This window comes from Vanessa atalanta, chromosome 11, assembly GCF_905147765.1.
Source record: "Vanessa atalanta chromosome 11, ilVanAtal1.2, whole genome shotgun sequence".
Lineage (NCBI taxonomy): Eukaryota > Metazoa > Arthropoda > Insecta > Lepidoptera > Nymphalidae > Vanessa > Vanessa atalanta.
Window position 1 is genome coordinate 3,826,910 of NC_061881.1, and position 144,179 is coordinate 3,971,088.

Genomic DNA, 144,179 nt, shown 5'->3' on the forward strand with positions numbered 1-144,179 from the left:
CGGTGATGACCACTTAGCATAAGGTGGCCCATATGTCCGTTTGCCTACCTACTACATAAAAATATGAACTGATGGAAGCAGTTTGGGTAATGATAACAAGTACCTTATATTATATTATATTATATTACAGAAAACGAAACCATAACGTGCGTAAGCTTTGTGCAGGTTAGTCTGGGTTGGTATCACTACCTATTTTATTCTTCTCTCAGGAATACATTGTATTGCTATTTAAATGATAAGCCAGTAAAATTAAAGGAACCAGGCGTAGTAGATTTTGTTTATATACTTATTGCAGTAGCAGTGTAAGGGTGAAACATCAAGTATTCCATCTGCAAGTCTGCGTTCTTAAAATAAATTAACAGAAAACTACTCGTATTGATTACAAAATATTAAAAAAAATAGTAATTTCTTTCTTCGCGTTAAGAAATATTTCATTTGAAAAAAAAGTATATATCTCACTGTAATTTAAAATATATATAAATATATGTACATGCCAGCTGTACTACTGTAATAATTACCCATTCTTAAGTTTCGTGCAATGTCGCGTCTGTATCGAAAAACTTTTAATTTAGCCAAGTCGCTATTGTAAGAGTTTAAAAAGCTTCAAGTATTGTATGCATTTAACAAGGAGCCGCGCGACAGTTATTAATGGATTTTCTACTATTTTTCTCAGCGAAGGATCGGGAAGGTATCTACCGGTCTTTGTTCGTAAGTGTCGCTCTTAAGAAACTCAGTATTATACTTTCAATGATAGAATTAATTTAATTCTGAAATAAATTCGGTTTTTAAAATATTTTGCGATAGTGATTTTTTAAGATAACGTTGTAATTTAAAATGTGTTTGATTATACGGTCTCAAATTTCAGACACATATAAAAATATATAATTCAAAGTAATATAAAATATCTAAATTTTTCTTGTTCACATATTTACAACGACTGAGATATTGTACCAGCTATTTCAAAATACTGTCATAAAAAACGCAACCCCTAACACAGCCAAAAGTTAAATTCCTTACGAAATTAAAATCGGCTTCTACAAAGATACGCGCCCATTTCTCAATTATTTTCCAAATTTCAATCATTGTCTACGATTGCAACGAAGCGGTATTTTTCGAAATCCTCAGACCGTTTGAGGATCATTTGTCATTGTGGAGCCCCGTGCAGAGCGCCGCTTTTTGCGACCGCTTTGCTGCACTCGGGAATCTCGATCGTCTTTTGCATCTAAAAATGAACTGTTTAAAGCTGAAGAGAGAAATGTATTAAGTTGAAAGATAAACAAAATGAATTAATACTTAAATATACTAGTTTATATGAAATTAAAGTGATCATCGTTTGGTTTTCGTAGCAATGAAATTTTCTTCATCTTTATTCTATTATTATTTATTATATATATGATTGTACACATATTTTTAACTTTACCAATTAATACATTAAAATATTACTATTAAATAACACATAATATTAAAAACGATCTTTAGGATCTGTGGACTCTGTACGATCTACATTCCAAGCCTGAAGCACGAACCGAGCTTTACAATTAAAATAATCTTTAATCATTGAAAATTATTTAAAAATGCACGTAAAAGCTTATTTTATATTTTTGTTGAATAAGATTCTGACTTACATCATGATTTTTCATTTACTTTTGGAACAATATTAATTCATGAATTCGAGAGAAATAACGCAAAATATTGATATTTTATAAGAGATATTTAGATCCGTGTCGAAAAAAGTGTGTTTATAGTTCAGATAGAAATTAAATTATATTACAATATATTTGTACTCATATACTCATTACTAACTATTTCCAAATGTTGCTTTTGTTTATTTATTTATATTATTTATAATATATAACATTGAATACCGTTATAACCGTTATAAGGTATAAGAGGTAAACGTCTTATCAACGAAGAATAACTTACTTTACAATAATAAATAAATTCGGCTCTACCAAGCGAAGTTCTTTCTAATCGGACCATTGTTGTAGCTACCGTTCAGATTCCGAGCCCTTGGGACCGATCTATCAAACGCCTCGGTCCGAATTATGTTTTTGAACGCTCCCTACAGAAGTTCCTCACTTCGTTATTTGGAAAGCAATTGTTTCGTAATACGATGTTCGAAGACGTCAAAATATTTACGGTGATGCGGTGCGATTTTCCGCGCAATCGATCAGTTTGTTTGTCAGGAGCTAGAAAGTAAGATCTTATAGCAGACGCGTGAAATTGGAGTTGATTCATGAACGTTGTAACAGTCACCGTAAGATTGATACGAACAAGTGTAGAAAGTATGCGCATGATATACGCAACCAAATAGTTTACCACCTCATAAGTAGGTTTAGCTTAGCTGTAAAGACAATGTCTTCGTCGTTTAGTCTACTTTTAAATTTAATAGGATTATTTTACATGTAAATAATTTCTTCATTGTCACAGAAAAGAATATTAACCATTTATTTCCAATAAACTCTTCCGGATATTACGAAAGTTGAATTGAGTTTTGAATTGATATGATTTCATTTTTTACTTGATAGGGCTTTGTGCGAGCCCGTATGGGTAGGTACCTACTCACTCATCAGATATTCTACCGTCAAACAGTAATACTCAGTATTCTTCTCTAAGGTTAAGTGAGCCAGTGTAACTACAGAATGGCGATAACACATTGGCGATTTAAGGAATGGGTAAAATTTCTCACAGCGCCATTGTATGTGGGCGGTGGTGACCACTCACCATCAGGTTGTCCGTTTGCTCATCCGCCTACTTATATCATAAAAAATAATGATATAGTATTACGAATGACTTGATAAAATGTATTTGTCTTTGTTTTTATAACAATGATTGCTAGGCGTAGACAAATCTTTGTTAACATAAATTCATCACCTGGGATTAGAACCGGCCAAAGAATTGTTAATCTTTCGCTATAGATTAAGCTTCGACAATTATGTTTTGTATGACAATTATAGTGCATTTCAAAGAAAAAAAAGCAACATTCAACAATTAGGTACACCAGATTCATTAAAATATATACATTAAAATAAAATTTCTACCATATTGAAACAATATTAACAGCGACAATTGTAAGAGAATTAAGCTTTTATAATCCTATGTGGCAACATAACTAATAATAATTTTCTATTTTTTTGTGCTTTGTCTTTGTCAACGAGGTTACGACAAATTGATACTATGTTGATATTAGATACAACTAAAAGGAAAAATAAGATTTGATTTTTTTTCATGCGTGATATATACGTTAGATTTATGTCTTTTCAAATCGTGTAACATTAAATCTTCGTGGACATTGTCTAAATCATGTTTTGTTAGTTCCCACGATGATATTTTTATGTATAAAAAAAACCGTAACACATCCTAGAATAATACAAAGTAAACAATTTCCAAAAACAAACGAACATTGAAAAAAAAAATACGTAATTAAAACACTAAATATCATGTCATAAAGTTCACCGGATGACAGTCAGACTTTCTGTCTTCGTACATAACAAAGATTATATCTCAGTCATAACTCCATGTATCTAAATCCGACAAGCACAAAAAACGCTACACTCCTTACTCCCAGAGGGATTATTCGCGGGATGGAGCGCGAAGAGTGACTGGGGTGGCAGATAAAAGCAATATTTATACGCAGTCGAAAGCGTTCGCCGACACTACAGAGGATAAATTATGCATTGAAATGTAAATTCTCGCACCCTCATCGCGTTAGCTTGGATGATAAGTAAGCACATTACTTTACAGTTACAGGATTATATACGAATTTTATACATATTTATATATTTTGAAGGGTAAATGATCGCTGAAATCAAACAATTTGATCGCTGAAATTTGGTGTATTAGTGTATAGTTTTATTAGGTCTCATTTCAAAAATTATCAATGAATCTAATCTAGTCTGGCAATTGTATATTTAAATATTGGTAAATATATAATTGAATGGATGTAATATTAAATAAGAGTGTATGTCTGTAATAAATAAAGAAATGAAAACATATTATTTTCTATTGATAGAAACCGACCACCCAGTCCTTGGAATCCCAGGAAATCGCGTCCGATATCCAGCGTAAGGGCGCAAGAGGAAAAAAATTGAGCCACGACGCCAGCGACGCTGCACTGTCGCGACTGCTTGTGATTAATGAAACTTCTACTTATTGAAGTGGAAAGGACCGTATTCTCACGAGTAAATTCAACCATTTTGAACCTTAATTATTCACATATACGTGCGTCTTTTGTATAACTGTTTCAAAATAATAAAGCTCATAGTGTTAATTCTTGTCAAGAATACCAAACGTTTCCCCTCAACAGCAACGCTGTAACATTTGACGTTTTTGTGCGACATACGTATGTATGAAATGGCAAAATATGGGATTATTAGCTTTAGCAATTTGTTTTCTAATAATAACATACATTTTAGGTGTATTTGATATCACAGGTTCAATTATAATAAGCCATAAGCAACGTCCTGTTTCATTAACGAATATAAAATTTATTTCATAATAATGTTAATAAAAAAAAGAATTATGCTACAAAATATTAAAACTAAATTGCAAACGTGCAAAATTTCAGTTCAATGTTACTACTGAACTGGCTTTAAATTTAGTCGCAAGATTTAAACCACGTACCTATATTTAATGAAGCGAAATAAAAGCCTGTAAAAAATAATGTTGGAAATGATTCATATTATTAAATTTATTATAAATCATCCAATGTCATGTTAAAATAACAAATCTCTATCGAAATTAAAGAGTTGGGTTAATTTTGTATTTAATTTGTTCAATAGAATAGAATTTTTATCATTAAACATATACTCCAAGCTCTCCATATTACGTTTATTACGTTTTAATATGTATGAGTAACGGTAAATATATTTGATAATATCAACTTTATTAAAGCGATCCAAATTAAAAGTACTAGTAGTATTTTTCTCACCGAAAATCGAATTCTGCGCATATTGGCAAGCATGTATATTTATAATTTGATTCTGAGCGCAGTTTATTTCTGAGGTACAGAATACAGATTGGTGTCAAAAACTCATAATAACTTTAAAGACAAAAGCCATCAATATTTCAACGTTAAAACTTTGATTAGCCATCGAAAGTTATTAGAGTGGCGCGACGCCCCCTGATATTCCCTGGTGACGTCATTCAAGGAGAACAGGGGAAAGGGGAGGCGAAGTTCGCTGTCAGGCATTTGACGTGCGACGACATTTCGCGTCAGAAACTTGTGTGAAGTTTCGAACAATGACTTTGGTTCGATAGCGATATTTGAATATAACAGAAATATAAATGGATGTTACTACTCGTATTTTATATCTTAAGAAAATATATACGTTTAATAACTGCAGACGTATTATGTTTATTCTGTTTGAGTTAACAGATATTTAAAAGCTAAAATTTTTCATGGATATATTGAAATTAAAATAACTTACCTACATGGTTATAATAAATAATACAGCTAACAGTAGGAAATACTGTTTTATGTGTTTATTTATACTCTTAGGTTTTTTTTGTAAATACTAGTATTTGCAATAAGAGTAAATATCAAGTTTATAATTTTACGTTTAAATCTGCTATGTCCTTAATCGCGTGTGACGTTCTAATAAAGATTTCGATTTTCGAAACTAGATCTTTATTGAGTATCTAATATTTTTAACAGCGTTTTTAATATACCTAATGCATACTGTCATTTTTTTTATTTCATATATTCGTTTCGGGTAATAGGAATACATAATTGGAAACGTATATCCAATTCGGGGGCTTAGCCCAGCCCTCGACGTTGGAGGGGCGATTGCAAAAAATGTCGGCACTTCTCGCTACAAAGATAGAAAATATACCCCGCCATTACATAAAATTGCTCATCCGCTGCCCTATCTAAAAAATAAAAGAGATTTCAAAGCTTAAATCAAATTATATTTTAAATCAAAGCAATTTTTTTTCTCTTCAAACTTCTCGAAACATTTTAGCCTTTAAATGTCGCACTGAAAATTTCGAGTAAATTAATCTAAGTCTCTGTATCCAGAGCAAAACAAGAAACAAATAATACGATCAAAGTCAGCTAAATAGGTTTTTCTTCGGATGATACTTTAAATTTAGAACGTCTTTTATCGTTTATAAATTGTAATGTATTCACGATCTTAATGCGTTACCTTAAAGCTTACAATAGTGAAACCGGATTGTTGAAATTTCAAAGTTTGATTAAGGGTCTGTCGTATTGTTCATTAAACTTGGATTAAGTTGGCGTTGGATAGAACGAGGCGCTATCCAGTTAGCGTCGAGAGAAAAACAAAAGTATGGCATCGTTCTTAACTTCGGAAAGAAAGTTTGTGCTAAGACTTTCTATAGAGACGCGGAATAAGTAATTGTTTTATCAAAATTTAAGAGATAATTCAATGGCATAGTAAAAAATGAATTCATACGAATATTTCTGCCTCTTCTTTTAGTTTTGTTATTTTAAATATACATTGGTGTATTTGAGTTATTTTAGGCAGACAGACAGTTATTTTAAGTGACAGGGCTGACAGTTGCTAATATTATCTTACACGTTGTCAGTTATTCCTCGCTTATACAAAACAAGTTCAAAATAAATCAATGTACAATTCGTTTTTTTTTTATATACGTTTAAAATAAGAATATTATTATAAAAATATAGGTAAGCTTTCGACATGTTTATCAATAGAACGATTGTTTTTTCAACATTATAATATCTGACGAATGTTAAGAAAATAGTATGGTCTGTTATAATTTCTGAAGTAATAGCCCGCACGCCCTAGTGCTGGGCTAAAACATCCAGTTAAGGAAAGATCTCTGGAGCTTATGTCACAACATTACTATCTCAATACAATCCGCAGTTGTTATATAGGTAAGCTGAAAAGTCACGTAACTAATTTTACATATTTCGTAATTTTTTTGTTTGGTACGACATAAATTCAGCACACCGAAATTCAACGGTATTTGCTCAGACTTGAACCTGTAACCTTTAATAAACATATCCATTCAAATAATTTATAAATTGGATTAAAATATAGACAAAATTAAATAATAATGATGATAGAATCTTCCAATTAACAAACAATTAATTCAATCACAAGTTTGTTACAAATCTATGTATCTAAATCTCATCATACGAACGCTGACCAGCTTCTAAAGGTGCCGGCCGATCAAACAACCATTGAACGGGTGTTCCCACCTTTTGTTGGGAGCCGTCATGATTCAGCAGTTTCGCGACCGTGATACTACCATTGTTATCATCTAATTCAATAAAATCACCGGACATTTTTGTTTATTTTTCGGCTTCCTTGTCGGTGCTTAGTGTTGTATTAGCGGGCTGAGCTCATGATATGTTTGTAGGTGACGCTTTGTTTTTATTGGGCGCTTAGTTTAGTCGCTAGTTCACTTGCAGGATGATAATCTACTTTATACATGGTGAAGTTTTTGTTTCATGATTTTCGTGTTTAATCAAAATTTCAAACATTTAAAAATACGTTTTCATTCCGTTTTATTTTTTGTTATAGCTAGCTTACTTGTATTACTCTACCCATTAAGGATTCGAACAAGCTCATCAGGGTGGATACCACTCATTCGTGTTATTTGCTGGTTTGAAAGGTGAGTGAACCAGTGTTACTATGGGATACATAGGGGATATAGCATCTTAGTTCCCAAAGTTGGGAACGCATCCGCCATGTTGGGATGTTGTTGTTAATATTTCTTAAAGTGCCAATGTCTATTAATAGGTTTATCATTAGTACGGTAGTCACCACTTATCAACGGCTCATCTAATGGCCAGCCTGCTTACGTTTTTTACTTTAAAAAATCTCATGTTTTTTTTTATAAAGGTATCATATCATATCATAAGTATTAAGGCTTAATAATTAATAATGTGCAATTATTGTCATCATTAACATAAAAAAAATGGAGCTCGTAATTGTTATGTGATCATTATCAATGCAAATTACCGTATACATCACACGCTAATTACCTTTACTTACGTTTCTGTTAATTTTATACGTAATTATATCTCACTACGCATTTAGAACAATTCGATTATCTTTAAAAAACTAAAGGAAATTGCAAATTAAATATTTAAAAGCGACATGTCGTTACGAACGGAGACCATGTTCATTCTGTAGTATTATTAAACAGCTTCTTAAGCTCCACTCCACGGTACACTTAGTTACTTTTTTCTCCATTACACATATGCAAAACGCTGTTGGAGAGAAAGGGTCAGATATATTTATCCACGACCGTCACAGATCGCTAACTATATTGCCGTCCCTGTCCAACGGGTAGAGTAGCTTGCGTGTGGAAAATAGAGACTTGTTGTTACGGTTTGATGCTTAAGAAGTGGTTGTTTCGCTAAAATCAGCTTTAAAACACAGTTATAAAGTTCAAATTGTATTGCACGCTTTTGTATAAGAGAAACGAAGAACAGCTCCGCCTTAAAAATGGAAGGTGGTATGTAAAAATTGATGAACATGTATAGAAGTCCTTAAAGTGACAGAGTGCGCTGGCGTGTTGGGCAGTGTATATTGTCTCAAAATGTCGCGGGAGCGCGCGCCTCAGCTATTGTTTATTATCAAAAAGTGATAAATCAAATGACTTTGCAATAATATTGTTCTAATATTTTAACAATTAGTGCTTTTATGTTTGTTTTAGAACTTTGTAAGTGAGTGATTTGTGGACTGTTTAAATTGTAAGTGTTTGAGTAATCCACGTTTGAATAATTCTACCTAAGTATTGGAGATATTGATATTATACAATGGGCAAATAGATAACATAGATTTTACGAAAAAATATTTTGTATATTTGTTATTTTAAAGCAGTATGTAGTTAACCAATACAATAAAAAATATAAATTGATTAAACAATGATGATATGACAGAATTTATATTTATTAAGGTACTTAAATATTGTTTATACGCTAGGCGCTACCTATTTAATTTGATATCATAATTCCTCTTTATGTACTTTATGTGAGTGTTTAATTTTATCTTTATTATTTTAGAGAATGTTTAATACGAATATTATCTGTTTGCTTAAAGAATACTAAGATATTACTTGGAATTCAATTGAGAAATGTGCTCATAAGCTCAACAAACTCCATTTACTTACGTTAGAATTGTACAAAAATGTGGGTTAGATGAATACATTATTTACAGGGATATAAGAAAAAAAATGCTCCTGTTCTGCGATTGTTGAATGGCGGCCATATTAACAGGCGTGTTGGGATGTGATGCGCCGAATCGACCACGCCCACAATGAGCTCCTTCCTCATGAACGGTGGATATCAACCACAGCCCGATCCAAAATTCCCACCCTCCGAAGAATACAGCCAGGCTGACTACATACCACCAGGAGAATACTACCAGCATCAACACTTACAATATGGCTACCAACACCAGTACCCGGTGCAAATCGGCACGGGATACGGGTACGGAGGGTATTACCACCCGATACCACAACACCCACCTGTGGCACCACCGCCGAGGCCCCCCGAGCCGTCTCATCCATCTGATGCCGATCATGGCTATATTCCTTCTCACAATGACGCTACTCCAGGATTAGCAGAGCTTGGTTTAAGGTTAGAAAGACATATAGAAGAGGCGGCACCAGCTGGGAGGAAACTTCAGGCCCTAGGCCGCGAAGGCTCCCCTGGGTCCGAATTGGACGATGAGAGATTGCTTCTAGATAGTCCTCCCGTCGAAGACGATGATTCTTCAATATGTTCCGACAATACAGACAGAGTTATCTACCCCTGGATGAAGAAAATTCATGTTGCTGGGGCTTGTAAGTATTCTACTCTATTTGTATTTGAAATAAAAATAGTACTTCTTGTCTAATATTTAATTAGACAATAAAACAATATCGTAGCAAAATTTGATTTAGTCCGAAAACAATTTATGAAACATGACTAAAACCGAACCGAACATATTAAATTTATCATAATCATTTAAAATACTCTGAAAAATAGTGACCGATTGGTTGACATCGTATTTAATAGTTCGTACAACCGTTAAGTGTAAATGTTTTTGTTATGATATGACTTCATATTTAGAAAACATAAGAAAATATAAACAAACTGGGGCAAGGTATAAACAAAGGTTTCCGCTCATACAATCTAAGCTGTATCAGCACCGATGTACCTTTATAATTACCATTACATTTTAGTCATATGCGTTATTTCAAATATCATTGAATATCTTAGATGGTACTGGTAATTCATTAAAGTTTTACGGATTTTACAGATTGAATTGGTAATTTTACAGGATTGTATTAAGTATAATACTACCGATTTAGAATGTAGAATGAATTTCCGAAAAAACCGACAAGAAACTCAGTAATTACTCTTTCACAACAATTAAATATTCTATATGAAAATCATATGCCCGATATTTTGTCATCGATATAGTGTCGTGTTGAGTAATATGCTTTATTTATTAATTAGTTATAACAAAATAATTAAATTAAGGAAATCGAAATATTAAAAGAACCTAGATATCGTAACGTTGCTTTTTCTTTTTCCAGGCCGTTTTTAAATAAGAATCTTGATTAAACAATGGCAGGTTTAAGTTTGGCCTGTGTCTGGTAGAAAAGATTTTTCCGTTGATTTTCTCATGATATATGTATATTGCCATAAAAACCTTTATTGGATTCAAAATGTTCATCACGTAAACATACTACACAGCCTATATCAAACTAGAAATATATAAGTATATAGTTGTAAAAATGGAAGAGTAATTTTTTTTATATGATTACTGTTCGTGTGATATAGACAAAATTAATAACATACAGTTTGTAAACCACAGATTTTTTCTAAACCAACTTAGTGTGGTCTACACTACAAATATATTATATACTTTAAGAAAACATGCGTTCATTATAAACTTAGATTAATTTTAAGATTTTTATCCCCAAGCAATGAAATGAAATCTTGATAACCAAACTAGAATGTATTACCATATATAATTCTCGAACCGAACGCATGATCAACATTTTTTTTAAATTATAACAAAGTGTTTATTCGTTTGTAAACAGAAATTCTCTCCAACAATATTAAAGTAAAGATTAATCGCAGCACATAAATATCATGTTTAGCGCTTGATTCGGCCATTGTTATAAAATCAGACACGAGTGCAAAATAGGCTTTTAAGTACCACAATGTTTGCGGTATCACACTTGAAAGAATTAACAAATCACCAGCTATCAATAACTGAGCCCTGTTTACGGATACTTAAGATTTTTTAGTTCTGTCTTTTGATTTGTTTTGACAGTTTACTAATGGGATGTCATTAAGAAGGTCCTGCAAGACGCCAGGACCTTTGTTGCTTTACAAAAGGACCCATGCATGGTAATGAGGCTCGTTTAATTTTATAACTTTTAAATAGAGGTTGTGGTCTGGAATTCGCCGTGGAGATTATTGGTTTCTTGTAGTTTTTCTATTTAAATAATTTGATGAATTATTAATGTAATGTAAATATAAAATAAACTAATCTTTATAACTCCTTAAATAGGGTCTATAATGTTTCAAATTGATAAATAATTCATTTTCAAACTTTTTTATTTTTATATTTCTTTAACTATAGTGTGGTAGTAGTTAGTTTATATTAGCTGTAGACATAAGGTTTGAATCTAGGCGTTGTAGGTGCCATTGATACATTATTTACATACGTTAAATTTGTATTTGTTTCAACGATATACGTCTTGTTGCGTTCAGAATATGGTCTGAAAAATATTTTTACATTTTAAATCCAACATGTTATAAAAGTAAGCACCTATCCCAGCGCTGGGCAAAAAATTTCTGTAAGTAAAACTTTCTTCTTAATAGAAGAGAAGTACTTATTACAGGAGATAAATAGGATCTATGTTAATTTAATGAGGTGCTTAGTAAATATTTTTATTTTTGATAATTTAAGTAAAAAATATTTCATGTATATTTCATACGAAGTGTTTCAGTCGCGTTAGTGTTGCTTGTTTTAATTTGTCCAATGTCATTTCAATAATTGTTTATGAAAATTGAAAATAAATCACCGGTTCGCGTTCACGTGGACAATGGCAAGGGAGATACTATTGTTCACCTCTTGGAAAACCTATTATTTTTAATAAAAAGTAATTTCCACATTGAAAATAGATAAGAACCATAAATTCCAGAATAAATGTCAATGCCAGAATTTTATTAAATCAAATGCTCAAATATATAATTTTTAAATTGGGATTAAAATACATTATTGACTATGTGAATGACACTGTTTATTGTTATATAAAAATTATTCATATTTATGTTCTATGTATATAAAACTGGATAGGATACGATAGAGTTAGGAAAAATACATTAAAGGTCAGTAAAAGTTGCTTTGAAAAATTATAATTAAAATCTTTTTAAACCTTCATCATCGTGTTCTGTAGTAACTTAAAATTTATGTTAATCTTGTCGCTTATGTCATTCCGCAAACCGAACATGATTGTCTTATTTAGACTAACCTAACTAACGATATATAAAATTATATTTTTCTAGTCATGAGTAACATTGTCCTCTTTTTGACATTTAAGACATTAAATATTTCTGAAAATTATGTTCGCAAAGCCATAATTATTGAATCAGTCTAAATAAAACTAACTTATACGATTGATTGGACATTGGCGCCTGAAGTCATATTAATTGTTTCATAAATGATTAGTTAATAATTAACAATTTAAACAATGTAATGTAAGTAAAGTAACACATTTACTTATATCACAATTATGCTTACATCATGAATACTTATAGGAAGGATTATACTTGCATGTAAATAGTACAATATTTAATTTTAAATTAGAAACGTGTTTATCACATCGGTATACACATTGCTTGAGAAAACAAATCAAAAACTATGCAAAATATATACTATTGCATACAAATGTTAAGATTTTTTTTAATTTGATCTATTTATTTGAATTATGTCAAGCAAAGCGCTGGTCGTAATCATGCCGTACTCACATACACCTTAAAAAGAAAATGCCTACCTTAAATTTTTTTTACTTAAATTTATTCTTTTTTCTCTCCTTTAAACCTATTTTCTAATAAATTGATCATTACGCCTTCTTCTTTTTTTATATGTTAATAATACCTACATTTAAAACTTATACTGGTATTGATTTGTTAATATTTGTTATTTATGAAATTTACTTTTTATTGATTATTTTCATAAACTTAATTAATTAAAAAAAAATCTCTGGTCCTCATCATTATTAGGAACAAGAGCAAAATGTTATTAGATTTTTTTGTCTCATTTTTGAGATTCTTAATTTAAAATTTAGATAGCATAATTTTATAGGGTATTGTTTATTTATTGATTGTATAACAGTCGTCTCCCGCGGCTTAAGGGTTGGTCGTCTGGTGATAGGAATAAAGCAAATTTCAAGTTTGCTTCATACCCAAATTCATAAAATTTCGCATTTTTAATATAAAAAAAAAAAATGGTAATTCGAATCTTTTTTAGTAATAATGAAACTTCCGTTTTTAGACAAAATGAATATTAAAGAATGTTTATATGTGCAAAGAGAGCATTTAGATTCATTCGTCACGTTATACCATAGGTACATTACCATTCATTCATTGTTGACAGCTTCTTCAAAGCATCTCATGTATAAATTATGCATATTGTATCCAACTTTTTGTAAACTTGACCCAAAGGTCACGCGACATGTTTCAATCTCCGTATTATTTATTATATGTTTTAAATGATAATATGTAATGTAAGCAATCTATATATGTATATACATTAAGTTGGTATACATGTTTGTTTGAGATTCAGAGACTTTGACACCGTTTGAGCGATTACCGTATAAATTGTTATTTTTGTTACTCTTCGATATATTATGCAACACATTATTTTTTTAACAACATTTTGTGTCAATTGGTATACTTTATATGGAAGAACGTCTGCCGGGTTTTGCTCGTCCTAACCAATATTATACAACCCTACTTTCCAGATGAATCGCTACCAGCCATTCATCAAATATTCTACTTCCAAATAGTATTTTTGTGGTCCCGTTAAGGGAAAATGAGCCAGTGTAACTACAGGCACATAAGACATAACATCTTAGCTCCCAATATTGGCAGTACAGTGGCGATGCAAGGAATGGTTAATAATTCTTACGGCGCCAAAGTTCCATTTGCACGTTCGCGTATCACAAAACATAACGAGTAATATCCTAAGTTTTTTAACCTGATATCTTTTAAATTTTTGGAATCTCTGAAGGAAACTATGCGAGAGTAACAATATATATGCATATATTGTTATAGGCTTGTAGTATTGAGACTGCTTTTTGCACGATTTATGACAGAAGAGGCTGACAGAGAGAACTGCTAAATATTTTGCCTACATACATTGTAATTATACTAACATAAATATAGACAGTTTTCTATCAAAGTTGCAAGCTTATAATTTTTATATTTATTTGGATATTAAAAACTTATACTAACATAAATATAGACAGTTTTCTATCAAAGTTGCAAGCTTATAATTTTTATATTTATTTGGATATTAAAAACGCCTCCAATTAAACATCAATAAGAAACTCCATATGTATGCATAATTCAAACACGTTATATCATTTATTATTTTTGCTGTCGTCCGTAGTTTTGCTCACGTTTTAGAGGCTGGTCGTCAAGTTTTCAATTTAGAAAAGTAGCCTATCCTTAGGGTTCAACCTTGCTTTATTATAAATATTCAAATTCGGTTCAAACGTTTAGCCGTAAAAGCGTAACGGACAGAGTTACAGCATTTGTAATATTAGTATTGATTGTCAATATTCGTTTCGTATCTCATTTCATATCTTTAAATTAAACTGAGTTTATTTTACTAAAACATAAAGCAATTTCGGTAACGTATGTAGTATATTCACGGAATGTTCGAAATGGGCTTTTCCAAGAGTCATTGTACTTAATAATACTTGTGTAGGTGAATATTGTTGATGCATTAGATTGATAATTATTATTTAAAACATGAATAAGAATACAGTCGTTTACTAAAGTCGAGAATTTTCACGGATATTAAAAAAAAATTTACACATGTGCATCAGAATAAATAAGTACAATAATGTTGTTCTAAATTCAAATAATTAATCTCCAAAGTTAGTACAAACAGAAGTACAAGTTGTCAGATAAATTTAATAATATTTATAAATTAATGTGTTAATATATTCAACAGATGGTTATCTACTTCATAAATCAAAGGAACTTGTGTTTAAATTTAATTAAAATATCAATAGCAATAATTATATTTAATGAACTTTTAATGTCTTTATTACGTCGGCAATTTTTTGTATGTACTGTGAATTCTTATATGTAATATTAATCGTGGCTTACAAGCAATATGACCATTGACCATGTATCATGCTCATAACACGAAGAGAAAAGTTGATTTTGGATACTATCCATTAGTTAACAGAACTTTCTCAGCACGATAGCATATAGCTGCAAATTAAATAAATCTTTATCGTCTGTTTATGTTTCATAAAATTAATTAATCATTAAAATAGTCGGATAATGATAAACAATCTGCGACGAGAACGAATTTTTTCTATTTTAAATCGGAATGACTTGAAAATTTAATGCATGTTATTGCAACATTCATTATTACTATCAAAAAGTTACTAAAATATTCAATCTTAATATTTAATTTATTTACACTGAAACTTGAATAAAACGATTGTTAATCAAGTTGAAGGTCAAGGGAAGGCCAGAAGTTGTTCTCTACAAAATTAATGTACAGGCTTTACTTAAAAAGTATAAATCGACGAATGGCACTCGCATTACAACCAAAGACACTCCTTATCGACACCTGTCACCGTGGTAACATTTTTCACTCCATAATAGTGGTACAAGATGGTAAGTTGGTCGTAATGAAGGACCACCGTGGGTTTGATAGCGTGCGCGAGATGGGCCTGAGATTAACAGATCTCTTATGAGACCACACGAACGCAGGTAGTCAGTAATTCAATTCAGATTGTCATCGTCCGATGACGTGATAGTGGCTAACGAAGCGAAGATGGAGTGGATGCCCAGTAGCGTAACGGGATTTCGATTTTTGCGTGTGATGAAACAGTAGTTAATTGAATGATACGCAACTGATGTTACTTTTGATTAAAGTAATGTTGCCATGTAAAATATGTTAATATTATAGTTTTTAAATACTAGATAAGACAACAGTGTGCGTATTATTTTATTTATGTTGTATATATTTATATGAATACAATATAAGGCTGGGATGTTTTCTTAAATAAAAACAACAACTAAATACATTATATTATCATATGTTTAACGTATAATGTATAAATGTTAAATATCTATTGATATTATGTAAGGTTTCAAATTCGTGTTAATTATCAATTCCCGTTTTTAAAATACTTATTTTATGTTTATGCTGTGTGAACAATAAATGAAAGGCTAAGTTCGAAATCGTGTTACGGTTAATTTATAGGTAGTAAATTCGAAAACTTATGATTTTTTGTAGGTACTACTACGCAGCTAACATACCTATGTGAACTTTTCAGTACCTCGTAGGTCATCTTATAACCTACGTATCTAGATGTCTTATTTTTGTAATAGATCAGGTTAAAACAAGTGATTGGGTTATTCAGGATTATTAAGATTCACTGCAAATATAAATACCGTATTTGTGTTTCAAATAACATTGTAGATTAATTATTTGAGTTTAGAACAATATATTTTTATTACTCAGAAGCAGCACATAGTAAGAACTTAGTATCTGTCCTAAGCCTCGTGAAGGAATTAGTCTAGATAGAGGATTACTAAAGTGAAGTAATAAGTAGTATAGTCTCCCAGAAGGGCCATCTTACCCGAAATTTGGTTTATTATTTAGAGTATATTTAATATGTGAGATGTCTCACAATAATAATCATTCAAAATCTATGGAATTGAAAGCTCCATTTGAATTTATATATGAAAATTATTTTAATGGTTTTAATTCAATTCACTGCATACAACTGGCCTGTTTATATTGCTGTATAAAAACTGGCTTCATACTTACAATATGTATAATATTGTAAGATTTTTTATGATGTTATATTTTAAAGATATGTAGTATTTATATATCTGTACCTAATCTATTCAATATGTACGATGGACCCCTGTCAAGGAGTTCCTCGCAGAAATCTCAGGGCCGGGGTCTGACCGCAAACCGCACATACCGTCCCTGCCCACTGCAGCCATTTTCCGAGAATTCTTAACTAAGCAATGTTCTCCGCTACGCCCAAAAGATTTTTCGACCACTTCAAAATACCTATAAATGTAATTAAATTCGTACCGTGCTGATTGTTGTTGTTTTTCATTGGCCAGAATACATCTTTTGTTTTGTCTTGTCATATATACTGAAATAGTAAAGTTTTTTTATGACTAATTGTAGCAAAATTTTAAGAATTTACTAATATTCCTATTTGCTCCTCATATTAAGATTAAAGCTTATTCTAGGAGTGAGCATAACAATACCCCAAGGGTTAAGGATTGAACCTGCGACATTTTCATCGCTAAGCGACACGTGAACCATTACCCCGCTTGCGCTTTAAAACTAATTAAACATTCCGATGAATTTTTGTCCTGTAGAATAATATAAAGCATAATCCATCTCTGGATGTTTCACTATAAACGATCCAGTAAGGCAAACGAAAATGTATAATCAAAACATTAAATTAAAGCCTACGATAACAAGTTAGGTGATATCTAGATGATATTATTTCGTAAATTTGTTTCCATAAGATTATTTTTTTATTTTACAAAATTTATAGTAGAGTATTGATTACTTATACTGGTCATATAAATGATTTGTACAATACGCTGTAAATTAGTTGTGACCGCGAAAGAATATGATAATTATATAGTTACAAGTAAATGTTTAGTAGCAGGAGTATGTCTTCATTCGAAGTAGATTCACTTTCCGCCGTAGTGAAGAGTAGATATAAGTTTTCCTTTTTTATAAATATCTTAATAATTCAGCCCCGACTACCACAATAGTATGAACCGTGCGTCAGAAGTCAATTATATACGACTTTTAAATATTTTAGAGTTGACATTTGTTTTTGCTATCGGGTAACTCTTATCCGATTTAGTTGTAATTAAATATTGCCAATAAATAGAAACTCTGAGTAACGATTCTGACATATCTACCAAATAAAATAGTAAAACTAACTTTATATACGCAATCTCAAGGTTAGAGAATTTTATTCTAAGCTCTCATCAAATTGACGTCAGCGGAAATCTCATGGAACTTCGACCCTACATACCGTCCAACCCACCGCGATTCCCAAAGAATTCTTGTCTGGATCTAGCTATCTCTCTCCCTCAAATGGTAAAGGTTAGCGGGATAGAGTATATATTTATTTCTCAGCAGCGAAAAAAATAAGATTGCTCGGCTAAAACCTTCTTTTCTCTGCCTGTTTTATTTTAATATCGCTATCTCTTTCACGTGTATTGCATGTTGTGGATAAAATACTAAAATTAATTTCGTATCTCTAAATAAAGTTAATATTTCATATTCAACTTTACTTTTATATAAAACCTTTTTTTAATTTAATAATATAGGAATTATTTCGCCTTTAGTACTATTTTTTTATGCTACCATTCTATAGAGTTTTATTAAAATTTTCTAGAAGCACACGGTTAATTAAGCTATTACCTATTCATTCATTTAATAAAGCCTTATTCAGCATGTCTTTCAAGTCTGGATATAAAAGCAATTTCCTCGGTAGGAAATTAGGAATTTTCTCACAAAGCCTTCAACAATTTTCTTTACGATTCTACACTAAGTAACTATTGTACCAATTTCTTTTATAAAAACTTTAGGTCATTTCTTCAACAACAGACTGCTACCTAAAAAATCTAGGTTCATTAAGGTATATAATAAATTGGTATTCATGTAATATCAACATTGTTATAATATGATTTGAAAGCAAATTACTTTTAAAAGAAATTGCCGAAGTTCTAAATTATGATTAAAAGCAAAAGGAAATCAAGGTAATATTTTTGTGTAGGTACGTTTGACCTATTTTAGTTAATTAAGTAATTCGTTTTTTGGCTCAAAAGATACTTTTCTATAAAGGAAAAGCATAAAGATAAATCATACTACTACTCCACTACTGAGCATCGGTGCCTAGTTACCTTTCGCCGTACAGAATGACAGAAAACTCAAATCTACTTCTTTATTGTAAAATTATTTGCTTCTAGATTTTAATTCAATTAACTTAAGTGTAATAATTTAGTAAATTTTAATGAATATGAATTTATGAGAAACGTTAACACGCTTTAGAGTTCAGATTTTATTCATTTGATCAAATTTCTGTTATAATGCTTATTTTACTTGTTTGTTAACCTCTCTGCTTAAGCCTATTTGGAGTTGTGCCCGGATAGTAGGAACATCTTATCTAACCGAGTCAATTTATCTCGTCATTTGGAGTAATCAGTACTCTGTAGTACTCGGAATTCTAGAATTGCTTAGAATTCATTTGTTTTAAGTATGGATGAATCCACATAAGTTATTGACTTGATAAAAAAATCGAGTAGTAGAAAATGAATGTTACCAGCACCAAATTCCCTTGCAAGATTTGATCCAGATAGAGATGAAGTTCAATTCAAACTTGTAATAAATTCATAAAAATATCACATTATAAAACAATTTACCAGTTTATATAGTTCCTATGCTAATAAAATAAAGAAATGTTAGTTTCTGATTTTCTTTCTTAACATGCAAACTAAAACTCATTCATTTACAAATGAAATATTGTGAAATGTTTTCTTGATGTTATTTTAACAATTGGATTGTAGTGATTTGCTTTTATCGAGTTGATCAACATGACACAATATGAAAATACAATTTTCTTATAAGTGTATAACGTTTTCCTTTAAAAATAATTGTATTTACAAAAGTCGAGACTCTTCTAGGTAGTTTATGAGGTCGTAGATAAAAAATATCATCTATTTTGTCGAAAAAATCCGTCGAAGCAGACCGGAGTCAGAAAGTTAGTATGTCTCGGGAAGATCACATACGTCTCGTACTTAAATTATTTCCAGTCGTTTCTGATTTTAGAGAGAATAGGGAGTGCATATAAAAATCGATTAATTAATTAATCAATTAAAAAATAATAGATAACTATTTGTTTTGTATTAAATCCAAATTAAGATAATTTAAACTCATTATTTTAAAGCGCAGTATTAACGCTAATCTATCCACATTACTTGATTAAAACGAAGCCTTGCAAATGTAGTCCATTCGTACCTTCTCGTTATATAAATAACTAATTTGCTAAACGCAATTAATCAAAAGCAAAAAGGAAGCTCATGCTCGTACACGTGTAATTATTATGCACATTAATTAACAGTGCCCCAGAGGTTGTTACCACATAAATTATTCAGTAAGGTCCCCGCACGCAACACCGCCTCATTTGAAGTGCACGATAAATTACCTACCTACATATATACATGAAGTACATAGATCCGCCTTCTATGTTAGGTAATGGTTATAAATATAGTCAACCAAAGAATTTGCTACTGTTTTTGTTTTGACCATGTTGTTATTTTTACCATCTACACCATACGTTTTTATTTTATTCCTTAAATATACGTTTCAAATCTCTTTATTATTTATTTTATTTTTAAATATGTGATTTTAAATAGATTCGTGAAAATATAATGTGTTGTTTTTTGTTCTCAGCAAATGGAACTTTTCAACCGGGAATGGAGCCGAAACGGCAGCGGACGGCGTATACCAGGCACCAAATATTAGAATTGGAAAAAGAATTTCATTACAATCGGTACCTTACTAGAAGAAGAAGAATAGAAATAGCTCACACTCTAGTCCTGTCGGAGAGACAAATAAAAATCTGGTTTCAGAATAGAAGAATGAAATGGAAAAAGGACAATAAATTACCGAATACCAAAAACGTTAGAAGAAAAACTAATCCAGCTGGCGTCACTACGACCACGACTAAAGGAGCCACACCAAAGAGTAGATCGAGTAAGAATACAAATAATAACGATAAGAAGAAATCGAACAACAATGGACGACCAGACAGCATAGAAAACGTAACGGATAACATAATGAACGAATTACATTGTGTTGGCGCGCAGCAGAATATGTCCCACGATCCATCGATAAGTCCTATGTCTCATCCAGGCAGCCAGATGAACCCTGGACATCAGATGACAGCCCATCACTTACACATGATGGGCATACATGCAGGCATGGACCCGTCACTGGTTGCAAATTTATCCGCCCACGGTTCACCAGTTGGCAACACGGGTTGCGGAACCGGTATCGGTACAGGTAACGCGCCAGTCATAAAATCAGACTATGGTCTCACCGCCTTATAATCCTTAGAATGTAAAGAAGATGCTATATTTTCATTGACGAACTCTCATCTAATACTTACCATTCCTTTGTGTTGATAACTTGTAATAAAGTGATTATAATGTAACTAATTAAGTTAATATAAGTTGTGTAAGTAATACTAGTAATATACCAGTCATAAATTGGATGTTTGGTTAGTTAAGTGGAAAACTTTACAATGTCAAAAGTGTGATTATTTTAGGGTAGGCATAGACATCTGAGTGGGCTTGTACTTTTAACTTTAAGTCATTGTCATGTAATTGTTCATACTTTCTTTGTAGTACTAAGTAACAAGTGATTTAAAAAACGAGTTATCTATGGATTATAATTTGCTTGAAAAATAACGATGTGATTGAAATAAAACGGGAACATAAATTGTCATTTATCAAACTTGTAAGTCGTTTTTGAATTTGACTGTTTTGTTTTTGTTTTTAATTTAATTAATATTTTTTTGTATGTAATTTAGTGATGGATGGTTAGGACAATGACTTAGGTTTCGGTACGAAATGAAAGTAATTTTTAAACGGAAACATTGTTTTTTAACTAAGATAGGAAAAAATGTGAATATAAAACCAATAAAATATAGAATAAATATGAAGTAATGTAAACATTTTATTTTTTCCTGGAACCTTAGTTTTATTTAAAAATTAGTGAAGTATTAATAACCCTCAAATAAGCATTTAAAAAAAAAAAACAATTTTTTAAAGAGAAGCAGTTTGAAAATTTATTCGCTTAGAAATTGTTATCACAAAGAACTGCTAATATATTTAAATTAGAATATCGTAGCATACAAATTTGCATTTTCCTATAATGTAATGTATCTAGTGCAATAGTTAAAAGCATCCTTTGCGCTTGAATGATCATTCGTGTATCATATCATAACCTTGCGCCATTCGTATCGAATGAAATGAAAGCAAAACTCATAATGTATTCGTTCAATGTGAAGTCATCAATCAACGTCGTGGGCTTATTGTGTGGCCGGCACGCAACGCATCTACTCGCGTCTTACACGAGCCTTGACGCGTACTTTTATCATTTCGATACAAAGCCAAAGCTGAGATTCTGTTTTGTTTAAAATAAGATCAGCATGTGCGTGGATGCTGTAAGCAACTTTTTATCTATGTATATTTATTTTGCTGTAGACTTATCTGTTAGGGCTACGTACACAATTCTATGGAAATAATATTAAAATAGTATGTATAGGGCAATATGTAATCGCATCATCGATGCATATTATTGTGTTATTTTTTTAATACAAAGAATCTTATTTGGCTAAATTATAAAGATCAATAAAGTTTGATTGTTTGAATATACTCATTATAGAGTCGAAGGACTTAAATTTTTTGATGCCCTTGCCCAACGATGTACGAAAAGCCATTTTTTATTCTCATAATAAAACATAATCTCATACTGTGGATCTTTTTTGCCGTAGCAGAAGCTTTGTTTGACCTCTACTACATTCGCCTATGTGTACGAAGTATAACCTACATACATTCCTATATATTCAATATTATAACAAATTACTTTTAAGTACGAAATAATACGAACATTATCCTTTTTTTATTTTCTTTTACACCTTAAACAGTTTAACAAAGAATAAGCTTTAAACAATAACCATTTCAAGCAAATTAGATGGTCAATAGAATTTAAAAAGGGTTAGAGAATCATTGAAAAAATAACGAAGCGGAATGTCAATTTGCAAAAGATTGCCAAGAGATTGACAATAATGTTTTGTGCGCCCGCGCCGGCGCGTCAAAGAGTTATAACATTACTTGTAGTTTTTGCATAAACAAAGGATTTTGTTAAGAGATTTGTATGCAAATAACAGGATTATGCTACCGTCTCCGCTTGACGGATTTATAACTAGTATTTTTTGTTTAGTTGTCGTCTTCAGTCTCTAGGGATTACTATTGTTACAGTAACATTTACCGGTAGCTATTGCCACCGTTCAACAAAAATTATTCAAAGAGTATTATATTTTATACTGTATTATGGTGAATACATTCAAATTGGTTTCATCTCATGTTCTTCGCCAAATATAATAAATATTTAAGAAATAAAACATGGCGCTCGACAAATAAAGTGTACTTACTACTCATACACGAAAAACTAAAATATTTACTTTTATAAAATCTTTCCACTTTATCTTACAAATACCACATAATATATATTAATAATAATTTTTGTGCAAGGGCCGAAAGTTATTCTAGAACTCGACTGTTTTTTCTTTAAAGCTAAAAGTACAAAATGTATTAAGAATACTGTTTAAATACAATAAGATTAAGCATAAATTTATAGTAACAACAACACACGATTGATTACGTTCATTTTCTAGATATGAATGTTGTATTCCATCAAAGTTATCAGGCACGTTAAGATATGATGTCAGCCAGCCCTGTGGTCATGCCTATTACTAGAACTAGAAATTAATTGAATCATATACGTGGTTAGAAATATATCGCACTCTAAAGTCATTTGAATTAAATGACTAAGATTAAGAATAAAGCCTTATATTTCTCTCTGATATAGAATAATCGAAGCAATTGCAGGTGTTGTCGTTGTGACCTATTTGTCAAGTCAGGGTATCTATATAAGTAAGTATCTTAATTACAAATTTTATCCAAACCAATTCAATTGATTTTGCACGACTGAGTAACAAACATACAAGCTTCCACGCAGGGCTGGACCGTAAGTTTAGGGGACCTTGGGCTAACACTACTTAGGGGCCCACCTAAGACATATCTAACGTAGACTTGAATTAAATTAATTGAATGCGTTTGAATAATTGCAGGACTCGCAGAGCTTTTTTGACTTTGACTTGACTTAGCTAAGGCCCCCTTGAATCCATGAGGCCCTGGGCTGAAGCCCAAAAAGCCATATGGTAGATCCTGCTTCCACGTTTACATCATTAGCAGCATTCAAATAACCAACTATGGAATACTCTTATAAGCTAGAATGTTTATTTGAGGATTATCTAAGGATTTTTTTAATGTTTAGTTGTATTTATCTTTATAACAAAGTGAGAGATGTTTTTAAATCAATGAGGGATTAATTAGTCACAACTAAAACAATGATATTGAATTAATAAATATTTAGAGGTACTTACAGTGAGGATAAAAATTAGTCATTATGTGTATATATGTATTTTTTTTTATTTGATGTAAGTAATAAAAAAAAAAATTAAAAAAAAAACAGTTTTACAAAAGATATTGAATCTAAATCGGTTACAGTCACAACGGAATTTCGTATATAAAATAATATATTATTTTGATATAATTTTCGTCATGTAAATTAGTATAGAACCAACTTGTTCGGTTAAAACTTTAACTATTAATAGCAATTCATCGTTATCATGAAGTTATTGTCGAAAAACATTAAGTCTAAATATTCGAATCGTTCAACTTCATAGCCGTAGTTATATTTGTTACCTCAGGGAATCGATATAAGTCGTGAAACAATGAAGCGGTAAGTATAAAGCCTTATCCATGCTATTTGGCAGGTGAATCCCGGTAATGCTCCCGCGGGACTGCTTAGGAAGTGTTGCGCTGTGATGACTTGCAGCTACAGTTCCAAGGTAGCGGTACATTTGAAGAATACATTTTGGCTAAGTAACTTGAAGGCATGAATTGTAGTTATCATTTTTAATAATAAAAAAAAATTTAAAGAATAAGATGCTCAGATAGTAATCGTTGCAAATATAACATTTTATATACATATTGTTATAAAATATTGTTTCCGAAAGAATAAAATAATAGTTAGTTAATATACCTGCAAAGTATACATTGGTATACTTAAATGTGTAGTAAAGTCAAACACAGTGAATCTGTTTAGATGCAGAATGTCAATCAAAGAGGCTGTATATTTATGTTAAATAATGACCGCTAACTTATTTATATGAGAAATCTAACTAAAGATTCACAGGACATAGACAATATAGAAAGATTAATCTTTAATTATTTATTACCTTCGTATCAAGTCACGGATGTAATAAATTAAGTTCATAACATAAGTATTAGTAGCAACCTAATGTTAAACAAGAACCTCTTATCCTGTTGAGGACGGTTTTTCTTTTTGCCTGGATATACAGGTTTCCTCACTTTTATTTTCTGCACCGCTGACTATGAGATGAATAAAAAAATATGTTTATTTGTTATTATGCATGTAGATTGTTTGTTCTCATAAATATGTGCTTGCCCGGAATTTAGCCAACAATCTACTATACCCGGGTATTTAATTTTATTTATTTAATATATAAAAAAGTAAGTAACAAATAAAATAAGTGATATGTAGTACAATAAAACACAACTCTGATAAAAATATATGCCCATAGTAATGTTTATCCTTCAAAGCTACAATATCTTATAAAAATGTGAGGAGGGATACTGTATCCGACTTTCGAAAATGACAAATTTCAATATACCGTAAGATACTTCGATATACTTATATATTGTGCGTATCTAACGTATATTATAGACACTATAAGTCACAAGTGTGGAGCGGGCTTAAGAAAATATTTGCCAACTATTGACTTCTTTGGTTTCTGGTTGTTATTTATAAAGATGAATTTGAGTAATCGGAATAATAAATGGAAATTAATCTAAAACAGTAAGATCCAACTGCTAAGGATAGCACATATTTTCTCGTCGATCGATAAAACTGAATAAACTGAAAGAGTCGAGATGGCCCAGTGGTTAGAACGCGTGCATCTTAACCGATGATTTCGGGTTCAAACCCAGGCAGGCACCACCGAAATTTCATGTGCTTAATTTGTGTTTATAATTCATCTCGTGCTCGGCGGTGAAGGAAAACATCGTGAGGAAACCTGCATGTGTCTAATTGTCGCATTGGAGCAGCGTGGTGGAATATGCTCCAAACCTTCTCCTCAAAGGAGAGGAGGCCTTTATCCCAGCAGTGGGACATTTACGGGCTGCTAATGCTAAAAAAAATGCGATAAAACTGACAAGGCATAAAGAAAGCGCTATAAAGTAGATATCATATGATATGTAAATCGTAAAATGATATCTCTATATTTTCAATATTTTATAGTAATAATCTGTTTCATATCACTAATATTCACGGCCAATTCGTTTTTAAGTAAATAACAAATGACGAATAGTTGTTGCTTAAAAAATAATATTGTTAATAATTACTACATACCATTCGATGCAGTCGAAACAATATTTTTCCAAAGTACATAAAAGAAAAACTCGTCGTTAATATTAAGACACAGATTATAAATGAATGATGTTCAAGTTTGGGGTAATTTTTTTTTTTTCACACTGGTATTTTTTTGCTATAGCATTAGCATTAGCAGCCCGTAAATGTCCCACTGCTGGGATAAAGGCCTTCTCTCCCTTTGAGGAGAAGGTTTGGAGCATATTCCAACAACCCTGCTCCAATGCGGGTTGGCGGAATACACATGTGGCAGAATTTCGTTGAAATTAGACACATGCAGGTTTCCTCACAATGTTTTCCTTCACCGCCGAGCACGAGATGAATTATAAACACAAATTAAGTACATGAAATTTCAGTGGTGCCTGCCTGGGTTTGAACCCGAAATCATCGGTTAAGATGCACGCGTTCTAGCCACTGGGCCATCTCGGTTCATATTTTTGCTATAGGTTGAAGTGAAATACTTATTTATATATCGAGGGCTGGTATCGAAAAATATATCATTTATGATTCATTTCCCTGATATTCATATTACATATTTCAATTTAGCTGAAAAGATATTTTTTCTTTTTATATTTGCTTTTCAATCTTAAATTTATAAAAATATATTTATAACTTAAGCCGGGATACGGGAACTTAAGCTGGTATTTTATAAATAAAAACATTAAATTGAAAATCGAAATGTTATAACTTGGACTCTAACTTTATTTGAGGAAGGGAACGTCGTCAGAAGGTTGTAATCCATACTAGAGTCGATTTGAGAACTGCAAACGTACGTGAGATGACGAAGAGGGAAGAGGGTTCGGAGTGGATTTTAATGTTTCGATCACGGCCTAGGGAAAATAAATTGGATTGGGATTTGTTTTGTCCTTCTTTATTTCAGTAAAAACTAAAGTTTAATCAACCGATGACTATGAAAGCCATGGATATGAATGGATAAATTGTATATAGAGTTATAGACCTCATGATGTATTATTAAATAACTATACCAGAACTATAATACTATACCTTTAGAACGTTTGTGTAATAGATATAACAATATTCTTAAATCTATTGCTGACAATGTCTTTTAATGACCCTCCCTCAAGTTCTACAAATAAGTTATTTAATTATGATAAAGTGCATGATTAGTTATATTTTTTAACTTATATTTTTACTATGATATTGTTTTTTTTTAAACTGATTTCTATTACAGCAATGATGTTAATTTAAAATTCAAATGACACTTTTGTGTTTTTGTTACTTTAACTTATGAATCTGGAAATGCTTTTTACATCTGTAATTGATATGTTAGATATTTTGTAAATGCTATATAATATATGTGTTTGTTGTAACTGTGCAATACAGTACAATAAAATATACTGGAACTACTACAAAATAAAATTAAACAAAATATTTGTACAAAAAAAAGCAATTAAATTACTTTTAGAAATTATGAACTCTACATTTTTAGCAATCAGTAAAAGATATTTGGAAAATATTATATAAACATTGAATGGCGTCACAAAAGTTTTAAAATTCGTACGAAATATACCGATTGTTCACCCTTATATACCTAACATCACGGTATAGCTCATATCTTGCCGGTAGTCACTCGGGCTGTGTGCCCTTCTATGGGGATTCGTATGTGTGTTGATGTGTGTGTTGATTTCCCGACACCGCCCGGTACGGCGATGTAGGGTTGCTAGAAAGTTTTGTATCATTTATTAAGTTATTGTTATTGAAAAAGATTTTATGGTAATAATTTTCCAATACATGTAGCAAGTTATAGAATAATTAAAAAAAAAAAAATGATTTAGATTGACCTTTTTTCATAATAAGCTTGTTGTTTTGTTTATCTCAATGTATAAGTGATAAATTTTTAGATTTAATTACATTTAATTTTAAAGTTTAATTTTTTTTTATATATATTTCGATGTCTGTCTGTCTTAAATATTATATTCGAATACAAATATTTTTTAGTAAAATGAAAACAATTTTTTTAAATAATTATTCTTAAAATATTTTTTGGAAATACTTTCGTTGCCCTATACAGCTGTCATCTGTTTCGTTCGGAGGGCACTCACACGAGCAACCGTCACACAGGCATGTCGAGCAAGGGGTGCGCCTATAGGGAGGCATGGTGGGGTGTATTAAGTTCCTTTCTTTTCACTAAAATAATTTTAGGGGATGGTTTTACTTCGATATTTTTTCTAAGGGCCCGGCTTCTGTTGAATTCGTTCGCCATGCAATTTGAGAAATGGCTGTTTTCATAGGGTGCATTCGCTAGTAGTTGAGATGTCGTTGACAGTGATCGGTTAGTTTTTATTTACGTTATATCTAAATAAATGGTTCTTCTAAAATTATACTTGATTTTTTAATTTTTGTGCAAACTTAGTACAATTAGAATAATATTTAAATGTATAGAAGAATCATATACTTCTAATAATCCAAATTTACAATAGCCTTTATATTATATACCTATCTTTATTAATTTTAAGTTCTCAATTAAGTAACAATTTCATTCGAAATGAAGGAAGGCAGATGAACCCTTAACAAACGGTGTTACCAAAACATATTATTTTGACGATAAAGAAAATCCGATAACATCGGGCAAGCTTTCGCTGAAATATTTTTAATCAAGGTTTTTACCTGGTGCCTTTGCCGCGGGAACGAACCGACCTGTCAATCTCTCAAATGGTAGATTAAAAACATCTTTGCTTTTTTTTAGTATTAGAGGGATCAAGGAATTATATTTTTAGAAAAAAAAAACGAACAAATATGATTATATGGATACGTTAGATAAAGTTTTGACGAAGGTTGACGGTGAGAATCTTTGACTATATATTGTATTTATTTTTACCTGAGTGTTTAAAGGTTATGTACCTATATTGACCATATATGTATACTACCTACCTATCAGTGCCTACCCAATACCTTCCATATAAATTCGATTATAAGAGATAAGATATTTATTAAGCAAGAGCATCTGCTAATAACAAGTTTATCCATAACATAATTAACTATGACATCGAATTTTTGTCTTTAAATTCTTTGTTAATTGTAATGTTATAAAAACTTGTTAATAATATAGCAATAAGAATCTTTTTCACCTTAAATTAGAGATGATTTTTCTATGATTAGTCAGATATTTATAAGCTTTTATATTACTCGTATTAGAACGGCAGGTGTTCCAAATTTTGCTGACTCAGCGCAGTGGCACCGGTAGTTTGTGGTAGCGGGTTCGAGTCTCCATCCGATCACGATTTACATGTCAGTTGCGCCGCTTGATATCCGATTATGACCATTTTCCAACAACGCCAGTCATCGTTTACTTATAATTCTTAGAAAATAAGATTACAGTAATGCCGATTAAGTTGACATTGAAGATGAGAAGTGAGATCCTTAAGATGTATGATTTTTGTGATATTATTTTATTTATTCAAATTGTAATAATAACTATGTATTTTGTTGACAAATTCGTTGTAGTTTTTCATATGATATAAACAGCTAAGTGATAATATATTGAGTTGTCAATACCTTTATATGTGTATGTTTCGGATTGAGGCAGTAATAACTACAGACCGACATTACAGACTACAGACAGATAGAAATTATATTTCAAATTCACTAGTTCTCGTTATAAGATTATGGACTATTTCTTATTGAAATTTGTATCTGTCATTTTCTTGCGTTTACTCTATTTTTCGTTAATCTATATTCTTCTGATCTGTAAATCAATAAGATCTTATGACAAGACTCGTAGATAATTCTACTATAAAATTATATTCTGTTAACTTAAAACGTCATTTTTAAAATTTACATTCCAGTAAAAAGTATCTATTCTAAATCGACATAATAACAAAATGGGGTAGCTTTCTTTGTGATATCATGTAGTGATACGCTGGAATGGATTCCATCCGACGAAACCGTTATGAAGACGGACATATCAATTTGAGCCAATAACAACATCGGTGTATCCGTATGTACATTGTACGTATGTACGGTGTTGTCAACGATACACCATGACGTATTGAAATAAATTAAACTTATGTGTTATTGTGTAATATATTTTATTTTATTACACGAGTACTAGACATAACTTTGTTTGCAATAATGTGACCTGTGGCATATGGTTATTGGAATATTCCTTATGAACTTAATTTTGTTGAAGACGACAAAGTTACAAGCTATCAAGCTTAAGCTAACTCGATTTAGTTATTGTATCTTTCATTGTTCATATGTTTGAACGTGACCTGTGCAGACCTTCAGAAAACGTACGAATAAAACGTTTTTTTTTTTTATCTTTGGATACTAATTTGAATTATTTTCAAAACATTATAACATTTTTAAAGTATAATCTGTTATATCTAATACATTATTGATATGACACGGTCGAAGAGCTGAGGCGCAGGATTAGCTTTACGTGTTCTCCGAGGCACTGTGGTATCACTGCCGACTTTAACACTTTGGGCTTCTAATAATAATTTTTAACACAAACATCATTAACTGTTCAGGACCTCTTGACCAATGACATGATAGTATTTTAAACCTGCATATATATTAAAAAATAACGTAATACGTGCAGACAAAATGCCTTAATAAAAAGACAACAAGTCATGTTAACCTTATAACTTATGTGTGCTCTTTATCCAATTTGCGTAGCACTTTCTTTCTGAAAGTCATGTTTAAAAGTATTAGTCTTCATTTATGTGACGTCTCAATGTTAGTTGATGTGAGACCGAGCAGAAATCTGATACAGAACTTGACACCGTAATTGAAATGAAAAGGAAAAAAATTGTGATGACCGCTAAGAAAATATTATGTGTATATGAATGAATGTGAATTTAAATAAACGGCTACCACTATTGTGAGAAACAGTATCTATATATTTATAAATTAAATTTTATAAACGTCTCGATTAGGTTCTTAATTTAAAATTATAAGAGCACCAGCATAGATTCATCCTGAAAATAGAATTATAAATAATCTATACCTATTCTGAGCGGTTACAAAACACGAATCTTAATCATATTAAGTTCAAACAGCACCGCTGAACTCATGTGCTTAATTCGTATTAATAATTCGTCTCATTATTGGTGGTGACGGAAAACATCGTGAGGTCATCTCTCCTCTAAAGGTGTAGGAGGCCGTTGTTCATCCGTGAAACATTAACAAACTGCTACTTTACATTATTTCGAACAAAATATACATATTAATAAAAATATCAGTATATTTTTATACCTTATAGCGATTAATTTTGGTAACATCCAAAACATAGTTTATTTTAGGTCATATTAATGTCTGAAGAGCTTTGAATTATACGTAATGTATTAACTTAATTTAGAAGCCAGAGTTTACATTTATTTATAATGTAATAACACTCTTAACAAGGAGTTATTTTGGCGCAAATAAAAATGTATATTTTAATTTTTAACTGTTGAAATAAAATAAGTTAAATAGCAAGAGTTTAATCGCTAACAATTCTTCACAGATCCCTGAAAAGGGATATCAGTCAGAGATGGTGGAATATTATTAAAAAAATTATACATATGTAAAGAAGCTATATATGTTGTAAAGTGATTATAATCTGTAAAATAACAATGTTTAAAATTCATAGAAAATTCACCCCATGATAAAATCAACACGGCTTGTAGCTTGGAAGCCAAACAAAACTATAAAAATAATTTGTACCAAGGATACAATTATAGATAGCTTCATCGTATACGCTATTAACTATGAAACCACATCTGTCACATATAAAAAACTGAATTCTCAGCACGTGCCCACATGCAACGTCATCGGCCAGTCATTACCAGGGGTCAACGGCCCGCTGATCACCTTCTACGCCCTGTCGTTCATCATTAGCCTAGGTTAGGATGTTTGTAAACAAGTCAGCTGATAAGACAAGAGTAGGTCAGTTTATTAACAACAATTCATACTTGACTTATTATTCAAAAGAACTTTCATATTGTAAATATTTAAATTCATCATCAATTAAACAACTTCAATTCCTTTGTAAACATTCAAGTTCAATACAGTACGTAATGTCATTTTAAAGGGAAACAAATGAAAAATGTAATTTAATGAGTGAAGTTTTCGTAATTAAATATTGAAAACGTGTAACGCAAACAGTTGCCGCTTCATACACATGCCAGAAAAATGTAATAAATCAATCAACCGTGACCGAAAACACGTGTCCGAAGTGGAATTTATTACCTGTCATTATCGCAATTCGGCTAATCAATTAACGTGTATTTTCGAAAAACTGTTATATTTATCACTATCTATTTGAAAATCCAATGAGGATGCTACAGAGAATTTACCATGAAGATGCCTAAGATGCGAACGAGAATTTTATCAAGGCAATTTGTGCCGTTTATCTTTTGTATGAAAAACTAAAATAGCTTGTACAATATTCTGAAATTAATTTTCGTATTTTCTTCATACAGTTAGTACTCGTATCGACAGTTAATAAATCAAAGTACGTTCTTACGTGGCCAAGAACACGATTCCGCGGCAGAATTTATCGAAGCAGCTTGGTGCCTCACGATCGATTCGTGTAGCTTTTGTTTCGTAAATTGCTTTATATTAAATGGTCCTACATCGTTAATCCAGTTACAAACCATCGAAGGACAAAACGTTCATTTGCTAAAAGATTAAAATTTAGATTAATCTTAAATTGATTTTAAGCCGATTTCACCTACGCATTAAAAGATAATTAATCATTTGTATAAAAAATTATGCTTGTTTTTGCTCGCGATCTATGCGATTGGACGTTGAGACCGATATAGCTGAAATTTTATACAGTTGCCGATCTACATGCATAATTGGTGGCACGAGAGTCGTAAAGGGAAATTGATAAAAAAAAATGCAACAAAGGGTGGACATTTGGTAATTGTTAATATAATTTTAACATTATTATATATTGTTGTGTTTTATCTATATATTATGTGTATGTACCCTTGCATTGTATTTAGGCAAGCGTTAACAAAAAACAAAACATTAACCGCAATGTTTATTGTAACCAAACTAGCTTTATTTTCGTAACATAAAACCAAATGTCTGCAATGTAGTAGGTATTATAATTTACGCATGAGTTGCGCATGCGACGGCCACTTTGATCTCCGTTACAATCGCCTGTAATTGATGACGGCAAACGAATAATACCAATCCGGTGCGTGTGTGCTTCGCTGAATGCAATCTACATAATGCTGGTATATTGTTAAGAATAAGGCTAAATTGTTAGGCCAAAACATGTTTTGACTTGTTCATTAATATTATATTCAACTTTAAGTTTCATTAAAGTTTACATTAAGTTTAAAATAAAATATGTGTAATATGTGTAATCTTATAAGTGTAATTAAAACACCAGGATCTAAGCACAAATTTATCATAACAATCTAATTTAAATGAATCTTTCATATTATGGTAGTTGTTATGTTAGATAACTAATCCAAATTGGAGCAATCTTCAGGTGGAAAAGAGACGTTGAAAATTGACTTAAAGACATCGGGACGATTAGGATTAGCTTCTTTGTTATGTAGATATTCCAAAAGAAAATTGCTGGTTTGGGCACTTTTCAGGCAAACGGTTATAAAAGTGTAGCAAATAAAAAATATAGTTAGATATACAAATATCATTAGACAGATCCCTTGGTTCGATGCTTAGGGAGCTGGTGAATATTTCGGTATATAATTTGTTGAATTTGCTGTGTTCCGGATTGAAGGGTAAGTGAACCAGTGTAACTAAATATAAATGTATAAAGAGGAACAGCGGACATAACATCTTTGTTCCCGAGGTTGGTGACGCATTGGCGAATGGTTAATATTTCTTACATCACCAATGTCTATAGGAGGTGACCACCATCATGTGACCCATTTGTCCATTGGCCTACTATAAACTAATAAATTTCAGAGCCTTAAAGAGAGATCAGAACGCCTGTGCTTCTGAAGGAAGATGCACCAATATCTTGATAATTCTCCGACGAGATTAGTGACTTCGAATTTACAATAACATTTTGAAGGCCCTAGAGGCAGAGTTTTTGTTTTACCTTTTTAAATTTATTGCTATTTAAATTATGGCATGCTGATTCCTTGGCTAAGACTTGGTAGTACTCCCCGCTTTTGGTGTAACGATACAAAAACTACCGATACTACTACATCTTTTTCATCACTGTCAATTCGAAAAAAAAGTGGTATTTCATTTTTATATGGTATCAGAATTTTCTTTGAGTCTGATTACTGTTGTGTGCGTATCATATATTATTTTAAATTGTAACAAAATCTAAAAATATTCTTTCTGTAAAAGTCTGAGTCTGATATGTGTCTTCCATTTTCTCTTAATTTTTAAATCATTGTCACTTAACAGTACCACCACATTGACAGAAACAGTCCTTAATTTTTCTTATGAGTACAATAATATCACTAATAATAAGATCTGGTCCACATGAGCGAATCAAATATTAATTTTACTCGCCAGTAATCACGATACTAATTGTATTATAACAGGATAAAGATCGTGCTATCCGTGCGTAGACTTGACGTATAGTATAAAATATATAACTAGCGAAATGCCCCGGCTTCGGTCGCAATGCTAATACTAAAATACTACAGAATGTTTTTTCAACGTTCACAGTTTTTCAGACATAGGCAATACAAAGCGCTATGTCCCTGCAACGGCTGTTTTAAATCCGTAATACCTTAGAAAATATTAATTTAAATTACTTGTTGTAAAAGATGATTTTGATGTATATTAAATTCAAAATGTATTTAAGAAATAACAAATTGGATAATGATGTATTTTAATAATAATTGCTTAAAATTATTTTTCGTAAAACTAAAAGGTAAAAAATGTCTATTGTGGCTTATCCTTAAGAGATAGACATATACTATCGCGGACTTTTTGAAAACCATTTTAAGATGTACAATATTGTAGTACACTATTTTGATTGATCTCATAGGGTTTAGCCAGCGTTTGCAATGCAAGCGATGCATGCAAATATGTGTTTATTTACGACATCACTTTAGAAAACTCTAAAATTATTAGTGTTTTACTACTGTATTGTGCATGTATTATACATATTAACCTTCTTCTTGAATCTATCTATCTATTAAAAAAAGCATCAAAATCCGTTGAGTAATTTTAAAGATCTAAGTATACATAGGGGCAGACAGCGGTCAGCGACTTTATTTTACAAAACAAAGTCGATACAAATATAGGGTTTAAATCCACCTGGAGTTGTAGTCCTATTAACTCACTCAAATTATATATATACGCCGTACATTCTCAACTTTGAATCGTTATCTTTAATTCCTTTCAATATGTTTGTATGTATGTTATGTATGTATGGTTTAAAGTCGATATTCTGTGTTAAGTTTTTACGGTGGTTAAAGTAAATGGTTACGAAGTTATTACTGCTATAATGGCTAACAAAAAAATAATAACCTTAATACAAATATAGCGCAAGAACGCATCAAAACTAGTTTAATTAACAGTTGATTGACGTCGCTATTGAATATCAGTCTGCAAGGTTGTAATTTTATGTGATTTCTATTAGGTTCTTAAATTATATTCACGTTATACATTTTTAATCAAGGGCTAATAACAGAACTGTCCGTAATGTTGTCTTCGATATGTATATACTACAAAATTATTACAGCTGTCAGTATATACAAAAAATCTTTAAATTTCTTCAAATATAACTTTATAAGGTTAGTATTTTTATTATCACTGATTCAATTTGAACTCCTTACTGATCGATTAATTTTCGATAGCTAAAGTTTTAGTTTGGTTTTCTAAACTAAAATCTATAAATTCGTAGTACTGATGATGTGATATTCATATTGTTACACGAAAAACATAATATTAATGGCATTCCGCCTAGATACATATGTTGATATCGAAATACAACAAAATATATTATCATTACATACGTCACATATAAGTAAGATATTTTTGACTAAGTCAAGTCAAAGTGACAATGATTATATTTTAATTTAAATGCGTTACTCGCTTATTAATTGTCAAAAGAACCTTAGAAGAAACGTCGAAAGAAAAATCTACGTTTTCCTTCCCTTAAATATAATAATTACGTTTTGTAATATGTGAATTGGGTGCATGATGTTTTTATTTGAAATAAGCTTTCACCATTTTAAGTATTTACGTAAAAATCTACAATTATGTTATAGTCTCTACCATACAAAATTTTTCAGGATTTTGATTTTACATGTAATAAAAATAATGTTTTTGATCTTAATAGTATATTTTTCGTTAGTTATCAAATAAATAAAAGACAATATTGAAATAGGATCGCATATTTCCAAAAACAAGTTAAAATCGAACAAAGCCGCGGGTACAGGCTCGTTATAAATAGTTTTATAAAATTTAATGATAGCTTCACAGCTAAGCATCGTAAAAACATGTCATTTTCAATTTTCCTACGTAATATACATAATGGCAGTGTAATGAAGTCATAGATGCACTATCAGCGTAATGGATAAATGCTTTTAAAAGTTAATCGATCTTCATGAGATTTAAGTTTTTTCTATGTAACTGTACGAGAAAAATAAATGACGTAAGTTTTTGTGATCAGCTTTTTATGCTTTTGCAAATATGCATTATATTGCAAAAATATTTTCATCTTGAAAGGCGTGCATTTAAAAAATGTTCTTAAATTAAAAACCAACTATATGCTATCAGCCCGCATCGATTTAGGCGTAATTAAAAACATACAAATATTTTTGTTATTATTATTATAAGAAGTGATATATATTCCGTTTTTTTTTTTTTCTGGGAGTATATATTATTTTTTAGTCGATTTATATTGAAATCTATCTTCATGGGTTATAAAAGTACAAAAACAGAAAAATAAAGTAGTATAAAATGTCGGTATGATTTGGGATATTCTAACTGACTATAATATTAGATATAGATAAGGGGCCGTGTAGTTGTACCAGTCAGTCTAAGTAGATATCACAACGCAATACCTCGCGATCTTCTGGTTTTTGTAATAGCAGTCATAAGCGATATGAGATTTTAGATATCAAGCGATATACGAGCAGACCTTACAATGTCGATAATAGCATACACCTCTAACAGTGCCAAGTTAGGTTTGTCTATAGGTGAAGGTACCACTGATCTTTTCACCATTTACCCATTTATATGCCATATTGTCTAAATAAGTTATATAATTATAATGTTGCATATTATTTAAAGAAAGTAGTAGGATACATTAAATTATTTGAAGTTTACGCCCCAGAATGTCCTATAAAAATAACTACTAATCTTATAAACATAAATATTATATAAAAAAAATACTATGTTAAAAGACTTTATTCATTTACGTTAAGACATATTGTTTAAAAAAATAAAACCTAGTTGATGTTACCTAATCTATGTTAAAACTTTTTAGACGATTAAATAACAATTGCAACTACACCGTTGTAAAATATAATCCATTTCAATAAATAAAAACTAAAGAAAATGAATACGTACACATTCATGATATTAAACTATAAATTTCTAAATTGAAAAATGTTTGTGTGCTAGATATCGTAAATAGAACACAGCTGTATTGTTTAGTATTCAAAATGAAACTGTCTGTCGTGTTGCGGACTCGCTACAACAGAACCAAAAGTCGAGCACCAAAAATGTAATAGCTGTCACTGACTATGATTAATGCAATTAATTCCACAATAGCCACATCGTTGTGTACACTGTTTGATAGAAAAATTGTACAAACCTACCATAGTAAATATACTCTGATATATATCGACAATTTATACCATATTTTGCTGCTAATCAATATGGCAAGTGGATTAAATTCCTTTTTACAAACATTATTTCTATACGCAAGCATTCAACCGTATAAAAAGTTAACTCGCCTATTTAAAATTTAGTAAAAAATAATCAAAAAGTTTTTTGAATTTGTAATGATATAATGATTTCCATATAAAATAATAGTGATTTATACTTTTTACTGGCCATTGATACAATCAGATAGATCGGTTTCGTCGGATAGATTTCATAAATAACGTGTAGAATTTTTGTACATAGATTTATTACGTTCGCCGGCGAAAATGGTGGGAGATTGTTTTTCAATTTAACCGGCGAACTCCTGCTGTTTGACATGCCGCCCGGCGAGCGGCACAGCACTGGATTGGTAAATACATTGTATATCGGAACACGGACTTTATGTAGCTATAGATAATTTAAAACTTATTGAATTAATGTGCCCTATAGTTTCAAAAACTTGTTAGAACTAACTAAAAATAGAGTTTTTTTTTAATATGAACCTTTAACGATCCAAAGAAAAAAGCCTCAGCCTCTAATAAAGATAAATATAATTCGACTCGACTTACTTCGAGTTTTAATTCAATTCTTTATTTAAAAAGTATGAAGTGAAAGATTTTTATTTATTATTTTAATAAAACAGGATGGCTTAATGCGAACTAACGACGATTTCGAAGAATTGAACGGTGTTGAAGCTGGAAAAGGTTTTTTGAGATATTTAAATCAAGTTAAACATACATACATATCACGTAACATTGCAGCTTTAAACCAGTTATACCATCAGTGTTTTTTATTTATTATGATCGACAGTTCTACCGTAATTTAAAATTAGGGTAGTCGCACATTCTCGTGTTTAATTTTTGATTTGCTCTTACAAAACTAGAGAAAAGCTTAGATGATCACAAGAAAGTCTAAATATTGAATAAACTGATTCTCTTTTCCTTTGCATGTACATATATTTCATATTGAGGCCTAATGTGAATCCAAATTGTTGTTAAAAATTTAATAACATTTTTAACTTGTATTTAAAACTTAAAAATTTAAAAATCGAATAAAAAATTATGTTTTTATTATAATTGTTATTAAATTTAATCTGCAGTAAATATATTTACATATATTATGTTCGAGACTTTACGTTTCATTTAAAAATCGTAACACAATTTCCGTTCGTAAATTTTTTTACAACAGAAGTAGAACTAGTTCTTGTTATGAGGTGTGAAAGGCACGACCTTTGCAATGATAATAATTTCTGTGAGAAATCTAATTTCGGGATGTGAAAGTGAATTATCTTGTTTGTGTTCCGTACGTTACAATTTACCTTCTTTCATCAAAACGATTTAAACAAAATATTATAAGTTTCAAAACATTCATTCAACAAATTCGTAATATTTTTTTATTATATTTGAATAAAGAAAACATCTATATTATTTATATTAGTTCCAGACACAGCTTATGATACAAAATACACAATGGCGTCCAAAATAGAACCGCCCAATGAACGGACGCCACTAAAAAATCAATATACGTCCCTCACTTAAAATGTCACCCATCGCTGTTACATTAAAAGTACATATTAACACTGTTTGATACAATTAAACACCTCTCGAACCTATCCCGTTTGAATTATTAAACACAACAACCAACCTGTATTTAGCTTGACCTGTAATTAAGAGGAAATTAAAGGTAAATAAAGGTCATTTTCAGTGGCTGTTGACCATTCTGGACATTAGGGAATTGTTTCCAAAGGGCGGGGAAACCATTCTCTCTTGAAGCAGTAATGGACTACCAAGCTACTCCCTTAAAACAAAATCAATTAACTACCTTGACCGAAAGTTTGTTAAAACCCAAAGTACCTTGTTTTGATTAGGTGTAAATTAAAAGTTAATGCATTAGGGACGCATAATAATCATCCAAAAGGTATGATAATTTTTCTTATACTACTTACATGGGTAACATTTTTTTCTCAGACAAAAACTATTCTACTGTTAAGATTTTCAAGTTGATTATTTTTAAATAAGCATTTGTCATCAGTGTTTATTATTTTTATCTATAATAAATTTTTTTTGGAAAATAGTTCATCTTGCTATAAATTTGTTTAAAAATATACGTTTCACATAATCTACTTCAAACAATTTTTCTTTTTTTATATAAACTCATCCTTTGATATTTGCTACCGTGGAGTTTCAAGGACTCAACTTATGATCCCTCACTTGTTCCCCTCACAGTCCCTCGGCCCTTGAGAGCCTTTGACGGGTGTTGATTGGTCCAGCGACACTGGATTACAGGGGTTAGCAATGACCACTTGGTACTTGGGGAATTAACGCTTTTCCCTGCTTTAATATTGTTAATTATTGGCACATACTTGTAGTAAAATGTATTTGATACTTTTTAAAAATCCTTATTACTTACATTGTCATTGGCGCTGCTAGCTATGATACTTGTATCTAAGTCATGTCTGGGGTAAATCACTAAAGTTTTATCAATTATAACACGACAAAATAAAAAGTTTGTTTGCATTGGTTTTGCCGTGTTTTTGCTTAACAACGAAATAATGTTTTTTAACTAAAATCAATCCACCTAATCCAGCTCAGATCCATGTAAGCAGCATCTAGTTTGAACATATACACATCCATATATATTTCTATTTGTGATTTAAAAGTGAGGTATAATCTATAATATTATCAGTAAAAATGACGTGATTGATGTACATTAAGACAGTAAAAATCGAAAAAACTATTGATTGTGTTTAAGTTGATTGTAATTTGACGAAAGAAGTAAGTTACGACTACAGTACAGACGAAATTTAAATTACTCAATACGTTTAACGACTTTTAGAATATCTTTGCTTACTTCAAAAATATTATACTTAATTTATAAATCAAAATTTTTAAAAGAGATATTACAAATGACATAAAAATAAGAAGTAAAAAATATGAAAACGTTTCCAAAAAACAAATCAATTAATATCATTCGCCACGGACGCCAACGGTTTCATTCTACACATCGCATCGAAATTTTTCAAAGTTCACGCGGATATTTTATGGCGCGTGAAATTGTTCCATTCAATACATTCTTGCACATGGATCGTCGATTTTTCCATTTTCACACCAACAATACAATTCAGTTTAGATGACTGTTGTTAATGATTGCGTTGACGTGGAATTCTCATGAGAGTTTTTATTTGGTAGATTATAACGATGCATTGTTCGTAACGATATGACAATAGTTTTTTATCCGTGAAAAACTCTCAGTTATGTTCCAATTTTGTTAAAATTTCACCAATGTAAGTATTGCTTAAAATACATTTTGTATTGTTAAAATTATATACATAATTTATTATAATAATGACTGTTTATGTACCATTATAAAAAAATGAATCGAAAATTGTACATCAAGAATAGCAGGGCTACTTTCAAATATATGTTTTCGTAACTCTTTCTAACAAAATCCCTAAGAAATTGAATAACAAATAATCGCATTATTTTATTTTTTTAAATATTATTTTAATCCAGTACATAATGATTCAAGATTTTTACTGAAAACTGAGTAAAGCACATTGGTTTCCACAATTTCCTCAGATTCTACTTATTTACACCCATTTTATAATAAAACTTTTTTTTTTTATTTTACGTTCGAGCTAAATATATGCTTAAAAGTATTGTTTTAATAATCTTTAAACAAGTTGGGATATATTATTAAAAATCAATAAATGACATCTAGTATAAAAATAAAACTCAATATGAAATATTATTCATATTCCAGTTAAATTTATGTTACTGTTTCAAGGTCTTGGCGTGAAATATTTATATTTTGAATAGGTATTATTTTAAGTGTAGGTATATAAAAACTAACGTTAATGAGACTGAGGGGCTATTTCGTAATTCTAATTATATTTTAGTTCTCTGCGAAAACCGACGCGGTTTGAGTTTGTGATTAATAGTTGTGTCATATGACTTCAGCGACATATTAAAGGCTATATATATTTATGAATATTTTGTATTGTTAGTAATGTTATTTAAATTATTACGCTTACAAATTTGTGTGTATTTTGTCAAACTCTTGGATCTTAACTTTACGATAAAAAATTATAACTTCACGAAAAAAAAAACTGTTGTTATGTCATTAATAAATAAATTAAAATATTCAGTCTGACAATAAATCAGCTACCCATTTAGGTTTCAAAGAGATACAATAAGGGTATACTATACATACAAGTTATAAATTGAAGAACAAGCAGACAATATAGTTTCTTCAGCGAGGAAAGTTAAAATTCTCGGATTTTATATATTATAATATGAATGTCTTACACATATAAATCTGCTTCTTGAATCACTCTTTGAAAACCGTATTAAAATCACTTGCGTAGTTTAAAAGATCTAAGACCATAGACTGGGGAATGGTACCATGTTTTATACTATGTCATAACGTTTCTACGTCACGTGTGTGTTTTTTATTTCATTCATCCAATTCAGCTGAAAATTTTTATAGTTATAATGAAAACTAAACTTTTGAAACGATTTTTCGTATCGTATGAATAAACATATCGACGCACGTGGCGCTTCGTGGCGAATGATTTCAATACCTGAAAATTATATAAGTAGTAGGTATTATCTATTGAAATCAACGTCATTAGCTTATACAGTAAGAAATAATGAAAAATCATCTCTAATTTTTGTATGATTATATTTTTAAATATGTTTAGACTTTATTTATAATAGACTTTTAGTCCAGTCTGTAGTATCTACTGTATAAAGTTATTATTAAAGGCTATATCTTAAAATTATATAATATGATTTATTTATTTTTACGCTGTAATATAGGCTTATATTTTAGATCTTATATACGTCTATTAAATTAATAAATATAATTTAGTTTAAGGTCTAAAACTCAGAATTCATTGCATATTATATATATATACTGATTTAAAGAATAATTCCTCGTTTAAAGAATATTTCTTCACTTAACCCGACGACCTAAATCCTTCAATCATTCAGTTGTTTCGTTGTCTTGAAAAATAACATTGCGAATAAAAAATCAGTGTTTTTGGAGACAAAAGCTGTGCGTGGGCGATTTGAATGCTAAGACGATCATTAGTGCGCTATTGTCGATAATGCCAGGCAGTCCGTGATGGCAGCGTTACTCAAACTTTATTAAAGAATTTCGTTAGTCAACTTTTCAATGACACTTGGTACTTAAGGACATATTTATTTAAAAAATTGTTACTACTCTATATTTTAGAACAATAGTTTGAATTGAGAAGGCCGTGATGGCTTGGTGGTAAGAAGACGTGAATCTCAGCCGATGTTTGATTGCTTGATTTGTAGTTATAATTCATTACGTGTTTATTGGTAAAATAAAACGTCGTAAAGAAATCTATGACGTCAAAATCCGTTACTTGTATCCAGCAATCCGCAGTGGAGCAGCGTAGTGGAGGAAGTTCCAAACCTTGTCTTCAAAAGGGAGAGGAGGCCTGAGCTCAGCAGTGCGATGTTTACATGCTGCTATTTTACTATGAATTATTCAATAATTATGCTATGCAAATTTCTTATATTTATTTAATTTTAAAAGCTTTATAATAGCTTTTTTGTGTCTATGTGTTGAATCTTGTTCTTTAAGTATATATGTACTCTGTCTGTACATTGAATCGAATTTTACATTTGAAAAGTCCATTTTTGGGACTTCTTTTGTTAATATAAAAAATTATCTTGCAGTCGTATGGTTTTGTAAGGATTAGATATTATCGATTCCATCCCAAATCAAGACTTTCGTAAGAACCCGAACTATGGCTTATTGTAAGCTGCGTCCATTATTCGAGCACTTAAAAACTTCAACCACCCGTATGACCTGACGGTGAACTAATCTACTTCACTGACAAAATCTCTCCCAAAGAGTCGTAAAAGCCAAACAAATCTTTGCCATCCAGTTTGCTGACTGGGTTGATTTCAAGATTTCGCTTTACTATTATGCTGATTATAAAGCAAAGTGCAGAGACCTTCATAATTGTTTCCATAATAAAAGAGAAAACAACGTTCGAATTTGTTAACACTGCTACTATACCTTACTAGGTACATAACGCCCTAGTAAAATATTATATAACCTATAACTATTCCAAATAACAAAAAAATTAACTTGTATATTTTAAATGTAATTGTAAAGTGAAATTACCTCTTTTTCTACGCTAAAACGGATAATAAATTTAAATTGTCAATATATATTTGCCGAAAATTTTCCAAACTTTGGCAATCAACTTAAATCGAATATTACTACAATATCCACATAGGGAGCAGCCAGCAACTGACCTACAAAGGCCGATGACTTGCAGTACCATTAACTACTGTCGTAGACCACCAATATACCCCCATAAATTATTCTATGCGACTAAAATTGTAACAGTTAGAACGGTAGTTAAAAATTCGCAAAAGGGTTACCATTGTTATTTGCAAAGATCTGTTATAAATCAACTTCTATTCGTGAATTGGTCCAGATAAAATTGTTTAACTGTTCTTTTGACTTTCATTGTTATTGTAAGAAAACATTCTTGTTGCTTAAATTTCTCACTAATACTAGTTTTTATTTGGTATACGGTGCTGGATAATTGTAGCGATCGTTAGTTTAAAATAAATCAAATCAGATTACAAATAGTAGAAACTTATTGATGACGCAAATTGGTTTTATTTACTTAGTATAAACATACTAATCTAACTATAACTCAAACGATTATGAACTACCGAATTTTTATGCGTTTTATTGTAAAAAAAATAAATATTCTTCAATGTAGTAGACTCATAAAAGCACTTTCGTATCATCATGTCACAGCGTTGAGTTAAATGTAAAGCTATCACCGGTTCGGAAAGTCGATTCTAACGAGAAAAACCTTCCCGAAACTCATTACTTACCCTTTTCTAACATTTAAATTACAGAATATGTCAATAAAGTACTAATAAATCAGTAAAGTACTATTTAAATGTATATATATTCTGCCTGGAAATCAATAAATATAAAGTCCATGCTTTTTTATTAGACCAAGTGAAAAATAACTTTGGAAAATTATTATTTAAATTGTTAGTCAAATACTCTAAGTATAGTTAATCGAATATAGTATAATTAACTCTAATTATAAAATGACGGTCCTCACAATTAACGACATATATTTCTTTAACCCCTGGACAAAAAAGAACAATATTATAATAACTTTTTCTATCTTTATTTAATAATAAATATACAGCTTAATACATGGTACCTCCCTGTAAGGTTATTCTATTTTAAAAATTTAAAATAGGAATCGTATCGGCCATCTGATGATTACAACTTGGAGAGGTATTTGGATTGTTTTCTCACAATCCAATTTATTAACTGTTCGTCGCATCGGTAATGTGCCAGTGCCCACAGAAAACTGTAATTACAAGACAAGTAATGAAATGTATTTGAAGTAAAGACAAGTAAAGAAATGTAGTTGAAGACAGGTTAAAGTATTATTATTCCAATTCCAAATTTCTTAGCAACGTCGCTGAACACTTATTGTACGCTGTAATTGAACTCCATATGGTAGCAACTGCTACTGTTCGATTGACGTCTGATTCTCTGGCAGGAGTGACTCAGCAGCTCAACCCTTGTATTATTATAGCTAGGCTGTGCCCAATCAGTTGAACCAATTGACGTGGGATATGAGGGCGAAGTTTAACGTACTTGGGTATTATATGAAATATTATATTGAAAATACTTTATTTTTTAGCAATTTTTAATATTGTATATATTTTATTTGCACATCATTATGATTTGATTTTAACATAATATCGAACACAATTCATTTATTAAATACCTATTTACGTATCGTATTTTTTCCTTAAGAAAAAAGATAAGGTGACTTTGACCAGGCCTTTTCAAATAATAAACACAAATTATTAAACGCAATTTGTTGATAAAAATATACCCATTGAGTTTTTAGAACTTGTAGTCGATTTCTGAAAATTAATAAGCAATACTAAAGTTAGTATTAGCTACTTTAAATAATAATTTATCATAATTTATATTCGGATGTATAGTCGTTTCGGCTTTACAATAATTCTACAGATAGACTAGATATTTTTTACCTAGAACAAAACAATGCCATGAGATACACAATATTTATGTATCAATCCGATACCCACATGTACATTGTCTAGTATACATAGGTATAGTTGCAGCTAAAACTAGTGATTAATGGTGAGCTGCCCACGGCGCCGACCGACGACTGCGGGCGTGCTCTGACCATAGACACAACGATAAATAGAACTGGCAATTGCTACATTAAAATCTGATTACAATAATAATAAATTAATTAATCTGTTTTAATTAAAAGCCGGGAATTAGTTTTTTTTATGCATATGAAATGATCCGGATTGTTGTATTCTTGACAATTTTTTTTCTAAAAGAGGAAAGTTGACTAATTTATTTTTATTTCTCATCTCCGGGGTGGCTTTGCAGAAATTTTGTTATTGAGCAAAGTAAACCTTTACTCGCTAGAGTGTTTTTATACATCATTTTTTTATATATATATTTGTAAGGCGAATGATATGAAGTGTGATTTTTATTGTTATATTAGTGTATAATGTTAGTGTCTACTGTTTTATAAAAAAAAGATATTTTATTTCCCAATTGACAGTAAGTTCAGTTGTTATTAATTCCAATGACGCTTAAAGCTGTACTAATCTTAAACATGGATAAACTTTCAACGCAATCAAAATACGGTCCACCTAGTGATAGCAGAACCTATTTTTAGCGCAAACTAAAGTTGGTGCTATAGTTTCATTATATTATTTTCTATATAAAATTAACCTGATTATATAAGTTATTAAACTACGACTATTAACCAATATTATAATATAATCAATATTGTAAAATATACCTGTCTATACTATTCATAGCTCTATGGCCATAGTAAATCGTTTCTCCAGGACTTGATTAAAAGTTCGCTGTGCAATGTTGCAATGGGATTTCGATATGGAGACTGCAATATTATAAGTTCTGAGGTGGACTTCTCTGGACAATAACTCTGCTGTCACTAACAAGAAAACTAAGATACCTTAACTTGATTAGAAATCATTTAATTAAAATCACTCAAGATTTTTGTGATAAAAATATAAATATATAATCTTTCTTGTGTTTATGTTTTAGGGACTTGGGATTTAAGTTTCTGTTTAGCAATAGCATTGGCTTGTTATGAAGTATCTAATTAGCTTTACGTACAATTGTATATACATAGATCTGTAATTTGATTTCAGTTCTCGTAAAAATGCTTAGTAGTTAAAATATTATAGAGTCTAGTAGTTAATTTTAATATATATATACAATACACATATATGAATTCAAATTTGTATTTTTAATTCAAATTATAAGAACTTATTACATGTACGTTTCGTTGATGCGTAAAACGTTACTTAGTGAGTACATATTACGCTCTCAACCTTGAAAGCTTGCACAACCTTGATAGAAAATCTGAATCAAACATGAAACTATTAAATTGACAGCCAGCCGATTTACCGCTGGAACTTTTGGGACTAAGCACTTAACCCAGCACACTTACAATTCCTAATAAGCTACTTATTATTCTGTAAGCCTAAAATTTAAATGTCAATGTAATAATATTACCATAAACAGAACCGTCGTGCTAATCGTTAATCTCAAGCACATCACTAGTAAGCTTAACATTACATTATTAAGTGGTGTTGCGATATAAAAAATATTTACGCGAATAATTCGTTACGCCTCACACGAGAGCTATTTAAAAATCGCACAAGGTAGAGTTTTTAATTAACAAACGAAAAGAGCCCTTTCATAGAAATCGTCGGAACATTTCAAACGTAAACGGCATGAATAATAGTTTTAAAAGTATTTGAATAAGCAGTTCATTAATTATGTGCCGGGGGCATAATAGTAATTTTTGACGCGGCCCTTCCTGCTTTCATTGCATTTGGTTTAGTTACACAATTTTGGACTGGCGCCCATTTTGCAAGCGTTCGATATTTAATTCTGACACATTTTATCATTTTAAATTATATTAAATATTTTTAGTTTTAATCTAAGTTTTATATTTAAATAAATTTAAGAAATACTCATTATTTCTTATTACTATCACACTTAAAATAATAAATAACCAAAAAAAAAACAAAATCAAAATACGTTATTTCCTTAGGTCAGTATCACACAATTACTTTTATATTGTCATTTTACAAAATTAAATTTGAAAGTTAAGTAGATGTAAAGTAGATTCTTTCGGGAAGAACCAGGAACAACGGTAATTTTGCTGTTTCACAAATGACGAGTTGGTATAGTCTCACAAAAATTGTATTAATCTCTAGAGGTATATTTTCTACATGACCAATTTACAAGGTATCGTGGTTGTAGATATTTTAACTCCTTAATCATCTCCTGCATGGAGTTAAATACAAAAGCAACGTCTGAAGAGTTAAATTTACTGATAAATATCGTAGACATGTAATACTGAAAATGAATTATATATGTGTATTGAATTAAGATACAAATAGTTTAACTCGATCGTGTCTTCACGAGGTTAAGGATATATGAAAAGCTTGATTAATACGACATGTAAAAATATTGTTATTTCACATATACAAAAGAAACGAAGTGGACATTTGCAAAATATACGACGAATCAAATTTTATTACATGTTATTTCAATGATATATATGTGTGTTGTTTGCTCGGAGACACGAAGATTAGAAGATTTTTTTTAGTTCATTCGGAATTAAATTTAATAATGATGATGACATTGACACAGTGGCATATCGCATTAGATACTAGCTACTCCAACTACTAGGTACTACTACTCAAGTGTATGTACAAACACAGGTGAATTCTCTAATACCTCTACTCTCCTGATGCGACTGCGATCCGTAAGATTTGGTTACCAAGCTACTGGAATTTGAACACTAAAATTCTCAACAAAAAAACCAATGAATTTTTATCCATTCAAGAGTTTATAATTAAAATTATGGGATCTGCGGCCTTATAAAGTAGCATGTAAAATATTAAAGAATCATTTAAAAGAGCAAAAGTCGAAATATTAGTCTAATATACTAATATATATTAATATTATAAGCAGGTAAAATATTTTTGTTTGTATGTAGAGGGCAACTTCAGGAATTATAGATCCAAAAGATCCAATTATATTTTTTTTCTATACTAGAATACTAAGTATTTTATTCCTGAGTGCTATTGGATATAAATTGTATTTATATCTTATCATTTTCCTTATTAATAAATCGCTCCTGTACGAATACAGATAAATATCAAGTGATAATATTACCAACAAACCATTCGTTACATATCGAATACCTTAAGAATACGAGCATAAGAGTTTTTTAATTCATCGTAGGTCGTTAGTTTTGGCACAGATGTTGGGTTTAAGATCCTTAGCTGTAAGTATAAAGCAAGACTAAGACTGGGGTCGTCCGTGGCATATGATTAATAGTACTCATTACCTCGAAAGGTGAGATACGTCAGATTTACATGTCCTCATAGAGCATTTGTGTCCGTTGTCCTGTTTAGATAAATTAAATGTAACCAGTTCTTAGTTAAATGGTTTATCTCAAAGCTTCTAGTTTTAGGTGTTGGATACGTAAGATTAATGAATAAACGTCGGGCTTAAAAAAATAAAAAGCGTTTCTTGGTTAATTATATGCACATTGTTTTATTTACTACCTAAATGTTTAATTTAATTAATCATACTGTTTGAACTTTTTTAAAATTATTTATCGTGTAAAAATAAAAATATAGTTATATTTGTATTTAAAGTGAAGGGAAGTAAACAATTCATTTATGTACATAAATGGTATAATATAGAATAAAAATCTTAATTGTAATGTAAATTTTTCATTTCAGTCATTTACTTGAGATGAGTTTTGGTGAATAAATAGTAGGTACAGTAAAAAAAAAAAACAATTTTCTCGCGATAAAATTGTATAGTATATTATTAATTGAAGTAAACTTTTATCCTGAAATCTGAATATGACATATTATATTATTATATGAGTACATATTAGTTGAGTACCAACAGTCATACCTTTGTTTTCAATAATAAAACCATACATCCAAACCAAAAAACTCCAATGACCCGATAGTCGTAGTAAAATAAAGGTAAGTGATACAAATATGCTTCGAAGGACACACATGACTAGAATAAGTGGGTATATTTCGATTTTCCAATATTTATTTATTATAGGTACTTTAGAAAAATCATTAATCTACTTTTTTTATATGAACAATGTATGTAACAAAATAATTATACTGAAATTTAATGCCACTCTCGTTAATAATAATGTATGAACAATGGAAACTATACACATTACGTATTTATATTTGCGTATTACAAGTAATATGGCCACTCGCAAGTTCCTGAAAGCTGAAGGCGCGGGTCGACCAATTATGAAAATAACGCACCTGCGCTCAAACACGGCCGCGCTGTCGGTCTGTGTATATCATTAATCTTCCTCGCTCCTTATACATTCCTGGTACCATCAGCTCCACGATACGATATTGTTGCATTTAGAAATATTGATTTATATTTATAAATAATGTGACCTTTTAGTAGTCGGTTCGAGAACAAAAATAACGCCACTAATAAAATATAGTGTATTTTCTACCCTCACCGTAAAAAATGAGATCGAAATAATAAAATTAACTACAATAGTACCTATCTACTATGTTTTGGTTATTCGCTTATTCTATATTTGCTAGGTATTTATACATATAAATATTTTTTATACACATATAACTAAATATATTCGAATCACTCTCGATGTTACTACTACTAATTTGAATTAAATGATTTTTCCGAGATTCGAGGTTCCATTAAAATTGCAATTTTATATTTAAGTAGCGCCATCTCTTGACAAGTAGCTAATATATGTAGTTGCAAAATAATGTGTCTAGTTCATCGGTTAGCCGTAGCACAAATTCGAAAGTGCCATCTATTGGCGAATAGACTATTCTCAGTTTTACAAAATGACAATTATAATATTATTATATATTTTGTTCTTAAACTATTCTTTGGTAAATCGGTCAAAAGTTGATTTGCATCGAATTTTATATTTTAACACTATTGGCTGGAATGTCGGAATCTACTAATTAAAAAAAAAAACTAGTTATTTATTTATGAACAAATTACTAACACAATTTCTTCTTGTTCAGATATATTGCTGAATATTAATTATTAAACTGTAAAAAGTATACCAACAGATATCTAGACATAGACATCCAATTAAGCAATTATGTAATTTATTTACATAACTCAGCATAGGAAGTTCTATTGCTCTAACACTTCCAACAAAGAGTCTTTAGATGTCACTTTATAATTAAAAAAATATATTTACATACATAGGATTACATGTATACACATATACACAACATGTTTTATTTTGATAGAAAATATGACAAAAAGATATATATTCTTGTTCAATCTTTGTAGATTATTCAAGTTTAATATAATATTCTGGAACCAGGTAAATATTTCTTAATCAAGATATATATACTTAGATTTTTCATTAATAAAATGGTAGTCTGGTAAGGAAAACAGCTAAGATCAGATCCAGTGCATTAGACTTTTCCCTAATGTTCCTTCAAACATACCTAATTAACTATCACTAATAATTAATACCCATATTATAAGAAGGCATACGACTTAACTTCAAAATTAATATATTACATATACTAAAGAAATAACCAGGGGACGAGCATTCTTTTGCCAAGATTTTCTATTTCCCATTAGTCAAGGTATACTTCAAGCCCAGTCTAAATTTCAAAATGAACTATCACATCCAATCATTCACCATTATTTTGTTTGTATGTACTCATACCTCACGAGATCTTGTCTTTGTACTACTTCAGGTTCATAAAGGCAGTACAAATTGAAGAGGCATCTTCTAACTCTCTTTTTCAGAATATATGACACAGACGTACAAGCTTCAGTGAAACAGTCGTGTGCCACGGACGTTATAAAAATATATAACATATATATAGAACTTTTTTTCTAGTAGTAGAAGGGATAATTTGGTCATGTGATGAGCTATATACAAAAAACGTTTTATGTTTGTATAAAAATATATTATAAATACTATTTTATATTCTATTTTGACGTCTTGTATCGGTCTAGCATTTACAATTATTTTCTAAGATATAATGATTGTTCTAACAATTCAAAGATTCGTGCAAAATCGTAAAATTTAGCGAGCACACCAATATAGTAAGGGAGAAGATAACATGCAGCAATTAGAAACTCTGAAGATGTTGATTCGCCCGTTAGGAGTTCAAGAATCAATAGAACTATTATGTTAGAAAAACTCGAAAGTCACTCGCAGAACACGAGCGTGAAATAACAGAATATATGCGACATTGACTGTAATCATAAATTTTATAGGAAACACGTATCGTTCGTTCGTTGACAACATTTCACGATTGAGGTCCTACAGAATCGCATTGCAGGGCCGTGTCGTGAAATTTTGTAAGTAAATACATTTGCGTCATCCCCATTAACAACGTCCTCTCATACATCCATCAAAAGAAGTTCAACTATCTTACCACGTAACTTTTGTGTCTTGCATGTTTTAACGAAGTTCTTTAGAAAAATATTGATCATAATTGAAAATATTTAAAGATATGTAAGTTCTAAATACGCAAGAAAATAGATGGCTCATATTTTTTATTATTTTAACTATATTTTGGCTCATATGTAATAAGCAAGAAAGTGGTGACCACTGCCCATAGACAACGGGACTGTATGAAATCTTAATTATTCCTCATATCACCAAAGCGTCACCAACCTTGGGAACTAAGATGTTATGTACCTTGTAGTTGTTGTTACATTGGCTCACTACAACAATACACAGCATTGCTGTTTGGCAGTAGATAATAAACTGAAATATTATATTATAAACTACTTGATATTTACTCAAATGAATTTAGATTTAATTTAAAAACAACTGATTTTCATAAAACTGGTTTTATAATATAATTTAAACTTTAGAACTACTGATCCGAGTAGTACACTATTTTAACATGGAAATCATTTTTACGCCATTATAGATATTATATAACGTTATATATGTAACTATAATGTATGAACGTTATTTGTTATATAACCATAGCAATACAAATAACGTTTTCATATGAATAGTGTGTAATAATATTAGAATATTTTATTTTCTTTTATCTAATTATTATAATAATTGTTTTTTGGTATCTAATGATTACAATAATTATTTTTAGGATATTTAATCTCCAGCAAACTAAGTATACTAAAAGATTATTAATTGTTTTTTTTTTTAATTATGAACGAAAGCCAAACTGTGTCTACGTCCAGGGTGGTTATGGTCAGGGTAACATGTATTATCTCATAGAATGTGTTAGCATATCAAATGATAGTGTTTTAATATCATGATGAACATATTTACTATAAGAGGGTCGCCTAACGTACATGTTGCAACCTCGATGTGGCTCCGTCGTCCAGGTCTTCCTGTATAATTGTCATAATCAATAATGTACAGTGTCTAGCAAGCTTGATATAATATAGGATTGAAATCGTCGAAACAACAAATTTTATACTTATTACAACAAATGATTGGATAAATGGTTTTATTGAGATTGCTAGAAAATTGTGTTCCGACAAGATTTATCGGCGGGGACAATATAAATTTCTTAGGATTTTTAGAATAAAATCATTAAGATGTTCGAAGTCTACACCAGTTGAATGTATTGAAAAAGTACAATATACTTGTAAAGGCTTAAATTTATTATTGCTTTAATTTGATAAAACAAAGTAAATTGTGAAAAAAAATGGAACCATGTTCTATAAGAATAGCTTATTTATATGTACAAAGAAAATCTTTATTTTTTTATCTGGTATTTCTACTACATATTTAAAGTTAGGAAAGAAAACATATTATGTGTAAAAATATTTATTTGTTTATTAAATAAATTGCGAATGATGTTACACGTGTTTAGAACAAATGTTTTAAAACATTTTACATAAATTGAGTATGATATTGAAGATTAAATGATTAATTGTGTGTAAATAAAAAATGTAAATTTGGATATGGATTACAATAAAACATCAAATTATTTTTAAATTTGACAATTTAAATTCGATAATTCGTTTAGAATCATCGTCGAATAGGAATATGAGAATTTCTTTGTTTATTTCACGAGATTTTTTGATTAGAACATATTAAAATCATATAATTGGTTAATTTCAAAGCTTATATTTATAATTTAAATTAATTCATATCTGATAAATAAACAGGAAACAAAGGAATTAAAAATTTAATCTTCAACATTAAATATGAAGCAAAATATAAATTAATAAAATGTATACATTTAAAATTAAAACATTAGACTTCGTTATACCATAATTATATAACAAGGCCTATACACAAGAATTATTACACAATGGTTATAATACAATTTATTCTTCGTTATCGTTCATGTCGTTTTCTTGTATCTTGTACGTCGCAGTGCATGCACCACACAAACCTCTCTAGAACCGAATTTGTCGCCTCACTTCAAACAAATTCGGATCTACAGGGTAGATGTAGGGCACTAATATTGATGCCGGAGGCACCAACAGTGTATCTTCAATTATATGCAGCTGAAAAGTAACTCTTAAACTACAGTAACATTATATTTTCTATTATCATAAAATCCTTCAACACATTATGGACTAAGGCGTGTTACATAATAGATAATCACTGTAAATGACTATATTAGCTTAGGAGATCATAATAATAGGAAAATTTACTCTAGAAGTCTCTGTACATCCGCTGCGCCGCATACGAAGCTCGGCAACATCTGCAAAAGAGGAAATAAACATTTACCTGCCGTTACACAGCGAATGAATAATATAATTCTAATCTATATTTAAAACGAACAGTCACACTACACATCCATCACAATTGATATTAGTGATGTCAACACTCGGCGGAATATTTTATCGATTGTTGTAGAATCACCGCGCACTACGCGCACGCCAGACACAATGAATTCATTAAAGTAAAACTAGCGACAGTAGCTGTCCTGTCGTAATCGATCATCGTAATTGAACTAGGCTATCTATGATACACTTAAAATAAACATACGCGACAAGTGAGGACGACACTATTCAAACAAATGAAGGTCCCGATGAGTAATTGCGTATAGCGAATGTTTAATTAGATGGTCACAATCTAGAAAGTCACAAGTCAAAAAATATAAAATTTTTGAATCTCCATTACGTAGTCACAGGCAAAGACAGCGGAAGGAAGCCGACGATAACAAGACGAAGAATGCATTTTAGACAGCGTATGCTAATCAATATGATACAAAGTGTGTGCGGACACGTAATAATGTGCTACTTCGCTAATGTTTCGTCATCGTGACTCAGAAAGAATTTATTCTCATATCTGTATTTTCAATACATTTCTTTTAAGTTATATTATTTTCTTCCTTTTTAACGTCACTTCTTATGGAAATTATTTAAAAAAAATGTTACGTAAAATCGATTTCAATATTTAACGAGAACGTTACACACTACTATTTTATTACAAGAACAATATCAAAAGAGAGATATTAAAACCACTTTTTATCAGAGCGACCCTTTTCGGATGGGCTGTTCCATAGTGGCGCGTCACTAAGTCTGCGGGCGAAATTCGTTGATTCGCCAACCTTGGCGTATCGAGGCCGCCATCCGCCCGGCGGCAGCGCGACGCAAGTGGGTCAGGGGACAAGCGCATGCGTACTCCGGACGCGAGCAATGAGCGCCGCCCCCGGCCCAGACCCGATGAATGGCTCAGACTTTACCACCAACATAATCTGACCCCCCCTTCTCGTTAACCTCTCCTCTTGAATACATAGAGCTGCCGCCTATCCAAGGCTCTAACACACTGGGCGTGTAATCGAGCAGCTGTTGGACAAATCTTTCGAGTGCTCAGCCCACTAGTTGCAAAACTGTGTTGAGGGTGTTTGATTAGACTTGTGGACGAGACATTTCGTTACTGTTAGCAACTGTATGTAATAACTGCCGGCTACCAGACTATTGATCCAACGACGCCTTCTTTGCAAATGTTCCCTTTGATATTATGGTGAAAATTTTGCATGATATTTCAACTATTGAGTTTTATACAATAATATATTAAATTATATATTATAATATGCGTGAAATTATTTTATTACATTTTGATAGATCTTTTAATATAATAATATATATATTTGTAACATATATAAATATTTATTAATAAAAAAAATAGTTATTTCCAATATTTTAGTAATATTTTGTTTCGTCGAAACTATTTTTTTATTTCGTGATTTTATGCATGATAAATGAACATGGATATTAAAATAGCAAAATCAAAAGTTTTCAACGAATATTTATTACGATAAAAAACTTGAGCATTAAGAAATATACAACACCTAATACATAAGAGGAACGACTATCGCTATTATTGGAATTACGGTAACATCTTCGATATTGACTTTAACATCAATAAAAAATTTAAAAAAAAATACTTACTTAAAATCACTGAGAAATGTCTACGGTTTGTAACTAAAAATAACAAGGATGATTTGAAACAAACCGATTTATTAAAAACAAACTTCTAGATAGTAAAATTAAAAGCGGAGAACTGATGTGATCAGACCGACAGCCGATCTCACTCTGAAGAGCTCCCACACGACGTATCGCATGAGACTATTGGTGATGAAAAACTATTAGCCAGTCACTAATTGTACAGCAGCCTACATAGGCGGCGGTAATTGGCCCATTTACACGTTTTGTTAGTTCGCTCTGCATAATTGTTGACTGTTTACACGGGAGATATGAATGTGCCTTCTGGTGATACAATTGAATATAATATTCCTATACTGGAAACTGGAATGGTAGACGATATTCGAAGTGCTAATATGATCGTTTATAACTTTTACGAGACCGACGGTTTTTATGGCTCTAGTTATAGACGATTCATTGGCGATGAAAATTATTTTTTTTCTCGTTCGTAGTTATCGGAATAGTCATTAATTTGAATGTCGAACAATATTTTGGAATCTTTATAGATGACTGCGATTTTATGTTCTATGGAGAGAATTATTGGTTGTTGTTATATGATTAAGCTCATTTATTAGGTTTGATTTAATATAAAATATTTGTAAATGTTATTTTTATAATGATATTATTTTATATCAGCAAGATCTCGTTTTTCCAACGGCGTATAGTTAAAAATTATTACTTATATCTAGATTTATATACTTTACAAAACTGTAATTATTAATTTATATAAAAATATTAATAAGTTTATATAATATTTCTTGCACTAACAGTTTTAGAGTGTTGTGGGCAGTGTGGACTCGACTTAATATTTAAATAAGCTTTGAAAATAAGCCTCAAACTATTATTTTTAATACAATTTTTTGTATTTTGATTATGATATTATATTTGTACATTTGATGTGTAAGTACTACGAGAAAAGTAAAAATGAAGACAGCCCCTAAGTGCTAGGCAAAAGCATCCACCTCAGCCTAAGCTTTTAAGTTTTATCCCATCGCATTGTCCCTCTGCGAATGGGGAGGTATAAATGTAGCAAAATATCATCTTTCACAAGTTACCTCAATATATTTCCCTTCACGGTCGAATGCGATATTTAATATAAACCAAAGAAAAACGTCCATAAAAGTGTAACCGCGATATACTCCAATATATAAATTGATATTGCATAAAATGCAATAACTATGTTAGATCATCAACTCGAACAATGGCTGTGAGACATGACACACTAAAACATTAACTATTATTGTACTTATATTTGTAATTAATGCAAATTTTATTGGAATGAATTAATAAAATAATATTTATATGTCATTTGAGCGATGATAAATTAATTAAAATTCTTCGAATGACATAACGGGGCGTGTGATTGATAATTCTTATCCAAACTAATATTTAACGGAAAGTTACATTGCTTTATACTCAATAATTTCGTTAAAATCGTATACAACGTTTAACAAAACGTTTTCTACCTAACTGGTATTCTATTTAAAGAATCTATTATGTAAGGAAGATGAATAAGTCATACAATTAAACCTTTGAAAGTGTATACGCTAATAAATACCGACCCAGTAAATTCTGTTAAACAATTATCGGTGAGACTTTGGTGCTACACTTAGAGCGCATTGTCTGATCTCTATGACGCCTATTCAGGTTAAACACCTTTGTTTTGTTTGAATTTGTGTAAACCTCGTGAATGCCGAAGGAACGATTTCTGATTTCCACATTTTGTTTGTAAACTTATTCGTAAGTTAAAAGTGATAATATTTTAAAATATTATGTTTAACATATGTAACGGAAATATCTCTTACAATTATTATTCATAAAAAATATCTTTAATTACTTTAGGTTTATATATATGTTTTCTTCTGTGATTCTGTGACGATTTAATTTGACATTTAATTATAAAAATAGCGATATCTTCGTACCATACGAAAATACTCAAATAATGGTCATTGTATTTTTTGTTAAACATAAATCCGATACACTAACACCGATCAATAAAATTACTTACTAATCAAAACAAAATTATTAAGCCGATTTTAATATATTACTGTGTAACATCAAAAAAATGTTTAATAATAATTGTTATAATACCTATATAATATTATATATTTTAAATTCCCATAGACCGTGTGAAAATATGCATTGTGATGTGTCTTAATTTTACTGTACGACAATTATTTTAATGTCAGCTAGTACGAATAATAAATATACTTAATGTAAATGATACGTCCATTATGAATAGTAAAAGATAACATCTAGTTATTATTAAAAATAAAAAATATAAAAATTACTTACAAGGTCGTTGCGTCTTGATCACACGCCCAGCTTCACAAGTACGACCTGCATCTGAAAATCGTCATTATATAATGTTAATAAGTGTAAAAAAATTATATCACCGTATGATGTAATCGCTCAACGTACAAATTAATAATATTATAAGCTTCCACTGATGGAAACCGACCTTGTTCATCCTGCTTGATACGCGCCAAACTGGCGTTGACTTGACAGTCCCGCCAAACATGGCTGCCACTCGTGTGGGAAGCGGAAATACACGAATTACTACGAGCCAGAAAGGATGGAACAATTTAAACGCATGTGCAAAAAAGAGACGGGAGACAGGTCCTGGCCGTTCCAGCGCTTAGAGAGAGATAACAATATGTGATTTGACAAGCGAGTGAAAGGATAAGAATCTCGTCTAAACGGTTTTTAGGGTGGAGCTGTCTGGACTTTCGGAACGCAGATGGCAACAAAAAGGGACCAGTCGGGACAAAATTTGGGAATAAATTGAACGGCATTTTTGCCACATTGCTATGAAGCCCTTTCGGCTAAACCAGATTTTGACTTCAATATTAGAATCATATTTGCAACTACGTAATATACAAAATACATAAAATACCTATTTCGTTTATAGAAAATTTTGATTATTACGATTTTTTTACGTTTGTATTCATTGTGATATTTGTTAGTCTGAGTCGTAATGATGGCTACGTTGGTCTAGTAGAGGTGTGACTAATCATGCTAATTCCGTTGATAGTTAATAGGGATCGTTATTTTTATTCAAACAAAACGCGTTTCGCATAACGGAATTATACGTATTCAAGTCACGGGGTCACTGACATAGGATTTATTGTATGCTTCCTGTCGTTTTATTAAAGTTTATGTTTTGTTCTATTCCAAATATCATAACTAATATATAACATTTTATTGAGAAATATTTTTGGTGATTATGAGATACTATGATTGTATGTATGATGTATATGAAATTCAATAAACGGCAGATTCTGCCTTTTATTGAATTTGAATCTCACTTATCAAATTACAAATCGCTCAGTCGCTAATGAAAGTAAAAAAAATGACCGAAATATAATACGCATGATCGCATACAATACAAGTTTAATTTTAAACAACATTTTATTGATAAATAATATAATTTGATCATACGACGCATATAAGTATAGAAACTTCTATTGCGACGTATTGTAATCTCGAGTTTGTTCACTCATTTTAAGTTTGTTGCTTCTACAAGAATATGGTTTAAGTATATCAGGATATATAAACTATTACGAAATATTTAAATTATGCAAAATTTTCAATCAATTAAATAAACCAACAAAATAAATTAATTTAACGTTAATAAAATAACATTTTAATTAAAATGTAAACTATAGAGTGAGCAATAGAAAATGAGATTTTAAAGTTCTGATGAATGAAATCTGTGCTTATGTGCCATAGGTGCTATGCCTTGTATTGTTTGGGCGACGTTCTCCTATTGAAGCCATATGATATGAACATAGCCCAAGCACAGACATTTTTCATTGCAGAGTTCGTAATAATTATACAGGTACAATGAATTTTATAGGAATTGACATTCCAAAAATATAAAAGATACCTAATTAAACTATAAACTTTTTATTAAAAGCATAGACAGATCCGTCTTAAGCACAACTAGGGCCCGTATGCAAACTGCGTTCTCGCAAATCCTGGGTTGAGTGATGTTAAGCAATTCTTTGACCATCAGAATTGGAACATTGAAATCTTTTTTGGAAGGAAATACCTACCTCCCTTTCAACTCAAACTAGGATTAAGACGGGTTTGGGTATAAATCCCACTACAATTTACTGTTCATATACACATACAGTGACAAATTGTTTTCATAGACAAAGACGCAACCAAAATCATGATGCTTTTGTAAAATTTTCCAAAGCCTCGTCTGAATGATAAACTTTATCATATTAACCCAATTCAGCTTAAGATTTATCTTATAAAATAGTGTGATAGATAAAGATTAGAGGTAGCTGCTTTATCTTTTGTTTACATTAATATAATTTAGTATGACGGTAGATTAACCATATTGTTTGTCATCCGAACAGGTAGCAGCTGATAAACCTTTATTTAACATAGATAAAACCATATCAACGACATAAACCGGGCTCTTAATAAACTAAGAAAAAAAAAAATATGATTTTTACATTAAGCTAAATACGGTAGAAGACTTGTTATTTCAAACTGACAGTTCTATAATAGGCTAGTTGACAAATTTTGGAAATTAGTTTAAAACTATAGCTTAGCATCTATTTCACCCCAAAAATATACTATTTTAAGAAAAATAGGTTTTTTATGTTAGTATTTTGAGTTTTTAGAAATGAACTTGAAATTACCGCGAAAAAGGCCAAGATTGTCATGGCGTCTTGAATGACGTCACACCTCGCGAAACAGCCGTGTTTGTGTATGACAGTCAATTGTGTTTTTTAATAAATAATGAATTCCTCGTATTATAAATACTGTATGGTCCCCCAATGTGAAAGTACAACGATAAAAACGCCAGACAAATTATTCATATACCTACCAAACAATAAATAAATACGAATAAAGTGGTTAAATGGCATGGAGGCAAGATGCTCTTACTTTGTCAACTAAGTCCACAATTTATTTCTGTGAAGACCATTTCGATGTAAGTATTAAATACAACTTGATATATCTATTTATAAATGTATAGTAAAAGAAATGAATTTAGCAAATATAATATATCACACATAACCTATAAAATGTTAGGACTAGAATAGGATTTTATGATTTGTTTGAGTTAAAATATTATTTACGTTTTATAAAATGTATTAATTCAAACTCTTCTTATTTTTTTAGTTGCCAAATGATATGACTAATTATACAGAGTATCATATTATGGGTAAAGACACAAGTGCGCATGAAACCAGGTTGTATACCAGAGAAGTTCGAATGCCAAGAAGATATATGTTGAAAAAACAAAGTTTGTCAATAATTGCAGAGTGTTTGAAAGATCCAGAACCAAGTAGTACTCCCAGTTTATCTGCCATAATGATAGAAACAACGTAGCGTTCCGCGCTTGTTTCGCGAGGTGTGACGTCACGCGACTCTGATTGGTGTTTAATGTCACGTGATTAAATGCCTCATTTTGTCGATTTTATTTTCCAAAAATATTATTAATCTTTTATTATTTTTGTAGAAAAGTTGTTTTTTTATTTACTAATTATCATGGTTAATCATTAGAAACTCAAAGCCATCCGATTTATTATTAGTGGAAACAAGCCTATTGAAATATAATTATGACAGAATGGCTGTCAGTTTATTTTATCTGTCATGTTATAAGTACTTAGTACTATATTTATTATATATATTCATGCATGCATGTCCATAAAAATATCTAATTATTCATACAGCAGCCATTATAATGAGATGTCTTATAATTTCCCATCTCTGTACTGCTAGCAAGTTGGTATTTAGTTATTAAGTAATTTTACATTCATTTGATTTGGGTTTAGGGCTTTGTGGTAACCACAAAAAAGTAACATTTTTATTTTATTACTGGCTTCGATTTGAAGTCGTATATACCAGAACTTTATGGTTGGCGACAAAATGACGGTGTCCTTTTTGTGCTAATGTCTATGGTATTCATCAGGGGTTAACTTACTCGTCTGTCTTCCCATATTAAATAAAATAGGAATCATTTATTTATATCTTTACTGACCATAATCTTTCATTTAAATATTATTATTAATCAAATCTTATACTATACAGCAAATAGTCTGTCTAACTAGGGAATAAATGTCTTACAAAAATTGTTTAGCGAGTATTTAGCTAAATGCTGATTTTATCCCGTTCTCTCATCATTGATTTGACATTCGAAAGAAGAAGACACAGTATTGCTTAACTAATCACATTTCAAACAACATTTATAGGTAAATACGTAAGTGATCGGTAGTCATCGATAATGATGACAGTGCGAAATTAAATACATGCGTGTGATATTTATATGAAAGTCGTTAAAAAGAAATGAAGATATGACACAATGACTCTAAATTAACATCGTTATAAAAGTCCCCAAAATAAAAGTAGCGAAGACACGCAAGCTCAAAGTATTGATATTAACAAGTTTGTTTATGATTTTCAGAAGTTTAATGACATCGAAAATAACTTGCTGAGTAATAAAACACATTAATTTTAATACAACTTCGTCACGCGAGTCATCTACTGAAGGAATGTCGATTGAATTTATATCGAAACATTTTCGAATTTTATTAAGTAAAATAGTGAAATATGGTAAATATACTTGAATCCATGTCAGAAAAATAAACAATATTTAAAATTCATGTGATCGAAACTAATTACATACATTTGTTTTCATAGTTTTTTCAATTGAATTGTGATATATGTAAAATCTTTATATGATAGTTTTGTAGTAATGCTCGGGTAAGCTGTACAACTTTAGATCATAGTAGGTATTTCGAAAAAAAGGTTGGATTACTACTTCAGATCATGAAATAAATGAAATTATTATGAGGGAATAATGAGCTGGTACATATTACGCTACTAATCGTGAGGGCATAGAAAGGTCAGGCCTTTTTTGATATCACGCATTAGCATTCATAAAATGAGAAATCAGAATATTATCAGCCGAGGTTTCCGCACATGCGCAATAGGGGTTACAGTATCGATGAGCGAAACTCCCCGGCGCGCAGACTCCGACCTTCCCCTTACGTAAATAATACAATAAAAATAATACAATTCCTCTCGATTTGAATGTCTTCCACATTTGGTAGGCATGGACTCGCAACGGCCGGGCGATGTTATATATCTTTACGATATAATAAAATTAATGATCGCTGTCGACCTTGTTTCAGATATTAAAATATTTTAGGATTTTAATTACCAAGTCTACTATTGAAATATAGAAGAGTTGTTTATACTTTAATTTAGGTGTATAACGTATTGATTTTGCTTCTAAGATTAATTTGCTCCAGTTAAATGTATACCTATGAAGGTACTTCATATTTATGTACTATATGTTTTCATTACAATATGAATGTGCATCTGATATCAATATTGGTATAAATTTGTTAAATGAAAAACTACGCTCGTCGTTTTTGACGTTAACCTACTGTTACAAGTATTTACTGTACTACCTAAAGTTATGTTGCCAATGTGATATAGGTAATTCCATTGGTAGACTAACTGGCCCAGGTTTCGCTTAGCAAATTTAATGTATTCGGCGCAACCAAAATGTCCTGTCCAGTTCAGAATTCAGATGTGAATTTTTTGAGCATCCCACAAATGTGGGATCAGATACAAAGAAAGTAACATTTCCATAAACAAGCATCAGGAACTTGTAAATGCTCTGATAACACGTTTTAAAGGATTTCAGAAGAATATATCCGTCATTTAACAAAATCATATCAAGTATTAAATTGATTTCATGTTGGAGATTATTTAATTTTTGAAAAGTTTTTACCATTATTGTTAGTTTTCCTTTCAAATAAAATATATATCATGTTAGCATTAAAAAAATACTTTAATTTATCAACGAATAAAGCTTTTAAAAAAACCAAAGGATACTAATTATTAAGGCCGGGCTAATATCATTTACGGTTATTTGGTTATCCGAAGAAATGCAGGAATGACCAAATTCTATAGTTATAAACTATGCTCAAGTCTTTTGAATTTGATAGCATAATAATTATAACCTCTAAAAACAAAAAAAAAGCCTAATAGTAAAGAGTCCTTCGTTAAGTCTCCAATGTGCATAATACGACGGTACGATGTAATATAATAAAGAACTAACACAATACGTTCGCTAGAGGCCTTTCATAACATATTCTAAGCCAGAAGGTCTCTTGATAGACATGATATGATTTTTAATAACCCATATATATGCAAATATAACTCAGAGTTATAAGATATAAGAGTATTTCTAAGCATAGACGTACTCCTTGTTACTCTCATACTAGAGTATGGAAAAAGTTTTTTTTTTAATTAATTTTATGCACGAGTAGTGATTATAATGTAGACATTAGAATTATCCTAGATAAAATTATACATTCAACACGATTACCAACAGATTATTATAAAAGTAGGTAAATAAGTATGTTTTTATATAAAACTAAAAGATACTCAAGACTTTCTTTTGATTGAGTATATTTATTAAGTAAAGGACCGTAGATTTGATATGGGGAGAAATAATTGTAATTGGAATTTATTTTTTTCAATTAAAATTAAAAAAATAAATATATATATATACTGTATAAAGTCGGTATATATAAGGCACCTTTAAATCGTTGTTTTAAAATAATATATTCCAGTTCGAAATTTAAATTTCAAGTTTTAAAATTTATTTATTTCATAAGTAAATGTTATGTAATGCGTAAGAAGGCAATCAAACTTAGTTCGATTTTCAAAATTAATTTGATGTCCACTATTGTATGTACGGTAACCGAATAAAAAACGGTTACTTATTTCGTAAAAGAACTGTATACAGCGGATAAATTATTTTTATTATAAATGCGAGACACATGCCGGTGTAATGTTTTCAACAGCCGATCTTATCGTTATTCTGTAGGTCAATTTTATTATTATCTGTGAGTTTCCGGAAGGCGTTACTAATCTGACTATGGATCTCACGAAAAGTACTAAAGATTTTTACATCGAAACATTACAAAAATATATATTCATGTAAAATTTGTTTTATTAATTATTATTGAATATGAATGATGAATTTATTAAAATATTTTCGCACACGTATACATATATAATAAAATTGTAACGTATATATATTAAACGTAATAACCGAAATCACAGATTAAAGAAAAACCGTCTAAATCTACTTATAATATATAGTATATTAAGTACGAGTTTTCTAAAAACTAGGGTGTGGCATCTTAACTCTCGAGTTAATCTAAATTGAATGGTTCTCATTGAAGAAGCAGAAAATAAATCGATGGAGTATTAAAATTTTTAATAGGAACCCTTAGTATTGTTTCGTAAGAAATTATATCGTAGAAATTTACGTTTTTCGCACGAAATTTCCACTTTATATATTACAAATATTGCACTTTCAAAACGCAATAAAAAATAATCCTGTGCTGATTGATTTAATTTTATAGTTTTTAATTGGATTTTTATAACACAGGTGCTATGTGATCGTTGTAATTTGATTTAAGAAATAAATCTTAGTCTATACATTAATCAAGTGTGCAAATAAAACTAGGTTTAAAATCAAGTTGGCGCCTAGTCACGATACCTTATATAGTTTGACAAGATAAAGTATGGGTCTATATAAAGGCAACGATCAAATCACTTAAAAAATACTACATGGATATTCAATATAATGCATTATTCCCTTCTGCTTTTTATTAACAATACTTAATGTTATTTATTTAAGAATATATATATATAATAAATTATATAAAAATTAAATCATATTATTACTAATGCAACTTCTAATTTTCAGAAGTTTTAATACAAATAAAAATCTTATATTAAATATGTTATTAATATAATAAAATCTTAACATTTGAAAATACAACACTAGGACAAAAATTAAATCGAACAAGGATTGGCTCACCGAACGTAAGGCGTCGTGCAGCTGCGCGTTGTCGAGTGCGACCGGCGACAGACTATGTAACACCCTCCCCGCTACACCCGACTACGCCCTACTACGCCTTACCTAAACTACCCTTTAACAAGAAGTCACGGGAAGGTTCGCTCTTAATTATTTAAATAAATTGAGCGGATGCTTTTTACATTTGAAACAAAGACATTATTTTATTACAAAAGTAATTTAAAAAAATAAAAAAATAACAGTCGATAAAGATTTTGTGCGTATTTAATACTATTAAAAGATAAAAATCTGGAATGACTACAGAATGATTTACTCAGATATCTTATGCAAAATACCTAAACTTATTTTGTTTACTCAATTATTTAGTATGTCTCTATTGTCATGTACGATAACTAGTATCGTATCGTATCGTATTCATTTTTTATAAAAGCGTTGTGTTAATTTTGATTAATAAATAAATTTGGAAAAGTGAGTGAACCAATGTAAAGGCACATGAGGTCTTTGTTACTAAGCTTGGTGGCGCATTGGCGCATGTAGGTGATGCTTAATACTTCTTAAGCGCTAAAATCTCTGGGCGTTGGTAACAACTTGCCATCAGATGGCCCATTCACTTTAACACAATTTAAGAAACGAGGACTCAAATAGGTTCATTGAAATATCATTTGTAGATAATAACTCTATGCATAATATTACAAATCATTTCTTAAAGGTTCCTTACGAAATTCTTACCATGCCATCAATATTCATTACTGAGTAATTAAACACTAATTACAATATTATCACTTTCTAAGAGTTACACTATAATATGGCCACAGAGTTAGCAGCACTGAATTGATAAGGGGTTCCTTTTTTATTCACTCACGGACGGCTTAAAATCAGAGAACAAATATTTCTCCCATCTATTTTTAGTTTTCCAGTAATCATGACGAACCTACTAGGAACTACTAGAACCAAGATCAAACTACCTAGTAGAGCTTATTTTTTACATTTCCAGTCAGCTCCCTTGTCAAAAGTTTTTATTTAAATATATTTAAATCTAATTCGCAATATTGATCGCCGACAACCTTAATAGTATGGTACCATGCAAATAGTAAACAGAAACTGTGGAAAGATATAACAAATTCAAATGAATGATATAGATATGCATAGGGAACCGGTAAGAAACATTTATATATAAAATAATACCAAAAATACATAAATGAATGAATATTCAACATGATTCTATTTTTCTAAATTACGGTCTCAAGAGGAATTATAACGTAAATGAATTTAATTATATACAATCTTTTAATTTTTGATCTGTTTTAAGTATAATATTACGGGTTTGTTTTATTTCGGAGTAGCCAAGAAATATAATATTATTTAAGTTATATAAACTCAAGTTCGTTCTAATTGTTATAAGCAAAAAACAATTGACAGTTAACCGTTGACACCTTGAGTGTATTATGTAATACGGAAGGCGAGCTTGACGCACGTTTGCAAGCAAGACGATTTGCTTTAGGTACGACAGAATAATTTACTTTTGAGCGGTTGATATATGTCGGCTAATATTTATAATGTCGTTACGAGTCAACAAGTAGATTTTTTTTAAATTCTTTTTTGTATTTACAGTCTGATCATTTCTGCCCTAAAAAACTGCCCTAAATAATTTAAATTAAAAATATATATATTTGAGATAAGAATCTGATGGTTAGATACAGAATACGGTCTCTTATTTTGAACGGGGTAGGTAGGAGGGTACACAATTGTGATATAAAATGACAGGAGTGTTTATTTGAAGTTGTTGAACTTACATTAAATAAAGTACTTAAAATTATGATTAATATATATTAATATATATACATAAATAAATGCTTCTATATATTGCATATTATGTTTATATTCTGTTAGTTTTAGTAGACTTTATTTGTTAAACATATAATTTAATGAATAAAGAAAGTATGAATGTAATGCCTCAATGAATGTTCATAAAGGAAAAAGCCTTTATTATTTATTTCAGATTAGATAAAACAGGCAGATCAACATTGGCGCATATACAAATTTTAATCACAATGGATAGAAGGGTATAAATATGTAGTACTGTAGCGCCATCTTGTGGCAACTTACAACATTTGCAACTTTCATGGTAATTGGCCAAACGATATCGGCGTCTAATAATCTCCAACAGATAGACCGGAATTCATTAATCATTTATATTTATTACATAACATAAATGATTACCTACTATAATAATTAATTATTATTAATGTTAGGATTAACATTGGTTACAAAAACGCAGATATATTGTTTCATTATAAACAAGACTTTAGCGCCGCGACACGTCCGTCCGGTGCCTATGACCAACTAACGAGATGCCATATGGTGCCGTGTACAATGCATAAACTAAATTTACTCTATGTTATTCTATTAAATTAGTCTACACGATTTTAGTCCTTATTTGAATTGCAATAAATTCTATAATGACGTATATGGTTTGTGTTGTATGTGTTCCGTGCATATTCGAGACAAAACTTGTTTATATCACGGTATGTCTATACGATATGTTTAACTATAATATATTAAGCTGTTTTAAGGTTAAAGTTAAGGTATTTGGTTGAAATAGAAAACAAATTGTATGTTTATGTCAAATTTAGCCAATAAATTATTGTATCTGTCAAGACCTCATTATTCATATAAATATAAAAATATAAAAACAGCAAAAAACGTCTCCCTAATTAACTTTGTCGTGATATTATATGTAGATAATCAAAATTATACAAGAAAATACTTTTAATTTTAATCTGCCTATATTAAAATCGTTTATTTAGTTTAAATAAGTAAACGGACTGGTAAATGGGCCTCCTCATATTAAGTGGTCACGACCAACTGTAGACATTGCCACTGGCACTGGCTCTGTTCAAAATATTAACCATCTACATCGCCAATGCGTCACCAAACTTAGGAACTAAGATGATAAACTAATAATTGCTGTTGGGCAGTATAATACCTAGACCCATTCTAGGGTACCTAGATGGACTTGCACAAAGACCTACCACCTAGTAAATCCGTTTTTTGAAGTCCATTCTCGATTCGTCTGCCATTTTTTATGTTTGTTGCGTATAACTGTTTTGTATAAGAGACCATTTTGATTATTTTTTGCGTTGGGTTCAATACGATCCTATTTTAAATTAATTGCTATTGGATATTGTTTAATTTTCATTTGAAACATACGTTTAAAGCAATATTTTAAGGCAGTTTTTATTTTTTAAATATAGTACGTAACTTTACAAAATTAGTAAGTTTTTTTTAATCAAGAGGTATCAAATTAACTCATTTACTAACTAAAAACTATTACCTGTTATGATAAGGAATATACCCTGAGAACCGGCAAGAGGAACGAGGACGTGATTGTTTCATTTCCAAATTTTTTTATGAACTCACCTTTTACACACAAACGTCCCTTAAATATATGTTTTTTAATTTAACAACAGAGGCGGTATGAGCTGTTTTGATACTTGCAACTACATTGCCCCACAAAAGATACACTATGGAGTCGAGTATCAAGAGTAATCAGCTTGCGTTTATTTCTCGTAATGCTATAAATATGTCAAATCCTCACAAATTGGCTAATATTGACAAAATAAATTACATTTATGAAAATCTATGGAGAAGAACCATCAATTTTTTTTTTGCAACTAATTCCGTTAGTTACTTGTTTACAGATCGCTTGAATATCCCTCTTCTGTAATGTTGTCTTAGATTTTCGCGATTATTACACATTGAAATAAAACTAGTTTTTAACGGATTTAATCGCGTATATTAATTATTTTAACATCCCGACGTTTCGAGCACTTTGCAGTGAACGTCTTCTGCTCTACAAATATAATGGAAATGGAATGGAAAGCTGCTGCGTTACCCAAAATCATAATATCAGTATTACATTATAATGTAAATGTAACTGCAATATAATAAAGTAAGTCATACAAATATTGGTCTTATTTTTAACTCAAAATTCTGCAAAGGTCAGTCTTATACCCAATCCGTTCGTACGAAAGGGTTAACTACAATTTAGCAAACCTCGTATACAAGGACAAGTATGAATGAAGAATCGGGAAGAAATTCGGAAGTTACTTTTTCCCGCATTATACTTAATAGGGATGTAATGGGCAAACATGAAAATCAAAGAATGCTAATTCTACGATTTTTTATCAAATACTAGCTGCCAGCCCCGTATTCGCAAGGTAATAGTTTACAGAAAATGTTTAAATTAAGAAGAAAAAAATCTCGTTTTTTTTACGCCAGGAACATTAGCGATTTAACGCATAACAACTCACCAAAGTTTAATCACAATCGGATAAATGGTTGACAAATAAATTCAAAGCATCTCTTCAACATTTGATAAAGTGTTGTTGAAACAGGTTTTATCTTTTTTATGTCAATGAGCGGATGAAGTCTAGTAAGAGCAAAGCCCCCTGTCAATCAGTCTAACTAAAGATTATTCTGCTCGGACGCGCAGGGCCAATCCTGCTTCACCCTTCCCCCTATTGGTGAATTTTTAAAAAGAATTTCAATTTAATCCGCTCCCCTTCGTATAAGCTGGCAGGCGGCTCTTTAAAGTGAGCCGTGTAGCCGAACAATTGAGTGTTCCTTTTTTAAATGCTCTCTTTTTAAAATATGGTTATAATCTTTTATACATGGCCAGCAATAATAATATTTTATTAATCAGAATAAGGCAATAAATTATTCAAGTATAAAAGAAAGAGTGAATTATTATTTATAATACTTAGTTTGTTTATTGAATTAGTATATTTTAAATTAAAAACGGAATTATTTCATTGTTAGTAGTAGTAGTAGTAGTTTTTATTGTTTTATAAAAAAAACCTAATTATAAAAGTTCAGTTAACATTGTTCAATGTTAAGATTATGCAATTTATCAACAATATGCTCCCTTAGCATGACTCATCGCTTCATTTTATAATGAATGATGACGTCAGCTCAACTACTTACTCATATTAAATAACTAATATGAGGATTATACCTATCTCTATAATGTATTCATTATTTAAAAGAAATTTCCTTCAATAGTAAAATTACATAAAACATGGATGTTGTAATATTATTTTTAAAAGTTGCAGGAAAGAATCAGCGTAAAATAGGGCTGAAGATTTAAATATTTGTTCACAATAATGAAATATTTTGACATAGATGTTCAATTGTTAACAAAAAATGGTTTTGTAACAAATATGTTCATACAAAAAAAAACTGTTAAGGTTTTATTGTCTTTCTAAATTTAAAATAATAAAATTAAGTTTATTTATTATCTATTTTTGTCACTGTTTTTTATTCACGATGAGTTATGCTCAAATTAAATTAGCGTAAATATTTACAATAAATAAAATAATTTACATGAAAATAAAAAAGATTTATTAATTAAAATGTAATTTATATACAACCACTTTAATCATAGTTTTATGCAGTGGAAACAAAATTAACATTTATTTAAACAAAATGAAATAAAACATATATATTTTTTTAATATATATCGGAGTTCAACTACATTATAAATATTTGTTATATAACTTCCCAATAAAAAATATTTATATTAATTATAATTCAAATATTTAATTAATTGAAATAAATAAAAACAAATATGTTAATACATTCAAAATATTATATTCAGAAATATAAATGAAGTAGTTGATTTTCCATCTAGTATTCAATTAAAAATTGCTTAGTGTTATGTACAGCCGTGAAAACGTAAGAACATACATAATGTCTATTACAAATTGATTATATAACCTTACTTGAGTTATAAATATTCAGATCGATCAAGATAATAAACAAATATTTACATCAATACTTATAATCATTTAAGGCCTTGGAGCAAAATGTTACCTAATATTGTAAATACAAGTGTCTGAATTATTATTTATAATAATTTATTTACTGTATTGATGGATATTTTATTAAAAATAAATTATTGTTATATAGACTCGTTTCTTTTCTTCCGTAGCGTAATAAAAACGATTCTACAATCTGCATTAAATATATATTTTTTTTTACAATTTATTGGTTTTTATTTTATTCTAAATGTATATCCCTCTATTTTAGACAATAATTTTATTAATTGTATCTATGCCTTGTCTTTTTTAATCATTGGAAACTTAAAGAATCGCACCTAGTATTTGTAAATGCGAAATTAAGTTTGTTTATTTGTTTGTTACGTTTAAATATTAAACCGATCAATAAATTGCATGCATGTTGTCCGGGGTTACAGAAAAGGACGTAGGGTACCTAACACCTGCCCTCCCCTTCACACAAACACGGGCGAAGCCGCGGTCGGAATCTTGTGCCAAAATAAATACTTATTTAATATGAAGCTAACTGTAATACCAGAGGCATTTTTTTTCATATTAAATGATAGAAATACAGATTTGTTATCTGTACGTATTATAAGAAACTAAAGAAGTACATTTATGATTATTTTTTTACAGAATTGTGATTTTTATAGATTTTAAATAGACAAAAAAAATTGTCATATTCCGTTCTAAGATTAATTTACATATATGAAATATTTTTTTCTAAGTGCATTTACTATAACCGTGCAGTAAATTAACAATGTGCTTAGTTGCCGAAACGCAAATAATTTTTTTTTATAAAATATTTTTTTTTTTTTACGTTTTAAATCATCAATCACGTGTATATATTTTACGAATATAATTTTTATTTTTTTTTACAATTAATTATTTTATTATTAGTAATTAAATTGTTATTAGAAGTACTTAAATAGTTTGGATATTACGTTAAAACTCCAATTCTACATTTATAATTATATCTTGAGTTTAATGTAAAAAAAAAAAAAATGAACCAATCCAAATGGAATATAAGTTCTTTAATTCCTCTGCTTAAACTGTCTCTATAATTATATTTATAAAAAAAAAAACCTTCTACTTTCCAAACACATGAGCCTAAAATATTTAAATTTCGAAAATGTTCGATCAGGATCGAATCCTAACAACGGCAATTTCGTTCAATCAAAATGCGCAAGTCCCAAGTCGGCGCAGGCGCACCAGAGGTGCCTTTGTGGCGGCCATATTTTATTGCTTTTTTTCGGGCAACCTTTAAACAAAAATATCACCATTCATGGAAGTCAGGTATAAATTTCACGTCAACAGTTTTTATACCCCGTCTTTTAACAAGCGCGCTACTACGATTAGTTTTACGAAGGCATTTTTATTGGAAGTGAGCCTTTTAAAGTTCTTTTCACTAGTTGAATTGTAATTTTATGTTTTTCTCTTATATAAATAGTACTCACCTTTAAAACCTTTATTATATTTTTTTTATTATGTAATAAAAAAAAAATCTATATTCATTTCTTTGATTTGGTATAAGAAAAAAAATAGCCAATAAAAATGGTAATAATATATATATATATATAAAAAGAAACAATAATAATAAAATAAGTCGAGAACTTTATGATTCCAAATTTGTAATTTAATTTTAATAAAATAATTGTGTAATACTGATAAAAAATATTTTGCAAAATTATAATTTAAATAAATAACGCAGTAACGGTACTGATAGTTTGAAATGTTTATTTTTACTAATCTTTAAATATAGCACTTGTCTTATAACACCGATTTAATACATTTTTTTTTAGTGTATTTTTTAATTTGAAGTATAAAAATTGTATGAACTTTAGTACAAAACCGAAATGGCAAACACTTTGTATCAATTGTAAAAACAAACAATTCAAACCGAAATAAAATCAGGGCGCATCTTCACTGCGCCAACTTAAGCGTAATTACCTTTCTCGTTCACAAATGTAACGATTTTTTACATTCAACGCTTTTGGAATCGATTTAAGATAAAATTATTATACTATTATATTAGAAATACTTCACTCACCCTTTTGAAGTAACCGCCAAGGTCATCTTTGCTTAAAACAAGGAAAAATATCGAAATCGACTGAAAGCAGTCATGAAACGCGTCGTCTTACAAAGCTACCGTAGAGCTTTCTCAAAGCTTAGTCAATGTCATCGAAAATCCTATACGAACTGCTTTACCAACAAATTCCCTACACACAACGCCATCTTGCATCGGATAGAAGGAACTCGTACGTGTTACGACAGAAATTCCAACACGAAGTACTAAATAGTCTTCTTAGAATTTTAAAGCGCTTCTGTACTGTTGACAGTATAATTTAATATAAAATAAAAAAAAAAATACCTTAATAAATTCGATTAAAATAAAAAGATTATTTTTAATAATTAAATTATATTTTTTATTATATAATTCTTATTAGAGTTCAAACAAGCAATATGATATTATAAACGCCATCTACCGGAAAATTTTGAAATATCATTTTACTGTATCCTCAGATTCGTTGACTTCTCGGGGTTATTCAAATTCTCATTTCAGTTTTTATTAAAAATGATAGATGTCGCTCTGAATTTTGTAAATAAAAAAAAAAAACAAAAAGAAAAATATTTTATTAAATTTTTTGTATAAAGTTACATTAGTTATGTTTATATTTATTTTATGATCTTTAGGGATGATTTAGAAAATAAATCTGTTGTATACAGGGTGTTGATTACTCACTAGTATAAAGGTTTTTATAATAAGTTGTTATTATTTATTACATTTAAAACTTAATTAAAAAAATATATATATTATTTGCAAACATTTCATACGTAGTTAAGATAATTCTTGTTTTTAATTTCCAATTATTTATATACCTGTTATAATTTTAAAAAGCTAAATTATTAAAGAGATAAATATTATTTTGGGAGATTATAATCTAGAAAATCCGGTTATTAGTCCGATAATATATATTAAATTACTTGGTAATTTGGTTTTATCAATACCAAAAATGCCTTATAATTACGTTATTTCCCATAAGTATATTATGTAGATTTGGCAAATATTCAAATTTCTCAATGCCATTAATTAATAGATAATTATGTAACTATATAAATTAAGCTATTTTGACGTTAATTGATCAAAATAATCAAAAAACGTTTAATGTGTTTTTGTTTTATTTCACACGTTATAAAAAAAATTTAATTGAATAAAATAATATTATCATTTATACACACATAAGTTAGCTAGGTAAACTTTCTGGAAAAGTGAAAAAAATATGATTTTACTTATGTGATATTCAAAGTATTTTCAAATAAATTTTATAAAAATTGTCCTTTTAAAAAAATGTATAGAGTTACACTTGCATACTTATCTAGGTAGGTAATAAGAGAAATTGTTTTTCAAAAATGATTTGTGATTTGTACCTTAAATAGTATCTTATCGGTCGTCAAAACAATGTCATACACGGCGTACACGACACAGTGGGCATCAAATGAAAAATGATTCGCGACACAGAGTTCTCCTTAATGTAAGGTATCTTGCCATCGTAACCGCGATCGGACAGGCCAACATTAATAATATTAGTCATTGTAATGTGACACAGTACGATACGTATCGCTTAGCTTCGGTACCAGTTGCTTTTAAAAAAACATCAATACAGTATCTATTTCTTCAATAAAACTAACCAGGATGCGTCTTTTCAAGTAATATTTTATAAAAACGTATGTTATGAATTTCATTCAATTCAAATTGACGAAACAAAAAGAACTCGTTTGATTCATCGATTTATTAATCAGCCGTGACAGTTTTATATGAAGTTAGAAGCGGCTCAGAATGTGGATTTAAATTTATTCTAGAAATAATCAACTCATACGAACTCTACCTTAAATATAATAATATTCTCCATTCATAATTTAACTTTAAATCATCCTCCTGCCCTTATCCCAATTTTACTTGGGGTCGGCGCAGCATGTCTTCTTCTTCCATACTTCTCTGTCAGACGTCATCTCACAAGTAACATTCTTTCTAACCATATCGTCTTTCACACAATCCATCCATCGTTTCTTGGGTCGTCCCCTACCTCTATATCCATCCACATCCATACTCAAAATCTTTCTCACAACATGGTCCTCATTCCTCCGCATAACATGCCCATACCAAGACAGTCGGTTTCCAGATAGCTTCTCGGTTACCGGTGCCACTTTCAAACTTCCTCTTATGTACTCATTCCTTACTCTATCCATTCGCGTAACACCACACATTGCTCTCAGCATTCTCATCTCCGCCACATGCAATTGTCTTTCAGTCATCCCTTTTATAGCCCAACACTCTGATCCATATAGAATAGCAGGTCTGATCATGGTCTTATAGATCTTCCCCTTAAGTCTAAGGGGAATACGGGGGTCACAAATTGTTCCCGTAACCTGCCGCCATTTCATCCACCCTGTGTTAATCCTGTGCTTTACCGTTCGATCTATTTCGCCATCGCCTTGAATGAGTGAACCGAGATACCGGAAGTCGGAGCAGACTGGAAGGGCTACGCCATCAAGCGCTATGGCTTCAGGACCGGAGAGACCGCCGAAATCGCAGAACATGTATTCAGTCTTCGTTCTACTGATTTTCAAGCCAACATTCTCCAGTTTCTGTTGCCAATCTTCCAATCTATTCTGGATCTCAGGTCCATCTTCACCAACCAGTACAATGTCGTCGGCAAAAAGCATGCACCAGGGTGCCTCCTCCTGTATGTTCGCCGTTAGAGCGTCCATAATCAGCAGGAAGAGGTAAGGACTTAGAGCCGACCCTTGGTGCAACCCTACAGCCACACTGAACTGGTCAGTGTTGCCGACAGACGATCGGACGTAGGTACAGGATCCCCTGTACATAGCACGGACTAACTCCACATACTTCCCAGGCAAACCTTTCTCTTTCAATGCCCACCATAACACTTCACGAGGCACCCTATCATAGGCTTTCTCGAGATCAATGAATACCATGTGCAGGTTCTTGTGAGCACGTCTGTACTTCTCGCACAATTGGCGGAGTGCAAAAATAGCGTCCATTGTCCCTCGACCTGACATAAACCCAAACTGATTTTGGGCAATTTCACTCTCTTCTCGCAATCTTCTCTCTATTACCTTCTCCCATATTTTCATAGTATGTGACATGAGCTTTATCCCTCTATAGTTGTTGCAATCCTGTATATCCCCTTTATTTTTGAAGATGGGCACTAGCGAACTACTGCACCATTCTTGAGGGATGGTTTCTTCATGCAACAACTTATTGAAGAATAAAGTCAACCACATACATCCGTCAGTCTTTAACACCTTCCATACTTCAACTGGTATGTCATCTGGACCCAAAGCCTTCCCATTTTTCATACTTTTGACTGCTGTCATTATCTCATCCATGCTTATTTCTCTTACTAATCCCTTATTTACTTGTGCCTCTTGGAGAATACCATTCCAGTCATTCTCTTCATTCATAAGCTTTTCAAAATAAATCTTCCATCGCTCTTTTATTTCCTCATCTCTACATAACACCTTACCAGCCTCATCTTTCATGCATTTGATATGTGTTATATCTCTCGATCGTCTTTCTCTCTCTTTCGTAATTCGGTAGAGTTCCTTCTGGCCTCTAGGGCTGTCCAGTGAGTTGTACAACTTTTCTTGTGCCTTAGCTCTGGCCACTGCTACCGCCTTCTTTGCTCTCCTCTTAAATTCCTTGTAAACTTCCTTTTTTTCATCTTTTAAACTTGTATTCACATTTTTTACAACCTGCCATTCTTTAAATGCCACTTTCTTCTCTCTCAGTACATTTTGCACTTCCAAATTCCACCACCATGTATCCCTATCTATCAGACCTTTTCCTTTCGACTCTCCAAACACATCCTTTGCGACCTTCCTTATGTTCCTGGCCATCTCATTCCAACAATCATCTACCAATTTCTCTTCCATCTCATTCATTTCTATAATTTTCTCCACTATATGGTTCCTAAATCTACTAGCACATTCATCATTCTCTAACATACGCCATCTTGTCTTTGGAGGGGGCCGTATTTGGCTGTTTCTGGGGGAGACACTTAATTTAACATCCATCACCACAAGCCTATGTTGGGCGACTAATGCTTCGCCTGGCAGCACTTTACAGTTTTTGACACAGCATAGACTCCTCCGCCTCACTAGGAAGTAGTCTATCTGTGTCGCGTGGTGGCCACTCTTGTAGGTTATTAGGTGTTCCTCTTTTTTCTTAAACCACGTGTTTGTTATAGCCAGGTCGAAGGCACAGGCAGCTTGTAAAAGTGTCTCACCGTCAGCGTTCCGGTTTCCCAATCCCCACCCACCATGCACTCTCTCATATCCATCATTCTCTCTTCCTACATGGCCATTAAAATCACCACCCACGTAGACTTCCTCGCTATCCTGTATATTCATCAGCAGGCAATCAAAGTCCTCCCAAAACTTTTCTTTCACGCTCTCCTCACAGCCTGACTGCGGCGCATACACACTTAGTAGATTCAGTGTCATGCCGTCCACAATCAGTTTAATCGCTATCAGTCTATCATTCGCTCTTTTTATATCCACCACACATTCTTTTAACCTACTATCTAAAACTATACCCACACCATTTCTCTTGCCATCACTTCCACAATAAAATAATTTATATCCTTCTCCGATTTCCCTAGCCCTTGCACCCTTCCACTTTGTCTCTTGCAGGCACGCTGCATTTATCCGTCGCCTTTTTAAAACATCTGCTAGCTCTCTTCCTCTTCCAGACATCGTTCCTACATTCCAACTTGCACACCTCAATTTTAACTCTCTCACACTTCGAGCTCGCTTCTTACGTCGCACCCGCCCGTTCCGGTGCGACAACCCTTGTCCATTTCCCACAGGAGCCGGGTGCTGCCCCTGCGCGTCGCCTGTGGGGTACGCCCTAGCCCTATCACTCGAATGGTTTTTAGTATCCATGCTGCTAAGGGTTTTGGCTTAAGATTTTATGGTCGGCCGCCTGCCTGACACCAACCCTCCTTGGGAATGCTGTCGTGGTGGTTTACCCGCCACCGTGCGGGTAGCCCTAAGTGCAGGTGATATGCAGTGGGCCTTGAATACCCTTAGTCGCCTCTTACGACACCCACGGGTAGAGTTGGGGAGGTCCTATATGTGCAATTATAACTTAAGCTTATGCAATTATACTAAAGATATAAAAATACATTTCGCCTAACAGATTGTCGAGGCGGTTGCGGTGCGGTGCGGTCGAGGATGTTGTTGTTGTCGAGTACCGCTCCTGAGGACCATCTTCGCTTATAATCAAAAAACAATATGATGCTTAATTTCCAAATAGATGTTCAAAATGTGTTTTGCAACGAAATCTCTTTGCTGTTTTCGTATAGCTCGGCATTTTTATATTTAAAGTCATCCATGATATTATGATATACTTATATACTAAAAACATTTTGAGTTTCTTCTAATTTTAATAGAGGTTAGGCACAGAATATTGTAATAGTAGTTTAACACGATGCGTTTTGATATTGTGGTCGTATTTTCTACTTTCTTTAACAACATCCGAAATCACACAATCGAAATTAAAATATCATCTAACTTCGACGTTTTGACATTGTTTGTTTTGTTGTGTATTGTTACGAATAAAAATATTATATAGAAAAACTTCATTCGTACTTATATTATTCATTCATTCGTTCATTGGGCTTTGCAAAAGCTAAAGAACAATATAATATTATTGTGTTCCGGTTTTAAGTTAAGTGATCCGGTAGACTACACGCACAAGTGACATGACATCTTAATTCTAAAGGTAGGTGGCGCATTGCTAGTTAAGAATGGTGAATATTTATTACAGCGCCTATGTCTATGGGCGGTAGTGACCACTTACCATAAGGTGAATTTTTTAGCCGATCGTTTTGATCACCTGTATCCTCACAGATTTGTCAGTGTAATAGTTCTTGAGCAAGGTCGGTCACGTGGATGAAATACAACCAAGAAGTATTTTTATTGAGAAGCGCAGGCGAACGAGTAAACGATTAAGATGGTTTGAGATCACATCGCCCACATAAAAAATATTGACCATACCTTACAACATACAACAACAATGCGCCGCCAACGGACGGGCACACCTACCACCAAGTCTTGAATTCAAGCATAAGGAAAACTTCATTGATTCCACATAAATACATTGCATATCTACACCTATCACCTAATCGCGGTCTCTATTACAAGTCACATAGCAGGATCATGTTGAGTCATATAACATTTTAAAGAGCATAACGCAGTACATATGACGTTGGAGTATTGTGCATTGCTTGTGAAATGTCTCATGTGAAATCGTTTTGAAAAAATATACTTACATTTAGCTTATGACGCATGTCCGGTTTCAATATCAGTGATTCAATATATAATACTCGATATATAAATGGATAATTGTTTTTTTTTTCGATACGCCACATACTTGCGAATTCGAAATATATTTATTACACCTCATAAATAATTATAGTATCGATTAATTATGAAGAAAATCTTATAGGTAAATATTTGTATGATCGCGGTTATTATAACTATGAGCTAAAATTATTGTGTGCGCATTTGAATTTATGTAAATTGTGTAAACAGTAACCACTTTTGTATCGGTGTTTTTGCAAGATCGTTTAATTCGGCTACTCTTACTTAACATTTGTTCTATCGGCAATACATCAAAGTAGTAATTAATGTAAAGTATTACTGCGTTTCAATTTAAGTAGTAGTTCAGTCTGTGTAATTACAGGAAGTATTGTTCTCCCAGTGGTCTTAATTCGAAAATTATCATTGAAAAAATGAAAACGAAAAATATAAACTTTTTATTACATTAAAGCGCGTCAGAAGAACTATAAAAAAAATTGGTAGGCAAACAGAGGAGGTTTTGAGCTAGGTGTCAAATCTACTAGCAAATTGTCACACAAACACAATTATCCTGTTTCGATTCTGTCGAAGTTGTATCGAAATATCATCGAGATCGTTTCTTGACATAACTTTTTAGATCTCAGATCGTACAGTAACATATAAATATTAATTTGCAAAACTTACTTGATAATAATTCATTGTGTTAGTACGTTATAATAATTTCTATGAACTATTTATGTAAATTTATCATAATGTATTTACATAATTAAGAACAAGGAAACTTACAAATAACATTCACATACCAAAACGTTTACGTTCCGGAAACGTGAACTCTACAGCTGACTTTTATTTCAGATTACCTTTCGGTTTTACTATACAATATATTAGTGGTGTTAATAACTGACGTAAAAGAAGACGAAATTTATAATATAGAGAATAAAATAGAATGAGATGTTGCTATTTATTTCAAGCGACCGTAAAGGAAATCGCGTGAAGTCTTCTGTGTTATGGAGAAAAATCAAAGACATGTATCACGACAGCATGATATTGGTAAATTAAATTCTAATTTTGAAATAATATATACTTTTAATGTGTACCTTTGCATGTGTGAGTACGTGTGCATGTGTTTTTTTTTAAACAGGTAACCGATTTAATTTTAAGCTTTACCGTTTCATGGTAGTTTCCATTTTTATATCATACAGCGTAACTGTGTATGATGCAAAATATTCGGACGGAATGATTTATCGGTTCGGGCCCCGATACGCGCCCGCGACCTACAAACTCAGGCAACCTTCACATTTTTCGACTCTTTGTTGGCACGTGGTACGCTGGCACCCCTTCGCAGGTTGTCATTGCTTGTATAATTTATCATCACTCAATACGAAGGCGTCGAGCTGGCGGTTGCAGCAAATGTTTCAAATTAACTTGGTATATCGATCTTGGAATACAATTTCTTAGTCTACTATATTGGACTTGCATAAAACATAAAGGATATTTATAGAAAATTGAAAATAGAAACCTTCGTAGTTGTTTGATCCTAGTTTATATCGCTTGGCTTCGGTATAAAATAGGAACATTACTAACCATTTTCTAATTCAAAATAATGATAATTTACGTATATTCCACTACATACAAAAACTGTTATTCTAAATTCAAATCATCAAGTCCAACAAATTGCTTTCGAATTAATAATAATATTCACTTCATATAACATAACAGGTTTTAATATAATAAATTTTAACGTATTACTATATGAAATGTTAATAAAATGAAACTCATATCTATCTTCATAATTTATTTTATCATCTTCACCAATTTTTCAAATTTAATACACTTTATTCATACAATACAATAATTTAAATGATCATGTAGCATACTTCCCTAGAGCTCTCATTTTAATTGGAATGAACGATAAAGATATTTATATTTATTAATTATAAAGAAATAACGCAAGTAAATAAATAATATTATACAAAAATAGGAAATAATAGAGAAATGTCGAAAATTAGGGCACATCCTATTGCACAATACAATTTTCAGTGTACAAAAGATTATGAGAGAAACAACGATTGCTTTGAGATATTTGAATTTTTATAAATTCGGTTACACTAAGTGACATATCTACTATTTACAAACAAGAAATAAAGCAACAAATTAAACAGATCAGGAAACCAGATAAAAAAAAAAATCAAGAACGCTAAACGACTGATGTAAAATATGAAACAAAAAATTTTTGTTCCACTTATCAATAAAATTTAACAAAATATCACAGCTGACCACGACATTTATATAAAAGTAACAAAACTAGGCAAATATGTACGAAGTTGAATGGAAGTGGATAAGAATATAATGAAAGTAACATTAGAATATTTTAAAGAAGAAATTAAAACTCTTTACACACTAACTACAATTTAAGTACATTTTACAAATACGACATTAAAGATTTTAAAGTACGCAATAGTCATATGAATTATTAAATTGGTATCGTTGGTGGACATTTAATTCTATTTAAAGTTAATCTAAATAATAATGCTATTAAACATGTTTTTGTTATCATATTTGTATTATTTGTTATTTACAACTAAGAACAGGAACATAAAACAGTTCATCGAAAAAGTTGACACTATAATGAATATATTAAACTTTTTCAGATACCTACTAGTGACAGTTTCAATATTTACAATTTAAGATCAAATAGCTTCCTATTCACAGATATTAACTGAGCTTATATCCTGTTTTTAAGTTCACAGCGTTTTTACAAGCCCTCGCTAATCTAGAAAATAACTTTACTCCTCGCTATTTAGAGTAATGAAATGTTTTAAGTAAAAATCATGCGTATTCAATATTACATTTTTGTATTCGCCAAATTTTATCTTATCCCTGTACATTTCCGAATTTGTTATTTTGGGGTGACGGCTTATTTATAAACATAGAATTTGTATATTAAATGTTCCTTGATTATTTTTATAGATGATTTTTTAAAGTTCGAATCTAACAAACATGCCTTAGCTTAAATCTAACTAGCCATCACAATTTACACTAATATTTATTATTCGTTTTTATCTTACAATTTTAGGAATAGTATGCAGATCAAATTATAGCTTATGACTAGGCAAAATTCTTTCTAAATCAACAATTTGACATAGTTTTGTTGATTTTAATTTAACAATAAACGTAGCTACATATTATTCAATGTATAGAAATGTATGTTTTTTTACCAGTTATGTAAATACAGATAGTTCAAGATTGAATGTAGTTGATTGTCCTGTTTGGTCTCGACTGTCTCCTGGGTTCTCTCTCGCGCGTCTTACAGCAGAAGCACTTTTATTTAAAACGTCACTGAATGTCACAACAACAACTTCAACAAATTAGTCTATATTTAATTGATAATTTTTCGAACAGCGAATAACTGATCTAGTCTAGTTGCTGTAACATCTCATATCCTTATGAAGATGTTACACACAACTCCGTCCGATGTACGGTCGACTAATTTTCTTTTAATAAATCAGTTATCCACTATTCGAAAAATTCCACTGATCCTATGCTGACAAGTGAGCGAATTGGCTCGGGTGAAGATCGAATTGGTAGGGATGACCGTACGGATTCATATGGTAAGGCACGATATTCATCGACGCCATCTTATGTTCCTTCTTCCACTTCATGCGCCGGTTCTGGAACCAGATTTTGATCTGGCGCTCGGTGAGGCACAGCGCGTGCGCTATCTCGATCCGCCTTCTCCGCGTCAGATATCTGTTAAAGTGGAATTCTTTCTCGAGTTCCAGCGTCTGATACCGAGTGTACGAAGTCCTCTGACGTTTTGTTTCACCATTTGCATTTACCGTACCTGGAAAAAGGAAACGAGTTTTTATTAATATTTCATATCATACATATACTTTTATTACAATAAGATAAAATTATTCACAATAGTTCTTTAAAATAAGGACCGCTAATATTTAGAGCTGAATGTCCGTCTGAGCGCCAATGAATAGTTGGCTCGATCGACTTCGTGCCTTGCCACGCTTGCTCGATTGTGATGTACAGCTTGCGGCAATGCGCACGATTCAAAGCGAGATTTCTGTTAATAATTTATATAATGTTCTTCGTTTTATTATAATATTTTGATTTATTGTTATGTAAAGGTTTTATTTTATCGATATGTTTCTATGTTTGTAAATTGCATATAGTTACATTTTACATAAGAAATAATAAGCGATCGATAATAGTAAGAGTACGATGTTATTGGTTAAATAGATATAATTTTCACTTCTAATGATAATGTTAAATTGGGAAAAGACATAGACAGCGGTGTGAACAGACGTCCGAGTCATGGGTTGCATGCCGTGCGGCGCACCTGTCACGGTATGTCGGCGGTGCAGCCCACCACTTGGTCGGCTTGGACCGCCGCCAGTCCACTCTTGATCGATACGCGGCCTGTCTGACTCTGTCTTCCAAATTAAACTGTGTCATTTGTTACATTTCTTTAAGCAGCCTCGGTCGCTAATGAATCGCTTTCAAAATAAGCGACTATTAACCGTTTGTTTATTTATCAAATCTATTGACAATTCCCGTCACTTAAGAAATTTGCTATAAGTTAAAATGGACGTTATAAAATACAGAAACAGAAATTATTAATAGAATCGGAACGATCAATACATAAAAGAAAGGCGATGGTAATAAATACAGCACACGCGTTCGATATTCTCCCTTATTCCGTTCGAGATGTCAAACTCGCGTCGATAAAGATGTTTAAAAACTATAAATATTCGATGTCGTCCGAAGTACAACAAGTGATGTAGCAGCAAAAACCCTTCGTGATTGAAATGTTAGTGACAGTCTGATGCACAAACAACTGACTGGCAGTATTATTTTAACATAATCCTTGTACAGAGACGAAACGAATGGACACAATACGAGGGCATATGAATTTCAATGTGAATTCAAAAATATGATAATACTGATGAAATGCTTACATTAAAAATCTAATTTGAATTAGATATGATTAGGAAGTGCAGATGACTATAAATGGAGAAAAATATTTCAGAACAGGTATACTCGATATGTCATCGTGACAAGCGAACGGCCTGTTACATTATTTTGCAATACATCAAGGTTCCCGATGTCATTAGATAACGTTCAAACTCCGCTAACAGTGGATACGCCACGCTGTCAAATAGCTTTTTTAGGTAGTAGGTTTTATTAATACAAGTAGTATTAATACGATATGGACGATGCATTGTTGATTACGTGGATTAATTAATCCTTTACTGTAATAACATTATGAACTAATAATATTAAGAACGGCTATTGCAACAATTAGGATTTCTTAATTCAAACTATAAAATGTTTTAAATAAAAATGTTCTCCCAGTAAATTAAAAATTTTTAGTAACAATAAAGTAAATGTTTTTAGATCATTAGTGAATATTAAAAAAAAATCATAGAATAATTGTAAATTTTAATTAGAAAGTACTTAAATTTTTCTTTACATGTAATGTATTTATGTGAATTTTGTGAATGGCATTTAATTATATATTGTTTTTTAAGTGGAAAGTAAGTACTCAACTTTAGCCAGGATTATTTTTCATAATTAAGGCATATTATAATCACAGTATCCTTTAAACATTTAGTTCGTTTTTTCAAAACATTAGAAGTTTTAAAAATATGAATCATTCTACCTTCTTAAGTTTCACTGATGGTTAGAAATTTGAACAGAAAATATGTTTTGTCTCAACTGATACAAAATTAAATACGAATTAAATGCGAATAAAATATACTATATAGGTTTACATATACATATATAATATTGTAATTTAAGTCTATATACATTTTATATTCTGTATAATACTTAGTATCAAAATTTATCCTCTTTTACCTATCGTAGGTAATTCTAGGTCAAAAAAAATTTATATTCGATTTTCTGAGTCTAGACATATTGCATGGTCGAATTTTAAATGAATGACATCGCAATACCTATGGATGAGAAATTTGAAAACTAAAATAGCTTCTGTCTGGAGACGATTTTGGTTTAATACGTTTTTTTTTTGGATGCCGCTAAATTTTTCTTGTAACATCAAATATGCCTGATATTTTTTTTTATTTACAATTATATATTATGCGGTCTATATTTATCGATATATTTTTTTTTTAGTTATTTTATCGTAGTATACCAAGTATTTTATATATATGAGCACATTTTGTTTTTAATTCGTCGTTTATCCCATTTCTACTTCGTGGAGATTTATTTATAATATTTGCCAGATCAATTAATTACCGTGATATTGATTACTAATTACTTTTTCAATAATTAATTAGGAGTACAATTAACATTCAGTTTACTGTATTAAACGTCACATTTCAAGCATTTGTAAGATTTTCATAAATTTTCCTTTCAATATTTTAAATGTATCTCTTAGATGTTAAGTGAAAAGCCTAAGCCTGATTTCAGTTTTAAAAAAAAACATCATAATAAACTCCTACAACAACATACCTCTAAATCTGAACATGAAAAATGATTAAAGAAACCATTTCGAATATTTTTTTCCCATCGAACGTATATCTTTCCATCAACGTAGATACTTAACGAGGCCTCTAGATATGCCAACATAAAAATGTTTAGCGATAAAACATCAAAGTGGACATGACTAATGACATCTAGATGAAAACAGAATATATGTAATAAAAATGTCACATGTTATTTTTATAGCTCTGGTCAATTCTATGATCACGAGAACGATAAATGCTGCAGATGAAGTGGCTCCCGTGTAATAGTAGATAATAAAAATAATATCTTTATTGCAGCAAGAAGGTTTTACATATTTTTATGACAGTCCCAATCCTCTACGCTGAGATTATTGCAGTTACTTGTTATGTAGTAGTTCCTTCCAGTGATTTATTATTCGTACTACTTAACTCCCTCGGTACTAAATAAGTATGTCCTTTATTCATTATATTCGTATGATATTAAGAACATAGTATACTGAAATCTAGTTCTATTGGTGTTTGTGTATACGTTCTATCCAGTTTTCCTTGTTTGAACTAGTTATATGATTATGCATTAAGTACATGATGCCTCGTAGGTCTAGTAGATATATGGCCGCAGATTCCAAGGCCTTGGATTCAAACAGGCCGATAAAAAGGTATTAGTTTTTCTATTGAAAAATTCACAATACAACCCGGAGTTTAGAAATTGGTTGTGTGAACATTCCCGTGCCTATTAAATTCAGTAAGGCCGTCGGTCCCGCTCCTAAACTTTTTCCAGCCGCTCTTTCTATGTCCTGCGTAATTGGTTAATCTCATCGACATCGGAGACATCATCATCAGGACGACATAAACATTATTCACACACATCACATAAATATAATATCTACGTTCAATTCGATTATATTTCTCCAAAGTTGTAAATAATAACTTAGATACATAACGGCTTCTTTGTACAGTAACGGGATTGTTTGACTTAGGCGTTATATATTCAATGTAAAAAAATAAATGTACTAAGAATTAAAATAGAGTTTAAGAAAGTATGCAATTATTATAATAAACAATAATTATTTCATCATTATATACTAGTTATCGTCCGCGGCTTCGCTCGTGTTTTAGGGGTCAGTTATCGAGTTTTAGGTATATATATAAATATGTAGCCCATGTCCTTCCTTGAGATTCATACCAAATTTTTTCATCATATTCATTACATAATTTATGATTAGTATAAATGATAACAATACAATTTCTGAACGAATTTACAAATATACATCATTTATCAGAAATTAATTCACACGTCTAATAAAATAATTAAAATTTAAATATTCCTATTGTTCTTTAGTGCGGTCATTATCATTTGTGATGCCATAGTGAAGGGAAACGTATACTAGATTATTTTAGCTGAATATGAGATTTTGTGATGCTTTATACATTCCTGATATAAAAAATGTTGTAAATACCACAAGTTAGTAGAATACGCTGGTTTTAAGGGAAAATGCGCAACCAATCTTTGGAGCTAAGATGTTACCTCCTTGTGCCTGTATGTATACAGGTTTAACTACACACACCCTTGTATGTATACAGGTTTAACTACACACACCCTTCAAACCGGAACACAAGACAGCAACAATACTAATTATTGCTGCTTGGCGGTAGAATATTACATAAAACTACGATTTCACTGATAATTTTAGATGTTTCTAATGTCGTCTATGTTGTTAATAAATACATTTTGCGCTTACATTGTAAACGCTGGCTGAACCCTACGAGATCGATCAAAATAATCTACTACAGTATTGTGCACCTTAGAATGTTGTAAAAAGCTGTTAAAGTTTTATATAAAGACAATCCGTAGTATATTTAGTATTAGCATTGCACCCGTGCGAAGCCGGGGCGGGTCGCTAGTTTTGTATAATTTATACTCTATGTCCGAATTATTCTAGGCTTACGATATATTATACGATAAAATTATTCTATGTATACTTTTTGATGGTACGAATAAATACATAAAATACGAAAAAAAACCATAAAGCACCTGAACAACTGAGATGTATCTAACGTTTTGAAGAACAAAACGTTGTTACCATGCAACCGTAGAACAAACTTATTTATAACATCTGCCCATTATAAGCAGTCGGTGCATCGTCAAACAGGTCATCCCACAATATTCAATTCAAACAGACACATTAATCATGAATAGCGGGTGAATTTTTAAATTTAGATCTAGTCTAGTGTTCTGAATTTTGAGCTGAACCTAGGCAGGAAAATTACGTTTGTTATTTTTTGTTATATCGACGATTCCATTTATATATGTATAAAAGTTATTGCCAGTTAAGGTCTGTCATTGGTTCCGTACTATCATATGCCAATAACCATTATATATAATGCAAAAAGGCTCGATTAGAAAATTAGTAATTATGTATATGTTAGAGTTATAATAATAGAAATAGCCATATGCAAAGCCTAATTTTCTTCAAATAATATTGGTTGATTTATATGCAGGTTTAACTTGGTGATAAAGTTTAATGCAAGCAAGTCTTGGGTTAGTACCACACACTAAGAAATTATTCTACCGCTCAATAGCAGTTCTTAGTATTGTTATGTTCTAGCTTGTAAGGTGAGTGAGCCAGTGTGTAACTGCAGGCGCAAAAACATAACTTCACAGATGCCGAGGTTAGTAGCGCTTTGATGATGGAATAGTTATTTTATATACGTCAATGGCTATGGGCAGTGATGAGCAATCAGATAGTCCTTTCGCCTTAGCAATATAATTAAAAAATGATTTTTTTTAAGAAAATAATTACTAAAACATTACTTAATTTTGTCATATCAACTATTTATTTACTTTTCAAAATCTCCAATAGTATTATTCGTTTCGTTCGATTTTCCTCTTCCTTTACAAAAAAGCAAGTTAGGAAAATATGTACGCGTACTTACTTAAAACATTGTTCGTGTTTTTCCCAAAGATCATAACAGTGCGCTTTATTCTAAACAGATACCGCAGAGAAATATTGGAATATGTTAATGGAATGATTTTCGTACAAAAAGTTATGTTAAAATAATGTAATAGGTTTAGATATTATACAATGTAAATAAAATTAATGATTTTTACTTGTTTGTTTAAAGAGCATTTAAAATAGAACAAGTTTTTTTCTAAATATGAATAAGCTAACGGATAATTTAAAAAATCCTTATCAGTGTGCCGGAAGTTGAGTAAAAAGTTTCAACACGATAAAGTATATTCAATTGTCTAGGTGAAATAATGGATATGTTTATAACTACAATCTTTTCAATTATACAAAAACTATACGGATATAAACATACCAACTGCTTTAAGAGGTCATATTCGCTCATACATTGACGTCGACAGAACAGTTCATTTAAACTTTCAAAAAATAAGGCTTTATAAAATATACTTAGCCTTATAGGATATATTCTGAACGGTATTTAAATGTAACTGCCCTTGTGTAGTGTAAGTTTAAAAGTATTTGTAAGATTTCAAATAAAGAACTTAAATTTCGGTGCTATGGATTTATATTGTACTTCAAAGTATGTGTTGACTCTTAAAAAACCCAGACGGTCTTGCATGAAGTTTTACCAAATATAAAAAAAGTCTATTTAATATATATAAATCTTATCGCCAATTGAATACTGGTCGCTAGGTTAACAAAGTTTTTTTTATCGTGTCATTAGACTGAAACAATGCCGAATGGCGTTAGGTTGTTCCCAGTGAGTACGGTATAAAGTCCGCCCACTCAGTTTCGACGCCCTCATCGATGCGCTTGTATGCATCAAATTATTCAAAATTTAGTGGAGCATGTGTCTGATACATTAATCAAAATTCGATTTTTCTCATACGATGCTAGTCTATATAAAAATAATAGAACTCAAACAGAACGAAAAACCGCGTAATATTGTGGATAGAGAAACCCAAAAAATATTTTACCTATTGTACATCTGTTTGTGCTCTCATAATGCGGAAATTTCATATTTCGAATCAATTAAAATTCTAGAACTATTGATATCCGATGATCATGTAAAAGTTAACCGGTATTCTTAAATTGAAAACAAATACAATGCTGAAATATCCTTGTATATACATTTACACTAGGTATATTAGTTTACTCATATATATTAATACTATTGAAAAGAGATAGAGATATAAAATTAGCCTAATATCAGTTCGGACGCTTAAATAGAACGATTTATAATTGTATTTGTTTATTTTATCAATTACGCTTATTGGGAAACTAAAAAGGTGCGCCGACTTTGAGCTATTTAATATAATTAATCATAGTCCTCACTAATTCCGTAAAGGTTATACCGTCTGGCTACTAATCCCGGCGTGAATAATCGCAAAGATAGCTCAGGTGGGTATGAAATGATATTTAAGGTATTTACGATAAAGTCCTGTTTTAAACCCGCCACTATCGCGAGTTAGTCGGCGAGTAATTATTTTAACTTGTCGCCTACCTATCGCGGGTCTACTTAAAACGCTACCCGCATCGTGCCTCGACTTTTATTCGTCCAATTCTTAACTTCGCTTTTTTGTTTTATCTGTACCGCAACACGGTTGGTGTAATACTTTAAAGTAAATTGGATACGAGAAAATTTTGTACGAAATTTCTAGTTACAGTACTATTTTAAAAATTTAAAGTTCTCAGATCTTATTATTTTTGATGGAAATTTATTATTAGTACATGAAATATAAATAAGAGAGCAAGGATTTCTGATTCTAGAAAAATGGCTACGATTAAGCTAGAAAGTCAATTTACAATTTTATTTTTTCATTATAATAATTATAGAGAACCCCCTTTTAATTTTATTAATTTATATATAATTCATTTAGCAATATATATTTGCAGAATGTACGTTTTCTGGGATTCTATTTAAAAAGCGTATGAATTGAAATGAAAGCAGTTACTGAGTCACAATGATATTAGTAATTTCATTCATTTGTAAACAGTTCAGTATGTAACGTATGTTATGTATTTTATTGTTACTCAGCTCACAACGGTGAAAGAACCTGCAATACCTATTAGTTAAGAAGTCGTCGTAAGCAAATATTTTCCTCGCCGTTTAATAATAAGGACGGACCAACTGATCTGGTTATATTAAAGCAACAAGTGTGTGTGCAAGTATAGATGCACTATGTATGCACTCACATTCACAAGTCAATAGAGCGGGAAATGGATATATTGGATTTCCGAGTTATATAGCAGTGTAGCAATGCCAATTTCCTAACTTCGGGATACTATTGAGAATTTCTCGAAGGAAAAGTTCACGACTTTTTCCGGGCCGATCCAATATGGTCAAACTACCGTTGCGATAAATGCGTTATACTAGGTTTTTCCGTTATCACGTCTTGGTATGATCATCATAACATTTTCGATGGCAAAGTTAATACGTCGGAGAACACACAAATGTATAACATTAAAAAAAAAATGTCACTTTGACAGGTAACTTTTCGCTCTAGAAAAATGCGCGGGTACCAAGCCACTGGCAGAACAACGTTATACTTACAACATTTATTTAAACATAACTGCCCTAAATTTTGTCATCATCCGCTGAACCGAATCATGTTATTTCAATTTCCTACTCGTCGCCACTTATCATTTGGCTCGTTGCCTTCAGTTATTAACATCAACGTTAGACAAAAATGACTGGAATCACTTAATATACTATATTATATTGAATAATGTCTCCTCAAACACTCCGTTTGTAGTTTTAAAAATATATTTTTAAATAGCATATGAAAAATAGTTATTGTTATGTATGTATATATTATGAGACAATTATAGCATACTATATTATAATCGCCTTCATGGTACTCCGAAGTACGAGAGCAACGGTGTAATTTAATACCAGGTATTGTTAAAGGTTAGTTAGAATCCCGTATTTGAATCCGGTTTTCTTTGTATATCATTTATCACTACTTTGAACACTCGCGAAGTCGCTTTACTCAAAGCTTGTAAGAAAATAAACGTTGACAATCGTTTATATTATTTAAACGGATAATAATACAAACGGCCGAATGGTAAGTGGGTTACATAAATGTGAATCAAGCGATATCTGATCGGGATCCGAATGTACAAACTCAGCATTAAGAGCGAATTTCTCAAGTTCGTGGTGAACTAATCACGACGTAGAAATATTAGGGACGCTAATATCTTGTACACATTTACATAACGTGCAATAAATCTGTGCGCGGGCGCAGACGGCGCCGTTGATAAATTCCTATTGGAGCTTTCCGATGGTCTATTTCTAAGTGGCCATACCGACTTAATTTTAAATTGTATACTAAACGCCCTCTTTTAAAATTTTACTTCCTACTACCACGCAATAAAAATGTTTGGGAACTTCTGCTTCGTACGAATGTACCTTCATTTATTTCGAATCGGTAATAGCGAAGACAAAACAATTTCATCTCAAAGTTCTCTATTAATCTATATATAGAATCTTCTCTCGGGTGGTCTCCTAAGCCCCAAGTGGAAATAAAAATATTGCGTAATGTTCAGACTTATAACGGATTTTAGAAATTATATTGATACTATTTAATAACCTTTTAGGCTCAGTGGCTAACTTGTGGGGAGCATGAAATTTCATTTCGAAGTTAATGTTTTTTTTGCTAAATAATTCTTAGCTACGGCTCACAGTTGGAACGTTAGATAAACTCCTATGTCTCAAAGCTTGTAGAACTTCGTCTATTCTCTTTCCTGCGATTTTGGAATACCATATCATCAGACTATAAGAGGAAGGTACTATAGAGTGCACTTGTTTGCGCATCCATTTGTTAAATATAAATTATGCACAATAGACAAAATATACTACAAATGTATGTAATAATTTGAACTTATCATTCTTCTTTTGGTAATAGTGTATGATTCTTCCCAGTGCAAGATTCCGTACAAGTCCCTGTATATCATAAGTTAGTCTTAGCTGAATATTAAGTTTAGTCTCATTTTAATCATAGATAATCTTGATATTTCACTAAAAAGTCAAAAACAAATATCATAACTCATAGGCAAACAGTAATAACGTTGTATATTATGTTCATGAATTATCGAAAACTATCTATCTGAATAACTACTCGTTTAAAATATTATCGATCGATTTGGAACTACATCCTATGTCGAGTTTAAATTGTATATACTAATTTAATGTTTAATTAAAAAAAACCATCGAAAATATTTCGGACGCTTCTCAAATTGACCGTGTCCACAATTACCATGGACGAAAAACCGGTAATAATTTAAAAATATCGTTCGTAAATGATGCCATAAATTAAACTTAATAATACGCACGCCCAGCCACGGCATCATGTGCGGAAAGCTAATTGAATATTAATTTTATAATAAATCTGGTCGAACGAGTCTTGTAGGTATTGAATTTTATTTATAACTTAAGTCTAATGTTCAAGGAAATAGATATGGTAATTGATTATACGACATTAAATATCAAAACCCCTAAAACGTGATGTATAACTGCTATAGATCTTTTTCTTATCTCGAAAGTGTAACGCCGTTGATATATTTAATATTTATATACGTTTCATTAGTATAATTTACGCCTACGTCGTTGAAATAAATTATAATTTTTTTTTACGTATTTTGTTTGAATATTAAAGATAATTATATTAATTGACGGTCGTTTTATAATGGCAATGAACCTGGTGGGCAATCCGCGTCTTCGATTTTTAAAATTTAATTTATATTAGCACTGGATGTAATTCACGACTAGTATAGTGCAAAATATTTAAATCAAACATCTATGTCGTATGTTTTTTAAACATATAAATTTATGGCCATATAATTTATATTATTTGCTTAGTTAAACTGTTTACGATTACTCTTTTTTATTGAATTCATACTTAATAACATTTATAGATAAAGTTATTTGTGCTTCAGATATTTCGTTTTATTGATTGTTGGTGCTAGGGTTTTGTGCAAGCCCAACATCAACGCCAAACATCAATATTTACTTAGTATTGTTGTGTTCCGGCGTGAAGGATGTGAGCGATTGTATTTACAGGCACAAGCGACATAATATCTTTGTTCCCAAAGTTGACGACGTATTGGTGGTAAGTAAGGAATGGTTAATATATCTTACAGCACGAATATCTATTGGTGATATGACCACTTACCATCAGGTGGTCCATTTGGCTGTCCATCGAACTATATAATAAAAAAATCTACTTTAGCTACCATGCACCAGTATATAAATATATTAGTTAATAATTAATAAATATTGAATGGAATTAATAGTGTAAATATAATTTGACATACATACAATGTTTCGCGCTTAAAGTAACGAATGACTTTAGTATTTTATGCCTACGACATAACCGTCGGTACAAATTATTCGCAACATATTAATGTTCGGTAAGAGTATGATTGAAATCAATTGTTCTACTCCTGTCGAATTATTTCAAACATATTTCAATTTTGCAGTAAACATGTTAATCTTTTAACGTTAAAAATCGATGGATTCGAAATAAAACTTAAGTAACATTATATAGTGTTCTGAAAACTATCGCACCGATTCTCCGCTAATAATTTTCGATCCGATCTGATAGTAGCTTGTTGGTATTACTTGCCTCTACTTATATAGTAAAAAGTACTTAAAACGTCATATTTTTTAATTCAATTAAAATAATTTCGGTAATCGTTTCGAAATACCAAAAGTGCATCGTTTAATGTTAAGAGCCACACCTCTGGCGGCGACCATTACAAACACCTTCCGTTCCTTGTAATTTATTACTTTTATCTCGAGCACAGTCGCGGTCACTGAACACAAACAAACGACATCTCCGACAATAAGACAAATCGACCGATTACAAGACACTACCTGCCCGTGGTGGGTCGGCTCCATGCAAATCTTTAATTTTTTTTCATGTCATTATTACTTTCTTTCAAGGAAAGTAAAAGTATAATAGCCACGTCGATGTCCATTAGTAGATCAATTATTCTGACAATGTCTAAAGAAAGTCCTTTCTCTGGAGAACTGAATACTAGTATTGACAAAGCGATAACAATACCAATGACCTTGTGCGTCGGAAAATGGCATCATCTGAACACATTTGCGAATTTTTACACTTGTGATTTATCGTCTTCACAAAAAAGTCTTTGTTTAATTTCAGTTAAAGCCATATTGTTTTAAAATACCACTTGCGGTGAATTTGTAACAGGGCAGTGTAGCTAGAGTAATGTTAAAGCACCCCTTGCATTCCAACGTGCGACGATAATACATTAAATGGTACTATTGTATTGTAAATAATGTGAGTACTACAAATGTACTACGTTTTAGTATGGAGTATTAAGACCTCGAAGTTCGCGAATGTAAACGTGCGCCATAATAGTCCAAGAATAGATTATGATATCATAATAGATACGATGTAGCTTAACTTATCTCGAGATACTTTATAAAAAATACGATCGGTTGTAAATATATGAATGAATAAATATTTATATAGTAAGTCAAAGTTATAACTGCGGGTAATTTCGTTAGTTTATTTAATTTGATTTTTACGATGCTATGAAATACGTTTTATTTAAAAACGATAAATTTATTTACAATAATTATTTCATCATACTTGTTTTAATATTAAATTATAATCCTACTAAATCTAAATGGTAGGTAAATTAGAATGACTTGATAAAAATTTTACGACGGTTACTTGAGCACAGTTATACTTAAATAGACTAATCGTTTATCCAACTAAACATATTTGTTAGTTCGTTAGATGTATCGAGAGAGGTCATCGTCTTTAAAATATAAATGCACAAAAATATATTTGTAGACATATCTACCAATCTTTATCTGCAACCCCACGCAGGTTTGGCACCTGTTTAGTAATAAATTCAAATAGAATAATTATGTCGATATGTCGGCGGCTGGAGAAAGAAAGAACTTGCTCGCGTTTATCAATTTCATGGGTTAATTTACGACTAGATAAAGGCTACTACACGGCAGCCGCGGTTTCGTCGAAAGAAATCTCCATACAAAACATTACTCGTCAGTGTTGAGCGATTTATGCGACGTGTTGCAGCCCGTGGAGTACACCACGCCGCTTACTGTATATTATCGTAGTGACACCGACTAATTTGTTGGCCGACTGATGAGCCAACTGCGGGGAAAGAGATGGTTTATGTTCGAAGATCGGCTTGGTATATTAACTTCAGAAAAAGATGTAAAGTTTAGATTACACGAAACATGTGGGTTCTTAATTTAAAAAAAAAAATCTATCAAAGATTTTTTAAAAAATTTGCAAATAGTAATCGAATATTATTCGCAATTTAATAATAAATAAGCAATGATAATTTTAAGCTATAATTATCATGATATTGAATTACAAATGATTAATAAAGCGATTACGATGTATCGCGTCTACTCTATAGGACTTTTCATCTTAGCGAGTGGATTAAATAAATCCGACGTGCTTTGCGCAGACGCTGTTAAGTGACGGGGCGCACCCGCGCCTCTCTTCATCTAGACAGAGACATGGTTCTGCCAAAACAATTAAAACAAAAAACTTGATAGGATACGAAGACATTTCTGAGAATACGTTTTAGTTTTACGTTTAATAGTAACGGAAATAGTTTTCATCTTGAAACTAAATAGTGGAAAAAAAAATATAGTTTTGTTTCCAGGAACTGTATGTAAAGGTTTAGTTAAATATCTGAATGATTTTGTTTTAATTAATCTACTTTTAATAAATCTCTTATCTTATACTTTATAGAATGAAATTCAGGTTTAAGCAAAAACATTTTGTTATATTATTAAATATAAAACTGTTTTTACCGTTTTATTTTTTACAAAATTCTCAAATACTAAGTATGTTAAAATTATAACACGGCTATTGCTTTCGAAGAGAATACAAACAAAATTAATCTGTTATAAGATACAGTCCGACACACATTAAAATTATTACACACGAAATCTATCTCTACTCCATTCTAATAAATACTAAAATTGTTTGATGTTTACCGAAATAGGCGATATTATTTCCTAACATTAGTCGAATATAACGGTATCTTAGTAATTTCGTAAAATCGGGGGCGTTTCAACGTGACATGAAACGAGTGGCTTGCAATCGTCGCGTACGACGTTTCAAAACAAACTGATCTTCAAACGTCAGTATTTAGACATGTTTCTCGCAGATTTCAACTCTGTTTGAATATGTTTTGACTAGCTAAATCTGAATATAAACTATATTTTATAATATAAACTGAAGGTAATTTTTTTCGATTATTTCATTACAAATAAAATCAGCATTAATTTTTGGATGGATAAATGCCACTTGAGTTTTTTCCCTTTATATTGATAATAGTATACATTTGTTCACAGCAGCATTTTGGTCAGAACAAATTTCTAGGACGATTGAAAAATTATAAATACGAAGAGCACGAGACCGTAAAAGTTTGCGTGAAAGAGAAAAGGCCTATAGTTACCAATGGTATGATTCAGATACGAATCATCCCATTGGTAACTATAGGCCTTATAGATATGACGCTGGTGATATGTTTATATAAAATATTACTAGCTTCCCGACTCGGCTTCACGCGGATGCTATAAGGGTGTATATACAACTTTTAGGTTAGGTTTCTTCCTAAAAAAAATTCTTGGTTTCTTCCGGATAGGTAAGTTGAAATTCTCGGCTTTTCTTTACTGTAACATGAATGAATTATTCATATAAACCTTTCTTTTAAATCACTCAGCTTATGATAATTAAAATTCGTTGCGTACTTTAAAAGATCTGAGCGTAGGTACAGACGACGGGAAGCGATTTTGTTTTATACTATGTAGTGACTATCACCTTGCTATTATCAATATGAAAAAGAACTCGGTAGACTTGTAAAGCCGTATGTGATATACCGTACCGTATATGACGGCAAGCTTCATGAAGCTTAGCTAGTAGATTGGTTCTCTGCTAGCTAACCTATTGGTTGCTGATGCGGTAAATTCTAGTGGTACTAATGGCTGAGTTTAATAAAAAAATCCTCTATAACATTCGCCTTGTGTCACAAGATTGCTTTAATCTGCTCTGCCAGAAACCACAGTATGGCTAAGTATAACTTAAATCGACGCATTAGTTTTTTATTTTTATTGCTAAAAATTATTGCCATCGTTTTTTTTATTTTAGCTTTCTTTACACTAACAATATCATAATTATTGTTTAATAAATTATACTATGTATAAGTAGAGTTAATTAGCTTAGTTATGACATGAAAAAACAAAACTATCGTATTTTTTACTCATTGATAAATATAGGTATGGAAGTAATATAATCTCATATAGAATCATATTAATACTTAGAATGTAAAAAAAATGTGTTACAAAGCATTCTCTTATAAAAGAAATTATTATAACTTTTTTGATCGTATAAATTAGCCATATTATGGAAGTTTACACACTATAAAATGATAATTAAAGATATTGAATTATGCACAGGCTTTATTAAAGCCTTATGTAGTATTCACTACCTGGAGCTAGATAGAACAAGGCCGCCCCTCCCATTCCATGATAATAATTAACCAATTACAATATGACAAGCTATCGCCGCCATTTTAATTGGGTTGCTGAGCGCTTTGCAGAAACATGCATATCTAGATATAATAAAGGCTATAGTATACGTTAGTTTCAATGAAGCTATTCTCCAATGGATTGTAGGTATACGATATTTGGTCTCGAATTCGAATCTGGCCTGAATTGTTTTATAATACATTGAATTACAAAATAATTTTTCAAAGATATTACACATCTTCTAGCATATGTGCCTTTTTTTAATTCTATTGTTCCTTAACATTGTTGATTTAGCCTGAAGTTTTTTAAAATTGTTACGATTTTTTTTTACTAAATGTTGCTTTTACCAGAATCTAGATTATAAACTGTATTTAAATATAACGCTCATTAAAAATTGTATTATAAAAATTACTAGGATACTTAACATAACATACAAATTTAATAAACTAGTCCAAAACAATTGTTAATCACAATCAATTAAAATGTCAATTCTAATACTAATATGATAATGTGTTTGTTCTGTGTTTTTATATTATGCAAAAAATATTGACACGCGATATAGGCATACTTTTTATTCAGAATATTCAATTGCTTTTTCTTCAGAATGAACAAGTTTTTAACTAGCGCTCGGCAGGGAAAGAGCTAAAAATATAATTTTCTCTTTCTCGTGAGTAGTGTTGAAAAAATACAGTTAGAGGATCGTATATAAAAGATACCAATAGGCACTAATAATTAGTAAGACATTTTTCAAAATTTAAAAGTCTTTGATATGCAATGCGTGAGGATAACTTACTTTTCATATTTAACTATAAAGCAGGAAACCGCTCACAAATTCTAATTACAAACTAAACAACTATTAATCAAACCATCAATCTGATATTGGCGTTTTAATTGCACATTGTTTATTGCGCTTTAAAAGCCGGGGAAAGCAAACGCAACAATATTTTTTCCATATAACCATTAATATCTGTCGTTTTGTTTCGTAGAAGGCGGTTCGCCCCACCGCGGGGTAGTTGTAGACTTGTAACTCCACAATTGCGCCGTCGATTCCTTTGTTTACAACATTGAATTAACATCTATTAGATAGACAGAGTTTTACTTTAATGTGTATATTTATTGTGGCATTTGGTATATTAAATAACTCATAATTCTGTAAAATAAGAGATAGTACTTTATATTGGTATATGTAATTTCGTTAAATTGGCTTCTATGGGATACGTCCAAAAATTTTATCAAGTCGGCCCTCTTACTCTTGAAAGTTCAAGTTAAGGAAATTGCTCTATAGCTGTTACAGTTCAAATAATATTGATCAAACGTTCAGGAATTAATGAAGTGGGCATGTCGACCTCCGTCACATGCTGTCGAGCCCTATCCTGACTCCTGACCTTTCGCAGGAATGTCTAAGAAACGTGTGGGCTTTTCCAATATAGCAATTTTGGTCTTGCGTCGATGCGCCTACATGTTCAAAGGGGAATGGGTGAAGGTTGTCAATGTTGTAGAAATTTAGTTCGTATACATAATTATTATAAGGTAAATACTTGGAAATATTAGAAGATTAGATAAGAAGACATATTATACATATCAAAGTCTTACTATTAGACAAAAGTATGTTCTCTTCTTGATGGTCAGTATGCTTGACATAACTACAACAAATATGATCATTCATTAGATAGGTTAATTTTTTCTTGTAGATCTCAAAACATGCAGGTTTCTTAAGGATAATATTATAAGGATATGAATTTGACTATGAACGGATCATTAGTTAAAAACTGATGAAAATATTTTCTTTGATTAAAATTATAAAATTAAAAAAAATGTAAAATTTATTGTAATGTTGTAATTTTTTAAAATATTATATTTTTTGTGCATTATATGCAAATCTTATCATTAAAACAGTTTTAGTAGATTTTAAACTGTATAATTATTGAATTAAGTTTGAATTTACATTGTCCAGTGTAGTTGACTATCGAGGGATTCCAGTTGATCGACACTGCGGCGCTAAAGTCGTCTTCAGACTATTTAAATTCCAGTTCGGTTCGTTGCGTCGCTGGTTTATACGGTGCCGTTAATTTTAGAGAAATTGAACTAAGGGTGCTATTGATTTTCTTCGCTATTTGCTCGTTGAGAGACAAAAGAATATATTTTTGATAGGATTGTTGTAAAACATTTACTTTATAAATATACGTAAAAAATATTCAGAAAGAATAAGAAGTGAATAACAGTAACAGTATGTAAAATATAAAGGTTTTAAAATCAATAATTTATTATATAAATGTCATTAAAAAAATATCGTATACTAACCTACTTGTCAAAATTTCGTTAACCATATTGCTTAAATATGATAAAAAGTTACGGTCACGGTTCAAACACAGAAGACATTAAATACGTTGAAAGTAAATTAATATGACGAATTTAATTACATCAAGCTGTAAAGCAGACGTACAGGGCTGATGACAGCTGTTTTGACAGCTCCGATATTAATTGTGACGTTCGTGTCGTTAGGGCATCGCCCAGCTCTTCCGTTTCCACGTCATTAATAAAACGAGCAATAGTAGAAATATTTATCAATGGCATAATCGATACAGAAACAATTATAACCGCATTCATCAAAATTCTCGATTCTGCTTTTAAGGTGTTCCAAACTTATTCCTCGCAACTCAACAGTCGACTCTAACTCGACTTGGTACAATTCAAAATCAATTATCGTTTTATCGTAGCAACGAAAACTCAAAAAGGATCTTAACACCTTGAAATAAATTGTTATTTTCATTGCATTGTTATGGTATTAGGTACAGACGGTATCAAATAACATTAACATTCTTATCTGCGGTCTGTCACACAGCGAGCACGTCAAAGTTCGAAAGTGAAAAACGCATTATAATTAATAGTCGATGATACGCGAGGATCGTAAACAAAAGCGGTGATAAATGGATTATAGTCTGATACTAGATAATAGGCACTGTGGGTTGTAAATCGTCGTTTCGTAAGCGCTCAGTACTTATTTTGGGCCAGTGGCCAGTGTGTATCAATGTAAGAATCGGACTTTTTAACGATTAATATGATGTATGAAGTTTTACTCGATTACAATAATTAAAGATTTTGTCATTCGAAATTCGAATTTGACAATTTATTCGTTATCGTTAGATAATTTTATTTTAATTTCACACTTTAATTTTTTAATAAATTTTTTTTTGTAATAAAATTATTTTTATTAAACACATTGTTGTCTAGCTGTTCTATTTGTGAGCCATTTATTGAAGGATGGTCGTATATCAAGCACGCGATTCAAAAAACATTAACGTTACCATTGTTTTACAGTCACAAAAACATTTATGTAAAAACTATTTTATTTTAATAGCGATTATCGTTGTGCTGTCGTTGTTCCAAATGATATATAGTCTGTCGCACATTATAGTTTAAAAGGCGTGATGTATTTTATTACGACATGTCATTACAAAACGATTCGATTCTCGCTGTTATTGATTACATTTGACAATAAATCGTGGTGCACTTTTAATATCGTGTGAATTAGGCTAATGTTTGAATGATCTTCAACCTTTAATCCATTACTACTCACTCTTAAGAGTAATATACTTTTTGTGAATAAAGAGAAGCGAATGATGATTTAATGGCTTATATGGTAAGCTCATTGTGACGTTCGGTTTGAATTTCATTACGAAATAGAACCAATAACTCAAAGGAAGATTTTTTAAATGCTACTCAAAGATTATTAAACAACGATATTCATCAATTTGTAATAAAGTGAAAATATTTTAATAGTCATTTAAAATCAATAAAAACAGCTATAAAATTAGTATAAAACAACCATAACGATGTTTTATGCGATATTTTCATAAATTTATTATGTGCTACTAAAGCGTATGTTTATTAGTTATACCTACCATCGTAACTCGTGAAGAAACGACCTCAACACGTGTGGTTCCGAAATCAAATTAAAATCGTGTTTGATAAGATCGAGTGGCGGTTATGGAAATTTATGACTATATTACCTGCGCGGGCGCATCGCGACCGACAAAAAGCTGGTCCGGACTACGCAATTATTTATGGTCCGCAAATGATTATAGTTTACGAGCGTTTGACTGAATACGCCCCTGGCGAAATTGTAAATAGGCGGTGACCAAAATATGTCTAATACTTAACTTTACAAGTGCAAAATATGCTTGAACTGTTACAGTTTGAGATAACTTCGTTCAAAACGAAAACAAGACGGAACGTGAAAGAAATTCGAAATTAAAGACAGGACGCACACAAAAATATGTTGACCGCAAAAGACACAGAAATAAATCAGACAGATGACAATTTAAAGTGGTTAACCCACTAACTGTGACCATTTTAGATACTTTGATCAGATCTTGTCGAAACCGAACCTGCAATGATAAAATAAGCTTACGTCACACTTATTCCTTACATACTAAAGTCTAGTTTTGATTGTATCATTGTTAAAATTGTGGGTGTTTGTTCTACAGTCTTTAGAGTCGGCGTAGAGATTTATGTTTTTATTTAAGAATTAATGATATAGTGTGAGTAATCGCCGTTATGCTAATTTGAAATAATCTGAGCTCGTAAATATAAATAATTTAAAATGCGTCCTAGGGTTTGTAACCCGATGCTTAGTTTTAAATGGTCATCTAAATATTATTGCTGATATCTAGACATCTGTAAATATGTAACGATTGTTTTAAAGACTTAAACGTCGCAGCCATTATATTTAATTGTTTATTCAAAATGCCACAGGTAAATATGTGATAAATATTTATAAGGTTATAATTTATAACGATGGAATTAAACATGGCTTGTGTAAAATTTGTTATGAAAAATTATTAATACGGTAAAAATAAAATATTCAAAGAAGATATCGCGTTTCTTGCAATTTTAATAATATTCCTTGAATAACTTGCCAAAACCCCGATACGCACCTGGCGCCGCGCCCTGAGACTGTACTTTACGATCTGTTAAAAGACTGACTTCGTTGCCCAAATTAACACGAAATAAAAACGAAATCGATCCTTACAAAAAAATAAGCGAAAGAAGATAAAAGCTTAAAAAAGGTCCACGTCAAAACATTTGATTGTATTAATATTTATAGGCATCGAATCGCCGCAGGAAAGGCGGTTTCGAGATGAAAAAAAACTTTATCAGACAGTTCAGCTTTTGACTAAACCGCAAATTCTTTGTTAAGAGATATTTATGGACTTGAAAACAATTGCAGTGTTACTATTATATCAAGTTTGACAGCAATAACTGTATTATTTCGGTTTTTTTTTTTATATATTCAATGAAGATGTCACACTCGTATCAGAAGCGTGTGTACTTTCTACAATTTTTTTTTGGAATAGCGGTTATTTTTTAGTTGCTAAATATGATTTGAAATCAGTTTATATTTGAAACCTATTGGTTAAGAGAAATGTCATACTAAGTACTAAGTAAGATATTTTTCGGGATAATATAATTTGAGTACTTACATTTTATCACTCTTTTAAATCTTAGTTAACTCAAAAAAGGCGGCTGTTTTTTTTGTTTAGTTTATAAATATAAACTTTCTTTGCTTGTTATGTTTTTATTTATAAAATATATTAAAAATCAATTGATTGAACAAAAACATAACGAAAAAGGTGTGATTTTATTCGCATGATAGTTAGATGTCAGATAAAGTTTTTGTTAATCATGAGAGCTTTTATAATTTCCGAAAAAAATATCCCTTGATTTGATATCTTATATAGGTATATTATTTTAGACCATCTTTAACCGAATACTGTTTGTAAGTTTAAATTTTGAGGACTAAAAAATATGAAATGTGAAATAATAAAAAACTAAATTAAATAATACCTGATATACAAATTATAATAAAAACACGCCGCCCGAAATATTGCTCTGTTGCATTGTTACTAGAATAGGACCTTATTACCTGAAGGCTTTTGAGCTATGTCAGCGCCAGCTCTCGTGTCACTAAAAGTATGGACTAGTTTTTTAAAATATTTTATGTCTTTTAGTATGTGGTAACTACGCAAATTCATCTTCGTTGGATAAAAGTAATTATTTGCGGTGCTTGAGTATTTGAGGGCAAAGACCGAATTTAAGGTACACTGGGACAGTAGTTACTCGTGGGTAAGTTTAACACGGTTTAAATCCCATTGTCTATGACAAGCTTGAGGGAGGACACTTCACCAGGGCACGAAATATTCCAAGCTATTCTTGCGAATGTGAATACAGGAGATAGGTAGAAAATGATTTGTGAGTTAAGTTTGATTATATCCTTAAGATTAATCTCAAAACATTATGACCATCTAGCCCTACGACAAGGATACAGTTTTCTGCCTGTAAGGTATTTGAAAACGCCAGAATGACCAATATTACGTTTCTTTTATACTAAAGCTAAAAGCTATTACATTATCGAATGCATTCTATTAAGTATAAATTCAATCATTTACAATAGTAACTATTACTAAATTTGTTTAAGAAGGTTTGTTGTTTAAACAATTCTATGTGTCCTGTTCTTTTAAATGTTAAGTCAACAATGACAAAAAGAGAAAAGTCAATCTTTAACTAAACACCCGCTCATCAACATTCATAAGTAAGGCTGTTAATCGCTTAGCAGACATCATGTACATACAACCCTGTGACATTAGTATCACATGTAACTCGTAGGAAGATGTATTAAGATATTTTCATATATTTAAATAGACGCTACAACCAGTGTTAAAATTACTATCATGACCTTTGCAACGAGAACATCTCCACTGCAGCCGACTCAGATTCTTACACACATTGCACGGTTCTGGCTAATTTACACTATCAATGTAGCGGATCTTAATGTATGGGCGTTGGGTGACATCGCTCTAAACATTTTCCCATGTGTTTTTAAAGCTTTTTATTATTTTAAGAGTCGTATAAATATGACTTTAGATTTTTTTCAAATGCATAAGATCTTAAGATTATTTCGAAATATTTAGTAAAAAATGCTAAGAGCATACATTTAGATTTAGAGTAAAAATTTGTATATATGTTCTATTATATTACGTTAGGATTATCATTTTTTTTAAACTAGAACTGTATAGAATAGTCTATGAATTATTATGTAATCATATCTGTATTCAGTTAAATTAATCAAGCTTACATCTGTAAATAAAATTGTCATTTTTAGAATTGAAAGAATAAGTTTTTTCAACAAAAATAATTAATTAAACCAAACAGTTTCGTTCGCTTGAAATTTATTTATAAATGTCATTGACATAGATGTATACTATGAATGTATTAAAATTAATCATTTCATAATGAAAATTATAGTTTTCATTAAACGATACAAATTCCAGCTAAAACAAATAGATAATTGTATATAAAACAGATAATAATTATAAATATTCAAAATTCATAACTCAGAGTGTCTGAACCGGTCGCTTGAGTAACGACGTAGGATGCCTATGCTAATTCCGAGTACGCGATATTGCGTTTGCGCATATATGTATAAATATATGTATGTATGTATGTGTACGTTTATAAGCGAGCCCTTATGGGGAACTTAATCAGTGTCTGTGCGTCGACACGGGTTATTGAAATGAAATTAAAACACGAACACGGCTTTCATTATACACGTTGTAAATATTAATTAAATATAACTTTCTGTATTTTGTTAATAGTAATATTAATAAGGGATCCCGCACGCTTCTCGTACTCAAACTTTATCGTATTGTATTATTTTAAAGATAATTATAATTTAAATATATTCTTGGTAAACTTCGTATTTATTTGTTGAATAAAACTTGTACAAAAACTTGTAAAATATTTAGATACTTCATTGATTTTTGAAAACATGGGAAAAGTAATGCATATTTGTTTTTTGACGGAAAGTAAAATAAAAAATACCTTAAAGAAACTATTGCCCTTTAAGAAACATTAGACGTTACTCTGACCGCTAATGCCTTATCGACTATCCTATGCTTCAAACCGAACCACTGATATTGGCAGAATAACTGGATTTGGTATTTCAAGTAGTTGGTTTTTATTTATCTTATTGATGAGATCTAGAAGGTATACTTAAAACTGGATAGAGTTTGTGATTGTAAATGGAAACCTCTCACGATATATGTACATAAAACATTAATTTTGCTTTGGAGCTTAGATATCGAAGCAAATATCAAAGTTTTACGAGTTATATTGTCATATAATATAACAATTTATCAATAAGGCCGAGGAGGGCTCACAATGATTTCTTGGGTTTGAATTTCAACGGCGCTCTATTCGTATTTGCGACTAGAAATAAGGAGTTCAACTAAACTTCGGATATGAAAAATATATATACATCGATATTTTAATTGTCTAGTTCGCATAGTGTCTAGCTTATTAGGATGTGAATCTCGAGAACCTACCCAGTAGTAATAAGATAATACTTTCTCGGTAGCAGCCCAGAGTATGGAAGTTGACACTTTCATACCTCGGGTATCATCCAAAGTTTTGGGCCTAGTAGTTTCTTTAGTCGTGGTGGATCGCTATCCCCTCGGATTATACTATTATATATAGAGAGAAGACAATGCACCTCTTGTGCAACAGCTTGTGCTCTGTAATATCTTCTAAAACAGCTGAGAGGTCTCTGTTGAGTTCAGCGTCGTATTCAAAATCAGGAGAACATTATCATTATCAAAGGACTGTTTATGAACTATTCATTCACATTTTATATTCATATTTTAGCTCACACCGATTCAACCATTTAATACGTATACTTTACTTGGTGGAAGGACTTCATACAATGCAAGCCCATCTGGGCACCAACAACTCATCACATATTCTACCACCAAACAGCAATACTTAGTATTATTGTGTTCCGGTTTAAAGGATGAGTTAGCTAGTTTAACTACAGGCACAAGGGTAAAACATCTTAGTTCCTAATGTTGGTGTTGCATTGGCGATGAAAGGAATGGCTAATATATCTGACAGCGCCAATGTCTATGGGCGGTGGTGACCACTTACCATCAGTTGGCCCAATTGTCCATCCCCCAATATAATAATAAAAAAATACTTTCAATATTTTAAACACTGATGTAATATAACGTAGATGATATAAATATCCGTTAATATAATGTATTTTCATTACATGAACGTTTTTAATTAAAATCGGGTTGAAAGAAATCAAAACAGATTTCTGTTTAAGTCAACATTTTTTTAAATGTGTTATTTGTAGAGTTTAAGAGACATTTACTTAAATTATAATTGATGATAGTATTGTAATTGTTCAAGGTTTGAGTAGGTAGATATACAACGACATTACAGATAGCATCTGACAGCTTATCTAACAGAAATCTGTGTTCAAACTAACGATTAATTAATTATAAATTATTATTATTAATAACATGAAGTAACAATTGTTTGTTTTGGAATTTATATCGTAATTGCCTATTTGAGAACACTAATTTTGACCATGGTAAGAGACGATAAGAGATTTTTTTTTCAAATAATATTTGCTATGTAAATTTTAAACGTATCTATGGACGTAAGGTTATTTAATTAAATTATAATTTAGCTTTTTGGCTTTAGTTGTGCCGAAAGTGCACATACTGTTTCGTCAATCTCGCAATTATTGGAGAGCACACACACATATAAGTAAATAAATACTACCTTAGAATAACCGTATTAAAGAGAATGTAATGTATAAAATATTTTTCAACAATTCGTTAGTAGGTATTTAATATACGTATTCGTAAGTATTAATATTATTGCTTTGCTTATTAAGTATAAACATTTTTTGATGTTGTTATAAGATATTATTTGATAATATACTTAGTTATTTTATAGAAACTTGTTAAAATAATAACTATATGGTATTTACATTTATTGTATATTATTACAATTTTAAATTTACAACATTAATAACTTGATATTATTTAAATACAAGTATGGGAATCGTGATATTATTACGAGTTTAATATAACTTTAGACAGTAATTAGAGAAAAAAATAATAATCGATCTACGTGTAAATAATCCCAAGCACCGTCTAGTTAATAAAATAATAGCAAATTATTTATTGTAAGGTATTATTAAATAAAAAAAAAAAATATGACATTACACCTGCCTTTCGCAGTTGCGTGAGTAACCGCCTTGTCTCTTAAATATGATTACAGTAAAATTATAAATTCAAGTCATATAAAATGCATATGTTACAGGTTAGTTATAAAAATTGACACTAAATTACAGGTTTTCACCAAAGGTGTTCAACTGAAGCTACGTGTTATTTAAAAGTAAACACCATGAAAAATAACGGTTTCCCTTTATATTTTATAGCGGCTAAAGTTGCCATCAATAATTGAAGTTGGAAAGTCCTAAGGGAGTCGAAGGGCTTACTTGAATCCTGATACTGGCTATATATATTCAATTTATTGCATTATGAACTTTATGTTAAATGCAACAAGTGCAATTATGCCTTGTATTTAAAATGATTTAGCACGTAATAGTTTCTACGGTTTTACGTGAATACTAAGCGAGTGAATGTATTTTATAATTATTTAATGATATATTAAGGTATGTATTTTCTATCGAGGTACTTGGAGCTAAATCGTGCTTAAAATTATGATAAGTTTCCTCAGGTTGAAGTAAATACGTATAATTTATAGATTACGTCTCGCGATATACTATTTGCGCTATTTAATATTCTCAGCGAGAATGTTATTAAAGGTAAATTATATACTTTTTAATCGATTCACAAAAGTAATTATATTACGAATAGTATTCACTAATTCATATTTTATAAATTACTAAAGAATAAATCAAATTACTTTACGCTTTTTAGCAAATGTACATATTTTCGTACTGTTAATATTGGTTTTTATTTGTGTATGGCATATGAACATAATCCACAAAAAAAATCCTTCAAAGTATCTAACACAATTTATTGCATTTTACTTTACGACGGTACGATGTAAAACAAATAAAAATTCGTAAAACATATGACCTTTTTAAAATTGGCCACTACATATGACTTTTATACATAAAATTATAATGGGCATGTCAGGTCCCAAGTTTCGCAAGGTTTTGCAACGTCATCGCCGCCATAGCTGCCGATTCGACCAACCACAGCCGCCTCACTAATCCCTTGCTTTTATTTATTCCTCACCATTCAACTTTTAGAATTTTATTTATATTTACCCTTTGCATGTATATGCATTTTAACCAGTCAAGTTTTGTTAGTTTTTTTAATGCTTTGGTGCTCGCCGCGGTAGTGACCGGTTAGTATGGGCCTGAGGTCTAGAACGCTTGTAGTCATTTTATCTTAACGCTTATCCCAAGGCTTATCTATGTATAGTAAATATAGGGGAGGTTGCTGTTTCATTACTATCTTTTATCTTGGTTTATACCAGTCGTGATGTAGACTTGGTAAGATATTTAGGTATAGTTATTTTAATGTATTTAATATCAAATATAATAATGTTTTAAAAATTTGTGTGAAGTTGTTTGGGTTTTAAGAACATATGAGAGAATTGTCAATGTACCTACATATGTTTTCCAGCGCTTGTACATTATTATTAATATCTTCGGCGCTGTCGACTAGTCCCGTTGATAACGGTCTACACGATCGTTCAAAACTTAAAATGCATGTTGTAAACATAATGAAACAAATTTTATAAACATTATATGTACATTTCCTATATGTACACAACAGTCTTAAAACAAAAATTATAAATAAATCTAATTTCAATTTGCTTGTAATTAAAATTGAGATTATAAATCAAATAAGACGGATTAAGATTAATGGAACAAAAATCAAGATACTTTTTCTTAAAATTCATTTAACGTTATAATAAAATCTATTGTTTTATCTTTTTCATTTTAGTATAAACAAGAAGCAAAACAATACCTTTAAACTGATATTATATTTTCCGTTTATGTGTGAAAAACATTAATTATAAACAATAAATTCACCGTCATAATAATTAAAGGTTATTATGTAATTTAAAATAATTCACGCGCTTATCAAGAACGATATAATAAATTGCGACTAATCATATTACCGACATTCAGTTGAATTTTACTCGAATTAATTCAGTACTTTTGAATAAGTAACTATAATTTTATGTGTCTCGGCGTTTTGAAATACCGATCGCAATCTACATCGATTAACATCTAATCATTTATTATACTCTATAATTACTTAAACTACATTGAGATCAGTAAATAGTACTTGAAGTAATATCTTAACATAAATACATACGTTTTGATAGTTTCTCGGAATTTAAACGGACTTTTTGCGATAACGCGGTTCGATAAAAGCGAATAATATTCATGGTGTCATTAATTTGACAAAAAAGCGTTTAGTTCTATTTTTATTTGCCTTATTTTAAACCTTTAATGTACAATGCAATTACCGTTCTTACTCCTTAAAATATAAGGACTAAAATTGTATCGCTTTCATGTTAAAACATGTTACATTAAATATGAAGGAGTTGCTTGTATTTCACATTAATTTTTAATTGCCTAAGAAAATACTGGTTCGTGTTTGTGTGTGTTTCATGTTATTTCTTTTTATTTACAAACAAACAAATCACGCACATACACATACATTGTGATATAAAATTATGAGCGAAATAAAAACAGTGTTTGTTATATTGTTACACTATTACTTAGTTTTTTTCTTTAGTTATTATATAAATAACTGAAATGGATTTCAGTAGAGACAAATAAAAATTTACCCTTTTTATCTTGAAATAGTTGAAAAAGGTTTTATATCCTGTTTTACGACATAATTGAGTTCTATAATTTTATATGTATTCGTCCAACCATTCGAGCGTGATTGAGTAACAAAACCTTCGAGTTTCGAATATTTGTATGACTTCATGTAATATTAAGGGTAGCACAACTCCTTTCGTAAGATTAGTTATTAATCTTTTTACCTATTTAAGACCTAAAATGTATTTATAACTGTGTTAGTGCCAACGTATTTCCAGGTGATTAATTTGCGTTTAAGTTATTTTTCTATTCATCTCGTGCTCAGCGGTGAAAGTATGAACGCATGGAAATCGACATTTGTCGAGAGAAATAGTGAGATGTAGCAAGTCGCAATGGACCGGCGTGATAGAATTAGGTCCTATTCCAAAAAAGAGAAAACTTCGCTCAGCAGATAATGTATGAGGAGTGTTTATTGTCACTTATTCAAGGAAGTTTAAGTTTAAGTTTCTCTAACATTTACAGTAATAATTTTAGAATTATACAGATGTGTTCAGAATTTAATCCAAATAGAATTTTAGGGAATTTACTTCAGGAAGTGGCTTACTTAAATCAAATATAAATTACTATGATATGAAGTACAGTATTTTGTTTATAAGTACAATAATAGTGCCTCGAGTTGCCTTTAATATACTTATCTATCGCAAAACTATTGAAATTCAAGCACGGCACGCATACTCGTGTTGGCAACACTTAAATTATTACCCTTAAACATGGCAGCACTGCGACCCTTATTTGCATACCAAACTATCTAACAATTAATGTCATCAAAAACTATTTATTCTTATTTAATTTGTCCAAATGTTAATAAATTAATCTGTAACATATATAGTGGCCATATTTCAATATACTTATTACATAATAATTTAGATTATTCAAAGTAAAATTACAGCGGCAGACAATGTAAAATAGGTATCGGTATATATTACATAAGCTTACAAAGAACTTCATTGAAAATCATTTTTAAAATACACGTACCTATTTATTTTTAAAGTATATTTTTAATTCTTGTATCAAAACATTTTAACGCGTGACAACTCTTACTATAATTTGTATCCTGTCAATTAAAAACAAATTAGAGGAATTTTTCGCAAGGTCGTCTAAACGAATAACGTAAGAATACAATACAATTATTCAAGAGAATTCGGAACATCTGCTCTTGTATTTTTTGTGACATGAACATTTTAAACATTTACCTACTCGTACATATGTGTCAAGACAATTTAAAACGTGCAATGTGATATGTCGCTATGCGGTCATTATTTAGGTCATACGATTAAGATTGAAATATGTATCTCAATTATAGAAGTTTCTTATTACAAGTTGTATGATCGATATGAAGTTACAGCTTATAAATCTCCCAGTGCTAGACATAGATCTCTCTTTTAAAGGATTAATTTGATTAGACTAACATCATTCTCGAGAACATTGATGATTCGATTCCGCTATTTTCATTCTGAATTATCTATTCTAATATACGCTGCTATGTCACAGTAGATATATTCACTTTATATTAATTAAAAGCTAAACTCAAAACGTTTTTGTACTTAGTGTAGTTAATTAAGACGTTAATTTGATTGCGTGACCTATTACCGTATTCCTTTGTGTTCTATTTTTTAAATTATTTCTTCAAGCTTATTATACTATTACGAAACTTTCATAAGCATGTCCTTTATATCAATCAACTAACACCTAACTGAAGATATATAAAATATATCTATTTCTTTTTAGACAAGCATAATTTAAAGCCGATAAGATTAAATAACCTAGTTATCGCTCAATACCAGAAGGATCCGTCAAATCACATATCACAGTGACGACGCGCTTTCCCCGTCATTAGAAAGAAAAAAATCTTCGGATGTTCACTTGTAAGCGCCCGCCAACAAAGCCATTATGCCTTATTATGGACATCATCCATCAGCGCGCCATATTGATCCAACATTAATGCATGCTAATGTTTTATAAACAGATATATAATTTATTTTGTCTCCACTTTGACTACTAATTGATGAATAGTTTCTTGTTAGACACGAGTGTTGGATGGATTTAATGGAGGCGTGGTCACGCTGATCAGAAGAGGAAACAGAACCATTAATGATTTCACGCCACCAGTAAAAAAGGATGAATCGGGATATTAACATCATTAATTGTTTCCGAAGTCAATAAACTAATAAATCCTCGTTGACAACCGTTATAGCTTAGGACTAGTAAAGTGTTTTGAAAAAAATTACTTACTTTGCCCTAGGTGAACACGTTTCATCCATGGATAAATTTGCGGAGGATTCGCCTGCGTATTGGAAGCAGACTTTGTATTCTTCGTATTACTTGAACTCGAGTTATTAGCTTCGTTGCTTTCATTGCTGGATGTACTTGAGGCGGGGCTTGAAATATTTTGGTTTATATTCGCCTTATGTTCCACTGGAGAAGCAATGGGTGTAGTAAGACCTAGTTTCGTACTAGTCGTTCCACCTGAATTCTGACCAACACTCCCAAAGCCCGGTGACGTTCGTCCAGGGCCCGACGAAGTGGAGAGGTCTTGTGGGGATGCAACTCCAGTCGTGGAAGTCGAGTCAGCGAATTTGCAACTTGCACTAGCAGCTTGGCTAGGTGGTGTGGACATTAGATTAGGTGACAGCGCACCAGGGCTTGGATTTGAATGTTGATGCATATGACTGGCTGCACTGCCTAGTCTTTGTGGGTGTAGTTGCGTGTAATCGATCATAGCCTGAGGCTGCATGTGAGCCCCGGCTGCTGGTGTCGCATAAGGGTGTTGAGGATAATGATGCCCGACTTGCGGCGGAGAATAACATGTGTTTGGATATGACGCTGTAGCGTTTGGATTGTAGTAATCTGCGCCGGGAGTAGGAAGCCCTGGATGGCCAGATTGCTCTACAGGGGTCCCCGTACGTCCCGGGACTTGATTCCCGTAGCAAGATGCGAGGGAATTCACAAATTGGTAGGAACTCATTCCTGCGTTATAATTTAGGTCGTTCATTGGTAACAGATTGTTTTCTATCTTTTCCCTGAAGTTTACTCGAAGATTGTCATTCTTAGTCGGACACTGAATTGTCTAGTTGGACATGTTAAGTGCTACAGATGTTCGCGGTCCGTCTCAATTGTCCTCGTAGAGTGGAGCTTGATTGATGGACCTGTGATAGAATGAAACACATTAGTTGGTCAAGTACGACGTCTTGTTACTAGTGATGAATGTATATTGTCCGTATCAGATAGCAATCTTAAATTATACATTTTGTATTTTTGAAAAGCTAAATATTGTCAAGTAGTAATTGTGCCGAACTTATTATTGTATAATTGATGTTTTGTATGTACATACACATCTTAAGCTTAGTGTAAATGATAACATAATAATGGAAATATTATACAACAATAATTTTAAGTATAACAACGAAACGCACACACGAGTTCATGTTGTTTATTTGTGCTTAATACTAATAAGCTCGCTGTGAATCTATAAGCGTATTTGCTTGAAATTCAGCAAAACAAACGTTTTATTAAGAATTTGACATTCTTAGGGGGTCTATTACTAAACAATAAATTAATATAAGACATTTTAAAGCGGAGTGCACATGTCAAGTGACATGAGGAAAAAATCTCGGTTCCGCCACGTGGTAGGGCTATAAAAGTGTCCACAGAGGTTTATGGGTGTAAGCGGTAGGCCGAATGTGACTTCTGCCGATTTATGAACTCCGCTCGGTGCATACATCTTTATGAGCAAATTAGCAGTCATTGTGTATTCGATTTATTTGTCGCGTACGCGAAACGAATGACAAATGTGCGAATTTTGCCGAAATGCGTCGTAATTCTGTGCATTTGGCAGATTTTTCACGCTGCATCTTATGTGGAGCGTGTTTCGATTTTTTTTGAACTCCGCAAGATTTATTATTCATTGAAGACGGGCTGAAATGAGTTATTATTTAAATGAATAATTGTTTCGTATTAATATCATAATATTTTCACTTTAATGCACTTGTAAATTTGTTCCTTGGCTCTATTTATTTATGAACGTTGTCATCGTCTTCTATTTGTTTCAAAGTCAAGGAATTGCAAGAGTGATATATTATTGAACGTCTAGTCATAATATTGTTATGATTTTCAATATTATAAAGATAATTAATTTTAAATGCTATTGCAACATGAAATATTGTTTGAATGTTACATAGAAAGTTGCTCTATGTATAAATTATATTCGATGACCGTTTTATAATTACTTTAACATTAAAAATAAGACATTATGTCCCATGCAACATTAATACCTTTAGTTAAATATTACAAATAACTTGTAGCTTACTATTTAATAAAAATAAAATTGAATACAATAAAGTAAGCTAAGTAAAGTAAGCGTACTTTCGAATCGTTGTTTCACAAGATAAAATTAAATCTTAAGAAACACGTTCTTCTTAAATCTTTACTTGTGATTTTGGTCAATGAATATGTTCATATTAAAATAATAGTCAATGAATCGACATATCAAATAAAGATATTCTTATAAATACTAATATGGTCAGAAATTATTCGATTTTTAAAATTAATCTTTATTCGAATATACGAATTTAAAAAAGGAGTCTCAATTCTTATATTATTTAGACTACCGATGAATATAATATTTTTTTAAAATGCAATTAAAAACCTTTTACAATTTTCGATACGTTAATACCGCGAATACTCTTTTATATTTTTATTTTTTAAGATTAAATGTATATTTGATATTTCCAATATAATTTCTATTCGGCTTTAATCCCCTTGTTCTCGTGTGACACCCAGACAACATGTGTTAGGTTATTTCAGTTTAGATTTTTGTCACTCCCGTCCGGTCCACATTAAATGGGCCGAACGATTCGTATGTTTTTTTTTTTACTTTTTCTTAGTGGCTTAACCTCGACATCCTTTGATGAGGCGATTTGGAATGTCTATAATTTTAGTTAACCGCTGTTTTATTAGTTCTTATTGTTATTACAAAGTGGAATATTTTAGTGAATTCGCGCCTCAAACTGACATTTATAATTTATATTGTTGCATAATATATAAATCTTTGTGTTATAAGATAAAACTATAAAGTTATAATTTTAATTTAATAAACAATATAACATTTAATTTTCCTGTTTATTGAACTTATTCGAAATTCATAAAAAAATAATTCAATTTCACTGTTTCATTTTATAAATATTAATTCAAAACAGTCTTACAAACATTGTGATTATTCGGACCTAAAATTAATTAGTATTACAATTGCAATATGGTATTCATTGTTCGTCAATTTGAAAAATAAAATTAATATTCTTAATAATACATATTACAATTTAATTGCCTTCATGGTCGACGATCTAAGCTCTAGTTTAAACTTTTAAGCTCATGTAGCTGACATTTTAAGTCCATGCCGTCCTAGAAGATTATTTCCGATACGCTTTGATCAATTGACAAGTATTTATTTAATACAAAATCAGTTTAATAATTAATATTGAACTGAAATAAAAATACTTACTCTAATTAGTTTCAAAGTCAGCGTTGTCAAACTTTAAAACGCACAAAAATCACAAACATCCCACAATATATCGTCACTTCACACTAATAAAACGGCTATCGTATTCGAAGACGCAAGTATGAGTCAAAGGTTTCCGAAAGTTACGTGTTGTCGCGGCGGAAAACCGTTGGTGTTTTCCCGGCGTTCGAGCGTCGAGTGCAGCGCGCCGAGGTGAGCTGAGCGAAGCGGGCGGGGTGGGGCGGGGCGCACCTGGCTTCATGCCCGCTCACGCTACCTCTATGCTCCGCTTGAGCGTTTGTTACAACGCTGTTTCGTATTTGTTTTAATGTGTTGACGTTTTTTTTATTTCTTATGGATTAGTGATCGATACGATTGCGTTTCAGTAAGTGGTTTCATTTAATTTATTTAATATATTATTATTAAACTATATAGACAGAGTATGATTGATTGTGCAGTTATATTTCATTAATTGAGGTGTATAAAACTTGTTATTAAATATAAAAAAAATATTTTTGGACTGATTAAACGAATCTCGTATCGCAAAAAAATCAGATACGAACACTAAGCGAGGTCCTCGTCAAAGTATGTTGTCATAATAGTTTTAAAATTATTTACATGATAAAAACTGTATTAAAATATCCTACAAGTGCTTAATCTAAGTCGGAACGGACGGACACACTCCATGCATCAGTGACGGGAGTGACAAGAGTGAGGCATAAAAATTGCCAACCGCTACTCATAATAAATGACATGTACATGTACATGTGTCTATTTTTATGCACCCTAAGACAATGTGAAGGATTACGTTGTGGTAATTAAACGGCACTAGATCCAGGAAAGTCGGTGGCATAGTGATTAATTGTGATGGTGTATTTTGTATTGTATTTGAAAACAAATAAAATATTGAAGTGCATGTTATAATATTATACGAATAACTGGATATGTTTTCAAGTTGGTTGTGTTTTTGTGAATAGTTTACACTTGTATAATTCGGTCTATAGGTATTCGGAGGTAAATTACGTATTTGGATATAGCCCGTATAATAAAATATAACAGGAGCATAGGTACTATGTTATAATGTTCGTATGAGATGAATGTTTGGTTGTTGTATTATTTGTTTTATATGTATATTATTATATTTAGTATGAATTTATATATTACCTATATCTTTTTTGGTGTTGTCTTTTTCTATACGATGCTACTTTTTCTATATATGTATATAATATAAGACTATTAGATATATTTCGCGCTATATATAACAATCTACATAGATGTGTAAAAGTTCTAAAAAATATAGGTTTATCTTGTTTCCTAAATACTAATTGTATTTGTAAGTTTGAGTCCAAACATTTTATTAAATATATTTTATCGTTAAGTAGGTAGGTAAGTCGGTACATCTTAAAAATATCAATGATAAGTTAATATCAATAATTAAAATGAAATATATGTCATGGGATTTTATTTAAGTTCTTAAATAATATATTAATAGATATCACCTATGAACCTAAAAGAGACAAGTCTAAACGAGTTTATTTGTGAATAGTTATTGGAGTGTAAACGCTGACCGTCTAGACAAGTGACGAATTTTCTATTTCCTCACTGATAACAACATCAATGGAAATTTATCATTATATTTTATAGTCAAGATAATTGTTTTGCGATTGATATGAATTTGCATTAACATAGGCTGTGAAGATGTGGATACAATATATTGTTCGTAGTATCCGTGGTTTCAATGCGTAGACCATTGACAAGTCAAAAACTTAAACGAAAAACAATCGCGCTTTTCATTATCAGTCTTAGCCGTCGTTTTACGGGAAACTAGGAATCATTTGATTGTTTGATTTCCGACAACTCTTTAATTTCCTGAGATATCCGTCGTATAAAATATCTGGTTTATAATCTGACGATTACAATAAAACTATTCATGATAACCAGAATATACTTTAATAATTCAACAATAACCAATTCCAGTTGTATGATCTAAAAATTAAAATAAAGGCTCTGTAAACCAAATAACCTTCCAATAAATTAAACTTTGTTATTTAATTAACAATAAAATCAATAAATATATGAATTAAACTGTTGTTTGTATTTGAAACTAGATATTTTTATGTTTATGTTTAAGTAAAGTTATAAATGTATTTATATAAATAATTAATTATATTTAATTTGTTATTACCTAAATGTAATCTATACCTAAGTATGTATATTTTTTTAAATAAAATTTAATATCTGCTAAGACTTGTGTTTCATATTGTACAGTTTGAAAAATTGGTAGGTATTTAAGGATTTTAAGTTTCATAATGGAAAATTCACATACACTCTAATCCTATATTCGTCAGATTATGGCTTTTCAGGAAAATTGTTCGGATATAATATATAAAATATGAATTGAGTTTTGCTAAAGATATATCCATAACATTTTAAAGATAGATTAATTGCCAAAGATATAATTACGTACACCTAAGTGTTATAAGTAGGAATGTTTATGATCTCACTGTGGAATTTAATATAATCGTAATTGCTAATCAATTGTCATGAAAATATCAGAATATGTAAACCACATATTTATGAATGTATCTATACCATAAATAACTCTATATATGTTCATACTTATAAATTTAAAATTATAATTTCATCTTGAATATACCTTTTTATAAATAATATTATTACGAAAGTATTTAGTTGTAAATCATACGATAGGATACGATAGTTTCTACATTACCAGAATCCATTAATTCCTTGATTAATATGCGTTGAATCATATGCAGTAAGTGTATATTACTGTTATATGTATTATCTGCAATTTTTACGATTGTTTTTGATGTGAAACTTCTATGAGCGCAATGAGAGTAAGCTTACACATTCAATTTTCTTGTCATAACAAGGTTTTTATTTCTCTCGTGTTATTTTGCATTGTAAAAATCTCAATCTGTAATTCTTGTTATCTATATGATGCTAATAACAAAATTATATAATTAGGCAGTAAAAATAGGTTCCAAATACATATGGTTCAAAATTGTTGCCAAATGAAATCTTTATTTTCAAAATTATTTTTTATATATTTTAATTAATATTATAGCTTCTAATAAAATAGTTATAAATAACCAATATATGACATGTCCTTTGATATTGTCTCACCTCGTTCCCGGGACACCGTCCCGCGGGTATAAAATTTATTACAACTTAATAAACCACACGACAAAACATGCACATGTTCTAACACATAACTCAAACGGTGACTTGTCTCGGGGATATTTACGACTTAGGGTAATGAAGACGTCCCTTTCTGTTACCACCAGAATGATAGGGAGAGACGATTGTTGATTTAAAAACCGTTTATTGGTATTTAATTATCTTGGGTCATTTTTAATACTTTTTGTCGGGTTGTTCAGATATGATTTTTCTGATACGTTTTAAGTATAATGTTTCATTATACTGTCAAACTAGATAATTTCCTTATAAGATCTTTTCAATTAGTTTACATAATCCAATATATATAGTAATCTAATATGACTGAAATTAATATTGTCAAGATTTAGATGTTAGATCTAATTAGATTGGTATACTTTACAAGTTACAAGTGTAACACTAATAGAAAAAATAACTTAATGTGTAACATAGTAACTTTAGCAAGGGAACTATTACAATAAATATAATCGTTATTATTGATTAAATTTATATTTGAAAACTGAACGAGACATTTGATTAGGTGCTATGATTTAATGTGATCAAAATAGAGTTACTGTTTACATAGTAATTGACATAATAAGGCCTTCACTATATACAAATAAGAATTAAAAATAGTTACGGTACAAATCATGACCCGTTGAATCGCAAAATCATTTAATAATAATAATTTTATCTTATACTTACGTACTTTTAAAATAGTCACATACTTAAAGCTGATGTCTTATTTGTTTGCATTAGTCCTAAATATAAATAAAAGTGGTTTTTGTTTTCAACGATTATTTAGTTCAATATAGAGCACTGAAAAGGAAGGTATGAATAGTCAGCTTGTTTTAATTGCATTATTAATAATAAAGCGGTAAGCTGATCTATACAAAATATGATAAAGTTTTAATAGTTGTTAAATGAGTATTAGTAATAGAAACAAGATGATCAATTTTTTTCAACTGTAGGTATATAATAATATACACGTGGGTACATTTATTAAGAATAAAAATAGGTTAAAAAATTCTTTGTTTTCTATTACATAATTTACTTTTCAACTATCTAGGTTTGGGTAAGTTATTTGTACAAGTAAGTACTTTTGAATATGTGTAATATTTGAAAGAGATAATAAGATCTTATCAAATATCTAAGAGCTTTAAATTGTATTCCATATGAAGACTGGGTTTTCAACTTCTAAAATTTTGTATGTTTTTTTTAATAGGTTTAGGTATATTTATTTTATTTTTATATAAGTACATTACATTTAGTTTGAGAAACTAAACAGGAAATATTAAGAAAAACTTTAGGTATCGTGACACGAATATTATTATTTCAAATGTATATGAATCTCAAAGCGGCTACGATCCATAAGATAATACATAATTACTTAATTCAACACTTGATTTGCAATTGAATAAAAATTTGCATGTAATTGTGCTGGAAAATACACTTGTTGTCACTGTCACACACTTAATTCCCTTATAGGAGTGAGTGAGACAGACGGTGCACTGTCATTGCGCTGCATCAGAAGCATGCGTATTGCAGCGGCTGTGGGCGCGGCCCTTTGCGTGAAATGACTGCTTGTGATTGGTCGAAATTAGTTAGGAAAAGAGGGGTGCGAATGTGTTGGAGAAGTTCGTGAGTTTTATAGCAGAAAACTTTACGATTGATAAAATTTTCTTCCTTTGATTTTTTATAAAACGTGATCTGATTTAAAGCACATTATCATCGATTATGGACATCATTTTTAAGGTAAGTTTTACCTACTGTAGGTATTTTTTTAAATTTCATTTGATCAATGTACCTATTTTAATTGGTTATATTTAATAAAAACTGAGACCCTTTGATTTTCGAGTAAAGATGCTATTTAAATCCTTAATTTCACTGGTTTCTGATAGGTTACCAATTTATAATAGCTTGTGCCTTCTAAATATTGATGTACCTAATTTTAGCAAAAAATTATTTATCAATATGAATATTTAGCTGATCAAAAAACGATACTTCTGTGACACTTGAACAAATTTAAATCTAGTGTTGATATACTTACATATAATACAAAATTATACAGTGTTCGTATTTGCAAGCGTTTATAGAAATATTTATAACCTTCGCCAAGATACAAGAAAGAGCTTTAAGATTGATTAACTAATAATGATTTAAAGATTTGCCTTAAAAAATCTGTATTTTTAATTAATTATAAGTAGGATGTAGACAACTAAGTATTAACTAAGAAAATAAAGTAAAAAGATTATTATCATACGTATACTTAGTCTTTGTTAATATTTTCAGATTGCATTGTTTTTTATTACTTCTGCTGGTATGACAAAGGCGTTTGTTTTATACTTAACACTTTATTTAAAAACGTATAAGGATCAAATTTCTATAGAACTTTCTCATTGAACAAACCTATAAAATGTATTATTTTATTTTGCCTATTTTTTTACTAATCGTTCAGTAAGTATTTAACTTATTTTTCAAGTATTTACTTGTATGTTTTTCATTTCATCACTCATTCAATACTTACTCTTTAATTTAAATAAGACAGTGGCGCTGCGTGGTGGCGAACTTTGATGTGACGTTACTTAAACTAGGTAACTCCATGTTGTTCGATAGATGGCGCTAAAATGAATTTAAGCTTTCTACTGTCAATGTAGTCATTTATAGGACTTTTGTAAGGTTGGTTTGCTACTATAACTGTCCTTACAAAACAAAACCTTAATATCTATATCTATTCTAATATTATAGATGCGAAAGTAACTCTGTCTATTTGTTTATTACACCGCCAAATTACAGACCGAATTTAATAAATTTTGATATGAAGCCAGCTTGAATCTCAAGGAAGGACATAGGCTACTTTTTTATACCTAAAACCTGACGACCAACCCCTAAACCGCGAAGGAATTCGAGAGAAAACATATGAATAATAGATAATATCATAAGAATTTTTAACAGAAACCCCCAATTTATATTTTTTTTTATCGGCCTGATCTCGATTTAAACCCAGAACCTCGAGATCTGAAGCCTTATATATAGCCACTAATCCAACAGTCAGTCTTTGATACTATAGGGTTCATCTAAGCAGTCTAAGGCCCATGGGTGGGTAGTACCACTCACTCATCCGATATTCTACCGCCATAGTACAATTCTCATTTTATTTGTATTTCGATTTTAAGGATGAGTGAGCTAGTATAACTTCAGCTACATGGGATATATAACACAGCGTGTGTGGTTGGTTCCGTATTGGTGTCTTAAGGAATGTTTAATTCATTCTTACGGCGTCAGTGTCTACGGGCGATGGTGACCACTTACTATCAGATGGCCTATTTGCCAACCCAGCTATCAATTTTATATTTACAGAAAACCTTCATGTTAGTCATGCAGATTGATAATTGCTTAAAGCTCATGTCGTGCACGAAATAGATTAAAAATAAATGTAGTGTAAAAAAGTATAGTAACAGCTTGTAAATATCCCGCGACTGGGCGAAGGCCTCTTCGCTCTTCGAGTAGGTTTGGTTACCCCATCGCGCTGCACCAACGCGGGTTGGTGGATACACATGTGTCTAATTTTATTGACTTCTTTCAGCATAGCTCACGATGTTTTCTTTCGCCTCCAACCATTAAATATTTTAAAGCACATGCAATTTCAATTATGCTTTTCTGAGTTCGAACACACAAGCATCGGTTAAAATGAACGCATTCTAACCACTGGGTCTCGACTCAATCGTACCCATATTGCATCACCTATTATTATTTCTACAATATTATTAATAGGTGTGGAGCGTAAATTATAATCTTGAGACAAATATATTAAATTGTCATAACATCTTTCATATTGAAATACTTTTAATAGCATTAATCATAAACAATTTGTATAACAACCAAAATTTATTTTGGATTTTGAATGTTTGCCATAATCATTTTTTTTCAGACCATTTGCCTTAGATATCTTAGTTGTCATTTATGTTTTTAAAAATAAGATGAAATTGCATCGTTTAAAAAAACATAGGTTCTTTTATAAATCATAACATTTATTTAAAAAAACATACATTATTTATTAAGTTTTCTACACTGTTTCGGTGCTTTTAGTTTTCCTTAGGTATAATTATCGTGTTTTCCTCGTCTAGATCAACCGTGAGATTATTAAATCGTTAGAAAAATCTATGTGTGTGCTAATAAAAATTAATATTCAAATGATAAAACATTATATATACAATCGTATATTATACTTGCAATATATTTTTTATCGAAAACATTTACATTTTCTCTACAAAGCTTACTGGCGCTCGAGGAGTCGGTTAATTTTTTTTTATAAATGAATCTTTTCTGCGATTTAAATGTGTACAATCATAGGACTACCTTATGATCGCAGCGTAATGTTAATACTTACTACCTAACATATACGACAAGTGTCGGAGTTCCTCAAATTTCAATTTCCTCCCTCTTATGTTCTTCTCAAATCGACTCGAAGAATTGCCAACACGATATTGTGAGAAGGTTTTTTTAGTTCAAACGTATTCAGTGGTGGCCCAAGCTTGCATATATTTACAAAAGTTAAAACAGCGACACATGCATACCCTGAGCGATACAACCTTAGATGATATGTACACGCAGTTACATCTTCGCTGGTCAAAAATAAGTCATACGCGAATAGTAGCGCCTCCTTTAAGACAACATTCTAAGCCAATGTGGTTAAGTATCACAGAAGACAATCTTAAGACATTCTTCCCCCTCTCGACTTATTTAAACTGTCTGAGTATTCGGCTCCCAACTATTAACGCTGCCAAGGCGACGAAGGCTAACACCATTACAAAACTCACAATAAGCCACCTTTTGGACGCGTGTTCTACGTACTATGATGATGATGTTCTGACTGGTTTCAGTCACAGCAGCTAATTCCAACAAAGATTAACCAACTGCACAGGTAGCGCAAACATAATTACGTACTCGGACGTAATCTCTTGATCTCTCATTATCTGATGGGATGGCAATTTGATACCAGTCGAGATAGTGAACGACCAGATCACACCGTTACATACTTTCAGAGACACATGGTTGTAAGCACTGCCATCTAGGAAAATTTCGGATTGAATACTAGCAAGCAAAGGTAGCAAGATAAGTAATTCATAGAAATATTTTGTGAATAGTCCTTAGACCAACGACTAAACGACCCTTACGCTAAATCGCATATGTTTTATAATTGTATATATATTATTATTATTGAGCTAAAATTGTTAATATTCGTTTCATACTTTGTTTTAATGCTCATACAGAACATTTTCTATATTTTGTAAAGCTAAACAAATATATGTGTAAATATTTATATATCTTAAATAAAACTTGTAGGTACAAATTTTTTATACGTTATATGTCTAGAGCGATATCAAAGATCAAAATTTATATAAAATTGTATTACAACCTCAATAATGTCAGTATTAGTATATTTAATTTAACGTTAAAAGTTTCCTAATTCCAAACAATGTTGCATTGGAAGTAAGCGTTCAGCGCCATTAGTCAAACTGTCACCCCTTGTCAAACGCTGAACTTGCCCTTTCGACACCCGTCCAATACCGAACATACCTACAGACATCGTGTGATGTTATTAAAATGTCTCATGATGACTCTAAATATTGTACTTTTGTACATAACTAGCTGAACCTGCGGCTCTATCCGCGCGATATTTTAAGTACATTACCTATTAGCACACAAACCGTCAACCGACATTTTCAACCTCGAGGAGTGAATTAAAAAAAAATGTCTGCCCTTCCCTGGGACTCAAATAATATCCACACCAAATTACTTTCGCATTCATATCATCAGTAGGTATAGTAAGTCAGTATGGCAAATAGATCACCTAATGATGGTCACATCCGCACTTTAAGACATACCTAAGCTGCTCCTCATACACTCAATACATCGATAACATTTAACACCGGGTTTTAAGGTGTTGTCTCCCACGCTCCGGAATACGGTAGATATGGACGGTAGAATAGTGCTATACGCTGACAATAGAGAACAGAATGTTCCAAATTTGAAAAAAAATTGAGCAACGTTTCAATAAAATTGAATACTCTCCATTCACGATTAAAAAGGAACACAGATACTAAATATTTATTTTATAAGATTTTAAATATAATGTTATTATGTATTTATATTTTTAATTCAATGTCAAAGGTAATTTATTACTGAAATTTAATTTTAGTTTCTTTGCATAGTAACTTATAGAACCTACAAAACTGGATACAATATCAAATATTGCCTTTGTATTTATACCTCAAAAATCATATTGGGTTAGTAATATAAGTGGAAGTTAAAGGAGAAATAATTATAGAAAGAGCGGGTAAGCGAGGTTGCGGTGCGTCAAACAATGCTAACTTACATTTAGCTGTCAGTCAAAAACAATTTGGAATTTGGTGCGCGCGGAGGGTCGGGTAGCAAGATGTTAAATACATAGAGCTGTTACAACACCTAAAACTGACATTGTTTTATGAAAAAAAAAATCGGTATAAGTACTTGTATTGATTATGAATTTATAATGAAATTTAATTTTTTTAGATGATTGCAGAGGAACTTTTTTAACATAATATTATTAATAATTATATAACAAAAAATGACGCACAAGACTGAACAAAGTATTGATGCAATAAAAGTTTATTAATGTTAGAATTTTTTTTTATATAATTAATACTTTTATTATATTATATATAAGACTGTTTACAGCTCCATGTTGTTCCATTAGATCGACCGCGTTTCAGCAACGGCCCGGGTGCTGTTCCATCCATCATTTCCTCCATCCACTCGCCGGGTTAAACACATAAGTGACATTGACGCCGCACCCGACCACTGCTACTTGAAACATCGAACTCTCTTTTATTAGTAACTAAACGTTAGTACTAGATACATTTTAATTTACTTTAAACAAAACTTATAAAGTTTCTCAATAATTATATTTTAAAACTGATGAGGCTGTTTTACGAAAACATCTTAACAATATTTGGTTGTGTAATACAAATTTTTATAAGTATCATTAAAATATGAATTCACGATGAACAGAAACCAGACATCACAAGTAGATCACAGCTCAAATTAAGATGGTCATCGTGATACCTGCTCCGGCCACCTACGTCATGTTGCGTTATACCCAAGTAAAAGACGTTTTGATTTCCTCTGTGACTGACAGGTAGTGTAACGTAGCTGAATCGATGGTAACTTGACCTGAAATACAAATATAGATTGATATTAATACATTTTACTCGTCAATTTTGGTATTGTAGGAGTTTCAACTCCTTTTAATTTGTTGGAGTAATCATTTATTCAATTATGATTTACAACTTATTTTATTTAATTATTACTATAATGTATTATTATATTTAATTTTTAATCTCCAGCCCGCATACATAATAAATATATGTTACCACAATAAACAAAAACTATTAGGTACAATAAAATATACACACTTACATACTATTTAAACAATTGTATAAAGTATAAAGGTAGCAAGCGATCGAGGAACACACACGGGCAGAGGAGATCAGAGTGAACTGCACACTGCCGAAGGTAATTATTATTATTCATTATAATATTTTAAAATATGTAGATTTGCATATTTTTTATCAAGGTTCTTAATTTTACATTATGAAACATAATTTTTTGTTAATTTATACGGAATTCTCAGTAAAATTTAAATAAAAATTGCCTTTTTTTTAAAGAATAAGATGTCAACTAAATTATGATTATCCGAAAACGCCACTGGTCATTTTGTTACTATTAAGCGGTTTTTCGAAAAATTATATTTATCAAGTAATAATTGACTAAGCTTATATCATATTTCAGTATTAACTTAAAGTTCAACGAATAACTTGCAGAGTATTTGTAATCATTTACGTCTTAAAAGTATTGACGACTTGTTTTAAAGAATATATATATATCATGTATTTGTATCATATGGTTTAAAATATAATAAATTATACCAACATATTGACTTATTCAAAATAAATAAAATTCACACAAGTACATACGCGACACGTGCTCAAATTATATAAGCTAATATCATTGTTCCATATTAGGAAAAATTCATTTATCGGTAAAACTAGTTAGTTTAGACTAGTTAGTCTGAGTAGTGTTTATTATAAATTGAACTTATAAAAATAAAATAATTACACATTTAAATTTTCTTATTATCTAAGATGTAATATAAAAACGTTCAAGGATATTAATGTAAAAATTTTAATCGTCACACCACCCTCAGTTGGTACAGCATTGATCAGGCTATCTGCTTTCGAACGATGCCAGTGGAGCGTTCTTGATAAATGATCGTGGCCCGGGACAATGCGTTCTGTAGATTCTTTTGTTGTCCCGCTTTTTGTATGGACACTGATGTTTCTGTGACGTGTCCGCGACGTGGACGATACGGCTTCTATTATTTGCAATATTCGGTGTGTTTTTTTTTTGTATGAAAGTATGTGGTTCTTGCAAGGTTTTATATACTTAATACTTGTTAATTATAAAATAGTAATAGCTGTTATATAATTAGTACATGGTGATTGTACGCATTAGGTTGAATTTTTCGTTTATTTGTGTTTCAATTATGATTTAAAAAAGTAAATAGCGTTGTAGATTTTCTGTTTGTATAACTAGAAAGCTATTCTTTATAAATAATAATTGAAAGACGTATGCTTATATGCAATAGGGAATATTATTTTTTATTAAACCTTACGTACAACGAAATACCTTTGGCATTAATTTTAACGGTGTATTTATTATTTATTCATATTATAAATTATATTAACAATTTGAATTAAATCTAATAGTCGGGAGAATAAAACGATATGACCGCAGTTTATCCGTTAATCCGAAAAAATAGTCATAAATTAGAAAAAATAAATAAAATTTAAACGATTTTATTCCGTACTACCAGTCTCATTTACGATAAGGATATAATTATACATATTTAAGATTGAAGAACAACCCAAAAAAGTTTTGTCTATGACAGTTGAAATTCTCGATATTTCTATGTATTTTATATATTAAACATATTAAACTTCTTCCGCATCAAAATCCGTTGCGTAATTTAAAAGATCCAAGCGTACAGTCGTCGGGAAACGACTTTGTTTTATACTATGTAAAAATTCTAACAATGGCGCTAAAATGTAATCCGTCATAAGTTTAGCCAACTATAAAATATAGCAAAGGTAAATAAAATTAATCTATACATACATCAAAGATAATCAACTTAATGACTACAAAGATAATTTCTTGTAATTAAATAACATTCTAGCACTTTTAAATTAAATACCTCGTTACTTATCATAATTATGGCTTAATTTATTGCCCTGATAAGGCAGCTCTTTGATCGTACATGAGATCAAAGACAACGGTGAGCGAACATCTGTTGCTTTACCATAGATAATAAAAAGGATGAGGTTTTATGTTGTATGTATAAGGGAATACTAAATATTGATTGAGTTTCGTAATTTATTGTAATGTACATTAGGGAAGTATTTTATAGTATATAGTTTTATTGAAAGCGGTTTAGTATTTTGCTTCTTTATGGTTAATATTTGACTTATTACTTTCAAATCTTTAATATCAAACTTTTTTTTTAATCTACACACGTGATATATATAATTGTTTTAGTAATTCGAATATTAAGGCATTTCTTTATTTTATTTTATTCATTTGAAAAGTATACTGGCAGTATTGTCATAAGTTTAATGTTATACGAAAAGTAGTTACTCTAATAAGTACCTCCAATGTTTATTGTAATTATTTTATATTTACACACTGTAAACCATATGAGTTATTTTCTGCCTCATTATTTATTATACATCTGTTTTTTTAACTGTCATCTGCTGTTTGATGCTTCTGAAAATAATTCTATGATAAAGATGAGAGAATTATTAAATATATGTATATGAATTAAAGTTTTAAAAAATCCAACAATTTTCGTCTGTAACTGCATATTTCAACTTATTCGATAAAATATATTTGGACCCACTACTAATGATAATGAACATTGCTAAATGCCCTTGTATACCTACTGATTGATTCAATTAAATTAAATTTTCAATTCATATACTAACAGTTGAATGACGTCTCCGTGTTAAACATTGAACTTCGTATTTAACTATGCGTACTATACATATATAGATATACCCCAAACATAAAGTGAACAGGAATTCAAAGGTAAAGCGTGATATTCAAATATCCATTAGAAGGTTTCTTTTGATCAAGTCTCAGTGAACGTACCTCGTTCGACGTTAGGATTAATTAGAGCTGCCATTCAAACCGAATTCAACGAATAAAATTATATGAACAGAACTTTACAATTTAAAAATAAAAATGCTTAATCTATATTATATTGCTATGCGTTGATCTCATTTACGAAGGTAATATTATGAAATAACAATTTATATTGAACATGCATTCCTTGTTGGTAAAGAGCGAAGGTTCAGAAACGCTGGAACTAACTTGAACTAGCACTCGTTTCGTGTCGGGCACTTTCAAATTTCTTTGAAACGAATTCACTCGCTAATATCGCTTGTTGAGTGAAAATTCGCTGACTGTTGTTAATTCCAAACAAAAATAATATTGTTATAAATATAAGTACCTATTTTAATCAATTTAATGAAAAATCTGAGAGTGTAACGAAAAATAAACCTAGCTATACATTTCGATTTCGGTTATTGTTTCGGCCGTAATTAGAAGACGAGCCCAATTCGGTTTCGGATAATCATATTTCGGTCAGACGCTACTTGTTGGTTTTATTTATTATAGTAGTGACAATTATATTCAATTCTATTTTATTTAGTATTTAAAATTTCATGAAGATAAACACATGCTATGAACAGCTTGGTCTATATTAAAAAATAGATTGTTTTGTTTTGGACTGGTAGATTTTCCACTAATTAAATAACATTATTAATACGAATAATCCTATAACAATAGTGGTGGTGATGGGTATACCTAATTGCAATTAGCTTCTTATGAAAACTTTGCTTTTTTAAAATGCAAAGTTATTTTACACCATATATAGATATATCTTCGCAGAGCTGAACATAACTAAATAAACTAACAAACAGAAATATAAAATAATTTTAGGTATATCGATTAGTATGTAAAAAGTAGGTATGTAGGATTCTTACAGTTTAATAATGAGAGTGATATCTTTAAGTACCTACGTAATAGCAACGGTTATGTAGATAAAAGGTATAAATAAAATATAAATACCTTTTTATATAGGCATAGTGTGTAAATTTAATAAAAAAAAAGTTTATGATTTTATAACCAATAAAATTTGAACATTGTAATGTAAATAGGTATTACAGTAACGTATTAATCTTGTTATTTAGTACTTTTAAAATATAATGCATCTCATTTTTATTCCCTTATCAAAGTTAAATGTGGCAAAGAAATAATTTGACATAACGCACTATAAATATTAAACGATACTAATATTTAACACAAAATTTAACATTTTTATATAAACAGGCGTTCGGAAAATGTCATATTACAATTACTTACATACATACTCCACTTTTATTGCTACAAAGATTTATAAAAAACCCAATATTTGCACATTTTAAGTAAAAATAAACACATACGAGCTAAACACAAGCAGCCATCTTGGTTAAATGGCTGCCGCGCATGCGTCATTGTGACGTAGCACAGAACTAAGGGTTGATATTCTGCTTATACCTTTCTATTAACAATGATTCTATATTGCTGTCTCTTTTCCTCTTCCGATATTGTGCGCAGAGGGTAAACTCTTTTGTTATATTGTGAGTGAAGTTAGATACAATTGAAGCCTGTAGTTTTAAAATAGACTAAAAATATGTTAGAGTCTCTTTGTAAAAGTGTATTCGTCGTTTGTTAAAAAATAGTTTTTAATTCTCAATTTTTTTATGTTAGCCTTATTTATTTACAAGATTCCTCAGAATTGCTCATGTTGCACGTTTTTGGGCCTAAATCGAACAACTGCTTAAAACTAATAATAAGTTACATCAAAATCGATCCATTGCATTTATAGAACGTCCGTACGAACGTCTTTATATTTTATATAAAGACTATATACTTATAATTAAAATAATCCCTCTTTCTCTATCTTTGTAATTAACATGTTAAGTAATCAATTATTTTAATTATAGTTATACAATATTTTATTCTTATGTTAACATTACTATACATAAACATTAATGATGCTTACGATTTTCCAGGATAATATTATACAAAGTTAAAACTCTAACGTCTTCAACCATATGGTTTAGAAAGACATCCTTATATATCTTTATGACTGCAGGTCACTATGAAAAAATAATATGCCGTCAAGTCACCCCGGACTTACCGACAAGAATATCAAAATACCCTTTTAACTTAAAAGATTATCCAGATAGTATTATTTTAATCTTTTAAAACAATAATAGTTCAACATTTAAACAACCTTTTTAGTTTACCGAAGACAGGTAGCCTAACTATTAACAGGATTACTAAGCAAAATGCCTCACCATTCATTTGACCGCTTAAATCCGACAAACAGTCACAACAAGTCAAAACCGCCGTCAACATTTGCACATTGAATATTAATCCCTAGAGGCCGATACTCGGTATTGACTCTCTATTTAAGACTTAAACCCTTTTTAACAGTTCTTTGGAAGTATTGCGAACGTAAACAAGGACAAAAAGCCGGTACTGCTAAGTAGCCGATAAATTGTAAACATTTTTACTTGTAGTTTATTTTGTTTTAAATATTTATTCTATCAAAAGATTAATGATTTATAATAAATTGCTTACGTATTTTATTCAAGGTATATAAAAAACAAAGAGCGCGAGATGATTAGAGCATTTGAAACGACTATAATTCATCTCGTTAAGGAAAATATTTTGAAAAAACCTACATGTTCAAATGCAATTCCGGCACATGAGTATCATAGGTATACCTTCTCCACGACAGGAGATTTGGCTTTTACCGAGTTTTATTTGTTATGATTGATTTCGATTCCGTATATAGTCATATTATTTTTCTATGATATTTACAATTTTTAAAATTTAATATTTTTTACCGTGCCTACAGAAGCTATTATAAGTTATGTTGTTTACACTTTTTCTGATGAGGTAATATTACCTAAATGTTAGAAGAATTTAAATTAAATTAATAGGTTTATTGTTTGATATAAAATAAAAAATCTTTCGGTTTAATTCGCTCGTATGAGTATTGTTTATAAGTATAATCTGTCATAGAAATCTCTTTAGACATGTTTGTTTGCTTATTACCTTGTAATTATACCTTCAAGCTAAGCTAACAAAGCTTAAAACTCTAATTACCGCTTTTATGTATTTAAATTTGAACTTGTTTAGGGTCTATATATTATGTGTGTGAAAATGTCTAAATACGCACAGTTTTAAGAGCCTAACTAAATCAGTACCGTCTTATGTCGTGGATGTTGTCGTATTTTGGGAGTTGATTTGTACAAATCCGTAACATAGAATATTTCAGTATTGACCATTATGTATAGGTCATATAATTTTTTTAAGTAAAAATGTATGTAATATATAAAAATATTAGTTGAAAGATTTGATCTATATGTCTTAGTAAACTGTTAAAGCTGAAACGCATTGAAAAAAATTGTGAACAACGGTTGGACACTATGTACATGCACAAATGTAATAAAACAATGTAAATGAGAAATCAGAACTCCTTTTTATTTATAGCGCCTTGATAATGACTAGGGAAGTACAAAAATATTTATTCTAAATACATTTTATAAATATAAATCGTTGTTAAGGTAACATATTAAAGAACATTATTGTTATTTATTTAATAGGAACTGTAAATCTTAATGATACTTAATAATAATTAAACTAATTATTTACATATCATATTAATCTGCATTGATATACCTAACAGTAACAACTTAAGCTTAAATAGTGATATTTGGATTTCTACGTTTGGAAAATAATGTAAATTAAATTACATTAAAATACAAAAGTTTTTATAAAAATAGAATTAGCTTTAGTTTTACAATTGATACTATATACGAATGATATATATACATTGTAAAGAAATAATATGCATTTGTATTAAACTATATATGTACTATGTCAAAATTAATCACAGTCACATTTTGGGAATCAAGCCTCCATACGGCGGCATTACATAATTGGGGTTCATATTTCCTGATAAATTAGTCATATTAGCGATCGCTCCTTCATAACTTGGATGACGATAATTTGCATTGGAATAGTCCGTCAATCCGTTTAATTGCTGTCTCGAGTCCATATATTCAGATGCATTTGCTAATTTCGTTGCATTTAAATCTTCAGCTCCATATGGATCAGGAGACGTAGAAAGCTTACCATCTTTTTTCGCTTTCATTCTTCTGTTCTGAAACCAAATCTTAATTTGTCTCTCAGTTAGCCCTAAGGCGTGAGAAACTTCAATTCTGCGTCGTCTGGATAAATACTTATTGAAGTGAAACTCCTTTTCTAATTCCAATGTTTGAAATCTCGTGTAAGTTTGCCGTGTCCTTTTGGATCCTTCTTTCTTATCCTCGCCTGAAAAAAATAAAATAAAATTGTTATATTAAAAAATATATTTAAGATGATCTTAAGTATAAGGATTATTGAATAATAATTAATGATACTATACGTACCACCAATACTTTTCATCCATGGGTAAAATCCTTGGACTTCTGGTATAGCAGCCATTTTGTTCTCAGCGTAATCTTCATTGTCTCCGCCTGCTTCAACCCTCGTCATATCGTGACAGTTTTCAGATTTATCCTGAGATGACTTAGCGTCTTTGATAGCAACCGGCGCTCCGCCCATAGTACGCTTGATCCTAATTTTCGCATGTCCATCTATATTATTTTTATAATCACCATGAAATTGAGGCAAATTGGTTTCAGTCCCTTCCGTGTTTTCAATATATTTTCTACTATTCTCATCGCAATCGGATGCGTTATACGACATTCTTTGTAACATTTCATGAGAATAAGTTTTATTATAATGTGATGCTCTCTTAACGTGAGGGTTGCTTAAAATTGCTCTTAAATTTGGCAAGTCCTCTTCTTCTTGAGATGCAGACTTCACAGCACTCGAGGAACTCTGAGGGGATCCGTAGCTGGTATCAGGTAAACTACACTGACTTGGAGAATTGATAGATCGGGCGTCTTCGCCTTTGATATCTAAAGCATGGTTATTAACAATTGATTGCAAACCTTGTTCATATCCGTAATGTGCGTGTTGTTGATGAGAATACATATTCATTTCTCTCCACCTATTGATCATCTCCGCATTAGTTTGATCTCCATTGTTCATGCAATTCATTGGATAATTTTGCCAATTTGGTTCGGTTTTCACAACTTTGTTACACGAGTTGTTAAGTCCTTGTAATCTGTTATAATGTTCATTAGAATATTCACTATTTTGAGAGTAGTTGTTATGAAAATCGTAGGCATTAGGCGTCACTGGGTATTGATAACCATAATGTGGCTGTCTCACATTTTGACTGTTAACTTGAGCACTATTGTTCCACATATCACTTGCACGATTCGTCGTAGCTGCCGAAGACATATTTTCAAACACAAAATCACACTGGGAACATAGATTCACTAAAACTAAACTGTCTGCGTGGGCGACGATGATCCTTCTCTAAGGTTGACTGCGAATCGAATGCAATAAGTGCCAGAAGGCAATACGACCCTAGCAAATGTAATACTTTTATGTGACCTAAAAAAATTTGGGGTACTCTCAACAATAGCACCGCCATTGTCCCTCTACTAAGTTGTAAAACTGGATTTTACATCCCGTTCTCGCAATCTCTCGTTTTGTTTATTATAGTGCTAATGAAAGAGACAGAAATACTTTGTACATTGGGGGAATATTTCGCAAATATGCTATGAATGTTTACAATGCCAATATTTCCAATAATTTTTGCTTGTGTGCGTTTACGTAGATACGACAATATCATTGATTTAATTTCGATAGTGTGAGTATGAGAGGGTGGAATAGATTGATTTTATTCTATTATTGGTTTAGTGTAAAGCCGCGTATGTGTGTCACTGTGTTGAATTAGCTATTGCATTTATATAGGCTGATGTTTTGATAAATCTCAACAAAAGCGGTTTCTTTCGTACTTATAAATTTGTTAATAATTTTAATGTATCAATTTGATAATATTATAAGTTTTCTTAATTTCGTGTTACATAATGTTATATGTTAACCTGTTTTTGAACGTAATAAAATTAATTACCAAATTTATAAGTTGTTATATGTTAACCTTATTTTCTTATGCTTTTGAACATAACAGAATTGCTAATTTACAACATATTTTTATTTGAATAATTCACTTTAACTTCAAAAGTTAAACTGCTATAAGGAACAGCCTGTATAATTTTAGTCTACAAATGCACATAACTCATCCCGCAACAGTTGGAACGGGGGCCACGACAAAAGCGCAGTATGCGTGCGCGTGCGACGCACCCGATCTGACCCGAGCATGCGTGTGACGTCACGATTGTCGTTGATTGAGATTTGTGATAAAATACCGAATAAGCCTAAAAATATTAACGAAAGAATTTCATCTTTTATAATTACATTTTAGTTAAAACAGAAGATAATATATATAACACACGTGACATTTTTTATTCTGCTTATTAAAATAAATGATACCATAGCGATGAAGTTTTTTCATTTAGTAAAACTCAAGTTGTACTTATTTTTAAGGTTGAATCGAGGTCTCGATTTTGACTTTATGAATAAGTATTATATGAAACTAGGTGTAGAGTTGATCGTCTGATATTAGTCTTAAAAGTAGCCTCCCTCCCTCTTTTGGTGTTCAAGCGCGCATCAATCCAATTTCATCAAATTTACGAACACAGACAGACAGATTTATTTTCATATTAATAATCAATTTTAAAAATTTCATACATGTGTAATTAAAAATTAATAATTATGTATATTAATAAAGTGATTAAATATATTAATACTTTATATTCGAAACCTACATAATAGTTCTATAAACCTACGTAAGTACATGTTCACTACCTACGATCTAAGCTGCAAGTCACGCTAAGTTGACACTTCGTTTACCCAATGGTAAGTCGGTTAAACTCCCGAGTGACATATGGATACATTGTGAAACACCTCCCGGCTCCACGCATCTGTCAGACATGCGCACACCCACTGACGAGGGCATTGTGAACTTAGTTTTATTACATAAATCACTTATGTGACTTTAACTGCTATTTATTATTAACAATCTTAAAAATATTTTATTCATAGGAGTTTTACCAGATAAATTAGAATTTAACTAGAATTTTATTTTTTATAATAAATTAAAAAGTAAGTTAAATGACAAAACATACAATTATTTTAAAATGAAGTAACTTGTGTGAAGTTTAAAAGTATAAGATATTATGATAAAAATATTTTAGGACCTTTAAAAGATGACGAAAATAAATAACATCAAAATTATATTTTGCTTTAATTTCAAATACCCCTTTTAATAGGCTGAATATTTGCTTACTATTTATGCTTTTAAATCGAACTTATAACAATTAACTGAATAATATGAGTGTAAATTTTAATAAATATTTATAGCACTGCGCCCCGGTGCACCTTATGTCGTGTAACCTACAAATAGAAACTTTATTTCAATTTCACACTGAATTCCAAACACAATTTCTATGGAACTAAATACTTAATTTATCGAATAAAGCCCTATGTTTTATTGACTTTAACCAATTCTAGACTCTATATCTGACACATAATGAATAATGTTCTTTGAATTAGGAAATAAAAACTGCGAAAACCATTCATTGCTGTGTCAGCTCAAAAAGATTTCAAAAATGAATTTTCTAGGTCTTATTTATATGACGATAAAGTATATTTTTGTTGAGTAATATTCCTGTAACATTTTCGTCATACTGTGGCGCTGACAATGTGTTACCATTAATCTTGCGAAATCAATCGATGGCTTATTCAGAATATTGTATTTGGTTTTACCGCGGGTCTTTCACTTCGTGTTTACTTTGGACCTTTTTCTCAATTTATGGGCATTATGAAAAAAAATTGGACATCTGTCGTGGTATAATTTTTGTACAAATTCTGTAATGATTCTTTGATCCAACTATTGAAACCCGATGATATTGTTGACTTGGCACAATAACCTAATAAATATTTAAAAATAATTTCAATAAAGTATTTAAAAAGGACTAAATTCTAAATAATCATCTTGAGTGCCATATATTATATAATATTTCTTTTACTACAAAGTACGTATATAACTATATTTGCCGAAGCATCAAAAACGACGATAGCAACAAACAGAGGCGGCATATGTACACGACAAACAGATCGTTTCGCCTTTTATTGGGGTCTTTAAAACAATATACCTTCTCCTAGTTAGCCCCCGCCGTTCGCTTTGACTTGCCGCTGCTCGTGTAATGTCAGGTCACGTATATACCTGCGTGCAAATTTTTTTACTTAAAAATATTATTATTATTTACGAATGCCAAATTTATACAAAGATAAATATTTGTGACCTTAGTTTTCCTAGTAGGTAATAGTAGTAGTTTTAGTAGCACACGTGAATCTTAAGCTGAGATTGCGCATTCAAACCCAGGAAAGCACCAATAAATTTGGATGTGCTTAATTTTTATAGAAACTAACGTATAGAGTACCAACCGGGGGATAGAGCCTCTTAGAGCCTTAACCTCTTGGGCGCATTAATTTTTGCCAATTCGTTTATAATTTTACTCAAATCCAAGTTTGATGCCGCCTTATTTTCTATTGCCATTAACGATAAATATCGAAGGCGATCTTGTCCAAGGCTGTTTCTGAAAAACCTTTCTGCTGCCGAAGTGAACCTCACTGCTGAAGTAACAGGAACTGTATGAAACAGTAGCATTGCTGTATACACTTCCGTAAGGTCACATTCAAGCACACCAAATTTCGTTATAATTTCAAATTGAACTAGGTTTTACAGTGCAATCAAATTACCAAATAACAAATAGCACATGCTTATCGAAGACGCTTGGCGAACATGTTGAAAGTCTTAAATCGGGAGATTTCTGATTATTTATGTTCACTTACGGTCATTGAATTAAAAAAACGTCATTTAAATTGCTGAATATGAAGAAATTACATAATTATGATCGCAAATAAATAGTTTATAATTAGGTATTATCAAATAATAAAACATTTAAATAAAATAACCGTAATCAATCATTTAATATTGATATTATTTAAAAGTAAAATAGAATCAAAAAACGTGTCATAAATATTATTTAAAAGTGTTTAAATAAATAATTTAAATTAGTTATGCGTGCATTTGTGCCTTTTTTTATTATTATTGTAGGCGGACGAGCACATGAGCTCCTGATGTCTAGTGGACACCATCGCCCATAGATATTGAAGTTACAAGAGTTTTTAACCATTTCTTACGTTATCGGTTGAACGGCTTTTCAGTAGTTAATAATTTGTGTTCACATCACAATACCATAGTCAAATTATATCTCTTAGTTATTTATTGTTAGTGTATCAGTTATAGTTATATGTTTTGTAAATAATAAAAAAATTTACAAAACCGCGCATTTTACGCATTTTACTCATTAATCCGTCTTCTAGTAGAAAGTGACCACCATGGAATAATATTTTCCAGAATAAGCCTTCGCGGTTCTCTACTGTTAAAGTGAATTTGGTGCGCTTCACGCTCACAATTGAATAATTATCTCAGGATATTGTTTAACTCCATTATTTTGTCAACTGAACGACTGTTGACAGTTAAAGTAGTGAATTCGAAGATTTATGGCGCACGTTGGAACGGTATCTCGCTTATGAGCGGTGTCTGGTCTACTAAGTCAATAGACTTTTTTAAGCAATAGGGAATTGAAAATTCGAAATGGATTCATTTAGATACAGAAATTATATTTAATATTTATTTATAATTATGCACGTGTGTTTGCCACTGAATTACTTCTAAACGATTGCAATGGTATTAATAAATGTTTTTGTATAATTTATGAGTTGGATAGTTTAAGTTGGTAAGGTAAGTGGCGATGGAATCTGGACGATTTTTATTTTTTTTAATTTTATCTGGTATCTTTAATATTTTAATGTGTCATTTTAGTAATGAATGAACCTGAATATACTCACTTACTCTGTAAAATTGAATAATTTGACTGTGACTAAGACTTTTTCTAATACATAGTTACCCAGAAGAAAAAATAAAATAAAATTATGTTACTATAATATCCACACAAGTGAAGCCGGGTACGCAATAACTGCAAAATGTATATCTGTTTAATAATGTCATTGTTCGTTGTAAGCGATATATTAAGACCGAAACAAGAAGCATCCGTCATGAGCGAACATTATTCATGATGTATGACTGCATTTATGGCTACTTATTTATGAACATAAAAAACAATGTCAGTTGAAATAGAAATAAGCACTATTAACTGAACCTTATATATGATTAGTTTTAACGTAAGATCACGAAAATTAATTCAATTATGATTTTTTATAAAGTGACTAATATGAAAAACCTTGAAAAAGTTACTCTTACAAGCAATTTGATCCAGTTCGGAATAGAGATTTTACTCTCTTTCATCGTGCAAAAAAAAAACACATAATAATCAAATAAATATATTTAAGTATATATCGTAAATGAATGGTCCACTATAAATTATAATTATTATAAACTTTGTCAGTCTGTCTGAAAAATCCTCTGTGTGTATTTTAGGATACGTTTTGATACAAATGTGTATATTGTAGATTAAACGAGATCTTTTGTCACAGAGTGATCTTGTCTTTTTAACAAATAGATTTTTTAAATGTTTTAGAAATCTGAAACCCCGTTCCCATCACCAAAAGAAATTTTGCAATTTTATTGGCGAAAGCTGTTTTGAATTTTTTTTTATATTAGCAATGTCATAAAAAAAATACAACCATTGTTTTCAAAACAGAAAAACGTCCTAAAGAACAGAGGCGATCAACAGAACAAAACAAATGACGCGGCAACTTAAGAAGTACAAAATGATTTTTACAAATAGTAAACAAGATAAAGACGTCTTTTTGTCATTATTTTATGTCTTTACAATAATAAGGGCAATAATTGCTTCTTTTTACTCAACGTGATGTCTTTGTTTATAAAATCCTAAAACATTCTTGTATTTCTTTGACGGTCTAAAACAAAAGTGTATACTTCGTGTTGTCCATAAGATGAATTCGATTAATATAATATTAGCACAAGAAATTGATAGTAATAGAGTCATAGTGAATAACCTGGCAATCATCTTTCATGTGCTTATAGTTAATCTTATGTTCAACATTGAAGATAACTCTTACTTGGTGGCTAGAGCTTTGTTAGCACAACTCTACTACTACTGGGTAGATACCACCCACTCATCAGATATTCTACTGTCAAACGACAATACATAGTATTGTTGTATTCGAGTTGGATAGTGGAGTTTACCAGTGTAACAGGCACAAGGAACATAACATCTTAGATTACAGCGCTTATGTCTATGGAGGGTTGTTACCATTTGCTTGTGTTTTTATGATAAAGGCACCGTGCCTTTATCATAAAAACACAAAGAAAACAATATGTTCCTTTAATATACTGACATATGTGTATCTACCATATTAGATTCATGTGAAATAAACTACATACAGTATCATAAAGAAGATATAAGCATTGCTCTTTTAAGAATCTTAGTAAGTGATTTAGTTTAATTTTCTTATCAATACTAGTAGGGAAACAAATACAACAAGATTATTGGTCTTTGTTGATGCTCGTACACATTGAGATTACAATACGTAAATTGTTCCTTAGACGCCATGTACTTCCAAGTATGCTGTTATAACTCTTCAAACTGAAATATAACAATATATGCAGATTGGTAGAAAAATATTTGATAGTCTGTACATAATCATAGAGATTTTCACACGGCCCTCTAGCTGTTTGTTTAAAAAAAATGCATAGGGATTCACTACTAACTCGATACGAAAATAAATTTCTATTAAAATAATATCTTACTCTTTTGGGCTAGACCGTAGTATTGTTGTGTTCCGGTTTGAAGTTTTAGTGAGTTAGTGTAACTACAGGCACCAGGGACAACATCTTATCTCCCAAGGTTGGTGGCACATTGGCGATGTAAGGAATGGTTAATATTTCTTACAGAGCCATTGTCTATCTGCATTTGCCAATCCCCCTACGTATATCATAAAAAAAAACTTTCTCTAACTATACTTCTAAGGCTGTCATTATTATTATAATCAAAATAAAACGGTTCATTATTTTAAAAGTTTGCATTCAACACAATAAGTCACTTTTAATCTAAACTAATAATAACTCAATGAATCATCTAGCTTAGAATTGAATAACATTGAAAATTTTATTTGTATTTTCGTTATCATAGTTCAGAATTCACATCAGAGGTACGTGTCCAGAACGCCCCGTAAGTCCCCATAAAGCTAGTTTTAAGCAAACAAACATTGCCGGTCAACTATAATCTCTCGCTGTGGCATTATGCCGCGATAACATCGTTAAGAACAACGCACACTACACTCAAATTGTACAAAATTAAGAATAATACTATTTCGTAATTTTTTTATTGTAAAATTTCTTAAATAACGCTACACGATCTAATATGACAAGTTAAAAATGATGTCTTTGAATTTAGCGACAGAATAACATAAACACTTGCCTTATACAGGTTTTGTCATAGTTACTACGCATGTAGGTTTCCGTATCATATTGTCCTTCACAATTTATAAATCACATGAAAATTTACTAT

At 30.8% G+C, this 144,179-nt stretch overlaps 4 protein-coding genes across 4 annotated transcripts; 1 reads left to right on the forward strand and 3 right to left on the reverse strand.

Moving 5' to 3' along the window:
- The first annotated feature begins 8,600 nt into the window (after positions 1–8,600).
- Positions 8,601–21,358, forward strand: LOC125067248 (homeobox protein Hox-C4). Its single transcript, XM_047675725.1, has 3 exons — positions 8,601–8,689; positions 9,156–9,783; positions 20,700–21,358. Exons 2-3 carry the CDS (start codon positions 9,255–9,257, stop codon positions 21,356–21,358), a joined length of 1,188 nt encoding a protein of 395 aa, XP_047531681.1. The 5' UTR covers positions 8,601–8,689; positions 9,156–9,254.
- A 33,263-nt stretch (positions 21,359–54,621) lies between these two features.
- Positions 54,622–79,562, reverse strand: LOC125067514 (craniofacial development protein 2-like). Its single transcript, XM_047676172.1, has 5 exons — positions 78,256–79,562; positions 59,347–59,444; positions 59,181–59,231; positions 55,107–55,156; positions 54,622–54,956 (listed from the first exon to the last, which is right to left on the reverse strand). Exons 1-5 carry the CDS (start codon positions 79,560–79,562, stop codon positions 54,846–54,848), a joined length of 1,617 nt encoding a protein of 538 aa, XP_047532128.1. The 3' UTR covers positions 54,622–54,845.
- A 3,999-nt stretch (positions 79,563–83,561) lies between these two features.
- On the reverse strand, positions 83,562–118,382 carry LOC125067360 (homeotic protein Sex combs reduced-like). The gene is made up of 3 exons (XM_047675913.1): positions 118,207–118,382; positions 114,942–115,855; positions 83,562–84,825 (listed from the first exon to the last, which is right to left on the reverse strand). The coding sequence occupies exons 2-3, from the start codon at positions 115,699–115,701 to the stop codon at positions 84,521–84,523; spliced, it is 1,065 nt and encodes a 354-aa protein (XP_047531869.1). The 5' UTR covers positions 115,702–115,855; positions 118,207–118,382; the 3' UTR covers positions 83,562–84,520.
- Positions 118,383–135,493: 17,111 nt separating this feature from the next.
- On the reverse strand, positions 135,494–136,950 carry LOC125067210 (homeobox protein Hox-A5-like). Its single transcript, XM_047675667.1, has 2 exons — positions 136,029–136,950; positions 135,494–135,930 (listed from the first exon to the last, which is right to left on the reverse strand). Exons 1-2 carry the CDS (start codon positions 136,948–136,950, stop codon positions 135,494–135,496), a joined length of 1,359 nt encoding a protein of 452 aa, XP_047531623.1.
- Between the last annotated feature and the right edge of the window lie 7,229 nt (positions 136,951–144,179).

Excerpts from the sequence above, each read along its gene's own strand:
- LOC125067248 (XM_047675725.1), top strand. The coding sequence starts at position 9,255 with ATGAGCTCCTTCCTCATGAACGGTGGATATCAACCACAGCCCGATCCA. Across the intron at positions 9,784-20,699 it reads AATTCATGTTGCTGGGGCTT|CAAATGGAACTTTTCAACCG; the intron begins GTAAGTATTCTA and ends TTTTGTTCTCAG.
- LOC125067514 (XM_047676172.1), bottom strand. The coding sequence starts at position 79,562 with ATGGATACTAAAAACCATTCGAGTGATAGGGCTAGGGCGTACCCCACA. Across the intron at positions 59,232-59,346 it reads TATCAAGCAGGATGAACAAG|ATGCAGGTCGTACTTGTGAA; the intron begins GTCGGTTTCCAT and ends GACGATTTTCAG. Across the intron at positions 55,157-59,180 it reads GATCAAGACGCAACGACCTT|ATGTTGCCGAGCTTCGTATG; the intron begins GTAAGTAATTTT and ends CCTCTTTTGCAG.
- LOC125067360 (XM_047675913.1), bottom strand. The coding sequence starts at position 115,701 with ATGAACGACCTAAATTATAACGCAGGAATGAGTTCCTACCAATTTGTG. Across the intron at positions 84,826-114,941 it reads ACGTGTTCACCTAGGGCAAA|GTACGGTAAATGCAAATGGT; the intron begins GTAAGTAATTTT and ends TCCTTTTTCCAG.
- LOC125067210 (XM_047675667.1), bottom strand. The coding sequence starts at position 136,950 with ATGTCTTCGGCAGCTACGACGAATCGTGCAAGTGATATGTGGAACAAT. Across the intron at positions 135,931-136,028 it reads ATGGATGAAAAGTATTGGTG|GCGAGGATAAGAAAGAAGGA; the intron begins GTACGTATAGTA and ends TATTTTTTTCAG.